This window comes from Alexandromys fortis, unplaced genomic scaffold, assembly GCF_014885135.2.
Source record: "Alexandromys fortis isolate MF-2015 unplaced genomic scaffold, M_Fortis_MF-2015_v1.1 scaffold_34, whole genome shotgun sequence".
Lineage (NCBI taxonomy): Eukaryota > Metazoa > Chordata > Mammalia > Rodentia > Cricetidae > Alexandromys > Alexandromys fortis.
Genome location: NW_026067933.1, coordinates 2,000,293 through 2,144,471, shown reverse-complemented (window position 1 = coordinate 2,144,471; position 144,179 = coordinate 2,000,293). Strand labels below are relative to the sequence as shown.

The window sequence follows — 144,179 nt, the reverse complement described above, 5'->3', positions numbered from 1 at the left end:
ATCTACCTGCCCTCTTGGACAAGAGTCACAGTGTGCAGAACCTGTGTTCCAAAGGATGGCTGTTAGGGTTTCTATTGCTGTGAAGAGACACCATGACCACAGCAACTCTTATAAAGGAAAACATTTCTTTGCAGCTGGCTTGCAGTTCTGATGTTTAGTCTGTTGTTGCCCTGGCAGGAAGTGCCTGCAGGCAGATATGGTACTGGAAGAATACCTGAACATTCTACATCTGGATTCACAGGCAGTAGAAAGAGCAAGTGAGATAAAGTAGGTCTAGCTTGAACATCTGAGACCTCAAAACCCACCCTCAAGTAACACATTTCCTTCAATAACCCCACTACTCCAACAAGGCCATACCTCCAAACAGTGCTACTTCCTCTGAGCCTGTGGGAACTATTTTCTTTCAAAGCACCACAATGTCTTGCAGCTAATCTTCTATTTTCATCCACTACTATTTCTAAGCCTTTAGATGAAAAAGATGTATATCTCTTATTTAAGACATTATATGTCGTTTTATTTAGGTTTTTGTTTAATTGTATCCGAATCTAACTATAACTGTTTTTCCAACTGTGTTTCAAGTAAAATCTGAATAATATAATATCATCATTCAATGACAAGTTGTTGAAAATTCCTTGGGTGCAGCCTACAGGCTGCTCCTAAGGGAGAGGGGTATGATGCCAAAGAACCTTAACTATATAAAGAAAGGGAGAAAAATAAGTTTTGGGTACATCACTTGGAGATAATCTTAACATTTTCCACACTTACTAAGCTATTTCTGTGCCGGTATGTGCTGAGATTAACTCTGTATTATTATCGTCACCCTACCTAGGGAACAACACACAGAGCAAAACAATTATTTTCCAGATTGTAGCCATTGTTCAGAATTTATTTGTTAAATACTGTTTTCCCAAAAGGTCAAATGAGCTTGTCCTGTGACTTTAAGTTTTAAGCTTAGTAGCAAAACGAAAAAGAAATTGGCTTCTAGCCTTGCTTTAGCACACATACCCTCCTTCCATGGAAATACAATTTTGCCTCCTTGGGCAATTAGAATTTATAATTTTGTCTTCACAAATAAACTGAAACAAAAATAAGCAAATCTTCCATTATCCAAGCTTATTATAGGTGCTGTGTGATCCATATGTTGATTCTAAAGATATTTCTCAAAAGCCATTCTGGTACATAAATTTACACTGCAGCATTTCTTTCTTCCTGCTGCAGAGTTTTAAAATTCAAATGCAAAGAGACCATCCTTAAATTATCTTGCCTTGTGAGTGGCATCCTCCATTAAGGCCTAAATTTACCTCCAGCCCACATAGATGCAGTGTCCACAGAGTCGCTGCTCTGAATTCTAATAGCTGGAATGAAGGATAGTGAAATGGAGGTTTGAGAAATTACTTGTGCTGGAAAGACTTTGCCTCATGTCACGTTAGATAGTCTTCCTGAACAATCAGCCTCAGAGAAGGAGATTTACCGAAATTTACCCACTCTGACTCGATACACCCAGAAGAACAGGAGGCAAAAGGCAGTAAATGTCTCAGCAGCCTGTTTTGCCTTTTGAGATGGGGCACAGCCTTGTGGTTTCTTTAAGGTGAAAAAGCTGAGTTGAGGGTTGGGGACAAGAATCCTGCGCTGTGTATACCCTACCCAATGTTAAGAAGGTTCAAAATGAATCATGATCTCACCTATGGAAATGAGGGAAGGCACCATATGAAAAGGATAACAGTGAATAATGAGGAGAGAGCTGTGCCATCAGGAGCAGTGGGCAGAAGAGAGAAAGACCCTGGGAAGGGCTCCTTGGATGGGCGGAGGGCAGGGATGGACCCAAGTACTCTGCTCCTCCTGGATCAAAGTTGGAAGACAGGAGAGGCAGAACATACTGGAATGTGTAGCTCTAGAAATGTTTAGGAGGGGACATGGCGTACCAGCGACACAATATACCTTCCAGTCTCTGCTCTTTCAACTTTGAGAGGAGTTTTGCCTTCTGACTGAGGTCCTAAACCTCTTTGCCAGCCTCCTTGCCCCACTTCCACCCCAGGACTTATTTGCTAGTCAGTTTGACCCTGAGCCCTCTGCCACCCCAGTTTAAGAGCCCCTTATTTCTTTTCTTTTTCTTTCTTTCTTTCTTTCTTTCTTTCTTTCTTTCTTTCTTTCTTTCTTTCTTTCTTTCTTTCTTTCTTTTCCTTCCTTCCTTCCTTCCTTCCTTCCTTNTCTTTCTTTCTTTCTTTCTTTCTTTCTTTCTTTCTTTCTTTCTTTCTTTCTTTTCCTTCCTTCCTTCCTTCCTTCCTTCCTTCCTTCCTTCCTTCCATCCTTCCTTTGAGTCCCTCATTTCTATCCTTCAAAACTCACAGATAGAAGGGAATTGGCAAGCTCATGGGTCTCCTCTTAGTTCTTTATTTATTCATTTGCCAATTCCTAGAAATTTCCAGATTCCTCCTTTCCCTGACAGTCTCCACACTGGATTTGCAGTTTTCTGGATGTCAAAGTTACTTATATGGGGGTTTTCATATACATCATAATGGGGGTTGTTTTTTTAAGCTCAAATGTTCCAGGATTCTACTCCTAATCACACAGGGAATGGGTAGGGTTAAAAACAAGGTCAGGCTCTATAGTTTTTAAAGTCCCGTTGATTACTCCAATGGACACCTTACTTGGGAACAGCTAGATCAATGGACATGCCAAAGAGAAAGTTATAATTCATCATAGTATTCGCATCGAAGTAAAAAGTTATCTCAACCAAGCATTTTAAAAACGGGCTCCATTTTCTTATTGCTGGCTTGTTGTCATCCTTTTTTTTCTTATGCGTGTCTATTTTGGGAATTGTTTTCTCTCTCAATAAGTAAACTGATATCTGTATCATTATCCTTTTGTTTTTTTCTGTCTGTTTTTCCCATGCCTACTCTGACTGCATTTTGGAATTACAGGTTTGAATTTCTTCTTTACTCAAGAGTAACAAAAGACCAGGAACAATATGGGAAAGGGCAATAAGAAATCTTCTGCTCTGAAATGCATGACCCAGAGATGAGGGGACGGGGCACACAGGGAGACTTTGAAGAAATGCAAGGATTCAGTGGTTTAAAACGAATCAACTTCCGACACTCCTGAAGTACTCCGGCATTGTTTTCCTAGCATAAAGTGAATCTATTTATTTCTCTTCTTGTAACATTTCTATAATACCCTTAGCCATTAGGAATCTTACTGTAGGACATTTCTTTAAGAGTAACAACTTCCACATTTAAAAAAAAAGATAATTAATGTTTTTTAAAACTGTCTAAAGGTAAATTAGAAACATTGTTAAAGAAGGCCCCTCTGAAGAGTAATAAAAACAGTTTCATGTCACTGTAAATAACACTGTTTTCCTTTATCTTACCTGAACATGCGCCAAGAATGTCAAAAGTGGATATTTCTGGAGCTTATTATGGTGATCTAACACTATGTATATTGTAGATTATTGCTTTTATCTTCATAGTTTAATCCCAGTACTCTTAGACTATTTATCAACAAATAATTATTCAGGGAAGTAGAAACAAAGCAAACAAATTTATATATATATATATATATATGTATATATATATACACACACACATACATATATATATGTATATACATGCTAAAATATAAACTTTGGGGCCTCATTACATTGATGTTTTGGGGAACATCATTACATTGACTTTTTCTTCTCCAGTCATGTCTGATTCCATCCTAGGTCTCTGGGACATCAGTTTCTGGGTACTGGCACCCCAGGCAACATCAAAGGTGGGAACCCCCTCATGGCACAGGTCTGAGGCTGGACCAATCATTGGTTGGCCACTCCCACAATCTCTTCACCACCTTTACCCTGCACATTCCACAGGCAGGACAGATTGCAGGTCAAAGGTTATGTGGCTGGGTTGGGGTCCCAATACCTCCACTGGAAGCTTTGCCTGGTCCCAGGAGATGGCCAGTTCAGGCTATGTATCCGCTATTATTAGGAATGTTAGCTGGGGTCATCCTGTAGATTTCTGGAAGTTTCCTTTGCACTGGGTTTCTATCTCACCCCAAAATGTCCCTCTTTCTACTCATCACTTTCAGTACTCTCCTCCGCCATCCCTTCCCTACCTGATCCCACTCCACCCGCAATATCTCTACTAGTTCCTTTTTCCAGGGTGATTCTTGCATTCCCTCTTGAGCTTTCCTTGTTACCTAGCCTCCCTGAGTCTGTGGATTACAACATGGCTATCTTTTACTTTGCAGCAAATATCCATCCACTTATAAGTGAATACACACCAAGTTTGTCTTTCCAGGTCTAGGTTAACTCACTCAGGATGATTTTCTATTTCCATTTGCCAGCAAATTTCAAGATACAACTGCTTTTAACAGCTGAATAATATCCATTTTTACGTTGAGGGACATCTGCTAATTGGACAAGTGCCTCACCTAGTTGTCATCAGAGAGGCTTTATCCAGCAAATGATGGAAATAGACGTAGCAACCCACAGCCAAACACTAGGAAGCGCTCAGGGAATCCTGCTGAAGAGCTAGAGAAAGGATTGTAGGAGTCAGAGGGTCAAGAAAATCATGAGAAAACCCTCAGAATCAACTAACTTGGGCTTATAGGAGCTCAAAGAGACTGGACCGATAACCAGTGAGCCTACTTGGGACTGAACTAGGCCCTCTGCCTGTATGTGACAGGTGTGTGGATTGGTCTTCTTGTGGCACGCCTAACAGTGAGATCAGAGGCTATCTTTGATTCTTTTACTGGTATATGGGACTCTACTCTTACTGGGTCACCTTGCCCAGTCTTCATACAAGGGAAGGTTGCTTAGTCTTACTGCAACTTGATATACTGTGCCGTGTGTTGATAATCTTTGTTGAGACCTGCACTTTTCTGAAGAGAAACAGAAGAAGAGTAGATGATGGAGGGAAGTAGATGGGAAGACCTGGGAGGAGAGGAAGAAGGAGAAACTATGGTCAGGAAGAAAAATAAATAAACTGATCAGTTAAAGTTAAACTTTTAAAAGTCATGTATTTCTCTTCTGTTTTTCTCAGTATTCATCTTCAGAAAGCAGGTTAGCCAGAATGGGGAGAACCTCTAAAGAGTGAAGAAGAGAAATGCAGGTCCATCATCATACTCACACCAATGGACTGAAGGCATAAATGTAATATGAAAACATAATGTGATAAAAATAAAAACACATTAATACAATCAACTTCTTATTAGAATAAACTCTATATCGGCTTTTGTAGCCAGCCAGCAGGAGAGTTTCCTGAAGGTAGGCTCCCTCAATACCTAACCCCACCCACTTGACCCTCCAAGCTACTAGGCCCACCCCACCCCCAAACTTGCAACCTCAGTGGAACTCTGAAACACAGCTTGATACAACAATACTGAGGGGATCAAGAGAGAGGACCAAGAGAGCAAGTTTAAAGAGACCTCCAAGGTTCCCAAGACACGGATATCGACAGTACAGAGAAGACCAAGAAAAATTCACAAACCTTCATACAGTGACTGCAAAGGTTAGACCAAGCCTCATTTGAAGGAAGAGATGGGTAGGCATCAATGCAAGAATTCCTCCAACTTAAAAGTAACGTGATAACACCAGAACCCAATGGTAATACAACAGGAAGACTTAATCATCCCAACCCAGAAGAAGCAGAGGAAAACTACTTTAGATGTAACTTTATGAAGATGATGGAGACCTTTAAAGAGGGAATGAAAAACTCCCTTAAAGAAATGGAGGGAGAGACAAACAAAAAATTGGAAGAAAATAATAAATCCCTCAAAGAAACCCAAGACAAAAACACTCAAACAGGTGAAGCAAACAGTTCAAGACTTACTGAAATAGAGGTAATAAAGTAAAGATAAACCCTGGAAATTCTGGATATAGAAAATCTGGGTAAATGAACACAACTACAGAGACAAGTATGACCAACAGAATATAAGAAATAGAAGAAAGAACCTCAGGTGTTAAACATACTGTAGAGGAAATAGATTCATTAGTCAAAGAAAAATTAGATTTAACAAATTCTTAACACAAAACATCCAGTAAATCTGGGACACCATGAAAAGACCAAATATAAGAATAATAGGGGTAAAAGAAAGAGAAGAATTCCAGCTCAAAGGCACAGAAAATATATTCAACAAAATCATAGAAAAAACTTTCCCAACCTAAAGAAGGATATCCCTATGAAGGTACAAGAAGCTTACAGAACACCAAATAGACTGGATCAAAAAAAAATCCCCTTGCCATATAATAATCAAAACACAAAACATATAGAATAAAGAAGGAATATGAAAAGCTGTAGAGGAAAAGGGCCATGTAACATATAAAGGTAAACCTATCAGGATTACACCTGACTTCTCTATGGAATTCATGAAAGCCAGAAAGTCCCAGCAGATGTGCTGCAGACACTAAGAGACCATGGATGCAAGGCCAGACTGCTATATACAGCAAAGGTTTCAATCACCATTGATGGGGAAAAAAAGATATTCTATGACAAAACCAGATTTAAACAATGCATATCCACAAACTCAGCCCTACAGAAAATACTAGAAGGAAAACCCCAAACTAAGGAAGATAACTGCACCCACAAAAACACAGGCAACAAATAAACCCCCCACCAGCAAAACTCAAAGAAGGGAAACACACAAACACTACTACCAAAAAATAACAGGAATTAACAACCACTGGCCATTAATATTTCTTAATATCAGTGGACTCAGTGCACCTATAAAAAGACACATGCTAAATGAATGGATAGAAAAATAGGATCCAACTTTATGTTATATACAGGAAACACATCTCAACCTCAAAGACAGACACTACCTCACAGTAAAGGCTTGGGAAAAGGTATTCCAATCAAATGGACCTAAGAAACAAGTGGGCATAGTTATCCTATATCTAACAAAATTGATTTAGAATTAAAATCAATCAGAAGAGATGGAGAAGGATACTTTACACTTATAGCAGGAACAATTCATCAAGATATAGTCCCAATCCTGAACAACTATGCCCCTAATACAAGAGCTCCCACATATGTAAAAGATATATTACTAAAACTTAAATCGCACATCAATCCCCCCCCCCACTAAAAGTAAGAGACTTCCACACTCCATTCTCACCAATGGACAGGTCAACCAGACAGAAACTTAACAGAGAAATAAGAGCACTAACAAATGTCATGATTCAAATGGACTTAACAGACATCTGTACACCATTCCACCCAAACACAAAAGAATATACCTTCTTCTCAGCACCTCATGTAACCTTCTCTAAAATTGATCACATACTCAGTAACAAAGCAAACCTCCACAGACACACACACACACACAAAAAAAAAAATAATGGAGTAATCCTATGTCTTATCGGATCACCATAGGTTAAAGTTAGAATTTAACAACAATACTACTCTCAGAAAGCCTACAAACGCATGGAAATTGAACAGTGAACTATTGAACCACCCCTGGGTCAAGGGAGAAATAAAGAAAGAAATTAAAGACTTCCTAGAATTCAGTGCCTTCATTTTGGCTATAGCAATAAGACAACAAAGAGAGACCAAGGGGATTCAAATTGGAAAGAAAGAAATCAAACTTTCATCATTTGCAGATGATATGATAGTGTACATAAGTGATGCCAAAAACCCTACCAGAGAACTCCTACAGCTGATAAATACCTTCAGTGATGTGGCAAGATCAACTCAAAAAAATCAGTAGCCCTCCTATATACAAATGATAAAGAATCTGAGAGGAAAATCAGAGAAACATCACCTTTCACAATAGCCAAAAATAACAAAATATCTTGGGGTAACACTAACCAAATAAGTGAAAGGCCTATTTGACAAGAACTTTAAGTCTTTAAAGAAAGAAATTGAAGAAGATACTAGAAAATGGAAAGATATCCCATGTTGTTGGATAGGAAGGATCAATATAGTAAAAATGCCAATCCTACCAAAAGCAATCTATAGATTCAATGCAATCCCCATCAAAATCAAAACACAATTCTTCACAGACCTTGAAAGAACAATAATTAACTTCATATGGAAAAACAAACAAAACAAAACAGGATAACCCAAAACAATTCTGTACAATAAAAGAAACTTCTGGAGGCATCACCATCCCTGACATCAAGCTCTGTTACAGAGCTACAGTAATGAAAACAACTTGGTACTGGCATAAAAACAGACAGATTGAACAATGGAATCAAATTGAAGACATGGATATTAATCCACACACTTATGAACACCTGATTTTGACAAAGAAGCTAAAATGATACAATGGAAAAAAGAAAGCATCTTCAACAAATGGTGCTGACATAACTGGGTGTCAACATGTAGAAGAATGAAAATAGATCCATATCTATCGCCATATACAAAACTCAAGTCCAAATGAATTAAATACCTCAATATAAATCCAATCACACTGCACATGATAGAAGATAAAGTGGGAAGTAGTCTTCAATGCATGGGCACAGGAGACTACTTCCTAAATATAACCCCAGTAGCACAGACACTAAAAGCAACAATAAATAAATGGAACCTCCTAAAACTGAGAAGCTTCTGTAAAGCCAAAGACACAGTCAATAAAACAAAAAGGCAGCCTACTGAATGAGAAAAAAAATCTTCACCTACCCCATAGCAGACAAAGGACTGATCTCCAAAATATGTAAAGAACTCAAGAAATTAGACAACAAAATTTTAAATAATCCAATTTAAAAATTGGATACAGAACTAAACAGAGAATTCTCAACAGAAGAATCTCAAGTGGCCAAAAGATACTTATGGAAATGTTCAACATCCTTAGCCATCTGGAAAAGGCAAGTTAAAACAACTCTGAGATACCATCTTACACCTGTCAGAATGACTAGGAGCAAAAATACCAATGATAGCTTATGCTGGAGAGGAAGTAAAGTAAGGAGAATACTCATCCATTGCTGGTGGGAATCCAAACTTGTGCAACCACTTTGAAAATCAGTATGGCAGTTTCTCAGGAAATTGGGAATCAACCTACCTCAGGATCCAGCAATACCACTCTTGGGAATATACCCAATAGATGCCAAATAACACTACAAAAGCATTTGTTCAACCATGTTCATAGCGGCATTATTTGTAATAGCCAGATCCTGGAAAGAACCTAGATGCTCCTCAACTGAGGAATGGATAAAGAAAATGTGCACAATCACACATTAGAGTACTACTCAGGAGTAAAAACAATGACATTTTGAATTTTGCATGCAAACGGATGAAATTAGAAAACACTATCCTGAGTGATGTAACCCAGACCCAAAAAGATGAATATGGTATGACTTACTCATAAGTGGATACTAGCTATAAACAAAAGATATTGGGCCTATAGTTCATGGTCCTAGAGAAGCTAAGTAATAAGATGAACCCTAAGAAAAACATATATAGATCCACCTGGAAAGTAAAAATAGACAAGATTTCCTGACAAAATTGGGAGCATTGGGATGGGAAGAGAAAGGAAGGAAGACGGAGAAGAGGAGGGGAGAAGGGGAGGGGTGAGGAGAACTTGAGGGAATGGGATAGTCGAGATGGAGGAAGGACGGAGATGAGAGCAAGGAAAGAGATATCTTGATTGAGGGAGCCATTATAGGGTTAGCAGAAACCTGGCTTTAGGGAAATTTCCAGGAATCCACAAGGATGACTCCAGCTAATACTCTAAGCAGTAGAGTAGAGGGGGCCTGATCTTGACTTGCTCTGTAGTCGGACTGATTTATATCTTAAATATCATCATAGAACCTTCATCCAGCAACTGATGGAATCAGAGGCAGAGACCCGCATCAGAGCACTGGACTAAGCTCCCAAAGTCCAGTTGAAGAGTGGGAGGAATGAGAATATGAGCAAAGAGGTCAAAACCATGAAAAGGACACCCACTGAAATAGTTTACCTGAGCTAATGGGAGCTCACCAACTCCAATCGGACTGAGAAGGAACAAGCATAGGACCAAACTAGTCCCTCTGAATGATGTTGACAGTTGCAAGACTGGGGTAGACTAAGAGGCTACTGGCAGGGGCACCAGAATTTATCCCTGCTGTATGTACTGGCTTTCTGGGAAGCCATGCTCTTTGGTTGGATACCTGGCTCAGCCTAGATATAGTAGGGAGGGCCTTGGGCCTTCCCCAAACAATGTGCCTTATCCTCTCTGAGGAGTGGATATGGGTGGGGTGGGAGGGTATGTGGAGGGAATGGGAGGAGAGGAGAGAATGGGAACTTGGATTGGTTTGTATAATGAAAAAAGATAGTTTGTTTTCTTTTAAAAAAGAAATAAATAAGATATATAGTTCTACACCTTATAAAAAATACAGAACCTGTGGACCTATATGCTCTGTGTTATCAAAAAAAAAAAATTCTATTTTAAACAACCCCTGACCTGGGAACAGTACTTTTCTTACAGCCCCTGTAAACAAAGGATGTTTGTTATAATATAAACATGTCAGTATCAGATATGCAAATGTATCCGGACTTCTTTTTGCTCTATATTACCATCTCATAATTTACATATCCATGTGTAAAATTAAACACAACAAAATATCAATTAAATCTTAAAAAAGAAAATAAAAACTCTTTAATAAAATCTATATCAGCATCACATATATACTATTTATGTATAAAACTCATTGTCCCAATTATAGTCCTTCTTATTTCATCTCATGAAGTAGTTATTCCTGACCATATGCTAGTAACAATACATAAAAATACTACTAGCTGCTGAATGAACATTTTAGAATGCATAGTTTTACACTTTTGAATATGCAGAGAAGTTAATTATAACATCTTTTGAAGTTAATGCAGTTCTTTCTGATTTTTCATACATAATTCTTTTTAATTATTCCCTAAAGCTGAACATCACCCTGGTATATGCAAATGCACTGGCTTAGTTGAGTTGAGAGAGCGAGGATGCCTTTTATCACGATCTTTGCACTGTAAATAAATGATTATTTTAATTACTTATACATTATTGAATACATTATTGAAAGTTAAATAATGAATAGTAACCTATATATTTATCAGTGTTCTTTTCATAATAACTCTCCTCAAAACATGAATTATGAAAGGTGACAGTAGTGTTAATTTCCATTAGTTCCTATATCATATAAATTGTATTTGCTGTTTTTATATTGTCTTAGAAAGAATAGCACATAGTTTATTTTAAATATTATTATTATTTTCTAAAAGTCATATTAATAATTTGATGTAAAAGGGTGAGCTACACTTTTCTGACAGAAATAAACTCCAATTTGGCTAAGTTGAATATGAGGACTGACTTCTAAAAGTCATATTATACAAACATGCATTTTAGCACAACTAATGAAAAAAAAAAAGAGGACATGGATTTGAAGGACATATAGGAGGGGCTATGTAGGAAGGTTTAGATGGAGGGAAGGGTAGGGGAAAATTGTATATTATAATCTCAAAAACTAAGAAATTAAAAATAAGCAAAGATAATACTACACAGTGAGAATATGCAAAAATTTGTGTTAGTGTTCCCCAAAGAATGTGTAACAAGACTAGACGTATAAGAGACTGAATTGGGGGAGAACCTCCTGTGCAGACTGATGAGGAAGGATCAGGTGGTATCAGCCAGATATCACACCAGGTATCACATCCGGTGTCATAGCAGGACACCACAACACGATTTTGACATGTGTGAAAGGACAGGAGAAAGAACCTGAATAAGCGGTCGCAAGTAGCGCTGAGCAGTGAGGACATTTTGGCTAGAGCACTTCATATATATTGTTTGGGGCCAGCATTACTACTAATCTCACCATTTGTTTGGAGCAACCCAAGGGTAGGGCAGCCCAAGTGTAAACCCTGTGTCAGGTGACGGGAATATTCCTTGAGGTATGCTCCGTAACAGTTGTAAACTAAGTTAAATCTATAATCTACAGTTTTAAATAGTGAAAATAATATTGTACAACACATTAATGTAACATTTTACTCATTACAACATGTAAATAAAACATCCATTGTTGGTGTCTTTGTTTGGATATTGTTTAGGAAGACACAGTTTTTGAGAACTTGTGGCCGTAACTTCCCAGGCAATTCTAGGGGGCACAGTCTCATAGTAGATTTCCTCTTCCTCTGGTTCTTAGAGTCTCTCCACATCCTCTTCTGAGATGTTCCTTGAGTCATCTCTGCATCAATTGTGCTGTGGCTCTATCTGTCAGGACTGAGTGCTGTACAATCACGTATTCTCTGTATTTTCATTGACTGTGGTTTTCTGTAATGGTCCCCATCTGTCGCAAAAACGTTTCCTTGATAAATCATGAGAGCTACATTTCCTGTTCCAAATGAGGTAAACAGGAGAGAAGTGATAAGTAGATCACAGGGATGTCCAAAACCCCAGGGTTACTAGGTTATTAGACAAGAAGAAAAAGAACGGGGCACTGACCACCAACCCCAATTAAGCTATCCTCTCCTTGACTTGTTCTGAGAGAGGTTGTTTTTCCCGTCTAAACAAAAAGGAAAGTTTTCATCTCCTTGGATCTTTGAAATCACTACCAGCCACAGAATCACTGAGTATGTGCAGTCCCTCGGATTCCCACCAGATGACAAATGTGTGGCTTCCCATGGGTGGCATTTGATCATCAAAGGCATCTCATTTCAAGAAAAAATTTATCTCACCGGACTTGACTTCAGATGTCAGTCACCAGTGCCCATGATTTTGGTTAATGGAATCTTGATACAATCTTAATACATAATTTATATCAAAGAAAGAGATAGTCAAATAACTCTACCAGGAGAACTCTACTACTCAATGGACCTTCCTAACTCATAAAATGTTCATCTCTTCTTTCCACAGTACTGACCCATCCTTCTGTCGTCCATCACTCCAGGTCACTGTCACTGCTCTCGAGTATGTATACATTTGCTTCCTCTTCTAAGTAAAACATTTGTTGTTCAGCTGGGCTAGTTCATAAATTCCATTATTGATGAGACTAAGAATCTGGACAGACTTGCTCAGGCAAACTTCCTGCGTTAGTCAGGGTTCTACAGAATAACAGAAGTGATAGAAGGAATCTAGTTCTCCCTCTCTCTTTCTCACGCCATATATATGTATATACATATACAGAATTTATTAGAATAACTTACAGACTGTGGTGTATCTAATCCAACAATGCCTGGCTATGGACAGTAAGTCCAAGAGTCCAGTAGTTACTCAGCTCACAAGGCTGAATTCTCAGCTGGCCTGCAGTATACACTTGCATCCCAAAGAAGTAGGCTAAATGCCAATGATGGATTGGATTTGCTAGCAAGGCAAAACTAGGCAGGCAAAGAACAAAAGCTTCATTCTTCCATGTCTGTATATAGGCTTCTAGTTAGAAGGTGTGTCCCAGATTAGAGGTGGGTTTTCCCAGGTCAAATGATCTGCATTAAAGCCATGTCTTCCTATCTCAAAGATTCAAATTAGAAGTGGATATTCCTACTTCAAAATAAGCAAAAATCCCTCACAGATGTGCCCTCCATTGGGAGTTTTAGTAAATTCCAGATGTTGTCAAGCTGACAACCAAGAACATCCATTACACTTCCCTACAACAAACCTACGATTGAACCCTGTTCAGTCTTCCAAGTAATGATGACACTGGTTCAACACTGATTTTCCTAACCCTCTGAGATAGTGGTCTGTGCTTAGTGTTTCTGTTCCTACTGATGGCCCCTTCATGCCCATATATCTTAAAACCCTCCAGCCTTTACACATCAGCCTGTTCCAAAGCCACTTCCACACCTTTATTTCTCACAATAGATTTCCCACTCTTGGTACCAAACTCTGTATTAATCAAGGTTTTTCCAGAGAAATAAAATCAAAACATATCTCCCCATATAATTATAACTGTCTGGTAGAGGGGAGAGAGAGAATGTCAAACAGAAGCCATAGTTAAAACAAGTATTTGCAAATAATAAATCTCCAAGAGTTCACACTGGCATGGGGAGATATGAAGATTAACACCAAACATGCTAACCAGTGCCCCATCTCTGGTTGACTGAGATGGGGCTGCCTTTACGTTCCCGAGGAATACTAGAAAATAAAAATCCAGACCTCTCACAATTTATAAATTTGTTTCTGGCTGGAATTGCCTTCTTGTGGAGATAACTGATCTTTCCAATAGATCTGAAATTTATTTTATTTATTTATTTATTTATGTATTTATTTATTTATTTATTTTATTGAGAATAGGAAAAAAAAAAAGTTTCCGACTCCTCCCAGCCTGGGGCACTGAACTGAACAGAGAATTCTCAAAAGAAGAAGTTCAAATGGCCAAAAGACACCTAAGGTCATGCTCAACCTCATTAGCAATCAGGGAAATGCAAATCAAAACAACTTTGAGATATCATCTTACACCTGTCAGAATGGCTAAAATCAAAAGCACCGATGATAGCCTTTGCTGGAGAGGCTGTGGAGGAAGGGGTACCCTCATCCATTGCTGGTGGGAATGCAATCTTGTGCAACCACTTTGGAAATCAGTGTTTCAGTTTCTCAGGAAATTCGGGATCAACCTACCCCTGGACCCAACAATACCACTCTTGGGAATATACCCAAGAGATGCCCTATCATATGACAAAAGCATTTGTTCAACTATGTTCATAGCAGTATTATTTGTAATAGCCAGAACCTGGAAACAACCTAGATGCCCTTCAATGGAAGAATGGATGAAGAAAGTGTGGAATATATACACATTAGAGTACTATGCTGCGGTAAAAAACAATGACTTCTCGAATTTTGCATGCAAATGGATGGAAATAGAAAACACTATCCTGAGCGAGGTAACCCAGACCCAAAAAGATGAACATGGGATGTACTCACTCATAATTGGTTTCTAGCTATAAATAAAGGTCACGGAGTGTAAACCTGGTGAACCTAAAGAAGCTAAATAAGAAGGTGAACCCAAGAAAAAACATATAGTTATCCTCTTGGCTAAGGGAAGTAGATAAAATTGCCGGGGAGAAAATTGGGATCTTGGGGGGGGGGGGGGGATAAGGGGGGACGGGGAGAAAAAAGTGAGAAGGGGAGGTTTGGGGGAACTTGGGGAAACAGGAAGATTGGGATAAAGGAAGGTTGGATAGGGGAGCAGGGAAGCACATATCTTAGATCTGAAATTTATTGAGGCATGTTTAGCCTCTCCCACAATTCAATACAAGAACAAGCAGAGAGCAAGAGAGAACAGGAAGTGAGAAGGGAAATGACAATGGTCTGGAACATACTGATATGATTTTGAAACATTCCTCAAATAGATTTATAGTTGATTAAACTTCTAAAATAAATCTACTTTGAGTTAACATTTTTATTTGAGTAGTTTTAAAATCTAATAAATTCAGTCAATGATACTCATAAATTATTTCAGAGGAAGTCATTTTATGCCCAAAATTAAATTATGCATTACACATATAATTGCATATGAATAAAAATCTGCCTCAAATTTTCCTTTCCAGAAATATGCCTTTAATTCATATTTGAATCTGAGGACCATAATGTGCACAGAGCAAATCTAAGGACTCAACTCAAACAATTAAATATGTGTAATTAATCATTTTTTTTTATTTTTGAGTTGCTGTGCCATTCACACTGGAAATTTCACATATTTATGCCATTACACTTTATTCTTTTTTCCTAGTTCACTCTGTCATCACCTCTTGCTAGCCTGCTTCCTCCTTCCTACCAGAATTGCCACACCTGCCCAGTCACATATAAGTCCCATACAGCATAACTTCTTTCTCTTTCCTTTAAGAACTCCTCCCTCTCACAGATTCATGCACCCACACACATACACACACACTAAAATATACACTCACATAGGCATAGACACAAATAAACACACTCATGACACACATTCACATACACACATGCACATACACATATATACATATATACTCACATAAAGACAGTCTCACACACATGTATTCACACACTAAAACATACTTGCATACACACAAATACACTCACTCATATTCAGATACACACACATACATATACATTCTCACACATACACACACAAATACACACATGAACACATACATAGAAATATACATACACATATATATTTACACACATACTCACACAAAGGCATATATATACATGCTTACACACATATATACACAGAAATACACACACATCTATACTCACATATACATCCACACACATGCTCACACAGAAAGACACACATCAAGTCTGCTTTATTTCAGTTAAGATAAAGCTCTCTGATCTGCATCCTTTTCCTTCAAGTTGACATAACTTCACATTTATTATTCATAGTTTATATACTATGTTAGTATTGTTTAAGGCGAGTGTGTTTATAATGTATCAGACACTTAAAGCTGCTTTCTCTTTCTCCATCCTCAGGTACCTGCTGAAGAAAGTCTGCCAGCCTGGCATTTTAGCTTACTTAATGAATATTTTTCCTAATAATCACTTAGGACTAAAATACGAAGGATGGTTAGGAAGGCGAATCAAAGAGATTCGGAAGGTGACTCAGAGGGTAAGAGTCTTGCTCTGCAATAACCAGTGCCTGCTTTTCAATCCTCGTCACCCACAGGAAAAAAAAAAGCAAAAAGAAACAAAATGAAAAATCCCATCAGAGCTGATGGTGTCTCTAAGGCAGCATTACAGGGTGGAGGCAGTCAGATCCCAAGAGCTTGTTGGACAGCTTCAGGTTCTCAAGGCAGCACTTAGAAAATGGGATCCTGCTCTAGCCTCCTCGTGCAAGCACATGGCATATGCAACCATGTGCTCATCTGCAGGGACCAGGTGAGCAGGTGCTTACACACGTGCACCCCTACAAAAGCAAATCTAGAGGAAATGGGCGAAATGATGTAGATGAAAAAGATAACAGACATTAGACTTATTGGAGAGATTGTTAGTATCTCTAGAATTCTCTCCATTAAAGATAACTGCAACACTGTATTGTTAATACAAAATGTATAAAATTTTCTTTAGCAAACAGGAATTCTATATTCTTTATTCAAGGCAAACTATAACAGGTGTTTCTCAACTTACAAATCCATTCCTCGGTATTTATTTGTGCATAATAGAAAGTAAACAGTTTTAGTCAGGTGGTGGTGCCTCAAGCCATTAATCCCAGCACTCAGGAGACAGAGGCAGGTGGATCTCTAAGTTCCAGGCCAGCCCAGTCTACAGAGTGAGTTCCAGGACAGCCAAGGCTACACAGAGAAACCCCATCTTGAAAACAAAACAAAGTAAAAAAAGAAAAGAAAAAAGATAAAAGTAAAGAGTTTCATACAATAATGAGACAGCTCTGACCTACGAATTCTGTTCATCTTAAAAACAGCCACATAAAAATGGAACTGTATATAATGTTTATTTTGATCACTGATATTTTTAGAACCTATACCTTGCTACAGAATATTTGTGAAATAGTAAAGACTAAGAAAGTTTAAGACTATAGCTCTTTGTTTTGAAAAGAAGTCAGTCCCCTGAAGTTTGAAAGAATCACTGGCTTCGCAAATGAGCTAAGAGTGATTAGTGAGTTGTCTCCTAAAATTACCCAGCTGCCTCTAATTAGGAAACAATAAATGCAGGTTAGGAAGACCCTTGAGGACCTCCGAACGGAAGCATTAGTGGGGAGTCGTGCTGAGGGGAAGGAGAGACCCAACAATCCATTTGGAGATAAAGTTCTGAAGAAGCTGAGGAAGTTTTGACTGGGGAAATGGCATAGAGAGTTCATTAAACAAAAAAAAAAAAAAAAAAAAAAAAAAAAAAAAAAAAAAAAAAAAAAAAAAAANAAAAAAAACAGGTCAGTGTGTGTAACTATCCTAGCTGCAGAAGATGGGCAGCTACTCATAGGTAGCTGTTCACCTGGAAACTTCACTTCTACAGAACATCATACCGTCTCTTTTCAGCAGTGCAAGGAAATAGTAAGAACAAGGGAAGACACTTGGGTGAAGTAGGACACAGGGGCTTTGGAGGAAAGTTCCACAATGCCATGGTGTTAGTCTGCAGCAGGCAACCACGCACACCACTAACTAGCTCACAAACCACTGGAAGAATAAATCAAACATTTCATTTGAGTCTGTAACCCACATGCTGTATATTAAACAATGAAAATGATGCCTGGTGATGCATATGCGTGCCTTTAATCCACTCAGGAGGCAGAGACAGTCAGATCTCTTGAGAGTTTGAGGCCAGCCTTGTGTACGGGGTGTGTTCCAGAGCAGTTGCACAAAGAAACACTGTCTCTAAACAAACAAAAACAAAAAACAAGGAAACAAAACAATGAGAATTCATATGACAAGCATATACTCATTCATTTAACATACATTGTTATGCATGGCCCGTGTCCCATGTGTGTGAGCATGTGCATGTGTGTCTGCTGTAGGAAGTCTTACAGCTTGTGGTTACCCGCCTACTGGGGCATGGCTTCTTATACTATATATGCTGATACAGAGCCTGTGTCCACCCTTTCTTCCCTGGCTGCTCTTTCAGATTGTTGGATTTGGTCTCTCTTCTCCATTCAAGCAGAGAATTCTGATTTGTCAGTTTACCCCTAAATTAATAGCCATCTATTTCTCAATTCTGAGCTAGTGTGGGATTTCTTTTAAGCTTCCTTTCCACATGTGTCTGTGTATGTATACACATGTATATGTGCATATATGTATTATGTGTGTGTGTTCTCTAACTTTTTTACAATTTCGTTGCTAAAGTATAACCAATCTCATATCACAGATAAGAAAGTATGGAAGGAATGCAATATTTTGTGTGTTACTGTCTATGTGGTTTTCTTTATCATATAAATGATAGATTACTCGACCTCACAGCCAAGGCATGATTACTATTCCATACCAGACACATATAATGTATGTGCACTGTAGTTGGTCTATCCTTGACAGACCTATAGGACTAGAATGAGCAGAAGCAAAAGAACACAAATCCAGAACGCTGAATTCATCTTGTTGCATCTTGTTATGCTGTGTTCAGTTGATAGTCCTGGGAGGTTTGCTCTTCTCTAAGGGGAAACAGAGAATGAGTGGATCTGGGGAAGAGGGGAAGTAGAGGAGTGGCAGGAGGGGAGGGAAAGAGAGAGGAGGCTGTGCTCAGGATGTAGTGTATTAGAAAAGAAAAGATTTTTAAAATATAAATAAATAATAAAACAACAACAAAAGGCAATCCCAGAATGCCTCTGATAGCAATGCTATTAGCAGCAGCCTCCAACACCAATCTCCTCTCATTAGGTGGGATTGTGTGGAAATCAATTCACAGTCAAACACTGACATGCAGTACCAAATTCCAGCAAACTGTTTCATGCAGAGCCTGGAAAATAGAAACTACTGAGTTGCATGAGACTTTCCAGCAGCAGTGCTTGTCTGGTGTTTCCACATCCCTCATACTCTGGTTCACACCAAGCCAGTCAAGCCACCAAACTAAACATTTCTGAATTCAGTTTTGATACACTGTTAATTGGTTTTGATACGGTATAGGCGTGTCCGCTCTCTAGAACAATCAACGTTACCATGTTCGTGCTGGGATTGTATCTTACTTCTGCTCTGTACAGGGGAGTGAGGAAACTCACATTCAACCTTTGTTTCATAAACATCCTAGAACAGTCATTCCCATGCCATGGAAGAGGCTGATCCTGTCACTGTAGTGAACTCTTCCTATCTGAAAGATTTGGCTCACAGTTGAATTTGTGTTTTCCTTTCCTGATTACAAAAATGCATAGTGCTTACAAAAATTTTCCTTGTAATTCATTAAGACTAAAACTTGAGTATCCACATAAAATGCTGTCATTAACTGATACTATTTTAGTGTCTTACTTATATGCACATAACATAGCAAATTACTTTTTGCATCTTCAGTGAATTATATTTAGTTGGTAAAAAAAAATATTGTCAAAAATTTCTCTAAGCCAAGATCATTCCATATACTATTTCCTTGGCTGAACTCTTTTTTTAACATCTCCTTCTGTAAAAGTAACATATTTGAATATATGTTACTGTTCTGCAAACTATAATATTTTGAAGTCTAAAATGATGGTTTAACATGCCTGTGATATACTGCTGCTTTATTTCCCCTGTATGCTGCTCTTGGAACCAGGGAAGCAACATACTCTGTTGCCCGTAGCACACCATGTGAGATACCATTTTGCTTTCCCATGAACTCTGGTTTATAAAATGATGAGAGTAAAATAAGCTGCAGCAAAAATAAATGAAAACATGTTATTTTTTTCAACCAGATATTAGAAAGTCTCAACCTGTGGAAAATGAAAATTATTGGGGTCTCAAATTCTAATTCAATGAGAATATTGTCGTGTGTGTTTTTTTAAAGGAAGTTCTGCCCTGAACATTAATACTTTCCAGAGTACCTAATCCCAAGGTTGATGGGCTGGGCAATGGTAATCCTTCACATGGGATATGTGACATAATAGAGAAAGAGGCCAATCTCAGCTTGAGTCTAACTCCAAGTCAGAATGGTTAATCTGTCAGGAGATGAGTTTCTGGGCTCGCCTGATAAGGGTTATTTTGATTGAGTTGAAATGGAAAGGCCTACATTTGGGGTGGCACCATTCCCTGGGCTTAGATACTCTGGACTGAGAGATAATGAGAGAGAGAGAGAGAGAGAGAGAGAGAGAGAGAGAGAGAGAGAGAGAGAGAGAGAGAGAGAGAGATTGAAAATGAGCTACAAGCATATATTTGCCTCTTGACAGAGGACACAAAGGGACCAATGACCTTAAGCTCTTACTGCTTTGATTCCCAACAGTCATGGGACAGAAGTTCCAACTGAGCTGAAACAAACCCATTTCCCTTATGTGGTGATTTGAAAGAAAATAGCAGCCCCCAAAGGTAGCAGCACTAATAGGAGATGTGGCCTTGTTGGGGTAGATGTGATGTTTTGGGAGGAGGTGTGACACTGTGCAGGTAGGCTTTGAGGTCTCATGTATGCTCAAGCCATGCCCAGTGAGTCAGAACTCTTCCTCTTGCCTGCAAGTCAAGATGTATTAACTCTCAGCTCCTCCTCCATCACCATGTCTGCCTGCACATTGCCATGTCCCACCATGATGATAATGAACTGGACCTCTGAACTGGAAGGGAGCCACCACAATCAATTGTTTTCCTTTATAAGAGCTGCTGCCATCATGGTGTCTCTTCATGACAATAGAAACCCTAACTAAGACCACCTTATCTTACTTTTGTCGGGTTTTTTTTTTTTATCGCAGCAATAGACAAAGTAAACAAGGCACAGGTCTGTGTATTCTGAAGATGGGCTAGAAAACATGAAGTGGAGAAGCTTCGCCCATTGTGCACCTATGTACTGACCCATGGTTGCAGCCATACACGGCCTCCAATGTAAGACAGAACTCCAATGTTGGCGTGTTGACAACTATGTAGTGTCATAATTGGGTTTTTATCAGACTAGTTTACTTCATTTGTCAAGACACTTACTTCTGAGAGTAAAATCAGTAATTCTGTGTAAGAAACCTAGTGTCTCACTTCCTTCTCTGTGTGAGGCCTTTGTTAAAGGCAATGCAACATGAGACACAATCATAGTGATCAAGGCTTTCAGAAGGTTATTGGGTGAACAGAGATACTTTAAGTCGATAAGATAAATCAGCACATGTTAAATGTTTCATGAGTGCAAATTTCTACTCAAGGTATAATGGAAAAGATTCAATAAAATCAGACACCAGATCATATGCTAGTTTTCCTGGGATCATGTGGGTTAGTACTGCCCTGCATTAGGGCAGATGGTCACCCAACCATGATTGGTGTAAAATCAATCTTTAGGAAGAAAACTCAAATTCTCTGTTAAGCCCATAAAAAAAGCTCCACTACGCCTACAGATCAAATTTGCAAATGGACCCAGAGAACAAACACCGGAAGGAATACTGAACAACAAACACTGCTTTATAATCTCAGCACAGCTTCCTTTGGAATAAATGGTCTCTGAAATATATTTACATAGGACAGGGCTATTCCCTGTTCCTGAACTCCTTACCCCCAATTTTCTGGTATTCTTTCTACAATTGTAGCCAGTTGGCTCACTGTCAGTAACTATCATAGATCCTTACAGATTTATAACAACAAACAATTTCCATCCCAGAAAAATATAGGAGCCAGAGTAGAGACTGGCATTCTATCTCATGAGAAAATTCTCCTTAAGTCTTTATCTCTGTCTTTTTGTGGTCACCATATGTGTGGAAAAAGATATTAGCTAGCAAGTGTGAAGACCCAACCCTAAAGCCGACCTTCTCTTAAAGTATACATACAGAGTATACAGATATTCTGTAAGAGCAGCTCATTTTCAAAATGTCACCAAAGGGCTATAGGAAGACATAACTATTAGTTGAGAAATAAATGAAAACTACAGAAAAAGTATAGTATGCCAAGAGATTCTGAACTACTTTCTTTACACAATTTACCTATCTTTCAGAACTAACAGGGCATCAGGAAATCTATATCTATTTTACACCATCTAATGCATCATCTATCTATCTACGATATACCTGCCAATAAACAATTTACAGATGATACAGAATGGTATACTAAGCATACTCAGCATGATGATTAGATAACCTGACAACAGTCTCTTATGTTCGTGATGAGTAGTGTAGTAGACCAGAGTAATGAGAATGTTTGTTGGCAGCAGAAAGCAAGGGGTGACTCCTATACTCTTGAATCCTCTAGTCCTGAATAGAATTTGTCAGAAGCTTCACATAGCCCCTTCCTCTTCTACAAACACAGCCAATACTATTTCATCTGTTCTGCCAGGTGTCCCAAGTAGTAAGAAAGATTGCATAGCTGCAATGCCTTTTCTTTGCTCAAGTGCTGGCCTTAGCTGAGTATGATAGAGCATGCCTAACTAATACCTATGATGTCTTCTTTCCTTAGATTGTTCCTTATTTTCTTTGCCCCCAGCCATCCACAACAGTCAGAATTCTTTACCTGATAGTAGAAATAAAAAGATCTTCATTTCTGAAGAATTGGGTTCCCAATGATCTTGCTTTATTTGGCAACTGCAATTTTCAACTTACTTTTGCCTTGGGACGAGAAATATTACTCTGCTCATCATACCTCACTCTGAAACAGATACGTAATTTCTACCTAGAAATTGATTTTAATCACTCCAGCCTGTGTGCTGAGCTACTGAACTCCCATGGTTATCTCCCACACTTCGGCATCCTACATTTTACTAAGACTTGAAGGTTCTTTGCTATTTCAGGATTACTAAAGCCAATATAGCAGGTAATGTAACGGATCAGCATGAAATTTGTGGGATATGAAGGCAATCAAAGTCTCTTTGGGTTAACAGAAGAAATGGTGGAGTTGAAAGAAACCAAAGGTAATGTAATAAAAACTGGCTATATCTCTGCCTCATTGAGGCTAAATGTTTATGATACATTTTTTTCCTATTGAAAATTGAAAACATTCACTGTTGGAAGGTATATGGCAAGTAGTGGAGATATTGTTGACTTGTAACTGCAGGTTTGTAGTTGGCACCATAACCTGATTGCCCCTATGATACGCTTGAGACCTGAGTAGCATTAACATCTATGTAAAGCCTAGGTTGTAATGAGACTTTCTCTGTCCTTCCAGCCAGCTATAAAATAATGACATGGAGACTTATTATTAATGTTAAAGCTTTGCCTTAGCTTAAGCTGTCCCACAATCTCCTATAAGTTAAATTAACCTATTTATTTTAATCTATATTCTGTCACATGGCTCATTGCCCTATCTCTCTGAATTACTCATTCTGCTTCTTCAGCATTTGGCTGGTAACTTTGTCTTCTCCTTCCCAGAATACTCTATATGCCTAGAAGTCCTGCCTATACCTGCTGCCTTGATGGAGGTGGGTCTTGTATCTTATCTGTTGATTTCATTGGTTAATAATAAAGAAACTGCCTCGGCCCTCATAGGACAGAAAATTAGGTAGGCGGAGTAGACAGAGGAGAATGCTGGGAAAAAGAAGCTTAGTGGAGGAGTCGCCATGATTCTCCCGCTCCAGACAAGATGCAGGTTAAGATCCTCCCTGGTAAGCCAGCTCATGGGCTACATAGAATATTAGAAATGGGTTAGAACAATATGTAAGAGCTAGCCAAGAAGAAGCTGGAACTAGCCGGGCCAGGCAGTGTTTGAAAGAATACAGTTTCTGTGTAATTATTTCAGGCATAAGCTAGCCATGCGGGCGGCCGGGTGCCGGGGACGCAGCCCTGCCGCTCCTATTTCAACAGATGGCGCCCAGACGTGATGGAATAAATCCACTTAAAAACCTGAGAAGGCTTAAAAATAAGGGAGAGAGAGTTTAACACAGATTTTTGCTGTTTTGTTGGTGGCGTGCTGTAGAGAGATTCCTGATTCAGCAACAGCAGCAGAGAAAAAAAGCTGCGTCATTTTAAAGCACGGCTTCCTGGTGCTATGCTGCCAGCGTGAACTCTGGCTTTAAAGCATTTCAAGGCTTTTATGGGACTGGATGTTTCTGTTCCCACTTGGGATCGGAGGAGATTGCTCTGAGACCTGCCGATGGCTCAGCGTTCCCTGCCTACACCTGGGCAGATGGCGGAATCAGGCTTAGGCAGGCGGAAGAGCATGGCGGATTCCTGCTGCCATACAGAGACGCGTTTTCAGACTGCGCAGTGCTCTGCGTGTCAGATTTGGCTGTAACTTGGATAAAAAGAGTTTCTGTGCTGCACACTCAGTCTCAAAATTAAATTGCTGATTGCGGCTCCAATGTAAACTGCTGTTTGCCTGTAACTGTGCTCAGCTCAAAAGCACCAAATGACTCTGAGGCAGGAGCGGCTGCTCCTTGCTGAACTGTGCTGATCTCAGGCAGGAACTACCGTAATTACCTTAAAACCGTGCAGTTAAGGTTTAGACTGGGCAGGACACAGGCAGTACCGTATTACCTATACATGGTGCAACTTAAGTTTTTAAGAAATGCTTAACATTTTAAGAAATGCTCCTGGATAATAAAAAAAAAAATACAGATTCACAGTAAAACAGATTCAGACACCGTTGGATGAATGTACGTAGGCTTGGGGAAAAAAAGAGAATATAAAGAATAAAGTTAATGTCTTAAAAAGAAAAAGGGTAAAGTCTTTAAAGAGACAGAGTACAGAAGTACAGATAGTTATAGATTAAGAGAAATAAAGAAAAATAAGCCACGTAAAAATGAAAAATTCACAGAGAGTCTGGATTATGTACATTGTGTTTTCTTTAAAATTTTTGACTGTGAAGGAGCTAAGTACAAAGAGACATTTTATTATATGGGCTGCTAAGCTGAACCTGCACATATGTTCTAAAGGTATCTTGACTTCAAAATTTGGATCTAAGGATATGATGCTTTGGAGAGGGTCTTCTTTTGTTTCCACAGAGGATGTGACCCTATGGATTGCATCTATCCCGGTATGGTATGATAGACCACGCCCTCCTGAAAGGTTGCTGTGAACACCCTCAAAAAATTACTTCACTCAACTGCCAACCGAGATGAACCTGACACACAGGTTACACCCTAAATGATCTGATTAACAGTGCCCCCATTCAGCAGGAAGCAGTTTGGAGAGAAAAAACTACGCCCATGTTCCCAAATATTGTTTATAAATGTTCTTTTACATTTAAAGGGGGATATGATATAGATATGAATAATTTGCATTGGTATGGATTTTAAGGTCAATTTTGTTATATGTATATGTATTTTTGAACTTGATTAAGGTATTGTGATTATGTAGTTCACTTAAAATGTAATGTATAATTAGGAAATATAGGTTGTTAATGGATAATCATTGCTAATAGTTAAGCTTGTAGTCATGTTAGTTAGATTTTCTAGATATATAGAGATATATTTCAATTAGATAGGCATTCTTCATATCTTTCAAAGACTGCAGAATATGGCATTTAAAATATTTTAATAACTTAGGACTTTTCATGACAAGGAGACACGTCTGCTCCTGGCAGCACCAGCTACTTCAAGAGGAAGATGGGCATCGAAGAGGATCCTTATGGAGTTGGATAGTCATTTGGGCAAGAAACTGCTCTTGCCTGGACTGTTGCATAAACTGGACACAGAGAACCCTCAGAGAGAGGACTGCTGAACTTGCCTAAAGGTGAGATGGTCTTTCGGGGTTCCTGATTCATGAAAGAGTCTACAAGACATTCTACAGAACACAGCAGAAAGTGACTGAACTGTCTTTAAAATTTCCTGCTTCATGGAAATGTATCTGGATACCATGGGCCTGTAGGCCGAAGATGGATGCCCCAACGGTACAGAGGAACTTTGGGTGACTGTCCAGGCAGCGAGATGTCTCTGTCATTTCTAGAGTTTTCTTATTTCTTGTTTACTTAGATAATATTATATCCTTCTGGAGTCTTTGATGGAGTTGAAGAATAAATAGTTATAGTTTTCCTTAGTTATGATAAGAGATAAAATAGATATAAATATTGTAACTGTAATTCTTACTTGATAACTGTTTTGTTATATGTAATTTTACTATGTTAAAGTTAAAGCCTTTCTTTTTTTGTTTAAACAGAAAAAGGGGAAATGATGGAGGTGGGTCTTGTATCTTATCTGTTGATTTCATTGGTTAATAATAAAGAAACTGCCTCGGCCCTCATAGGACAGAAAGTTAGGTAGGCGGAGTAGACAGAGGAGAATGCTGGGAAAAAGAAGCTTAGTGGAGGAGTCGCCATGATTCTCCCGCTCCAGACAAGACGCAGGTTAAGATCCTCCCTGGTAAGCCAGCTCATGGGCTACACAGAATATTAGAAATGGGTTAGAACAATATGTAAGAGCTAGCCAAGAAGAAGCTGGAACTAGCCGGGCCAGGCAGTGTTTGAAAGAATACAGTTTCTGTGTAATTATTTCGGGCATAAGCTAGCCATGCGGGCGGCCGGGTGCCGGGGACGCAGCCCTGCCGCTCCTATTTCAACACTGCCTAGCTATTGACTATTCAGCTTTTTATTACACCGGTCACAGCAATACATTTTTCACACAGTGTACAAATATTCCACAACATTTCCCTCTTCTTGTCTAAATAAAAAGAAAAGGCTTTATCTCTAACATAGTAAAACTGCATACAATAGGAACAATTATCAAGTAAGAATTCGTTCACAATGTTTAGTTCATATGTATTGGGCAACTTCAGAGAAAGGACTATATTAACTTTCCTATGTTAGTGAGTCCAAAGTTTTACTCCTAAATCATTTTTATCATAACATGTATTACCATCCTAAAAAAAGTATCTTTTTATACTAAAAAACATCTTCTTAGATAAATAATGTAAGTTTTTGTATTTCTGTATGTCTTATTATATTTTTTCTGAATTTGGTAACAAGGAAAATCATACTACCTAGTCTTCATTCCCCATCAAAGACCCAAGAAGAATATAATATTACCTGAGTAAACAGAAAGTGCAAAGCAAGGAACTCCCAAAACTGTAGAAATGACAGAAACATTTGACTGTCTGGACAGTCACCCAAGTGTCCTCTGTAATGTAGGAGTATCCATCTTCAGCCTACAGACCTAGATTTCCTGGGAGATTTTTCTGTAAAGCAGGAAATTTTGAAGTACTGTCCTACCTTGTCTTGGCAAAGTTCAGCAGTCACCTTTTCGTGTCCTACTTGTCCAGTTTGGGCAGCATACTGTCAACAGCTGAGGCAAGGACAACTTCTTGCCCAGTGGCTGGCTTTGCCACAATGAAAACAAACTCCATATGGAGGTTCTTTGATGGTTATCTCCATTTTTTGAAGCAAATTTGTGCTGCCAGGAGCAGAGATGTCTTACTGTCATGAAAAGCATTAGGTTCTTAAAAAATCTTAAATGACATACTCTGTAGGTTTCTAAAGTGTTTAAAGTGTCTGATTTCTAAAATATATCTGTTTGACCTTGAAAACATGCCTAACATTGCCACAATATTGTTAGATGACTACTAATCTGTATTTCTTAATTATTCTAAATAGTTTGTAATAATAACTTCCAAAGACTAGAAATTTACATTACCTTGTTAAATTAGTTGCATAGGTTAAACAAAGGTAGAAACATACACACATACATATGTGCATATATAGCAAAAATAATCCTAAATTTATATCAATATAAAATATCTTAAACAAGAATAGAAACATATGTAGAGTATTTACTAACAAAAAATAATTTTAAATTTTATTTTATCAATATGCAAAAATCCATACCACTGTAAATATTTGAGACTAGTGGCTGTTTTAAAGTAGACTCAACAATCCACCCTTTTATTCCATCATTTATGTCACCCCTTTGTTATCTTTTTTTCAAAAGGGATTCCTGAACACAACTTTTGCTTAGTTTTCTCCCTGACCATGACCAGTAATAATTTGCAACCAATCCCCCCAAACAATGATAATCTACCAAGTTATCAAAAGTCACCCACCCTACCTCTTCAGAATGCGGCATCATGTTCTCTAGACTGCTTCCTGTTGTCTGTGGGTGACAGCATCTGTAGAACCTGAGGAAACTGAGATAATGGTTAAGTCCTGGGGGATCTAGCTATATTATTTTTGTTTAATCTCTGAATGCTGAGAAAGTGTAGAGCTTATCTGAAACCTTGGTTGCAGTAGTTTGTGAGGCTGGATCATCTCAGCCAGTAGCTTTAAAGTTGTTCTAGATGTAGATTTTTGAGGAAACTGTAACAGAGACACCTGGGATTTTTTTGTTTGGTTGGTTTTTGTCTTCATTGGTGTCTGGTCCTTTTGTTCTGAAAACACACAAACTTATAAAGATAACATGTGTATCTTCATTGACACAAGTATAGATTGTGCAGTGTACAAAAGTTAGCTGAAGATTTTCTATTTTCTGTTTGAACAGATAAAATGCATCTGTCGACTTTATGAGTCCATTTGGACTGTATAACAAAACCTCTATCCATGGCATGTGAAAGGATGGCATGTAAGAATAAGTCATGAGGACTCTGTAGCCAACAAGATTTATCATGTCTCATCCAGTCTCAAGGCTGTTCCTATATGGAAGGAACAGTATACATGCCGCCTATCTTATAATCTTTCTTGGTTTCTTTTTTTTTTATGTCTGTAGCCAAGATTTTCATGATATCTACCCCAATCAAATGTGATTTTCATTAATTTTGAAGAGAACCATAACTTTTGAATCCTATGGAAACAAAGACATAACCTCTTTCCTACTGCAAAATATTATCTGACTTCCATTTCAAAATTAAGACTTTTTAAAAATATATAGGTTGATTTAATTTAGCAACTTCCGTAATCCAATGCCTCTGAACAGCTATTATTTTTTATACATTACCATTTAAAAAATTCAAAGTCAGCAAAGTACCATACAGGATCCAGGTGCCATGTGTATTTCTCATCCTTTATGAGGCTTTATTTTTTAAAATTACTTTATACTTTCTTTAAAGACTTCATTTTATCATTTTAAGTCATTTTTTCTATGACCATCTATATCCATTTTCTTTCCTTTCTTTGGTGTCTAAGCACATTTTTAAACATATTGTACCTATTTTGAGGGTTTTTTTTTGTGTGTGTGTGTCTGGGCCTGACTTTACTATTTACCTAAAGCATCCTCTGACCGCATGAGACAACTCTTAAACTGCCATATCTGCTGCTATGCTGCTCAGCTTGGCATATGGCACTGGCACATGGCACTGGTGGGTGGCTCCAGCCTGCAGGTAGTAACAGGGAGTCGTGTCTCTGTACACCACCAAGCACTACCCTGGCAGAGAGACTACAGGACTAGGAATCCACATCCTCTTGTCCAGAACTTTTCTTAACTTTCTTGAGCCCTATGTTTGGTATTCGAGCATCCACATTGAATGCCATATGTAATGAACTTTTATCCTACCAACCAGCTTCCAAATAATGACACAGAGAATTATTATTAATTAAGAGAACTTGGCCTTAGCTTAGGCTTGTCCCGCTAGCTCTTATAACTTATTAATCTACTTACTTTAATCTATGTTCTGTCATATGGCTTGTTACCTCATATTGCCATATTGCTTATGTTGCCTCCATCATGTCAGCTGGTGACTCTGTCTTCTTCTCCCCAGAGTTTTTTCTCTGCCCAGAAGTACTGCCTATAACCCCTGCCTAGCTATTGGTTGTTCCGGTTTTTATTACACCAATCACAGCAGTATATTTTCACTCAGTATACTAACATCCAACAACAATAGGTAGATGGAAATATGGTGAGAATCATCACCTACCCTGTCACTGATGGCATCAGTTATCCATGGATATGGTGCTGTTTGGGCTATTTCTATATAAAACAGATGTAGGGGTAGGGTAGGGGTAGGGTATCTAGGGATTTTACTGGCCTTCCCTAGTATAACAGTAGGAACATTCACTGCAGGAGAGAGAAAACATACGCAGGAATATTGCCAGTAACTAACAATATATATTTCTGCTTTGTATTCTAGGAATAGGAAAATGAAAACAGGATGAGTCTACCATGTCATTAATGAAGGAATTTGGCCAATCAATGTCTCAACTATGTATGTAAATACTCTGACCAATGGACCATAATACTTCAAATCTAGGGATCAGAGTCATTTGAAAGCCAGTTTCTAAGACTCCCCAGTGGTTCTGGGCCATTTACATTGTCCCAAAGACTCACTCCTGTTAAAGAGCACACTCCCTGTGAATGTAATTAGCCCCCATAGGCTCACAGGGAGTGGCATTATTAGGAGGTGTGGTTTTGTTGGAGTTGGTATGACCTTGGTAGAGGAAATGTATCAACGGTGGGGGTGGACGTTGAGGTCTCAGATATGCTCAAGCCACACCCTGTGTCTCAGTTTACTTTCTGTTGTTGTTGGGTCAAGATGTAGGACTCTCAGCTCCAGCACCATGTCTGCCTGCATGCCTCCACAGTCACAGCTGCTTTGCTTCCCACTGTGATGAGGATGGACTAATAAACCTCTAAAATTGTAAGTCACTCCAATGGAATGTTTTCCTTTATGACCTTCTGTGGTCGTGGTGTCTATTCACAGCAATAGGAACCCTAAGACACACATACAGATCCACTCCATTCCAACCATTATTGGTAGAGGCCATATTTAGTATAGGATTCAGTTAAGTACATCTGGTAATATTCATAGCATCGATACAACACATTAAATCCTGTATCCAAGGCAAGAACGTAAATTGAGCTTTATTTATCTTTCACTTCATAATTTACAGTTATATAATCCTTATAAAATGTACTTTTATGCATACTCTTCTCATACTGATAAAAAAAAAGACATGATCTGCAGCTCCTCCAGTGTACAGGCTGATTCACAACAGGTCACACCTTGATTTTCCTACAAGACCCTTGCCTTAGTATCAGTTCTAACATGTCTTCACACTTAATCATCATACTGCTATATAAACTATAGAGAAAGCAACAAGCTGATCTTGGGAAATGAATATCCAAAGCTTTAGTTACCAGGCTCTGGGCATTGACTTCCTTCTCTGTTTACCCCTTGCCTTCCATTCCTAAGAGCCAATGTTCTAGCCAATGGCTTCACCGGGGAGTCAAGAAAGCTCATAAAAATCCTTCACTTGGCCCTACCTGGCTATTTCACCCTCCCCACCTTCTCAGTTCTCCTCAGAGATGACAAATTCTCCTGAGCTATGTTGAAAAAAATCTGGTTATTCATATTTCTGTGTAAATCTGCCTGTGTCCGTGATTGTAGTTCCCATTATATCAATGATTAGCCTTGTTCTAGTCTAGTCTCAACTGGATTTTTTTGTTTAAAAAAATTCTCAGGTTGTCTGGACTATTAATCACAAAAAGAAACAGTAGTATAGAATCTTCTTCTAAGTGTCTGTTTCCTTAACAGCAATTGACAGGCGTCATGATTTTGCTATGTAAGAAAAGATTGTAGATATGATAGATATAAATTGCTAAAATAGCAAATGTTTATATGGAACAAATATTTATGATGAATTTGTTAATCTCACTACTTGAAAGGACAACATCATTTAGAAAAGATTAGAATGAAATACATATTTTTCTATAATTCTGTGATAGAAGAATTAAAAATATATTTATATCCCCATTTTCAGTTGTTTTCTTCCCCAATGTTTTCTATTTAGTCCCTCATATCTGTTTCACCATTATCTACCCTGTCCTTTGCTCTAAAGCCACGTGAACTTTGGTTCTTTGCTTCTTTCGAGATTTTTCCCATTGAAGAAGGCAACTGGAGCAAAGCAGAAGTGTGAAACTGAGGGTTGCTTTTCTGGCTCTTGACGTCATCTTGGAATGATTTCAGTCCTCTTGGTAATCTATTTATCTCCTTTCCACTCTGTCTAGGCTCCCGAGCTTCTCCCTCCCTGAGCACATGGAAGGCTGTGGGATGGATGCAGTGTGTGGCTCTAGCCCTGGACCTCTATGCTGTTCCTTCTGTTTCTCTGCATCATGCATGTCTTAGAACAGGTCCTTTTGAAAATAAACCCTTCTTGAATCATGCTATTTGGAGTGTGCTGTCTCTGGATGCATTGCTATTCATCGCATATTCCAGACAGATATGAGTCAAAGTGATTATTGAGTTTATTGAGAAGCGGGCTGACAGTTGATGGGATCAAGTCCATCAAGTTGATACTTCTTACAGAATCCCAACATTTACCACAAGAAATCTCCTCCATAACTAACATTTCCACTGTTTTCCTTGCTTCATGGCATGCAATGCAGATTTGGGTTTGTTTACAGTGTTTTCTTGAATTGTGCAATTAAAAGGCAAGAGTAGACAACAAAAGTAAAAATAATTCAAATACTTATAGCAAAATACATGTATGTACAGAGAATAATTACACTCATAAAGTATATGTTAAATAAATTATTTTCATTGAAAGTTAAGCCAAGGTTTTGTTTGGCTGTTGTATTTTGACTATAAAGCATTTAGGCTTTTTTTTTTTTAAATTTAACATGAAAATAGGTTAAAATATTTTCTTTAACTATTAATCTGAAACAAAATTACAGATTAATACTAACCATCCAACAAAGGTTCATATGCACAGAACAAAACAAATATTAATGGAATCAGAAAAGTGGTTTCCATATTACATGACCTCTGTATTACTCTCTTAAGAGAGAACAAAATGCTCATCACCATGGGTATTCCTGAAACCCCCTAAAGTACAGTCCCTCGGGCTTCTATAACTTTAGGTGGCTTATCTGTGCTGTATTTACTTCTGATATCTTCTACTTCACTATCTTCAACAATAAGTGAAGCCAGCACTGGAATCTGTGAGAAATAGTTTTTAGCCAGGATGTGTTTGTGCTTGATCTTGTGGATAAAAAGGCGTCCATATTCCTGCAAATAAAAGAAAATAGAATTCTATGGAAAGCCATACATATATATTTTGCCAGATGAATCATGGCCATGTCTTAGAATGGGTTTACTTACTTACTTACTTACTTACTTACTTACTTACTTACTTACTTACTTACTTACTATATTAGTACAGCTACATTTATCAGTTTATTCAACCTAAAATGCCTTTTCTTCTCACTATGTCTCTTTCAGAGATTTGTTGTGATGATTCAGTGTAAAGTCTACAAGGGAACTCTCCTCTCTCCTCTCTCTCTCTCTCTCTCTCTCTCTCTCTCTCTCTCTCTCTCTCTCTTTCTCTCCCCACTCTCCCCTCTTAGGCCCAATTAATACTGTTGTTATTAATTCTATACTCTTTCCCCCTTCCCCGCTTCCATCTGTATGTATAGTAGTTACCTGATGTAGGGTAGGATGTTTTCAGGTGTCTACGTTTTAGTCCAGTGGCATGTAACATGTGACAAATTTATATATGTTTACACATGCATACATTTGGACAAATCTGATTTTTTTTTTTAAAAAAAAAAGCATGTTAAGGTGATTTCTTAAAAGGACTCATATATCAAGCCACCCGATGGCCTTTGCCATGCCTGGGTAGGCAGCTATGGCACTGATGAAGCTACCATCGTTCACTGTGACCCCATATGCATGAGGGAGAAAGCCAGAGGGCAGAGGGCACGGAGGGAAAGGCTGGAGGCTGAGTTTCTGTAAACATTTTGGAGACGCCACCCTAGCTGAGAACTGCCACTCCTGGCCTTGTTATGTAAGACAAATTCTGATTTGATTATACCATGATATATTTTCTCACTGTCTTATTATAGTTGAACCTAAAAGCAACTGAAACAATGAAAACTTATGCTCATTCCATTTCTTTGTTTTTCTTTTTCTACTTAGTACTTTACACGATATTTGACACATGGTAGCATGAGTAATAAACTCAGAGAAAGATATTGGGGTTCAATCTGAAGAGCAGAAAAGCAAAGCAGTCAGCCACTGGCTCTTACCTTGACCTCAGTCTGAAAATGGTGATCCTGCCTCCAGGAAACCTCATAATGAGACTGAAACTGAGAGCTGTCTCCTCCCATTTTTAATCCTCTCTAGTTCTGGGATTAAGGACATGTACCACTACCTCCTGGTTTCTATGGCAAACTAATGTGGCTACTGGGATTAAAGGTGTGTGTCATTGCTGCCTGGTCTGTAAGGCTGGCCAGTGTGGCTTGTTTTACTTTTCTGATCTTCAGGCAAGATTTTTTTTACTAAAATACAAATGAAATGCCACCAAAGCAATCCAAAGTAAGTTCTGCCTAAATTAATAAGCATCAGCTATTCCTTTCAATGCTCTCAATCAGATGTCTGTTCACGCACACACAATGCTACCTGTGTCTCCTTTAATTTTTATTTTCTGAGAGTAAGGCATTCTGCACTGCAGAACCTTTATAAGGCCAACCAGGAAAGTCAAAGAAAGCTCTGAGAACAAGAAAGTGTGCAGTGGGAATTGCCTGGCTCACAGTACTTTCATAGACAGAGTTATTACCCAACATAGCCAATGCCAGACACTAAGTGGAGATCACTTAGTGGTCTATTTGTTTAAAAAAAAAAACTTCACTACGGTGAGACAGCATCATCTCCTTGCTATAGATAAGAAAATGAAAGCATTAAAGGATTAACAAATATGTCCAATCCTACTTCATGAGGTCAGTGTAACTTTTATTCTTTTTGCTAACTCCACATTTTTAAAATTTCACAATGCAGAGACAGTAAGTCTTCATGTGCATACCTTGACAGTGAAGTGACAAGGAGGAAAGAATCTGGGACGTGGGAGATGGCGTTTTAGGGAGTCACTGGCCCAACTTCATCCAGTTTGCCAGCTATGAGAGAGTTCCTCACTCAGAAGTCCTTCTTCTCTCTCACTGCAAGGAATGGCGATCACCTTATACTCGGGGGGTGGGGGGGGGTTGGGGAGCATTTCTTATGGTGGGGATTGCAGTTGCTGTTTTGTGGTTGCCTTTGTTTGTTTCTTTGCTCTGTTGTTGCTTTGGGGGTATGCATATCCTTTAAGAGGGTTCTGGAAATGCTTTGATTTGCTGCAAGAACATGAACTATTCAAAACAAAATAGACAGTACGGTGTGCAGGTGTGCAGGACAGCGCAGGCCGGAGGCTGCTGAGAGAGGCAAAGGCTTGACACGAGCGTGAGGGCCTCTGCTCCACTGGCAGAATTCAGGATGACTAGCATCCTGAGATTAGAAACACTCCTGAATGGAACATTTAATTTGAGACTTCGGTGATTTGATTAGGTACACAAAGGAGCTGTGTGGATTAATTGAAGAAGAACCGAAATATCAGCTTTGGGAATGAATTTCAGTTTCATCGCGGGGCCCTAGATGAAATGATATTGCTAGTGTTGGCTGTGCTTCTAGTGATTAAATATTTATGAAGCAGCTTAGTTTACTAAATATAACATTTAACACAGCTTCAATTTCTTTCTGCCCTTTCTTTCCATCCCTAGAGTGATTTTTTTTTTCACAGCCTGGCTTCTTAGAACCCGAAAATTATTGGAAAAGGCAAAAATTAAAAGGAATTTCCTCTCTTTATGGAATTTCCTCAACTTTTCTTTAAAAAACAAACAGACAAACAAACAGCAGTGAGAGTCTTGGGACAGCACTGTTCAGAATGGCTGCATTTGATATCATCGCTTTATTCTCCTTTAGCTGCATCTTGTATGTGGCGTTAAAGATACAACAATAAATCGAGAGAGAACTGGGCCAGCTCTTGGAATTGCACTTGCTGAGTGTCAGTGGAGCCCTCCAGGAATGCTTCAAGGGCCCCTAAAGTTTATTCATCAGAATGTGTTACAGATTTCATCTTGTAAGTTGCTGAAATTAAGTAGCAGTTAAGTTTTGCAGTGTGTTTTCCACTCCTAGTTCGATGGAAGCAAATGGAGGATGGAAACTCATCAGTATGGCTGCTATTTAGATCACAGTCTGAATAGAATTTATTTGACAACTGAATACTTTTGTAGACAGACTCCTACTGATAAATCAAAGAACAAACTCTAGGTTCCATAATATTTATATGTTGATAATAAACATTATTCATTATACAGATACTTACTTATTTGGGGGCTTATGTGTAGTATGATTGGTAAAAACTCAGATACTGGGATTCAACCTGAAGGTCAGAAAAATGAAACATCCAGCCACTGGCTCTTACCTCTAGCCCAGTCTGAATTGGTGATCCTGCCTCCAAGAATCTCAGAACGAGACTGTGTCTGAGAGGTGTCTCCTCCCATTTTATTATATCCCTCTCTAGGCTGGGATTAAAGGCGAGCACTGCCCATTTTCTATGGCAACTAGTCTGGCTACTGGGATTAAAGGTGTGTCAACACTGCCTGGTCAGTAAGACTGACCAGTGGAGCTGTTTCACTCTCTGGCAAGCTTTATTTATTAAAATACAAATGAAATATCAATACACTTATTTTTTTAATTAATGTACAAACCGATAAGTTTCATCCTGGCATCTTCAAACAAGAATGTCATATACTTGGCTACTGCTCATCCCACCTCTTTTCTTTTCTTCTCCAGGCACTGCTGGCTCCTCCTCTCCCCAAATAGTCCCTCTTCTACTTTTATGTGGTTTTTATTTTCAAATTTTAGCTTTCATATGTAGAAGAAAGCAGATGCTATTTGTCTTTTCACGTCTGACTTACTTTAACACTATGTTCTGAATAAAACTCTAATTCACAACACAAGCATATGTACGTATATCCATTCATCAGTTGGTTGGACCTAGGTTAATTCCATATCTTGTCTGTGGTCAACAGTGCCACAGAAAACTGTGCACAGGTCTCTCTGTGGTATTCAGTCTTGGATTCCACTAGGCATATACTCGGAAGTATCATAGCTGCATCGTATGGTAGTTCCATTACTAGGATGTAGAGGAATTCCATACCGATTTCCATAGTGGATGCACCAGATAACATTCCACCAGCTGTGCTACACAAACACACACACACACACACAATTAAATATTATTTGACAAATATTTATCAAACTTCTGGTCTTCTACAGTCATTAATATAGGTACTAAATGTATAGAAGCACATAAAAGAAACACAGTCCTTCACAGAACTTGCTGTGAAATGGATATGCTCGAACTTGTTAGGCGAAAGCAAGATGATGTTGGATACTTAGACGTTTAAAGCTCTCACCTGTACACACCATATACTTATCATCCTTCTAATTTTCACACCTGAGAAACAAACACACCATCCACATATTTTGCTATTGTCACCCCATATATGAGTCTCTTGATTCAACAGAAACTCTTTAGACTGTCATGGGTACATTAAAGGGCACTCAAAATGCCTGCTATCACCCTGTTGGCTGAGTTAAGCTTTCAGAGGGCAGCATCTTACCTGCTCAATATTCTCTAGCTTGAGATGAGCGGCCGCTTCGTTCTTGGTGAGAAGAATGCAATTCCAGGGAGACCACTCCACGTTCTTGTCCCACCTGACCATGACCAGGTCGTTGAGATCATCCCAGGCACTGAGGATGGACTGGGATGCCCAGATGTTCTCGGTCAAGTACTTAATATCTTGGAGCTACACGCCAAAATAAGTTTGAACAGTCATTTTATTTTCTTCTAAATAAATGGTTTCAAAATCATCATATGAATTGGAAAAAATAACTAAGTTTTGTTGAGTGAATTTTTAAAGGGGAATGGTACTTAAAAGACTTTCCTTTCTTGTACCACAGCCCAAAATTTGTCGTCTTTCAACATCACCCACATGAAACTGCAGTGGGACATCTCATTCTCTGACTGTGACTGCCAGTCTCCTCTCGCAAGCATACTCCATCGTCCTTGCTGTCACTCTTCTTAAGCATCTGCCTTCCTTTCTAAGATGTGACGTCTGATGTACCAGTGAATTTTCAGAGCATAGTATAGAACTTAAACACCAAGGGCACATCTCTGCGTGACACCCAGGACTGCAGTAGCTGTCTGCTTTGGGAAATCCTACGTGATGTTCCCCAGACAAATCTCTATTCAAATGGATCAAACTTCATGTCAGCACAGCAGCCCCTTAGATAACAGCCTCTCTGACCAGTGCGTGTCGTGACTGGCACCATTCATAGACCATACCTGCATGAGGAAAGCAATCTGAGCGTCATCCCCATAGTCAGCTTCTGAGAAGTAGAGCCGCTGAAGCAGACACTTGTACTTCAAAAACGATTCCCGCTTTTGAATCTCGTTCTCAAGGTTCACACAGTGACGGCAGCGGTACACACGATGTGAGGTGGGCGACACAGAAAATTCCACGGACGGCAAATACAGCTGGCAGCTGTGGCAAAAGTAAATCTTATCATAAAACTTCAGTGGGTCTTGAGGGACCTAAATAGAAGAAAAAAAAAAGGATGATGATGAAACTCCAAACCACACACTAAACAGAAATACTGAGGACTACTTAGAATTAACTCTAAAATCGGTGACTTTAAAAAGTCCCATTTTCCTTTTAACTGCCTGTTCTGTATAAGATTTAAATTTCGAGCAAGTTTCATCTTCCTGAACAAAGTATTAAAACTCCGTGTTACTCTGTAACCCCTGAAGAGATGATGCCAGAGTAATTAGAAAATCAAGTTATTGACTCTTATTACATTTTTTAAATATTTTTATTTTGTCTATTCCTGGGAACAAGGGATGGCTCTCTGCACTCAGTGAGCTCTATCAATATTATACTGAAAGTTGTTTCCTGAGTGGTGAGGAAGGAAACTAAATCGACTGACGTGGAAGAGGCCGAATGTAAGGTTTATCTCGCGGCTGTTGACCTGGGAGCGTGGCAAAGGCCGTCCGGCTGTCTTTCCGTCTGCCATCTTTCCAGTGGGGAATCTGTTGCCGTCCTTGTTTTTTGTCCTGCTGTGTAGGAGCTGCTCTTTCTCCCTGGCCATTGGTGTGGCTTGGTGTTGCTTCCTTTGCTCCTTGTACTTCATGCTTCCCTGGCTTGTCTACAGGCTTACGTTTCATTCCTATTCAGAATAACGCTGATCACGATTTTGACAAAGCGTTCCCTCTTTCCTTCACTCTCCTCTAGTTTGAGATTCCGGCACATACTAAGGTACCTGAGCTTTGCCCACAGTTCGGTGACGCTAATCCTGGTTTTCATTCTGTCTCCATATGTGCCATGGGTTTTATTGTCTTCTAGCTAAGTGATTTTTTTCTTTATCAATATCACCAATCTCTACTTGATTTAACATTGTATCATTTTTTTCAGCTTAGGTGTGGTAGGTGTCGTCTTCAGAAATTTTACACTGTATCTTCAGTATCTTCACTTAATATTTGAACATCTGAAAAATTCTTAACAACTGATCAAATGTCTTTTTCAGCTAATTCCAACACATGTCAGTATTAGGCCAGCTCTGAATAATGATTTAGATACTTTTTTATTTGTCACATTTTGTATGTATGTTTATAAGTTTTGGATGCTAGACATGAATTTTACTTTAATCGTGAATATTTCTTATTCTTATCAACAACCTTGTAATTTTTCTGAGGCACAGTTAACTTACTTATAACAGTTTGAGCCATTAGTGTCTCGGTTTTAAGTCTGTGGTTTTTTAAGAACGAATAAAGCAACTCTCCATTTGGGAGTAATCATTCCCCGCTACTGCACCAGTGCCCTTGGGGACGCCATCGCCGCTTCTCTTCCCTTGTGCTGTATCTCAGCCACTCTTTCGGGGCCAATGGTGTGGGTTAGGCTTCCTTTTGTTTTTCTTCTACCGGAAATCGCAGTCTTTCATCGCCTTATGTCCAGTGTCTTGAAAAGCACTGCTTACCTCTCTTCACTGCAAGCAGGGGAGCAACTCCGAGCTAGCCAGTGTTTGCCAGAAGCACACAATAGTGAAGTCATACGTGACATAGGCATCATGACAATTCAGTCAAGATTTGGCTTTTTTATTAAAAAAAAATATGAAAACAGTTGACAAAACTACACAAGAAAATGGCTGTGACTACCCTTTGTAGTGCAAGAGAAATAAGAAAATGTTTCAAAGTCCCAGTTATACAACTTAGAGTGGCAAAATTCTAGGGTAAAACAGAAGGCAGCTCTTGCTCCCTTACATTAGGCTGATTTGTTAAGTATCATATATATATATATATATATCCTTTTTTATTTTTTATTATTTTTTTACCAGTTTTCTTGTTTTAATGTTTCTTCAGAGATGGTGAAAATACTGAAGTAACTGAAGTACAGACAAGGAACAGTCATAGTGTTGTAGTCAGTATTATAAATATGGAATTACAAATTTAAATTTTTTTGCTTTAAAAAATAAATCTGGCCACCAGTGCAGCTCGGTGAGTCTCTATGATCCTGATGGTACTAGTCTTTATTCATTTTCTTAGGTCCTCCATGCTAGTCTCTTCTTCCTCCCACCTGCTCCATCAAAGGACCACCTCACCTTCCTCCACCAAAGTCACCTGGGCCCATGTCAAAGGCACTTCTGAAGCTACCTCTGTCTCCACCTCGGCCACCTTTGAACATTCCTTCAGGACAACCAAGATCCATAAGTCCACCTCTTCCTTCCTGCATGCCACAAGGGCCACCTGGACCTCAGTCACCACCGAGAGGTGGTGGGAGGAAGCCCTTGGACTTATGGGCCTTACACTGGCTGTATTGTCTTCTCCAGGTGAAGTTCTGGTTTCCACAGCACAGACTGGGATACTGCCAGTCTCCAGCTCGGTGCTGGACATTTCTTCTTCCAGAGAAGCCCAGGGTCCACTAGAGGGGAAGCCGCCTCTGTCTCCTCCATGGCCTCCCATGCAGCTCCAGGACCTCTTGAATCAGCAGGACCTCCACGAAGTGGTGTGGCACCCTCTGCCCTCACAAGGTGGCATCTCACCCTACATGTTCTTTACTGGAGACTTATTTTTAGCAAGACAATCTTTAAGTTTGCTAAAAAATTTTTAAAAAAATCTTTCCCAGGCTAGAGAGACAGCTCAGCGGTTAAGAGGTCCTGAGATAAATTCCTAGCAAACACATGGTGGCTTACAACCAACTCTAGGAGGATCTGATGCCTTCTTCCGGCATAAAGGCATACATGCAGATAAAGCACTGTGGCATCATGTTAGGCTTTCTCCTTATCCAGGTAGATGTGAGCGTGGGTTACCCAGTTCTCTTGTTCATCTTGACAACCCCACACTGCTCAAAGAAGTCTGCCAGGTGATCCAGAATTGCATTGTCCTTTTAACACTATTGTCAGAGTCTTCATCAGGGTCTATAGGAAGATCTGGCCCTTCATCTATGGATCTGCCAGGCGTATGGAAGCCACCTCACTCTCCAGCACTGCCAGTTCCATAGCCCACTCCATTCCTGCCCACCCACCTCTGCTCATACTTCCACCATCAAACCCCCCTTCCCCTGCCCCAGTGATCAGGGCACTCATGCTTCAGAGCTCTCCTGTGGCATTAACCCCCCAGACTCCTGTCCATAAGCACCCATGCTACTGAGATGGTCCTGTAGAAATGAACCCAGCTGCCTGTTGCTGCTGCTCTGTTGGTTGTATTGACTTGGAGCCTGGCTGTAGCATCCAGTCTGATGGGGGAGGGGTGTAAGTAGTGGGAAGCTGCTGCCCATTGCTGTCTTGTTGACCGTAGCTACTCTGCTGCCCATAGCTTCCAAGTTGCCCGTTAGCTTTCTGCTGAGAGTAACTGCTCTGATAGTAACTAGTCGGCAGTGAAGAGGAGTAGCTGGTAGAAGGATAGGATGATGGTGTGGTAACTGGCTGCGTGGGGTAGCTCCCAGGTACCTGGGAATAACTGTAGTTACTCTGTCCATATCCTAGGCGGGTCTGGTTATAACTCCGTGTGCTAGCTTGAAGTTGACTAGCCTCTGCCGGCTTGTTACCAGCCTGTGGTCTTGTAGGTGTGGTGGCTGCCGGCTACTGACCATAGTCTGGGTAGGCAGGCTGGAAGCCATATGCAGACTGAGCTGCATAAGAGGCCTGGGTTGTGGTGACTGTAGCAGTGGTTTGTGTCATGAACAACAGTGCCATATCTTTGGACAGGCTGGCTGTGTGCCTGGTGGGCAGTGGGAGAGGCAAAACGCAGGAGGCCGTCCATTAGGAAGTCACATATGCAGTCTGCCCATAGGTGGCAGTAGTATGAGCCTGGGTATAGCTGACATCAGTAGGCTGCCCATAGGTTCCATAGTTTTGTTGCCCATATGCCTGGGCTGTCTGTGTACATCCTTGAGTTGGCTGGGCGGTGTAAGCACTGTAGCCCTGCTGGGCTGCTGCTTGATTATAGGAACTGTAAGCTGTGGGTGTCATTTTCTCTCCTTCCTCCTCATGATCCATTTTTAAAAAGGTTAAATGAAGTTTCATCAAAATCAAAACTTTCATCATGTTAGACATAATTAAAATGAAAACAAGCCATAAAAGGAAATATTTTCAATGCACATTTCTGAAAACTTATGCAAAGAATATATTATAAATTCTCAAAATTTAACGCAGAAAATTTATAATCCATTCAAAACAAAGGGGTGGTAAAAGAGAGAAGCACAGGAGTTTCATCAAAAACATGTTCATGTCAAATGAGTATATGAAAGGAGTTGTAGGATTATTAGTTATTAGGAAAATATACACTAAACTATGAGATACCACTACACATTTGGTGAGAATTCTCTGAACGAAAAACTGCTAACACCAAGCATTGATGAGGCTACCAAACAGCTGTCAATCTCTGTTACAGGAAGTCTTCCTGGTGCTGGTCAGATAGGTAAACAGTTCAACAATCTCTGCGTGTCTTCATGCATCTAGTCACTGATGCTTATACTTTCACGCTAAGTGCTAAAGGAAGGCAGACAAGGCACGATGGGAGAATTGTAGAGGTGGAAAGGCCAGCTCTCTCTGCAGTCTCGTGTGTGTGTGTGTGAGAGAGAGAGAGAGAGAGAGAGAGACAGAGACAGAGACAGAGACAGAGAGACAGAGAGAGACAGAGACAGAGACAGAGACAGAGACAGAGACAGAGACAGTGAGACAGAGAGAAATTCAGTTTCTGAAAGCGAACAGGAGTTGGCTGGAGCAAACAGAGCACAGCAGGGCAGATGGGATCAAAAACTGGGCCGTGAGAGATCACAGCATCTTCAATCCTGTGCAGCAACTGGAAAATCAATTTGATTCTTAGAAAAGAATTCAGGGCTGAAAATTCCTGTGCAGAAGAGGTTAATGGGAAAGTTTAGTTTATCAGCATCACTAAACCCAAAGGTCTCGCCGAGTGGACGGTCTTAGTTAGATTTGTAATAAAGCATAGAAGTGAACTTTGAATGTCTTTCAAATAACAGTGCGACACCATGGGGTTTGAAAACGAGTGCAGGAAGAGGAGTACCTTCAGGTATCTTGCCACTTCAGGATTGAACAGGGGGGTTTTGATGTAGTGGAAAAAGAGTGTCGTAATTCTTTTTCTGAGTCCTTCAAGATTATGAGGCTTGACTCCTCTCATCATAAGGTCAACTTCTCTGTCAATCAGTTCTAGGATTTCTTGGGTCAGTTTACATTCGTGTTCCTATACAAAACACAGAAGTGCTCAGTATAATTATTTTAAATCACTATTTTTGAAATTACCACCCAAACAAACTGGAATCCACATTCCAAAACATTTTTAAAGGTGACGGGAGTAAAATTTGGTACAACCAACTGGGGACCGAATTAACATCCAATAGTTGGCTTGATAATGTGGAACTTATAACCCAGCGATTCTTTACGTAGGTGCTTTAGAGAAATGCATCTAAAAAGCTATTGTTCACGGTAGCCAAACGTTAGAAATACCTAAATATTCATAAGCAAGTTGAATATATAAATAAATCATAGTTTACCAATACAATGGGCTTTATGGAAATGAGTAAACTATACGATAGCTGTAAATTTTAATTCTTAAATTTTATGAAGTCAGCAAAGTGAACTGGATACAAACTGTTTCATTCGGTGTAATTTCACTAAAGGTAAAAAGTAAAAACACTGAACCAAATTATTTACAGGCTAGACAGAAAAAGCAAAATCATTAAGAAAAATCAAGGAAAAGGCACCCATGAAAGTGACTGTCCATTGATGATTACTTCAAGGACACAAAAGAAAGTCTAAGATGAGGAAAGAAAGGGGTGCAGAGGACACAGAGGGGTGCAAACGGACATGGAGGGGTGCAGACGGTCACAGAGGGGTGCGGATGGGCACAGAGAGGTGCAGACAGGCACAGAAGAGTGCAGACGGGCACGGAGGGGTGCAGACGGGCACGGAGGGGTGCAGACGGGCACGGAGGGGTGCAGACGGGAACAGAGGGGTGCAGACGGGCACGGGGGTGCAGACGGGCACGGAGGGGTGCAGACGGGCACAGAGAGAGGCGAAAGGGCAGAGAGGGGCACAAAATACACGGCTTAGCAATGTTGCAATGCTCTGTTCAACGTGGCTAAATGATTTATCTATTTTCCACACACTTATTTTATCATTCAACGTTTTTTAGTAAAGTACTGAAACTGAGTAGTTTGAACAGAAACTTCAGGTAAGAGTTAAGGGCTGGGGACTGTATTCATAAGCAGTGAAGCAGAGTTAAGTCCGGTCCACTATCTGGGGGAAAACAGATGGAACACTATCTGCGGGAGACAAAAGGTAAAGAGAGTGATTGTAGAACAATCTCTTTCATACTTATTCTAGATACTTGGCAATATTAATAGATTTAAAAGTCGAAAACAGTGGTGCCTCACTTCAAGAGCATTTTAGATGGGCCTTGGGGAAATCCGAATAGATTTTTGTTAATACTGCTTTCATGCCTTAGGATCTAATTCAGCGTCTCTGAAATGGTATCTAGACCTTATTTTTACATATAGTCACATGCTCACAATTAAGCTGTCTGTCTCTCTTTGTATCTGTCTGTCTCTCTGTCTCACTCGGCCCTCTGTGTTTATCTGTCTCTGTCTCCCTCTCCTCCCCTTCCCCTCTGTGTGTGTATGCCTGTCTGTTTCTCTCTCTCTCTCTCTCTCTCTCTCTCTCTCTCTCTCTCTCTCTCCCACTCCATCCCTCCCTGTCTCCCTCTATATGTGTGTGTGTATGTGTGTGTGTGTCTGTCTGTCTGTTTGTCTCTGAAACTCTAGGTGATTCTAAAGTATACTCAGGTCTAAAATTCTTTGTTCTTTATATAATATTTAGTGTATAGTTGAGTGGACAAATATAACTATACTTGTTTAAGTAGCTTATTTAAGGTTGTCTTATGTCAATAGAGTCAGAATTTAAGTTATGTTTACACCTTTATCTTTCTTCAAAATATAGTTAAATAAATTTCATCCAAATAGTTTGGGTTAAATGAATTCAGGCACATGTGTCACCTAGGGAATCCATCCCTGGTCTCTTTGGTTGACTAGGGACTGGTCCTAATTATTAGGTAGGAGGATTTCCTACATGTGCTCTCTTTTCCAACCTGGTCGTTACATGACCCTCTAGAAACATCCTTATTTCTCGCCTCTCACCTTTGCTTCTCCTTTGCTATCTAAGGAGGGTTCTGCCCAGGCTGTTTACAGCACCAACATCTTTGCAAAGGTAGCGCAGAGAAAACGCAGCCTCACCTCAGCTCTCCAGATAGGCAGAGAACACAAAACCTGTGAGCCAATTACCTAATTCTTAGTGTCTGAGTATCACTGTGTGTTGGGGCTCTGATTTTACTCAACAGAAGAGTTCTTTGTAGTTAAGGGGCAAAGAACCCAAATGGGGCATCTACAAGTTACGTTGTAAAATTCTCAAGCTTGTCATCAGCGGATTGGTTGGATTGGGTTAAATATAGCCAGTATTTTTTCAGTTGTTATGTTTATTGAAACACTGTTTTTTATTGAAGTGTCTATATGTACTTGCTTGAAACTATGGGTCACATTAACGACAAAACTGACTGATCATACAGTTAGTTATTCTATCATTAGTTATTCTATCGTTACTTGTGTCCAAACTTTAATGCATAAGGATGATCACTCATAAACAATTGATGTCACAATTAAGTCACAAAGGGGGAAGCTGCCAAGAACTTATCTTCAAGAACTCAAAACGCAACTTAGAAACCAGGTATTGTAGCTAATTCTCTCATTTAATTTCCCATCAACTCCAATGATACATACCCAAGATGACTTTCATTCTGAGCCGTCAAATGCAAGAATCCTATTGGTCCTAGGGATACTGGAATGCCCCCTTTTAGGAATATGGGGAGCATATACCTTGCAGAAAATGGAGTGTCTTCCCAGACCCTCGCGTGTCAGGACTGGAGCACTGCCAGCTGTGACATGCGGCAGATAACAATTCTTCACTAATGCGCTCCACCCCTCCCCGTCGGATTGGCCACTTCTGAAACCTGGCTATCTTGACTGAAGATAACTACTATATTAGCCCAAACACCAGCCGTGCCCAAAGCCATGGTGTCAGGTGTCATCTCAGGAATATTCTAAATGAAATAATTAATCAATTAGGGAGGGAAAAGCCTGAGGATTTCCATGTGAACCGGGAGTAAATGCAAATGAAAAGTAGATGGATTTCTGGCCGAGGTCGAGCTCAAGAAAGAGCTACAGCAGGTTCAGAGAAAGAGTCCGAGTTCGTTCATCTGTTCTGTGGTTATGTACTTGGGATGGAATCTGCTGCAGTTGGCACGGCCTCCTTTACACTTATTACCTTGAGCTGTGAGGTAGTGTAACCAGGAAGACCTCGTGGACGCCTCTGAAAGTATCCTGGGGGTGGGGGGCGAGGACAGTCTCGCTTACTTCTTGGCAATATTTTGCCTCCTGTGCCTTAAACTTTGGGCAATTCAAATTTAGAGGTCCTAATTCCTACATTTAAAAAAAAAAAAGCTTCCGGTGGAGGATACACTGCTCCTTTGAGCTCTAATTCTCCTCAGGTCGGGAGCTCTGAAGAGGACAGTGTCCACATTCTTATAAAGGGAACTGACTCCGATTTCCTAAAGACATTGGTGGTGTTACAACCCGCTGGGCACAAGGAATCATGTACTCGACGCTCAGGTCTGGGTATCTCCTGGTAAACACCTGCACGGTTTTGAGAGAAGAGCGTATCGATCGTCCTGTTGTCCAGAGTTCTTAAGCCCCACAGACTGCAAGGTTGTGAAACCATCAGTGTTAATCCAGGGCGAGGAAACATTTAAATGAATAGCAAAGGGACAACAGGGGAATCTGTTGTGGCCTTGATGCCTATAAGTACAACAGGGTACGTACTTTGCTCATTAAGCTCTCTACTATATTTTTATTTAGAAAAAAAACAAAAACAAAAACAAAAAACCTCTATCCAAATTGTAGGAACTGATCGCCAAGCAAGGAGATTCAAGCCGCAGCTGCCACTGTCCTGTACTGTCCTGTAGCCGGACTGGAAGCTCTCACTCGCCCCCTCCTGGTGAGTCGTGGGAAGACAACCTCGACTTAGTCATCTGTGAGTGCTGCTTCTAGAGACTTAGTTTGCCAGGGCAAACTCGCACCCTTAATTCAGTGAGATAAGTGAACAGTCCTGCCCCTTGCTCTGCCAGCGGGCAAATCCTCACAGCAGGCTCAGCTTCAAGGTGCTGGTGAGGCTGACGCGATTGCGGCGGCTCTTAGTGTCCCAATGATCGATCCAAGCTTTCCTCTTCTGAACACGAACATTATTCCTGTCTACTTTCTGTATGCCCGGGGAAATTCTGAATTCAAATCCTTCTCCGAGTCTATGTCTGAAGGAAACCTGACCCATGAGATCCACTATCTAATTTTTATTTAAAAGCAGAAAATTAATAATGGGGGGGGAGGCAAACATACTTACTTGGATACGGTTTGACGACCTCTAAAAACAGGGCATCCAGGTGGCTCAGTGAGTAAGGAATGCGAGCATGATGACCTCTCTTCCATCTACCCAACTCAGATGAAGGAAGGAGAAAACCAATCCTAAAAATTACCCTGTAACCTCTGTGTGCGCACTGTGACGCACATGCGCAAACACGTGCACACAATACAACAGATGAAATAAAATGTGTAGTGACTGGAGACAGCTCTTCATTGAAAACTGCCCAAAATGTAGACCATAATTGCTGCTTTTTCATTCCAGTTTTAAAATCACACCTTGCCTGGCTTCTATTATTTTTTAACCCATACACCCAAGAGGCTATATAAAGGTGAATGTGCATTTGAATATGCAATGCTTAGATTCTATTATTATGTCATCAAATACATATATCATTTCTGCAAAGCTGCAAATCGGACCCACAACTTTGTGCACAGATTTTGCAGTTTTGTTAAGGATTAATTCATAAGCCATATCCATCCCCAAATTTACCAAAAATAATTTAGCAGTTTATACAATTTCACGTATGCAAGCATTTGTTAATAACTTTACAATTTCATAAGGGAAAGAACTTGTTGATTCCAGTCTCCTGCTGACCTTTTTTATTGATGGTGACCTTGACTTGAAGCCCAAGAGGCAATGTATACCCCTTCACTTTCACCGTGTGACAGTGGACACAATTTCACAGTGTGACAGTGGACATACCTTCACAGTGTGCTTCAGTGTCAGGAGAATATCCAGTCTCTCATCCTGAGAAAGGTCTTTCAGTATGATACACTTGTAGATGCTTTGCAACTCTCTGGCTCTTATAGTGAACTGTGTGTCCATTTCAATGGTTTGGCCATCGGGTCTTCTCCAGGTCTTTGGAGCTGAACACTTGAAAAGAATATTATTGTTGCAATTACAGTTAATTGAAGACTGAAAATAGGAATTTTGTCCCATCCACTAGAAACCTGTCTTAAGTCATGACTAAAAGCACTACTAAAATCTAAGAAAGATGATTGAAGAATTTATAGACCACGGAAAAGTAAATTATTTATCTTTTATAAACTGTAGCTTGAACTTAGGGTTTCTTATATGCTAAGTAAGGGCTCTAGGACTAAGGCGTAAACTCCCAGAGCTCTGGATTAAAACATTTTACTGTGGGCTGGAGAGAGTGTGTGCTATCTTACAGAGGACCCATGCTCTATTCCCAGCACCTGCGCCAGGGGGAAGAAAAAAAAGACAGATCAAGACAGTGCTGGACACCAATGAGCATATCCTGTAAGCAAGTCTGAAAACTCCCTGGGGATAATGAATCTGAGTCTGGTGAATCCTGGAAAAATGGCCTCCTGGTTAGGCATGCTTAGGGCTATTACAGAGCTCCCAGGTTCAGGTAAGGGCCCAGCACCCTCTCTCAATCACCGGTAATTCCAATTCTAGAGGATTCAAATCTTCTGAACTGCACAGGCTCCTGCTCACACATGGTACACGTTAACACATTGAAAAATCAAATCTTTTAAAAACATTTAAAGTACCTCCTCAGCAAAGAGGCCACCTGTCAGTCTTAGAAAGACATTTGGGGAGGGTAGACATTTATTCAGTCGGCAGAAGGGAAAACACATCTCAAGATTGAGAGTTTGGAGCTGGTTTACATTACTTGGTATGATGAGTGGCTATGTCTATATTAGAAACTGTTCATTGACTCCACAGGGAGAACAGCATACAGTTAGCATGTGTAATTTTTATTATCTGTCTAGCTCTATGTTGACTATGTATTCATGTGTCCTGGTCAAGCGCCTTACCAATTGAAGACAAAGTTCACTGAGCAGATGTGGTGGTGATCCTCACTATTTGAAGATCTCCAGATGTCTCAGAAAGGGACTGTGTGAGTTATGTCTTAGTATCTCACATAGAATAAGTCTGTAACAAGTTTAAATTGCATAACAGAGCAGGATTCCACAGTGAAACAACTCTAAAGTGTATCTGTGTGTTCTACACCCTCAAATTCAACTAACCACAGATCAAGAAATACTTGAAAAGAATTGTACCCAGCTGAGCATGATGCCATCTGTCTACAAGTTCCAGCACTTGGGAGGTGGAGGCAGGAAGAACAAGAGTTCAAGACCAGCTTCTAAACAGGAAGTTGAAGACCTGCATAGGCTACATGAAAACTTACTAAAAACCTCAAAAAGTGATACGGACCTTTTTTGTTTCTTGTCATTGCTCCCTAAACAAGTCAGTACAACAAAACACTATTTACATAGTATTTACGTTATATTGGAAGCTGGAAATCATCTGGAACTGGGGGTGTAGCTCAGTGCTCAGCTGACAAGCACATAGCCCTAATTTCAGTCTCCAGTACTTAAAAAAATCTGGAGATGATTTAAACTACTCGGGGATGGACATATATTATAAGCAAATGCAGTGTCCTTTCATTCAAGACTGGAGCAACCGTGGATTTTGGTACCCACAGACTCTGCAAACCAAGCTTTTGCACACATGAGGGTCAACGGTCTTAGCAGTACTATAACCACTACTACCCAAGTGTTGCAAAAACTTCTCAGTTTCTATTGACAGATATGACATAGAGCAGCCCACCCTAGGGTGCGTCCTGAATTGAGGGATGGGAGATCAGGTTCCCTAACAGTCAACTAAGGATTCCAGGGCTACAAAATCAGAGACACAGCATGGGGTCGGAATCTGTCTCCTCCTACTAAGGGTTTAAAAGCAGTGGATTCAGCTAGATATCCCTTGGGAAGCACTCGCTATTCCCATAGGGCTGCTCTATTTCTTTGCCTGATTATAGTCCTTCAGAAGCAAGCCTGCACTGATCACAATTGCTGGCTTTTTGGATAGTGGATGTTTTTGTAAGCTGACTAGTCATTGCTTTGAGGACCTTGTATCCTGATGAATGACATAATTGTAACCATTTACATCTTAGTGTGGTTTAATTGTCAATTTAAGAAGAGTTCTCTAAGTGTTGGAGCAAATCAGTGAAAATTCATAGTGATACTAGGTTGCATTTAGAATTGCAGTTTACAATGAAGTTTTAATTCAATTTTAGTTCAATTAGTTCAACAGTATCAATTTACTTCCATTGTCTGCATGTTAGGTTGGGAAATACAAAGTTACCCCTTACAATTATATTTGATATGTCTTCAAAACAACAGTATCCTTATAGCTATAGGCAAAATAAAAGTTGCTCAGAGCTAGTAACCTCCAGTAGAAACTTCAGGTTCTCCCTTCAAGTTGTGATCTGGGGAATGGCAAGCTGTGGCACTATACCTGGTTTATAATGTCAGAAATGGAATACTAGGTAACGTTAGTTAGACATCTGATGGGCTCAAGATGAGATGGCTGAAGAGCTACAAAAGTAAAATGTGGAAAAGCAAGATACTTTAATTGATGTCTTGTAAAAACAACGCAATTTTACAACTGAGAGAGCCTTATGCTGAGTATTGTGCTCAATTATAATGCTTCTTCAAGCTCATTTTTAATGTTTTAAGGAATAATTACGCTAAATTTCATCTGTAATATCCTGAAGTCTAACTAATATCTTAATCTTCATATGCTAATTTCCTCAGCATGACTCTATAAAATATAATTTCTTTTCTACCATTAGGAAGGACAATATCTTTTACTTGGCAGGCTGGCAACTTATTTTGCTTGTAATAATCCTTCTAACAACATGTTTCTGAAGTGTCTACTTTATATAAGCTATTGTGTGTTGGCAGTTGCTACACCATTTTATTCTACTTGCAAATGAGTGTTGATCACAATTACTGGCTTTTTATGGCTCTAATGAATGCAAGATACTACAACAAGGTCTTGGGCTTTTGCAAATATAAATCCAAATCCTTATCTTTTAACTCTGAAGTCAAGCCTTACATTTCCCAAGAAATGTTCTCAAGTACTACAGCTGGAAGCCATAGCATCACTTACATTTGAAATCCTTTTACAGTTACACACACACACACACACACACACACACACACACAGAGGATCTCTATTTCAGTAACTCATGGCAAAAGGAAATTGGATCTCAATTGTTCAATAAATATTTTATGATTTTAAAATTTTCCGAAGAAGTTTTAAGAAGTAAATTTCTCAGGTAATTCTGCATATTTCACAGGGTCCATGGTGGTCGTTTATCCATTTAACAAATGCTTATTGTGTCTGCACTAGTTAGTGCACTGGGCACTGAGTAAATAAAATGTGTTCCTGATTCCAACAGCTCTCAAAATCTCATGGGATATAGAGGTAAGAAAATAACTAATTAGAGAAAGAACATGGTTGAGAGCTGCAGATAAACAGACAAGGATGGGCTGTCTGTAAAGCACTTAACTCCTAAGAAAACCATCCTACAAGGAAAGCAAAAGAATAAACGAGACTTTGCCAGATTAAAGAGAACCAAATGATATAATCAGATAATCCTATGTATGAAATTCCAGTTCCCAAGAGCTGGCACAAACAAGATAGATAGATAGATATAAATCTGTTCAGCAAAGCTGTTTTTATCTTTGGCTGTCCTTCTGCCAACACTGATAACTTCATCTTCAAGTACAGGCTTCTTTGATTTCAGGCCTTAAGATTATTTTTTTTTTTTTTTTACTCTGATGAGGGAAAATGTCAACTTCGCTTATTTCTCTTTCCTAGTTCCTTTTTTCTTTGAATGCTTTGGCTATAATAAGAGATGTACAACAATCATGTTCTTAAATTGCTTCAGAAATAGAAGCATAATAAATTCCACTTAGCTGCCAACAAACGCGACAGCAGAGGCTGGGGAACGGAGGAACAGAAGAACATCAGGATGGAAGGGGAGGTGGGAAGACCACAAAGGCCTCCAGAGCAGCAGGCCTTCCCGTGAGGAGAGGAAACGGCTGCACTGGGAGAATAGCCCTTTTCTTCCTCCAGAATTAATTCTCAGGTCCCCAAGGGTACAAATTAAGCATAAAGTTAAGCCCCCCAAAAGTCACGGGGTGGTGATCAACTTTTCTTTCATACAGCGAAGGGGTTCTATTCACCCACAGTGCCCCCCTGTTATATGCACAGCTCAAAGAGAGGTAGATGAATTTTTCTATCCTATTAGCCATTGGCCACCTGAGCATTTACATGGCACGGTTCACAAAAATTGCAGGTTTTTAGGTTTGTGACCGTAAGAAATGATGTATAAATCAAGGAAATAAAGGGCCTCGACTCTAGGGAGAATCTCTTACAGAAATGCAGATGATCTTTTCAGATAGTTTGGTAAAAACACACCCAAAACATTAAAGCTGGAAACCAACTGGTGCCCCTTCGTTTAGACGTCACAATGTGAATTCCCTGACTCAGCCAATCTGTCAGGTAAAAGTGTCGGACAATCTGCAGAAGTTAATGTTTGCTGTGGTAAATTACCCGTTAATTAATGCTTTTAAAATCTTCAGAGTGGGGGCTGGAGAGATGAGATGGCTCTAAGAGCACTGGCCGTTCTACCAGTTCCCAGCAACCATGTGGTGGATCACCACTGGAACTGCAAGGTCAGGAGTTCAGACACTGCCACACAGACACATGGGCAGTCAACCACCGATGTACATTAAATTAAATTAAATTTTTAAAATTCTTTCGAGTGAAATTTTTTATTAAGAATGAGAACTATAAGACCTTTAGTTCAATTTCTTGATTAGACCAATGAAATCATATCAGTCATTATTCAGAGAAATAGTATATTCAGAATAAGACAAATAATAAAATAGGATTTTAATAAATCCCACAGTCATTGGACTAAATGAATTTAAACTGAAATCAAACATAAGTGTTTATCCTCTAAAGTTATTTCTAAATCATAAGAAAGTAAAATTTAGCTTTAAATATCTATTTTACACTGCTTTTGATGATAACTATTGCATTGTAACTCTGTTTGCTTGTCATTTTTAATGTCTAAAATAACTGTGACCTTGACTGGCTTCTGGGGTAACTATAAACTGTTCTATCAGCAATCAAAGGAGTCCCGTAAGATATTAAGTTGCTTCAGCAATTATGAAATGAATTCTGACTCCTCCTCAGTGTTAGAGATAACAACAGGCATGAGGTTGTAGGGGATGGACAGACATGGAGAAGAATAACTATTTCCTACACGCACACACATGCTTTGATTTAATGTTTTATTTACTTAATAATACAGTCAAATAATCAATACCCTTTCTGCCTTCCAGCTGTCTCCTGAGTCTAATTTCCAGGGCAGCATTCACAGTCCAACTCCACCTCCTCGGCGTCCCCACCAAACCCCTGTCACAGGGCAGATCTTATTATGTTCAGAGTCCTTCAAGACTTCGGATTCCACCATTCACAAAATATTTAGAAATCAAAACCAGATCTGCTCCATAGAAATGTTTAGAACAATATTTCTCCATTTTACCTTTATTTAGATGAGATTCATATAAAAATCTTCTTAGGAGGCTGCATATAGTTCATGAGAAAGGATGACAATAAATAACTCTAGAATCAATTTCAGATTTGTGCTTTGACATATATATATATGTCATATATACATATATATATATATATATATTTGATCCACATATATAATTTCAAAACCTGCTTAGAGTCAGTCCTAGAAATGTGGCTCAAAGATATGGTAGCAAGGTGTTAAATACATAAACAAGAAGATGCATTATACAAGAGTTTGCGGCAGAATTTAGGAGAATTACCTTACAAGACATAGAAAGACATCAGAATAGCATAGAGGGAAAGCCCTGAAGAAGACAAGCTTCAAATAAGGATGCAGGAGTGCTACCTGCCTTTCTTGCCGTTGGTACCCAAAAGTCTCCATTTCTCGCAAACATTCAGGCTACACCAGGTCCTTGCCAACACCTCTAGTAAGATTAAAGGGCGTGTGAAACCACAGTTCCTAGTCAGAAAGCGGGTTCGAGAGAAAGCAACTTGTTCAACCAATGAATTTAGTTTGAAATATGGTTGTGAGAAATAATGTCCTGGTCATTGTTCTATTGCTGTGAAGAGACCCCACGACCAGGCAACTGTTACTAAAGCAAGCATTTATTTGTGGGCTTGCTTACAGTTTCAGCAGTTTAGTCTAGCATTATCATCGCAGGCAGCATAGCAGCAGGCATGGAAGGCAGGATGTTGGAAAAGTGGCTGAGCGCTCCCTTCTAAGCATCAGAAAGAGAAGCAGAGAGACTGGGCTGAGCATGAGCGTTTTGAAAGCTCAATCCCCACTCCCCTCCCTGTGACACAGGTTCTCCAACAAGGCCGCCCTTCATATTCCTTCTAATCTCAAAGAGTTCTAGTCCCTGGTGACTGACTAAGCATTCAAATGCATGAGTTTATATGGCCCATTCTTATCCAAACCACCACAAATATGGATATTACAGTTTTCCGCAACTGTCTTTCCTAGAATGAAGATATTTGAGAATTTTAATGGTGGTGCTGTCTATATGACTTGTTTCTTATTTGGAATATGAAATTCAGGCCATTATTTTCTGCTCATATTTTCCTGTCTTCCTCCATAAGCATGTACTCATAATCTATGTGAGGGATGTGTAAAGGTGTGAGGACATAGACCTGAAAGGTATCTCTTACCATAAGAACATCATAAGAAGCCAGTTGGGTGTGATAGCACACACATTTAATCCTAGCACTCCACAAGCAGAGGCACTTGGAGATCTGTAACTTCGAGGTCAGCCTGGTCTACCTAATGAGATGCAGGCCAACCAAGGTTATGTAGTAAGACCCTGTCTCAGAAGAAAACTCTTGAAAGTCTATCAAGGGTTAAAATATTAGATACAACAAAAGTAACTACTGTGTATAAAGTCAGAGATGAGAGAAAGTCTCATGAGAGCAATGAACGCAATCTAAAGGAAGAGGAGTATTAGCCTTTCTTTCTCTGAAGAAAGGAAGCATTCGGGCTTGTTTGAAAGGGAAAGCAACTGATAACGAAGAAAACTGGGAGAGAAAACCACACAGAGGCAAGTCAGATGCACAGCATCGAGAGCACACGGTCTTTCTGAAGGCATGCAAGCCGCGGAGCCTGGCTGGAGCCGTTTAGACGTAGTGCGCAAAAAAAGATGCTGGGAGGACAACAATGCGATCGGGATGTGCAGAGAGAGGGGATTAAATCATTGCTCCCACAAAGAAGGACAAAAGGACAGGATCTAGGTGTGCCCAGGGAGTTCTTACCAGTCATCAGCTGGATGGTGGAGCAGGGCACTGAGAATTTAGATGGGAGATGATGCTCCCATGTCCATCATCAAAATAGTCCAGATGAGAGGGAAATTCATATTCACTTAAATGAGTATCGATTTTAACACACAAGAGACAAAAAAGGCAGCCCATCTCATATTGATTTTCCTGGAAAGATATGGATAGAAGATAGGAGCTGCTATCACCTCCCAGCCTCCTTGTATCCGGTGGATTACAAAGCCTTCTGATCAGACTCTGACAACTCTCAGTCATGTTTTTACCTACATGGCAACATCGAGATGAGGAACAGAGCCATTTCCCTACACATAAATAATTAAGGGAAAATAAAGCAATGGCAAAAAGCAGGTTGGTAGGCAGGTAGAGAAGTCAATAAAAACATTCATGTTTCTTTCTAGAGCAGTGGTTCTCAACCTTCCTAATGTTGTAACCCTTTATACAGTTCCTCATGTTGTGGCGATCCCCAACCATAACATTATTTTCATTGCTCTTTTATAGCTATAATTTTGCTATGGTTATGAATAGTAATGTGTTTTAATTCTAAAATTTTTTTAATTTTTAATAGTAATCTGTATTTTCCAATGGTCTTAGGCAACCCCTGTGCAAGGGTTGTCCTGCTCCCAAAGGTGTCACGGGTTGAGAACTGCTGATCTAGAGCGAGTGAGTGGTTGAGGCACGTACAGAGATAGGTTAGAGGAACTCTACAGACAGGACTCAGATGGAGATGAAGGAGGCAAAAAACAGTGGGATGGTGAGACACAGGATTATCGTATCACCCTGAGTAATACTGTTGGGCTCTTCAAAGGCAGAAGACAGTGGGGATTGGACAATTGGACACATTGTTTAGAAGTTCCTAAGGGTCTGGTCTGGAACCAGAACTAAATTTAAAGCCAACGATAATCTGAAATCAAGGAGAAGGGTGCACTAATGAGCTGACAGGAGGGCATTTAAAGTAATAAAAAAAATTGGGATTTTTTTTAGGAAAAAAAAAGTTCTCAAATAACAAGAAGCACAGAAGTAGAATCACTACAAACAAGTAACTTAGAAAACTGTATCCCTTTCTTCTTCTGTATGGATGGATTGGCTTTTAATTGTCTGGAAAGATCAGGTTTATAAAACGAAATTTGTTACTATGGAAACGGGCTTTCAACATCAAACAGGCAGTTTGACCACAAAAAAGGTAATTACTTTAGTTTTCCCCTTAATTGCATGATTTCTTGCTTTTCAATAAGTGTGTATCCTGTTGATGAGAAATGTCCAGTCAATGAGGGCTGTGGTGAGCCAAGCATGAACACAGGTCTCCAAGTAACTTCCCAAGCTGGTGACCACTGGGTACCCAGATCCAGATGTTCTGGGACTTGATTACTAGGCATACTATCCGAGAATGAAACTCTCCCAATTCAAAGAACCACCCCCTTTTCTCCTATAAGCAGATCCCCTTAGTCAGGCACATAGGAATCTCATATTCTCCGTCAGTCTCTTTGAGGGTACAGTTCGAGTACCAACACTGTTAAAAGAGTAAATATATAGGATTTAAAGAAATATCAAAAGGTTAAAACTTTGTGGCAGTTCTGACAGTTTCCGTCTCTCCTTTAGATCACAATTCTGCCCTGGTCAACTTGGGACACCATCACGCTTAAATGACTCCACTTACCTTATCCAGAAAACTCTGTATGGCTGCCTCCTGGCTCTCCATGTGGGCGATACACCTGTGTCTCCCAATGGAAGCAATGATCTGTGTTTCCTTCTCCAGGAGTTCACACAGGGCAGCTTTCCTCTCCGCTTGGGTTAAATATTGGTCAATTTGCGCAGCTTCCTCTTGCCGCCAAACTAGAGGAATGGCAAGATGAAATAAGGAAAGGTTCCTGGGTGGTCAAAATCAACACAACTTTTTTAGAAATATATTTTTTATTTTTAATTATATTAATGTAACTAATTATATTTTTTAAAAATTTTTAATAATGGGTGTGGGGGGGGTGCTCATGAGTAGGATGATGTTGGAAGCCAGAGGTGTCGGACCGCTCTGGAGCTGGGGCTATAGGTGATTATGAGGCACTTGGTGTGATTGCTTGAAATCACACTCAGGGTCCAGCGCTCCAACACTGAAGATAAAATCATTTTGTAACACTCCTAACTCAGTGTTCTTAACAGTTCTCAACAACCAAGCCTCTTTCATTTACTTTTTCAGTTTCTACAGGTCTGGAGACTTTCTTTGATTTCCTCTGTCCTTCACCCTTTTCTCCTTTACTTCTTACTCCATCTTAGGGTCTGCTTCCCCAAGGACCAAAATATGGTTTGGACACAACAGTTTACATTACTTATCACATCTATTCTATCACTTACTGTTTCTGACAGAACCCTAAGCCACATCTAATTGTAGATTAACTGCATTATGTTATAATAATCCTTAAAGTGTTTTAAAACCCTGGTCAGTATAAATAAAGATGATACTGCATAAATATATTCCAAGACCATATAATAAAACTCCAAAGAGAAATAATTTAGTGAACCCATTCTATCAAAATATAGACCTACATCATCACATATGAATTTCTATATGATGTGTCAAACTTAAATCAAAGCTTCTAGACTCAGATATTGTTTTTAATAAAGATTCTATTCAAATTCTTATGCAAACCAAGTTTGGTGAAGAAAATTCTTTTTCACTTCACACTTCAAAACTGTCAAGCTTATCGTGACAGGAGCATCAGATAGGACATGGCCTTAGAAATTAAATTGCTTGATCCTACATTCGATCACACATCCTCCTCTCAGTGGCTTGGACAGGAATAATTTGACTGCCACAGAACCAATTTCTTGAGCTACATGCCATCCCTCTGGGCAGCTGAAGGTAGCACCTCGTGTCTCTCTTACATTTTCCCTTCTCAAGACATAAACACTTCCATTTTAAAATTGTACATTATGTGACATAATTTCCTCTCATATCCAGGTCGACCTTTGTCTGTCTCCTAACACACCGCTCAAAATATGCTGTCAAATTCTGTCAAAATAGAGGCTTAGGCACAACCTGCCACACGCTCTCCTGACCGAACTGACAAAAATATGAAGGACAGAGAAGGAGAACGATGGAAAGCAGCAACAGAAATAAGAGAAGCATGTGATGTGCCAATAGCATGCAGAATTCTCAGGAAGTGTAATGAAGGTTTGGGAAAATAAATTAAAAATGAATCCTCCCCAAAATTTGCGAACACTGTTTCTAAACTACTGCAGTATCATCTCAGAAAGTGGGTCTCATAGGCAAAGGTGGTAAATCTCAATTTGCCTGACTGGGAATTAGAGAAGGATGGACTTTGAAACCTGCTTTGACAGTCTCTGACATGTCTAAAGAGACTGTCTAACATTTTAAATCACAGCTGAAAACAGTGGTAACTATGTTGGTTTGTACAGGAAAGGAATTTTTGAAACAAAGTATAATAAAGGGGAATAAAGCAATGGGTAATAGGTTATGTTTAAAATATGAGATGATTATATTTACATATTAATGTGCAATTATATTATATATTGAAAATTTAAATACTAATCTGTTGCATTTTAAATAGAACAACTCTGAAGATTTCTTTTCTTTCTTTCTCTTTCCTTCCTTTCCTTCCTTCCTTTCTCTTTCTTTCTTTCTTTCTTTCTTTCTTTCTTTCTTTCTTTGAAACTGGGCTTCTCTGTGTAGCTCTGACTGTCCTGAAACTCACTCTGTAGACCAGGCTGGCTTCAAACTCACAGAGATCCACTTGCCTCTGCCTCCCTGAGTACTGGGAATAAAGGCATTTGCCACCACTGCTCAGCAACTTTGAAGATTTCTAATAGTTATCTTCATTTATGAGCGTGTTTGTGTGTGTGTGTGTGTGTTGTGTGTTTGCATGCATGTCCACAATAGACAGAAGAGGGCGACAGATCCCCTAGAGCTGGAGTTACAGAAGGGTCAACGGACAAAGATGAGAGCCAAATGCGAGTCCTCTGGGAAAGCAGCAAGCACCCTTCGTCACCGAGCCATCTTTCAAACACCCCAAAATAGAGGAATTTTGTATGATCCCAATGTCATGATATTCTCAAGAGGCATGTGAAACAAAGTGATACCAAAATGGACATGGAAAGTTGGCTGGGATAAGCAAAATGAAAGCAGAATCCATGTCATTCCTGTAAGAAACAGGATGGGAGAACTCAAACCCAGAACCTGACATGAGAGATCATTTCACGACTTGACTACTGTGAATGTTTACGCCAGAAATCATGTGGCCATGCCCCACCATCCACACACAAACACAGCTGTGGTGAGTTATGTTATGCTGCAGAAAGCAGGACAGAGTATAAATGGTTCATAAGCATTCCACACAAAGAAGCCTACTTGAACTGAATCAAGCCGATGCAACAAGTGATGTCATCTCTTGTCTTAGTGAAACGGGACCTGCCCAAGGACACACAGCTCGGGACTGGTAGTGTTATGACACAAGCTCAGGTAGTCCCGCTGTGTGGAATACACTCTTCCTTTAAAGCCAAAACCACAAAAGCGTTTCTTTTGAACACGAGAGTTACCAGTTGGCTCACTACCAAAGCTTCACTTAATCCAGTGGTCATCTAAGTCTTCCCTCTGCGTGGAAATAGCGTGTAAGTACAGTGTCGGTAGGATGTTTCTAAGGAAGCTCCCGGAACCTGTTCTGCTCACACAATCAAACCTATCTTTACTCGGGACTATAAGAAGCCCTTTCTCTTGAATGGCAGTTATACCTGCCAAGGTGTTACCACTTCTTCATTGATTCAGAACACTCACCAATGTATTGGTGGTTATGTAAAAAAAAAAAAAAAAAAAAAAAAAAATCTGTAAGATGCTAGCGCATATAACGTTAATGCCTTCTTCAAGGAATTAACACTTTTCCTAGCCTCTCTCCCATTAGATGGTGGTGAAAAACAGAGTTTCTGCTTCTCTTTCCATTTGTCAGCATGCCCTGCCCAGCATTTTCCACCACTGGGTTTTGAGACTTTGTTTGAATTGATGCATCCTGACATGCGAGTCCATGTCCTGTTCTACAGACATGATTCGAGCAGATGTACCCCCTCCCCTACTGTTGGTTACAGGCATGGTTACCTTCTTACAGGGCTGCAGGAATATTTCAAAATTTACTTCACGTATATGAACTTTCATAGTTAGAAAGTGTTTGCTTTCTATTAAAACTGCAGATTTACTTTAATCATCACTAGGAATTATAAACATCTAGACCCCAAGCGTGGGCCTTGACTTCTCTTTGTAGCCACTACCTTTTATAATACTGTGCTCTTCTATTTTATCAGGATATTTCTTTGTCCTCTCGTAGCTCCAGCTGAAACCACCCAGATCAGGTCCAGGATTGCCAGTTCAGTTCTTTGCTAGAACCTGCTCAGTCCTTTACAGACGTGCATTATTCAAATACCGCCCAGCTTGATCTATCCAGCAAGAGCATTTTGAAATGCAAAACCTAAATTATCTTCATCAAAGATTGTGAAATTTGAGAGCTAAATTATATTATGGAAATCCAGGAAATCTGTGATGGATGAGTTTGTTATTTAAAAGTAGCTTTACCAATCAGAATAAGAAATATGACAAACCCCAAATACCAAAAGGCAGATGATGAATAAAGGGGAATTGTTTGCTTCTAGAAATAATAACTGAGAACATTTATCTCACAGGATTACAAAGTTGCTCCCAAGAAGCAAATAAAAGCTGACTGACATTAGCGAGCCTATTTTATTTGTCATCTTTACCTCAAAAACACCCAGAGCCTAAAGTAAGTTTAGACTGTGAGGTTATTATCCAAACTGGTCTGGACACTTCAAGGAGGATGGATTATTCTCCTAGATCAATACTTAATACTTGCTGAAATCTAGAAACACGCATGTAGTTTCACATTTTTTAGCTTATTACTATGACATTTAAAGGATAATCTATAGGGCTAACTAAAAACAAAACCCAGTGAGTCTTAATTTTAATTAAAAAAAACTCTCCATTAGATAAAGATAAATAATGTCCCAGCCACCAAAGAGGAATAGAAGTCGCAGGGCAGAGACATCTGAACTACTCCCAGGAGGTACGGTGTGTGGAACCAGGAGGGAGACTTCCTCTTTTGGTGACATGTGTTCCCTGGGGACGATAGCGAGAACAATGAGGAGCACTGAGATGCAGTGTGGTTTCCTAGGGCTTCCGTCACAGAGGTCACGCAACGCTTGATACATTAAGGAACAAAATCTCATTTCCTGACCGTTCTGGAGGCCATAATCCAAGATTAAGACACTTTATGGGTCATTTGCTCCCAGGGCCTCTCTTCTGGGGCCATTTCCTCCTAGATCTCTGCCAATACTCCACCAACCAAATATTTCTAGAGGACACCAGTCCTTACTGTGTTAACACATGCTCATATACCTATTTATTTTTCTTTATTGCCTCTTTAAAAAACACACACATCACCAAATACAACCACACTTGAGGTACAAAGAATTCAGATGTCAATATAAGAATTTTGAGGGAACACAATTTCAACCAATAAAGAAGCCAGTAGCTACAAATAATTTTGAGGCAAAATATATCAAAGAAATTGGCTAATTGGAAATAGTAAAGTTAATCTAGCCCTTAAACTTATATTCTTAGACAAATTAAGGCGGCTATCTATATTCCATATTCACTCTGAAACATATTATTTGAACTTCTTATCTCTACGCAAAAAATCTCAGCAGTTACTGCAGTTTGTCTTCCATGGCCCACCACGGGCATCCATATTGTAAAATTCACATCATACACTGAAAGCCGAATGACCTGAAAAGAGTCAACATACACCTATCAAAACTGCCAAATGAGAAGCTAGAAGAAAAAAACGAATAAAAGCTGTAGTCAAAGGTAATCAAATTTAAACACATAAGAGTAAATAGTAGCAAAGATCTACAAAAAAAAAATCTTTAAAGAACGTACTTCTAAATAATCTGTCAGTCGGGAACAAATGGTAAAGGTGTGATGCTAAGTTGGAAGCGTCACCCCAGACCCTGGCATCCATCCCAGCCCCCTGGCCTGGGAGTTGCATTGGTCTGGATCCAAATCCCAGCATGCTAGGTCCAGACCCCACCCCTGGGGAGGGTCAGGACCACTCCCACAGGATATTTAAGTGGGCGCCCAGAGGAGGAACACGTGGTCCTGGGTTTTGCAAGTGCTCCTTGTTTTGTTTTGTTTTGTTTTTTTCTCCTGCCATGCTCTCGGCCACCCGAGAGTGCTGTATTTATTAAAACATGGGCATTTTAATTCAGTTTGATTTGGCTTGATTTGATTTCTGTGTGCCGGCGGAGAGAATGTTTCTTAAGAAAAGGTAAGTATTTCAAAAAGTATTTTGAAAAGAGAAAAACAAACTCAACACGTCATAAAGTTGGGAAGCAGCAAGGCAGCAGTAGTTGAATCCAGATCACAGAACAATGATCTTTGCTTTCACCATATGAAAATATATAATATAAGTAGATATATCTATCAAAGACATCACATTTAAAATCTCCAGCTTTCCTACAAAGAAAATTCAAGGCCTTGGTGACCTTATTGATAAATTAGAAACATTTTAAGAACAAAATTTTAATTCTATACAAAGTTGAAAAAAGGGAAGAAAAAAGAATACGTCATTATCCATACATCAAAATTAAACAATAACATAACAAGGAAAAAGAAATAGAATCTACAGACGAATGTTCCTTAGGAGCCTGTACAAAAGTCTTAACCAAATTTTGACAGTATATAAAAGGTAATACAGTGGTTCTTGACCTGTGGGTTGTGACCCCTGTAAGGGGTTGCATGATCCTTTCACAGGGCTCACATATCAGATACACTGCATATCATATATTTACATTACAATTCATAACAGTATCAAAATTACAACAGAAATACTGTTATGGTTTGGGGTCACCACAGCATGAGGAACTGTATTGAAGGGATATAGCATTAAGAAGGTTGAGAACCGCTGAGATAATATATCATAAATAAATGGGGTTTATCACAAGAATGCCAGGCAGGTTTAACAAAAGAAAAAAAATCAATTGATATAAATGAACTACAAAGAAGGCTGTAAAATTCTTTGAATATTGAAAAAGCAGGAGACAAAATGCAGCATTTATCCCTCACCCTTGACTCTGAGGAAAGGCTTTCTCAGATGTGTATGGAAAATGAGGAATTGTCTTCAGTCACACAAAGGACACCACTAAACACCTAAGCTATGGTAAAACAATGCCCCCTGTGAAAAGCTGGGTGTACTCTCCCTAACATCACATTGGCCCATTCGATGTGGAATAGATGAGGCCATCACTAAATTCAAACTCCTGGCAGACTCTTTTGTTAAAGTTTACAAATGTGTACTAAACATTACTTTAAAAATCAAATGATTTTGTTTGTTTGTTTGTTTTTTCAAGACAGGGTTCTCTGTGTAGCTAGGCCGTCCTGGAACTCACTCTGTAGACCAGGCTGGCCTTGAACTCGCAGAGCTGCCTCCTGAGTGAAACCAAGCCTACTTTGAAAAAAAAAAAACTGAGCCAAACAAAATACTCAGCCCATCTTTTCAAGAATCATGAAACTGCAGTACTAGAGACTGTGGGATATTGGTACAATGTCACAAATAAGTCAATAGAACAGGATTGAGATCTAGATATTTCTAGATCGACCCACAAATAGTTAAGTTGGAAAGTAATTCAATGGAGAAAAAAGTATTCAGTAAAAAATAAAACAAAATAGCTAAAAGCAAATTATGGGAAAACAAACTGATTTCCACACATATAACAGGTAAACCAATTTTATACAATTAAAAAGTAAAATGTCCATTTCTCATTCTTATTCCTACCAGAAGCCCTAACTAGTTCAGCCAGGAAAACTTTTAAAGTCATACTTCCTAGGGGAAAAAAAACTACCTTTATTTCACAGTTAGCACAATTCCTAATTGTCCATATAAAGAATTAGAAAGAATCAAAAATTAATTAATACATGAGCTTAGCAAAGTCTGAGGACATAAGATTAATGTATATAGGTCAATTGTGTTCCTATATACCAGAAACAAACACCTGGAATTTTATTTAAAAATTATTTTTCCAGTGCTGGGAATTTAACCCAGGAAAACACTCTACCACTAAACTGCATCCTTACTCCTGGAATTTGTTTAAATAATATCAAAATCATTAGGTACAGAGGAAAAAATAATAAAACATGAAGGATTTGTATGTTGAAAGACAAACACTGATAAATAAAGATTGGAACAAATGGAAAGATATGCAGTGTCCATAGACTCAATACTGTTAAGATGTCAGTTACCCCAGTTTATCTGGAGATCAAACACAGTTCCACTCAAACTCCCAACAAAGGTTTTTGCTGTTGCTGTTTTCAAGACAGGGTTTCACGGTGTTTCCCTTGCCTGTCCTTGAATACACTGGGCTGGCCTTGAACTCACAGAGATCCTCTTGCCTCTGCCTCCTGAGTGCTGGGATTAAAGGTGTGCTTTTGTATGTGTGTTTTGCCTGTTTGTCTGTCTGCAGCACTTGTGTGCCCGGGTACTTAGGCAGTTGTAAGCCTGTATACTGCCGTGTGAGTGCTGGGAATTAAACCCAGGTCTTCTGCAAGGACAGCTAATGCCCTTAACCTCTAAGCCATCTCTCCATTTTCAGTAAAGGTTTTTTGAATGGAATAACACTGATTGTAAAACCTGAGTGTAAAGACAGGAGACAGAATAGAGGAGCAATGGGAAGACTTGCATCCCTCAGTTTCAAGACCAACTATAAAGACCCAGAATCAACACATTGCAGTGCTAGTGGGAGAGAGGAGTAGTCAGTCAGGAAACTGATCTATGCAGGCACAGTCACGTGACTAATTATTGCTGTGGTCTGAAGGTGTGTGTGCCCCAATTTCACATGGGACGTTTTATTCTCAAGGCAACGATCTTAGAGAAATTGACCTATACTTGTACAGTCACGTGACTAATTATTGTTGTGGTCTGAATATGTGTGTGCTGCAAAGCTCACGTGTGACCTGTTATCCTCAAGACAATGGTCTTAGCTTGGACTTCCAGGAAATGACTGGGTCCTGGTAGTGAAACTCTCAGTAAGAAGATTAACCCCTTACGAAACAGGCCCAAGTGAGCATTGCCCCTTTGAATGGGCATCATGTATAAGCCACGCAACCTGCAGTACCTTGTTTGGGAGCCTTTAAAGAATAAGGAACTGATGAAGATGTGAGAACAATTGAGTGGAGATGAAGGTGGATCTTTAACAATGGAGACAGAATGCTTGAAACAAAAGCATTTAAAAATTAACTTCAACTTACATTTCATACCTCATAAAATTTCTTTCAAGTTGAATTGTATATCTAAATGCAAAATATAGAACTAGAAAATTTCAGAAGAAAATATAGGAGAAAATCTACATGAGCCTACGTTTGAAGAACTTTTAGATATAACAGTAAGTATTTAATCTGTATAAAAACAAATTGATACATTGAATTGTATCAAAGGTACAAGGTTGAATTGTATCAAAGACATTCACTCTAGCAAAGACACCAAGGGGGAGAAGGAATGCCCTTACTTGTCTCAGGAGAGTCCCTCTCCTTCCAGCCTGACAGGTGGCTCATGCCTCCTCTCCAGGGTACTTGAGCTGAACCTCCGGTCCTCCAACTCTGCTGGCCCTGACAGACGTCTAAACTGCGGGTGCAGCACACGCTTTTGCTGCTTCACAACTTTCCTTCTGCTTTATCTCGCTGATCTTACTGAGCGGCCCATGGGCCAATGCAAGTTCTCAATTTATTTCTTCTATAAAGCCCTCATGAAGGGGACAGAATGTCTTACACTGACTCTGATATCCTGATATCTAACCTCTTAGGCTCTCAGTAAAAAAAAAAAAAAAAAAAAAAAAAAAAAAAAAAAAAAAAAAAAACTAAGAGTGATAGTGCTGTCCATCCTCCTGTGAGAGCAAACTGACGACAGAAGTGCCTGAGAAGAGACAGGGTGGTGCAGTAATTAGCGTTTATACTTTCCGCAACGGGCACAGACTTGTTTTACCTCTGAACGGCTGCCCATCGGTGCACCAAAGATGAAAATGCATACCCTGTGAACTAGAACCTGCATTCCTAAGTCTGACACCCTAAAGAAACGTACACTTCTGTTCTTCAACAAAAGGAACTACTTAGATTTTGAAAAACAGAATCTAGGTACAAATTCACAATAAAGTGGATGAGATAATTGTGCTCCTTTTCTGCAATGGGATAGTCTACAGAAATGAGATTGAAAAGCTGAACTACATATGATAACAGGCAGAATTCACACTATAAAACTGAAGTTTAAAAGACAGACATAAGAAATCCATTATGAATAATTCTGCTTACATAAAAATTGAAAACAAGGAATACAAGCCCAATTACTCCTTGGAATACAGGTACTCAAACCAACATTCTTCAGCTAAGGGCATTCCTGGAAATTCTGGTAAGTGGAAGTCCTACCATTCTGCTCTGAAGAGAATGACACAGCATCACGTATACAACGGGAAACAATCCTGCCTGATGTACCTTAGACGGTGATGTTTATCTTCTTAAATAAGAATCACTCTGTCTTATTACTAAGGAAAGAATGCCTTTAAAAAAAAAAAAGCAGTTTTGGATTATGAATTGTAGTTCAAGCCATACAATTGTCACTCTGAGCCACAAGAGGGCAGCAATTACAAGGCACAGTTGGGAAGACAGAATGAAAAACTTGTATTAATTAAGTAGAGGAGTGGTAAAACACACTGATTTTATAAACAGAGCATCCCCTCCAAAAATAAAGAATTTTAAAATCATTCTAATTTTTAATTCATAATTTTAAATGTGAAAAGTGAAATAAATGTCCCATGTCAGAAACTTCTATTTTCCTTCCGCCGTAATAATTTACAAGTTGCCCAAAGCGTTACACAATCAGATGAGCTATCATTTAACTTACGTGACTGAAGCATCAGTGCCACAATACACTAAAACTCCATAGTCCTCATAGCCATATACCCTTTTGTTGTTATTTAAAACACTTGCAATTTTGTTTAACTATATCACATTTGCTGGGTATAGTTGAGCACATATTTAATCCCAGCAGGGAGACAGATGGATCTCAGAGGCCAGTCTACTCTACATAGTGAGTTGCAGGGCACCCAGGGATAAATGTATTTCCTATCCTAGATTCCAAAGACAACCCCCACAACAACAGTGTCTTTCTTGTGTCCTCACCAAGCCCATCCGTCCTGTAAAGCTCTTCCAGGACTTACGTTCTAGAGCATTGTAAAGCAGCTCAAAGTCTTCATTCGTCTTAGGGTTGTGCCTGCGGTAGTAGTCCATCCGCAGCCATTCTTCCTTCTCTCTGATCTTCTTGAGCTCTTGCTCTGCTTCCCATTCCAACCTCTTTTTCTTTTGTTGTCTTAAGCTTTCCACATAGCGCTTAGCATGCCATTGCCGGTAGCGTGTCTGTATCACTATCACCTGTGTTTAAATCAAAGGAAATAAAGTGTCACTGACTGGTTAACCAGACATAGAAAAAGGCAACAACCATTGTTTCCATTCAAATTCTATAACAAAACAATACTGGCAGTCTGGTTTTAATTCTCTCTGAGACATTATTAGGCAAAACAATGTAAAATCTATTAATAACGTGCCATTATTTAAATATGTACCACTTTGGGGTATGTGCCCAAAGGATACTCAATAGTGCCACAAGGACATGTGCTCAACTATGTCCATAACAGCACAATTTGTCATAGCCAGAACCTGAAAACAAGCTAAATGCTCCTCAACCAAACAATGGATAAAGAAAATGAAACATTTACACAATGGAGTACTACACAGCAGAAAAAAATGACATCTTGAAATTTGCAGGCAAATGGATGAATCTAGAAAACATAATATTGAGTGAGGTAAGCCAAACTGAGAAAGATAAATGTAATATGTAATCACTCATAAGTGGATTTTAGACATAAAGTAAAGAAAACCCAGCCTACAATTCACAATCCCAGAGAACAGTGAAAACAAAGAGGATCCTAAAAGAGACATACATGGATCTAATCTACATGGGGAATAGAAAAACACAAAATCTCCTGAGTAAATTTGGAGAGTGGAAATCCTGTGAGAAGTTAGAAGAAGAGAGTAGAGAAAGGGAGGAGAGTGGAGAAAAATATATAGCACAATAAAAACTATAAAAACAATAAAAACCCCTTGCCACATAATAGTCAAAACACTAAACATACAGAACAAAGAAAGAATATTAAAAGCTGCAAAGGAAAAAGACCAAGTAACATATAAAGGAAGATCTATCAGAATTGTACCTGTCTTCTCAATGGAGACTCTAAAGACCAGAAGAGACTGAACAGACCTTCTGCAAACTTTAAGATACCATGAATGCTAGCAAAAGTTTCAATCACCATAAAGGTAGGAAACAAGATATTTTATGCTACAGTCAAATTTAATTAATATCTAGCCATAAACTGAGATCTATAGAAGGTACCAGAAGGAAAACCCCAACTCAAAGAAGTTAACTGCATTCATAAAACACATGCAATAGATATTTCCACACAAGAATGAAACACACAGAGAGAGGCACAACAACAATAACAGGAATTAACAATTACCAGTTATCAAAATCTCTCAGTATCTGAGCATGAGTCTGGGACCTCTGAGGGAGTAAGCCTGATCCAGGTCCTCTGTGGTTCTGGGCACACCCGAGCCTGGGAACTCCAAGGCAGTAGGCAGGAGTCAGAGACCTTTGCAGGACCAACTCCAAGCCAGGGACTTCTGCAGGAGTGGAACCAGACCAGGATTTACAGAAACCGATCAAGGCGAGTAACCTAAACTAAAGTAGGTCCGAAGCAATGAATTCCACCTTGAGCTGGAGCAGGATTGAGGGAACAAATTCCACAGAAGTAGGACTAAACCAGCTACCTAGGCTGGAGTGGTCCTATGGGAGTGGAAGCTGGGAGCCAGTCTAGTCCTGGGACACTGGCAGACAAGGATTGAGCCAGAGACCTGGTCCAGAAATAGCAAACTCCACCAGAACAGGTACAGGGGAGTAACCACAGAGTGAGTGAGCCAGAGCCAGAGACTGCTGAGGGTCTGGACATGAATCTGGGACCTTCAAGGGAGTAGACCTAAGCAAGAACCCCTGTGCGTTTGAGCATGAGTCTAGGACCTCCCATGAACTAGGCCTGAGCCAGGATCTCTGTGGGTCCAGGCATTGGATTGGGACATCAAAGGGAATAGGCAGGAACCTGGAACTTCTGCAGGTCTGAGCATGAGTCTGGGACCTCTGAGGGAGTAAGCCTGAGCCAGGTCCTTTACAGTTTCTGGGAGCATCTGAGTCTGGGAACTCCAAGGCAGTAGACCAGAGCCAGAAACCTTTGCAGGACCAACTCCAAGCCAGGGACTTCTGCAGGGAGGAATCCAGACCACGATTTACATAAACAGGGCAAAGTTGGTAACCTAGGCCAAAGTAGGCCTGAGACAGCAAACTTGAAAGGATCAGGGCAAAGCCCAGGAGCACTGAGCTATCTCCAGGAACACCAAGTAACCAATGGGGTAACTAGAACAGTGACACTGACTGTACTACGAGGAACAACCATCTGAGATTTGGATTTACTGGCACCTAGAATATTAATCAGCAGAATCTCAAACAGCCCCAAGGGGAAAAAGATGAGTAAAAAAGGTAAGAATACACACAACACCACGGAGAGTAACACAACACCAGTAAAACCTAAAGACCCTACAACAGCAAAACTTGAACAACCAAATATAGATGAAGCAGAAGAAAATGATCTAAAAAATAACTTCAAGAGAAAGTTTGAAACTCTTAAACGTGAAATGATAAATTCCCTCAAAGAAATGGAGGAAAAAAAAAATAAAAAATTAGAAGACATCAGCAAATCCCTTAACAAAGACCAGGAAAAAGCAATCAAACATATGAAAGAAACTATTCAAGACTTGAAAACTGAACTAGAGACAATAAAGAAAACATAAGCAGAGGAAATTATAGAAAAAGAAATCATGAGAAAATGATCAGGAACCACAAACTCAAGCATGAACAGCAGAATACAAGAGATGGAAGAGAGACTCTCAAGTGCTAAAGATACAATAGAGGAAATAGACTCATCAGTTAAAGAAAACATTAAATCTAAGAAAAGCTTAACACAAAATATACAGGAAATATGGGACACCATGAAAAGGCCAAATCTTAGAATAATAGGTATAGAAGAAGGAGATGAAGTTCAACTCGAAAGCACAGAAAATATATTTAATAAAATCATAGAAGAAAACTTTCGTTACCTAAAGAAAGATATGCCTATGAAGATACAAGAAGCTTACAGAACACCAAATAGACTGGATCCAAAAAAAAGTCCTCTTGACACATAATAATCAAAACACTAAACATACAGAGTAAAGAAAGAATATTAAGAGCTGAAAAGGAAAAAGGCCAAGTAACATATTAAAGGTAGATCTATCAGAATTATACCTGACTTCTAATTGGAGACAATGAAAGCCAGAAGGCCATGGTCAAGCATTATGCACACATTAAGAGACCACGAATGCCAGCCCAGACTACTATACCCAGCAAAACTTTCAATCACCACAGAAGGACATAACAAGATATTCCATGACAAAACTAGATCTCACCAATACCTAGCCACAAACCCAGCCTTACACAAAATACTAGAAGGAGAACTCCAACCCAAGGAAGTTGGCTACATCAACAAAAACACAGACAATTGATAATCTCATAGCAGCAAATCCCAAAGAAGGGTAAAATGCACAAATTAACAACACCAACAATGAAAACTAAATTAACAAGAGATAGCAATTGCTGGTCATTAATATCCCTTAATGTACATGGACTCAACTCACCTATAAAAAGCCAAAAGCTAAAAGATTGGATATGAAAAAAAGAATCTATCCTCCTTCTACATACAAGAAACACATCTCAACCTCAAAGACAGACATCATTTCAGAGTAAAGGGTTGGGAAAAAATATTCCAATCAAAAGGACCTAAAAAAGAAGTGGGTGTAGCTATCCTAATATCTAACAAAAAAGACTTCAAGCTAAAATCAGTCAAAAGAGACAAAGAAGGTCATTTTATATTAGTCACAGGAAAAATCCATCAAAAGGGAATCTCAATACTGAACATCTATGCTCCAAATACAAGGGCACCCTCATCTGTAAAAGAAACAAAGTACCCAAATTTATGGGACACAATGAAAGCAGTGTTAAGAGGAAAGCTCATACCACTAAATGCCTACATAAAGAAGCTGGAAAAAATCCACACTAGTGAGTTAACAAAACATTTGAGAACTTTAGAACAAAAAAGAAAAAGAAAACTCGCATAAGAGAACTAGATGACAGGAAATATTCAAATTGAGAGCTGAAATTAACAAAATAGAAACAAAGAAAACAATACAAAGAATCAATGAGACAAAGAGTAGGTTCTTCGAGAAAATCAACAAAATAGACAAACCTTTATCCAAAAAAAAAAAAAAGACAAAGAGAGAATAACAAATTAACAAGAATCAGAAATGAAAAGGGGCACATTGGGGCTGGAGAGATGGCTCAGAGGTTAAGAGCATTGCCTGCTCTTCTAAAGGTCCTGAGTTCAATTCCCAGCAACCACATGGTGGCTCACAACCATCTGTAATGGGGTCTCGTGCCCTCTTCTGGCCTGAAGGCATACACACAGACGGAATATTGTATACATAATAAAGAAATAAATATTAAAAAAAGGGGGCACATAACAGCAGACATGGAGAAAATACACATGTACCCACTCATAGGTGGTTTTTAAACATAAAGTAAAGAAAACCAGCCTACAAACCACAATCCCAGAGAACTTAGACAATGATGAGGACCCTAAGAGAGACATACATAGATCTAATCTACATGGGAAGTAGAAAAAGACAAGATCTCCTGAGTAAATTGGGAGCATAGGGACCTTGGGTGAGGGCCAAAGGAGGAGGAGAGAGGCGGGGAGGGGGGCAGAAAGAAATGTAGAGGAAAAATGAAAATTTAAAAAAGAGGGCTGGAGAGATGGCTCAGAGGTTAAGAACACTGACTGCTCTTCCAAAGGTCCTGAGTTCAATTTCCGGCAACCACATGGTGGCTCACAACCATCTGTAATGGGGTCTGGTGCCCTCTTCTGGACTGCAGGCATACACACAGACAGAATGTTGTATTGTATAAATAAATATTTTAAAAAAAAAGAAAATTTAAAAAAAGAGGGAAAAAATTCTCAATATCAATGGACTTAATCTGCCAATAAAACGATACAGAGTAACAGAATGGACATGAAAACAGGATCCATCCTTCTGCTGTATACAAGAAACACACCTCAACATCAAAGACAGACATTACCTCAGAATAAAGGGTTTGAAAAAGATTTTCCAATCAAATAGACCTAAGAAGCAAGATGGTGTGGCCATCCTAATGTCTTACAAATAGACTTCAACACAAAATTAATCAAAAGAAATGGAAGATATTTCATATTTACCAAAGGAAAAATCCTCCAAGATGATATCTCAGTTCTGAACATCTAAACACCAAATACAAGGGCACCCACAAAACTAAAGCTAAAATCACTATCAAACCCCACACAGTAATTGTGGAAGACTTCAACACCCCACTCACACCAATGGACATGTCTGCTAGATAGAAATTTAAAGAGAAATAAAGGAAATAACAGTTATGACTCAAATGGACATAACAGTTATTTATAGGACATTTCACCCAAATACCAAACCATATACCTTATCAGAACCTCGTGGAACTTTCTCCAGAATTCACCACATATTCTGTCACAAAGCAAGTGTTAACAGGTAACAAAAAATGGAATTACCCCTATATCTTATCAGATCACCAGGATTAAAGTTGGAGTTCAACAATAACACAAGCTACAGAAAGCCTACGAACTCATGGAAACCGAACAACTCAACTGGATTACCAATGGGTCAAAGAAGAAATAATGAAATTAAAGACTTTCTAGAATTCAATGAAAATGAATAAACACATACCCAAACTAATTAGACACAATGAGAACAGTGCTAAAAGGAAAGTTCATACTACTAAGTGCCTTCATAAAGAATTCGGAAAAATTTCATACTAGCTAACAGAACACCTAAAAGCTCTAGGACGAAATGAAACAAACACAGCCAAGAGGAGTAGATGGCAGGAAATAATCAATCTGAGGGTTAAAAAAAATAAGTAAAATAAAAACAAAAAGAACAATACAAATAATCAAAGAATAGACAAACACTTATCCAAACTAGCTAAAAGACACGGAGAGAATATCCAAATTAACAAAATCAGAAATGAAAGGGGGAACATAATAGCAGACACTAAGGAAATTCAGATAATCATTAGATCATACTTCAAAAGCTTGTACTCCACAAAATTCGAAAATCTAAAAGAAATGGACAAATTTCTTGATAGATACCACAGAACAAAATTAAACCAAGATTAGATGAACAATTTAAACAGACCTCTAATCTCTAGGGAAACAGAAGCAGTCATTAAATATCTCCCAACCAAAATTAACCCAGGGCCAGATGATTTCAGATCAAAATTCTACCAGACTTTCAAAAAAGAGCTAATACCTCAAATTATTCCCAAATTACTCCACTTCTCAAATTATTACACAAAATAGAAACAGAAGGAACACTGACAAATTCATTCTATGAGGCCTGACACCCAAACCACACAAGGACTCAACAAAGATAGAGAATTACAGACCAATTTCCCTCATGAACTTTAATGCAAAAATACTCAATAAAACACTGGCAAACCAAATTCAAGAACACATCAAAAAGTCATCTACCATGATTAAGTGGGCTTCATTCCAGAGATGCAGGAATGGTTCAACATATGAAAATCTGTCGATGAAATCTACCATATTAACAAACCGAAAGAAAGAAAACACAAGATCATCCCCTTAGATGCTAAAAATTCCTTTGACAAAATCCAACATCTCTTCATGATAAAAGTCTTGGAGAGATCAGGAATACAAGGAACATATTTAAATACAATAAAAGCAATATACAGCAGGATTACAGCCAACATCAAATTAAATGGAGAGAAACTCAAAGCGATTCCACTAAAATCAGGAATAAGACAAAGCTGTCCACTCTCTTCATATCATAGTACTTGAGGTTCTAGCTAGAGCAATAAGATAACAAAAGAAGATCAAGGGGATACAAATAGAAAAGAAGTAATATTTCCACTATTTGCCTGTGATATGATAGTATGTATAAGTGACCCCAAAAATTTTACCAAGGAACTCCTATAGCTCCTAAACACCTTTAGTGGGGCTGAATATAAGATTAACTCAATACACAAATGATAAAAGGGCTGAGAAAAATAATCAGAGAAACAAAATCCTTCCCAATAGCACAGTCACTATAAAATATCTTCGGGGTAACTCTAACCGAGCAAGTAAAGGGCCTGTTAGACAAGAACTTCAAGTCTTCGAAAAAAGAAATTGGGTAAAATATCACAAGATGCGAAGATCCCCTGTGCACATGGAACACTAGAATTAACATAGTAAAAATGGCCATCTTACCAAAAGCAATCCCTATCTAAATTCCAACACAATTCTTTACAGAGCTTGAAAGAACAATACTCAACTTCATATGGAAAAACAAAAAATCCAGCCTCGCTAAAACTAATCTGTACAATAAAAGAAGTGCTGGAAGTATCCCCATCCCTGATCTCAAGTGCTACTACAGAGCTATAGTGATAAAAACACGGGGTAACAGCATAAAACAGACATGCTGGTAAGTGGAATCAAATCAAAGATTCAGGCATAAATCCACACTCCTATAGACACTTGATTTTTGACAGAAAACAAACCAGAATACTATCCAATGGAAAAAAAAAAGAGAGAGAGAGGATCTTCAACTAATGGTAGTGGTGTAACTGAATGTAGGCATGTAGAGGAATGCAAATTGATTCATATTTATCATTCTGCACAAAACTCAAGAGTCGAAATGGACCAAAGACCTCAACATAAATCCAGTTACACTGAACTTGATCAAAGAGAAAGCAGGTAATAACCTTGAACACATTGGGACAGGAGACAACTTCCACCAATAGCACAGATACTAAGATTGAGAATTAATAAATGGGACGTCATAAAACTGAAACACTTCTCTAAGGCAAAAGACACTGTCCATGGGACAAAATGGCAACCTACAGAATAGAAAAAGATCTTCACCAACCTCACATCCAATAGAGGACTGATCTCCAATATATGAAGAACTCAAGAAACTAGACATCAACAAACCAAATAAGCTAATTTTAAAAATGAGGTACTGACCTAAGCAGAGAATTCTCAACAGGAGAATCTCAAATAGCAGAGAAACACTTAAAGAAATTTTTATCATACTTAGCCATTAGGGAAATGCAAATCAAAATGACTTTGAGATTGAATCTTACTTGTCAGAATATCTATGATTTAAAAAAAAACGCAGGTGACAGTTCTTGCCAGTGAGAATGCGGAGCAAGAGAAATACACATCCATTGCTGGTGGAAGGGCAAACTTGGATAGCCACTTTGGAAAGCAATATGACAGTTTCTCAGAAAACTGGGAATTGAACTAGCTCAAGACCCAGATATACCACTCCTGGGCATATACCCAAAGAATGCCCAATTACACAAGGACACTTGCTCAACTATGTTCAGAGCAGCTTGGTTTTAATAGTCCGAACCTAGAAACAACCTAAATGTCCCTCAAATGAGGAATGGATAAAGGAAATGTGGTACATTTTGTACATTTGTACAATAGAGTATTACTTAGGTGTTAAACACAATAATATCCGGATATTTTAAATCAAATGGATGGAATTAGAAAAAAAAAAAACATCCTGAGTGAGGTAACCAATACTCAGAGAGACAAATATGGTATGTCCTCACTTACAAGTGGCCATTAGCTGTAAAATAAAAGATATTCATGCTACAATCCACAAACCCAGAGAGGCTAGTTAACAAGGAGGGCCCAAGTGGGAGATGCATGGATCTCCAAAGGAAAGTCAAATAGAGGAGATCTCCTAGCAGGATTGGGGGCAGGCAGGCATGGGATCTTGAGGGATCAGTTTGAGGATGGGTGAAAGGGGAGAGTGCTGAGAAAGATGACTGGAAAGGTGGGCTTTGTTTATGGCATTGGGTAGAAGTCTGATGTAAGGGAAACTCCACAAATCTACAAAGACTGTCTCAGCTAAGACTCCTGACAGCAGTGGATGCATAGCCTGAACTGGCCATCCCCTGGGATCAGATTGGTGACTGATGGAGGTCTTCATCCAGTGACTGATGGAGGCAGATTAAGAGGTCCATGGCCAAACATGGGGCTGAGCTCAGGGAGTCCTGCTGAGGAGAGTAAGAAGGGATTGTAGGAACCAGGGAATCAGGGACAGAAAAGGAAAACCCTTAGACATGGATAACATCACTTGTGGAAGCTCACAGTATCTGGATCAACAACAGGGAGCCTGCATGGGATGGTCTTGGCCCCCTTTATGTATGAGACAGTTGTGTAACTTGGTCTATTTGTGGAACTCCTAGCAAAAAGAGCAGAGCTGTCTTGATACTTTTTGGCTGGATCTTGGGAACCTGTTCCTCATGCTGGATTGCCTTGCTCAGTGTGAATACAAGGGGAGGTGCTCCATCTTGTAGCATCTTGATATGCCACACTTTGCTGATTCTCATGGGAGGCCTGCCTTTCCTGAGAGAATAAGAAGGGTTGTGGATTGGTGTGGGGGCAGACGGACAGTGGAGGAGGGAGAAGGAGGAGAGAGGAGGGAGGGAAGGCTGCAGTTGGGATGTAAAATAAATAATTTTCAAAAAGAGCACAGACTCTAGAAAGTTATTGTAAATCTTCCTTCTGCTATTTCCTTGCTGTCTGGCGTTAAGCAATTAACCATTTTTTATACAATAGCAGTAGGTATAGGAAGTGCTTAGCCAAAGACTATTTCAATAAACATTACAGCAGTTTAAAAAAAAACTAATTGTCCTTAGCTTAAAGAGTGGCTACCAGTTCATACATATATTTACAACAAAATTTTATTTTCTGAATATATAGCAAAGAAGTACATGTGTATATAATTAAAAACAGGTTAGAGCTAATGGTTCTCAACCTGTGGGTTGTAACCCCTTGGGTCACATATCAGACATTCACACTATTATTCAAAACAGTAGCAAAATTACAGTTATAAAGTAGCAATGAAATAATTTTATGGTGGGGGTAACCACAACATGAGGAGCTGTATTAAAAGGTCACGCCATTAGGAAGGTTGAAAAGCAACTGGGCAAGACCATTATTGTATCTGGAAGCACGGAGGAGAATTTTTCACTGTGTAGACCTTCATATAGACTTGCACTAGATAATGTCTACCCAGTGGAGTCTCCATGGACTTCCTGAACATGAGCACAGGTGATTCCCCACAGCTAGGGACACTGTGAAATTGTCTCCTGGAATAATTAACCTTGGAGAGCAAGGAGAAAAATATTCTTTTATTCTCTGCTTTAATCCATCTGGCCACATCCAAATTTCTTTTGAGTATATGCCAAAGAATAATTGTCCATTTTTAAAAAGCCCCCCCCCCAAAATAAAGCTAGAAGGCCTCTCATGGAACAACAAAAACAATGTACTTTTGTGTAGAGAATCACTTGTAAAAGCAGTTAACAGAGTAGTGCTCAGACTAACGGCATTTGTGGTATCTGGAAATTTCCACCAGCATGCATTCCTAGGTGCCACCCGTGAGCTGGTGAGGAACATAGGTCCAACACTGCAACATGCCCTTCACTGGATTCCAAAGCTAGAGTTTCTGAACCTTTTCACTAACATAAACACAATAACAATAAGATGATGCTAGACATAGTAGCTTCAGAGTAAAGGGAAAGATGCCAGTCTAAAAGAGTCAATATTAAAAGAAAGTACATTTTGAAATTAAAAATAAATAAGTAGGATATGTATTAGTAAGGGCTGCTTTTGAACTTGTTAAACTCATGAAGGCTCCAAAAGAAGCTTTTAAAATAATATAAAAACTTTCCCTTTCTTACATTAAAAAAAAAAACTGGCAACATCAGTAGGCTGCATGTTTTGGGAATCTCTTGGACAGCCTTGGCCAGCAACAACTTAACAGAGGGCTTTTCACGTCTCGTACTGAGTGGGGGTTGTTCAGTGGTCTTTGACACTTAGAGGGAGCACCATCAGTCCAGATGAGAAAAATTCATAAAAGCTATATACTTATATTTATACAGATAATGGCATCCATTAGAGTATTTTTAAAGGCAAATGGTTAATAAGACAATCCCTTGAGGCTTTTTCAGATGTTCATATTGTTATTTTAGCCATTCCCTCCTCCTGTGTTACCTCCCCACACCTAGAGAGCCTCCTCTTTCCCTTCTTCCCTTATCAGATCACTTGCATCTGTATATTCCTCTTTAGCCTCCTCCTACCTCCTTCAGTATTTACCTCTCATCCCCTCCACAGGACCCCCCCTTTCCCATTTCCCTGATCAGAAAAGCTGTACCCTGGTATGCCCCTCCCTATTGTTCTCCGTTCCCACTGCACTGCCAACTGTCCCCATTTACTCTCTGTAGTTACTGCAGGCAATGTACTCACACCTGAAGGCTAGGAGTTTCCAATGAAAGAGAACATACGTTTGTCTTTCTGGATGTGAATTACCTAACTCAATATCATCTTTTCAGGTTGCTATTGCCCTTGGTTGCCATCCAGAGGTGTACAGTACGCCCCTATTGCTGAAGACACTATACACTTCAGAAACGAGATCCAACGACCCCTGAGCTGGGACTGACCTGAATGCTCTCTCCCTGAAGCCTAGCTTTTATGGTACCAAAAGGCATCATACAAGCTTCCAAAGAAGAGAAACAATCCTACCCAGACATGCCTATGAATCACAACAATGAGAAACATGCTGTGACAACCCCAAGAGTGCAATAACAGCACACATAAATTGGTAGCGACCAAGAGCCTTCTAATTGGATTTAAGACTTGCCCAACAAGAGACAGACCATGTCTTGTGCTGGAAAGATAGATAGATAGATAGATAGATAGATAGATAGATAGATAGATAGATAGATGATAGATAGATAGATAGATAGATAGATAGATAGATAGATAGATAGATAGATATTTTGCTCATACCCAAATGATGATAGATAATAGATACTTTTCTAAGTTATCTATAAGAGATCAATTAGGCTGGAAGTTAAATGATAAAAAAAGATAAATCATCCAAACACTAAAATATTGGAGAGATTACATAAGTATCAGAGAAGTCAAACTGCCATGTCATGCATGACTTCAATTCCTCATAGAAACCCCCATTTGACTGTACTGGAATAAGGGGAACCAGTAAGGGACAAAGAAGAACAGGCTTATCCGTCTAATTTTCCGTGTTTGACCCCAGTGAACACTATATTACCGCATTCAGCTGGCGAGCGTGTAACTCTGCTGCTGTAAAATATCTTCCCGGCTTGAGAAGTTTATCAGTCATGTTTGATACATACACCCCAATTTTATTCATCTGAGTGGATGTTGTATTTGTAGTCTGCTGCATCTTTTTCCTCTGAAAAACTGTCTAAAATAAAAGCATTAAAAATAAGCACCTGCTACATAATTCAATTGTAAAGAAAATCTTACAAACATCTGTAAGTGAAAAGGCTGTTTCTATGTGTTTGCATTACTCTTTCTTTGTTACATTACTTGTCATACAAATGGTGATGCAGGCGTGGATGAAGTCCTGAGTGAGGATGTATTGTCCATGAGCATAGCATGCCAAGGACCCAAGGCCTCAGACCCAAGGAAATGACAAAACCTTCCCCAGGGCAGACTTGGTCAAAGTAATGATTTGCACAGCGTGTGCAGAAAACATCAACCACAGCTTCCTCTTCCCAGGTGACTTCAGCCTGACACTGCTCCCCAGGAGACCCCTACAGACTAGCTGACTCCTTCTTCAGACGTATATAATAAATAACATCCTCCTTCCACAGTAGATTCCATGTTCCATGGTATATAATAAATGACCAAGTTTCTGGGCAGCTGGTGAATCTCCATCAGAGCATATGATGCACCACCAGAACCCCACTTTCCTGTTTGTTCTTCATTGCCTGTCACCCCAGTAAGGTCAATCCCAAAGTTGTTCAGGTTGTGACACAATTAGAAAATTTGGAGGGAGTGAGTCATACAGCATAAAATTGTTGATTATATAATGTCACCCACACAAACAGGACAATAAAAACATTACCTGGGTGTCCCTACAAAAGAGAGAGGGTTTCTCAGGAATCTTTTTGGGTACAGTTTGTGTTCCGGCATTGTGGTATTCTACTCCTGTTATTTTATGTCTAAATCCACCAAGAAATGGTTTGTGGAAGTCAGATTTTACTATCTCAACAGCTACCTCCTCGTAGCGATCGGTGCCTGAGGAGATAAAAACCAAGACTGAAGGGAAAGTTCAACCTAAGGATGCTCTGAAATACTGTCTGCAGAGACACCAGAAAACTCACCAGTCTGGATGGTGACAGTGATGATCTTGGAGCCCTCACTCAAGCCTTCCACTCTTCTGATTGGATATTGATCAGGATGTGTGGAAAATATCTCCAACTGGACAATTTCGTGTGGTTTAATTCCATATTGTATTAGACTCTCATTATTCCCAACAACTATTCCTGAGAAAATGAAAGTGTTGAGATGTTTTATGGCAAAGAAATGGTTGTTTTTGTTCCTACTTACTTTAAATTGAGAAAATTGTGTATGTTTAAGTTGTACCACATGATGTTTCAATCAGCATGTGCCAAGGCTATGAAATGGTTAAATCTAGTGAATAAATCCAATACCTCGCACACATATTTTACTGTCTTAGTAATTTTCAAGTACATAATACCTGATGTTAACTATAGTCACCGTAATATACAGCAATCAGTCAGGCATTCCTACTTTAAGGAAGTGGAAAATATCAAAGACGATTGTAGGAAGAAATGTCAGTAAATTACTAGATGCAGTATTAGTGATTCCGACCTCATGCTATAATGTTAGTACAGAAAAGTCCACAAGACAGTGACTGTATTTCAAAACATGTTAATATTTTGTATAGGTAACTAGAAAAGAAATAAAGAGATGGAAATTTTGATTGTCTTGCTCTAATTGGTTCATATTTTACATCTTGTTGAAGCATCATGCCATACGACATAAACATGCATGTGATTATATATCAATGAGAAATGAATCCAGTCCTGGTGGCCCACGGTTGTAATCTTAGCAAGGGAGAGGCTGAGGCAGAGGAATCACCAACCTAAGAGTTCAAGTACAACCTAAGCTAAAGAGTGACTTCTAGGCTGGGTTACAGTGTGAGCCTCTGGCTAGGAGATGGAGATGCTAATTGCGCGATTAACTCTGCACAGAGTTGATGAACCAGATAATCATCCTGTGTCCCATAGGTAGGTATAAATAAAATGAAAAGAAGCAAAACTCCATTATAGGGACAGCTAGTGGATTTATTAAGAAGTAATGCAGTATTATAAATAGAGCTACTCGCCAATCCTTCAAAATACATAAACATAAAAATATAAATACTTAAATATATAATAACCATGAAACTCCATAAACACTTGAAAATAAAACTATCCTCTAGTATGAGCAGAATCACGTACCTTTTTCTGTTTACAGAAAAGACTACACAGGCCATGTCCAAATGGGCTCAGCATGGTCTGTCACTCCAGGAACTGGAATAGCAAGCAAGCAGATCCCCGCACTAGCCAATCCACCCTCCAGTGTAGAAAAGCATCAGCTCAGAATTCCAAGGAATCATTCACTTCCTTCCTCTTCTAACAGAGTCATAACGCAATGAATGTCAGATGGAGTCAAGCTTCACCAGACATCACTCCTGTTAACATTGCTTCAACTCGTCCTCATTCCTCCCTGCTCGGCACTAACACCGGTGTACTCAGGTAAGCAGCTAATAATTTCCTGGTTTATGGGATATAAAAATACAACAAAGGACTAAGAAGGTCCAGTTGGTAATGTGCTTACTGCACAGCCTAAAGATTTGGCTTCACATCCTCAAAATGCACTCACATCTGTAAGCTGACATTGGCGAGGAGGATTCTGGGTCTTGCTCCCTGGTTGGTCTAGTCAAATCAGCGGACTCCTGGTTGAGTGAATCTACTTGTGACAGGTTGAACAGTGGCATCAAGAGGAGCCCACATCCTCATTCTTAGGACCTAATCTTACAGAGCCACAATGACTGCAGACTTGAGCAAGGACTTGAAACGGAGAGCTAATGCTCACTGTGTAGCTGTGCCCTGCAGCACATATGCCCTTGTTAGACAATGGGAAAGAAAGACTTGACTCAGGGGAAAGGCGATATGATGGGAGCTAAGTGAGATCTGTCTAAATGTGTGTGCCTTTGGGGATGAATGAATGTCTAAGGAGACACTGAATGCCAGGCCTGCAACTCTAGAAGCAGGATCATCAGGCAAGTAGATTTCCCTCCAGATACCCCAGCTAGAGAGCACCCCACAGACGCCGTGACTCGGTCCCACTGAAAATGACATAGGACCTCTATCCTCCAGAATTGCAAAGGAAGTTTACTTTGTAACTCTAAATTATATTAATCATTACAGCAGCCATGGAAAACTAGCACAGGTTCCCTGAGCAATCTTTGTTCCTATGTTCTTTTCTAGAGTGGGCGCAGACCATTCAGGCTTGAGCTACAGTTCTTGTGCTGAAAGAAAGCACCCATTTTGCATTTGAGTTAATATCCTGCAGTTTAAACTTCCCTCTTTGGTATCGTACATTTCAAACTCAGCCACTTATTAACACCCCGACTTTATAGGAGTTCACTGAGTTTACTTTCCAAATAGTTAGTAGTAATATATAGCTCTCTCAAAGAGTTGCTGTGTAATTTAAATGACGAAATAAGCAGAATACTTTATAGAAGTACTAACACATGCTAAGGACTCAGCCATTGTGATCATCATCATCGTTTTTGTTGGTAATCACTATAGGCTTTTAAATTTTAATTTAGAACTAAATTTATTCTCTGGGAACTTGTTGTAACATCTTTATAAGTCAATACAAAAAACATTTTAGTGAAAACAGGATTTGTTTATATGTGTCCAATATAAACATATCAGCTATGCTAACCTGGTAGACCATCCAGTCACAAAGAATTTATCTAATTACCACGTGAGGCTGAATAACTTAAGTAGAGAGTCTCGACAACATCCACAAAATGTATGTAAATTTTAAATTGTGAAAATTGCCTTAATGTACAGAAAACTCAGAAACTATATTTGTGCTGTCTTCTTCACCGCCCATTTTCATCCAGTCTCATTTCTCCTCCACTCACTCACCAGGTTCCCCATCCATTTGGAACTCATTGTTCAATTGACTGAAACATCTTATAGCCACCCAGGTTCCTTCTTCTGTAGTATTCAAGTCTGAGTGAGTAAGGCCCTGAGGACATCTCTGTGGCACGCGGTAGCCACCCCTGTGCAGCCCTTCCCTGCTGGTCTGTAAATGACTTGAGAGCACAAACCGTGCTTCGTGATTCTGAGGATGTACAGTTTTATCCAAAGGATGCACGCTAAAACATTTACAGAAATGTGTTGAATGACCTAACGTATAACCACATTGTAATACTGAAACAGTAAATACTTAGGATAGTTTTTTTGTTATTTTGTTTTGTTTTGTTTTTATTGAGCTCTACATTTTTCTCTGCTCCCCTCCCTGCCTTTCTCCTCCCCTTCAACCCTCTCCCAAGGTTCCCATGCTCCCAATTTACTCAGGAGATCTTGTCTTTTTCTACTTCTCATGTAGATTAGATCAATGTAAGCCTCTCTTAGGGTCCTCGTGGTTGTCTAGGTTCTCTGGGATTGTGATTTGTGGGCTAGTTTTCTTTGCTTTATGTTTAAAAACCACTTATGAGTGAGTACATGTGATAATTGTCTTTCTGGGTCTGGGTTTCCTTACTCAAAATGATGTTTTCTAGCTCCATCCATTTTCCTGCAAAATTCAAACTGTCGTTATTTTTTTCTGCTGTGTAGTATTCCATTGTGTAAGTATTTAAGATAGTTTTAAAATCAAAGGTCTTCGGTAATTTCCGTGTTAAAACCAGCAGCGTCTTGATAAATGTATTAGCCTTCACACTTACCTGCATGAGTTATTTGCAGTACATAATGTGGGATACGTAATAGGCGTGCAAAGTGCTCCTTGAGGAATCTAAGTGGAACATCAACTCTAAAAGGCATTATGATCTCCTGGGCTGCAGAAACAAGTACGATTTTTACTGTAAGCAAAAAGAGAAAAAGAATGACCATCGTCAAACAGCAGGGATCAGCGACCTGTCTCTAGAGACAGGGAAAGCAGGACACGGTTTGGTTTGGCTTTAATTGCTATGCATGTGGTAGAAGTTACAACATCAGGAATTACATGATACTGAAATATCGAAAATGGCACCAAAAAATTCACATGGAGTAACTAATTTGAGAGCTACTGGGTTCTGTCTGGTGAGACTGGCTCGCTTTGTGGTCTCAGCCGGCTCCTTGCTGTTTTGACCATGCAGGCACAGCTTGCAGCCACATCTGAGCTGCCTCTTCTGAGCCCTAGAACTGCATTTAACCCAAGTCAGCTGCTGCTCTTCAGGTAGGCAGGGGAAGTGCAGGGGCATGAGAGGGAAAAGGAGCCCCTTGCCTCTCAGCCGTCTGCCTCTTGCTGGGTGAGAAGCAAGGATTCCAGTACAATTGAAACTGCTTTCAGCCTTTCTGCCCACCCGCCCAGCTCCAGGCCTAGGAATCTCGCGAGAAAACCCATATGTAGAGAAAGGTCACACACTGAATGAACCCCTTTACACAATCCTACTGGCTCGTGGTTCTTTTTTATCAGACTATAATTCCATCTAATATATCTCTGAAGCCATCCCATAATCTCAATTAAAAAGAGAGAGAAAAGGAAATACGTGTTCCTTGGCAGCCTTTTGAAGTGCAACTTGAAAGCCACAAAAATGGTATATGTGGCAGACAGTAAGACAGTGAGGATTCTGCTCCCGAGTCTGTGCCCACGCGGTCAGGCGTAGCTTTTTTTACGCCCCCCCCCCCCCGAACGCCTCTCTTTCCCCTGGCCTTCATGCTTAACGCCGGGAGCGAAATATCTTTAATAAATTCCCCAACTCTGAACCATCTTGGCTTGTTCTGAAATTCCTTCCGTGTTGAAGTTATGGATTCTGGTTTGCCTTAAGTTGATTGAGGTCCTTAAAAGATTGCCGGAGCTCTTTGGACACTGAGGAAGACGGGAGGAGCTGTCTCTGCCCCTCATTGCTGTTACTGCTGTTAAATCAGATCCCATGTTCTTTTCGCTATGGGAGGAAATTCTCAAAATGCACTGGTAAAGAGGAAGCAGAGCAGTGAGCAGTGACTTAATCGTTGTGTCGCTGCCCCCAACTCTGTTACCAAGTACTGACGACACCTGCATGACGTCCACGTTGTTCTGCGTATGCCATTAAAGCTGACCTACAGAAAAAAGCCGAAATGTCTTTTCCTGGGCTGTATATACGATTTGTACCAGCCAAAAAAACAAACAAACATGTCAAAGCAGCGTGGGATGTAAGGGAATACCCCATGCAAATGAGGATCTGAATTCCACGTTCATACTATCCCTTGCTAGCTATGAACAACAATTAACTCCAAATCTTCAAGCCAAACAAAAATACAATAAATTTACTCAGAACCTGTTCCCATTTTTCAAGGTTGCTAAATATATTTAATACTTATTCTATTTGAAATACACACACACACACACACACACACACACACACACACACACATGAATTTTAAACTGAACATTTAAACCTTTCAATTGAAGCTAAACAAAAAATTACCCTTTGAAATCAAGTAATAAAATGTCTGGTCTCCTACAGCTACTACCTGTTGCTAAAGATTCTCTTATTGTTGCCTGCAGAGTCTCCTTGATAGATTTTATTTCATTCAGAAACAGCAGGGGTTCCTCTTCTGGACTCTGACTCTCTGGACTTTTCCGTTCTTCCCAAGGTTGCGGTACGTTTTCAGCGGACACGACCTCTTCCCTGGGTTTGGCCTCAGACGATTTTGCAGTCCAGGTGCTGCGCTCACTCGGCGCCTCTGTGTTTTCCTCGCTCTCAGTGGTTAAGGCCTCGGTTTCAGACTCTTGCTCCACAGAAATATCTGACTCTTCGGCTTCTTCTGAAGGCCGAGGGATGCTGATGACATCGGCAGTTGGTTCACTGTCTGCCGTGGAGGCTGTGGAGGCTGCCACCTTCTGAGGCTCGACGTGCTCCTCGGGGTCAGACATTTTCCTGAATTAAGACAAATAGTTAAAGTTACTACACATAGAAAAGTTTCTCGCGGCACCTGGACAGATGGCTCTGTGGTTAAAGGCACTTGCTGATCGTGCAGAGGACCTGGGTTTGGCTCCCCAGCACCACAAGGTGGTTCTCAGGGGTCTGAAACTTCAGCTGCGGGGGATCTGATGCCTTCTTCGGGCATCCACGAATACCAGACACACATGCGGTGCACAGACCTAGAGGCAGACAAAGCTCTCAGACGCCTGAAATGCTGATCCTTATATTTTAAGGTTTATTTTCTTACTAGTGAGAGGGATCAGCTTAAAGCACATATGGGCTTTTAATTTTAAAATTACTGAAATTTAAAAAGAACAGAGAACCTTAAAATAGAATTTGGAATATAATATTCTCATAACATGTGGGGGAAAATCTTATTTCTTTCTTATCAATGAAGCATACCTCTTTAAGAAAGGACCTGGTTGGTTTTGGTTTGGGGCTTTTTTTTTTTTCTTTTTCATATAAAACTAGTGTGGTATTAGTGCTTCTAGCAATTGAGAGGATTAAAATTTTCAAACAAAGAGCCAGATAATGTACCCTGGATTAACAAAACACACTGCATTAGCTCCACTCTCACAAATAGAAGCAGAGGCCTCAATGACCTCTGACCCCAAAAAAGATACCGAATGTAGGACGTGCTGCAAGGCAATTGGAGTCAAAGTTGCGGTGACCAAGAGCTTAAACTTGAAACTCCAGGGGTGCGTGGGTTGCAAGTTTGTTTAAATGACGGAACCTAGTCTCCAGGACACCGGGGTCTCCGTTCAGAAGGTGTTGAGGTAGTTATGCTAGAATCCTGAGATTAATGTTTTCAGAGTGAAACGTGGTTTGTTTCCCTCACAGTCCTGAAGAGTGAAAGTCTAAGCAAGATTGTGCCAATCTGGCAAGGGAACCTCTCGGTCTGTACCACCTCCCGTCAGATGGCACCATGGAAAGGTCGCGGGACTGCCAGTGCCATTCATGTGAACCAGCTCAGATTTGGGGAAAGATCTGGCCCACTGTGTGCTGCTCGTCAGCCCTAGAAGATAAACAGTAATTTCACAGAGACTGTCCTGTATTTGCAAGTCAAAACGTGGCAACGATTTCGACTGGGGTAGAGAGTACACATTCAGCAGGGTATCTATCGTCTTCGCTCAGCTAGGATAAGCTGCTAATTAATATCCACTCCTAACACTCCCCATACGCCTGTCAACGCGCTCCGCTTGCATACATAAACATGTTTAAACACTCACTGCAGCACATATAACGTATCAAGGACCAAGCATGCACGTCACGGAATGAGCTGGGAAGGTCTCTGAAGCTCCAGCCGGAGGAGGTACCTATGCATCCCAGCTTCAATTTGGAAAGATTTTTTAAAATAATTTTCAAACTTTCTAAGTTTTGTTATAATTTCATAACACAAGTTATGAAAGAGAATATAAAGATAACTCCCTCCTAATTCTAATTTTTGTCACAGACTATTTTGGGTTTGGTGGTAAACAAGTCCATAAAATGTATTTGATATTTAAAGTATAAAATTGAATGTAAATTCCACATCTTTCATCTCATTGCCTATTCTAGCTATATAAAAGTTCATTGACTTGTATAAACTTTGGGTCTGGTTAATTTGGATCTATGGTGTTTTTAATTACACGTTTTTAAATTAATGTTGCAAAATTATTATCAAGTTAATTTAATTTTAAAATCATAATATTCTTAAATAAGAAAATAAAGCTACTAGAACAGAAAGGGATAAAATAAACAGTAAAAGAAACCTTTTATTGTTAATACTATAGTTTTATTTCTCACTGTCAAGCAACATAGTTTCACAAATTGTTCATAGGTGAATTTATAATTAGAAGCATATATCTTTAAATATATAAACTTTTTGCATATTTTAAACATTGATACAGTTTTATTTGTTTTTCACTCTATATATCTTTAACAGATATTTATTTATGTGTTTGCTTGTTTGTTTATTTATTTGTTTGTTTGGTTTTAGTTTTTTTGAAACAGAATTTCTCTGTATAACAACCCTGGCAGTCCTGGCCAGGCTGGCCTTGAACTCACAGAGATCCATGTGCTCCATGTGCTGGAGCTCCTGATTGCTGAGTGCTGGGGTTAAAGGTGTGCAATCTAGCCTATACTTAACTTTTTTTTTCTTTTTTTTGGTTTTTCGAGACAGAGTTTCTCTGTGGTTTTGGAGCCTGTCCTGGAACTAGCTCTTGTAGACCAGGCTGGTCTCGAACTCACAGAGATCTGCCTGCCTCTGCCTCCCCAGTGCTGAGATTAAAGGTGTGCGCCACCACCGCCCGGCTTATACTTAACATTTTTGAACGTTAATTTCTACCTCATTTTTCTCAACAATTGTGTAGTAACTTCACTGCAGAGCTAAGAAAAACACATTATATTCCATTTCTTGCTCTACTGAAGAACATTTCAACTGTCTCCAGTTTCATACAAGTAAAAAGTAGGGATGTAACAAAGGTACATCATCTTCATTTACAAGTTAAACACTCTATAAAAGAAGTTCCCATAATTAGGGGAAAATGTCAAAATTCATACGGATCTCCATTAAGTTCCATCAAATAATTTTCTTAAAATTAAGTATCATATTGCTGCCCCACTGATATTTCTTTTCATCTTTGTATTTAAATATCCCTTTGTTGTATGTTATAATTGTATTACCAGTTGTGAACTTGATGATATACCATCTTTTTTCTTTCCATACAGGGTTTCTCTGTAACTCATAAAGATCCTCCTGCCTCTGCCTCCCAAGGGCTGGGATTAAAGGCATGCGCCACCACTGCCCCTGCTGTTATACTTTCTTTTACTAGACTTAAGTTTTGGATTCTTTGGTAGTGAAATTTGTGAATCTTTTTGTTTATGAGTTACCAAGTTTCATGATGCGCTTAGAAACCCTACCTCGCACGAAGCATCACACCTATATGCATCCACACAAATGTATGAAACATATTTCAGAGTGGGAAATACCTATGGGAAGCTATCCTGAGATATGCTGTATTTACACAGACCAGTGTGCACTCGTGTGCCTACAGAAAGCTGTTCTGAGATCTACTGTGTTTACACAGACCAGTGTGCACTCATGCGCCTATGGGAAGCTGTTCTGAGATCTGCTGTGTTTGCACAGACCAGTGTGCACTCATGTACCTATGAGAAGCTGTTCTGAGATCTGCTGTGTGTGCACAGACCAGTGTGCTCTCATGTCAGCTTCACCTACATAGCACATATACCTTGAACACATCTGGAATATGTATGGGCGGAGAGGAAAAAAAACAGGGAGGTGAAAGATGCTAGTGATCCAATTTTTCATTGTTAGATCATGTGGTGACTTGAATAAGAATGGCCCCTATAGACTCACATACTCGAAAACTTAGACATCAGGGAGTGAAACTCTGATAGAATTAAAAGGATTGCAAGGTGTGGCCTTGTTCGAGGAAGTGTGTCACGGGAGGTGGGCTTTGAGGTGTCAAAAGTTCATGCCAGGTTCTCTCTCTCTCTCTCTCTCTCTCTCTCTCTCTCTCTCTCTCTCTCTCGATCAGGATGCAGATCTCAGCTACTGCTTCAGCACCTGCCTGCATGCCACCATGCTCCCTGCCATGGTGATAATGGACTAACCTCTGAAACTGTAAGCAAGGCTCCAACTAACTGCTTTCTTTTTATACGAGTTGTCACGGTCATGGTCTCTCTTCCCAATAGTAGAACAGTGAATAACACAGGCTGTCACACTCTTTGGTGGGGGTGCAGACCTCTTGACACAGCATAGCATTATGTAATGAAGGCTGGCCTTAAACTTGCCATCCCTTGCCTCATCTCTCCAGTGCTAAGAGGCATGCACCCTCCAGAATGAAGAAGTCTCCTGATTTTTATATATTATCTACTCAAAAAGGTTTTAGCCTGATGTTAAAAATAAAACACAGAGCCGGATGGCGGTGACGTACGCCTTTAATTCCAGCACTAGGGAGGCAGAGGCAGGCGGATCTCTGTGAGTTTGAGGCCAGCCTGGTCTACAAGAGCTAGTTCCAGGACAGGTTCCAAAGCTACAGAGAATCCCTGTCTTGAAAAACCAAAAATAAATAAATAAATACACATAAATGAATTAATAAATTAATAAATACACAATAGTTATTAAGATTGCATATTAAAAAAAAAACTCTGCCTCTTTCACCTCTAGTGATTTCAGTTCTTGCCATTTAAACCTGCTGCATCTGGACTGCTAGTAAGGCCGAGGTCCTGTCTCGCCTTCTATGAAATAGGCCTACTGAACTTCCACTGGGAGGTGAGACGACGAGGGGAGAGGAGTGAGGAAAGCAGTGTGCCTGGTGAGGGAAGTCTAAAGGCCCTGAATGCCTTGCAAACCGGAAACGGCCTCCGTAGAAGGCCACCGAGGCACCTTCTTCTTCTCTAGCATTACATGATCACCATGATCAGAACCAGGAGGAAGCATGATGTTCGCCTCCCATCTTGTCCCTGTTGACTGAGGATAGCAAATCGGGGACAGGGGAGAGAGGAAGCAGCTAGAGAAGGGGCAAAAAGAAGTGTGATGCTTTGTAAGGTTTTTGTTCTTCAGTTGAGAAATGTTGTCTCCTGACCAGACAGTCCTGGTGCCCAAGTGAGATTGGCACCCCCGTAAGGTCCACATGCCAGAGTCACCCCCACTTAGAACCAGCAGTCATCTAGAAGAGGGATGACAAATGTATCCCCTTACCTGCTCAAGAAACACAGCTATTACAGACCAAGAGGTGTCTCCTGTCCTCAGAAGCAGCATTTCCTGCTTAGGTGTTCTGTTGCTGGCCGGCGTATCCTAGCAACGGGCAGCTTCCTCCGCCAGGGCACGGCTCCCCCCCCCCCGCCACGCCCACCCCTCTCCCACCCCTGCGCAGTAGCAAAGCCAGCAAGAGCAAAAGGGGAGAAGACGAAAGTAAATACTGTTAGCTATCAGAAACCTAGACCTTAAGATGATCCGAAGTTAACCTTTCTCCTCCGGGAGCGCTTACAGTTTGAAAAGGCAGTCTGTAGCCATCTAAACCCACAGGTGATTTTCTTTTAAAATGAAATATATGAACACTGAAAGACAGGGATGATGAGAGAACCCAGATTCACAATGGTGAGTGCCTACTTTCTTTTGTCCAGTTTCGACCCTTGCTATAGCTTCCTGGAGCCAGAGAGAACAGGAAAAGAAGGACTATTAAATACTCTTTATGAGTCAGGAGAAGCTGAGCTTTTGTTTTTCTATCTTCAAATTCTTTAAAGTTTTAAAAGCACCGTTTTGGAGAAAAGATCAAATATGTTCCCCACAGAAGCTTCCTGTGGTTATCTCCTAACAGCAGCCAATGTTTAGCAAGTGTTATCATTAAGCACCGTGTCTGTATGCCCAGGAGTCAAGGCAAGGATTCTATTGAGGCACTATGAGCACTATTGTGTTATTGAGAAAAATAAAATACACAAAGATTTAATGAGAGGCAGGATTAAACACAGTCCAGACTTTAAGTCCCTATTATGTGCTACTGTGTTTAACATCCTTTGATATCTAAAGAGATTAATAAAACTAAAAACTTTGTATACAGTCCTTTCCCTCAATCACATTGGCCATTGTCTTCACGTCTTTATACCTTGTTGCTACAACCCCACTTTTTTGTTTTGGTTTGTTGTTGTTTTAATTTATTAGATTTAAAAAGAAAATACCAGTCCAAGTTCCCACTCCCTCCCCTCCTCCCCTTCCCTCCACACACCCTTCCACCCAACCCTGTAGTGTCCTCCTGTTAGGGGCAGTAATGAAAACAATATCGTTAGGAACAGAGGTCGGAAATGGGGCAAAAAGCAGGCAGCAGAAAGATTCATGTTCTTTCCACTGTTAAGTGTAGCCTGATATTCACTACCCGTTCTAATAACGTATTGATAACGCATTATGACCTTAACTTTATGTGCTCAATTTTACAATAGCTTTTCTTAGAGTGTACTTTTCTTAGGTGGTCTATGTAGCTTGAATCGCAGACATACATCAGGAACACACACTCAGTCTCTCACAAATACACAAAGGTGTTTGGCTAAGGGTCAATAGCCCCTAACTGAAAATAGTGATAGGAAAATACTATTGATTACAAAATGAAAATAGTGCCGTACAAAAGCTTTTTACTTTTCATCCTAAATCTGTGCACTTGCTCAGGTTTTGCTGTCCAAAATGACTCATCTCCCTCCAGTCATCTCTTTCTCTCAATGTGCTCCCACTTTTACAAAGGTGCCACCTGGTGGCCTTATGAAATCAAGCATTTTGAAGTAACCTCATAAGCAAATGTGTCTTGATAAAAATGGCTAAGTATGAAAAATACTAGAATAATTATTTACAAAACTAAGGACCTGAACATTGTTTGGGGAATTATCTCTGGATTAAATTTGCGTCCTTTGTGAACGTGCGAAGGGCCATCACCACTTTCCTGAAACTTTTGAAGTACATATGTCAGATATTCAAGATTTCACTGAATTACAGAAGGTAATATGGGTGCATAGTGTGTATTGAGCAATACATCTTCAGTCCCAAATCAAATACATTGATACATTTATTTACTATGTATCTGTGACAACAAATGTTTATTCATATTAAAATGGAATATAGACCAGAAATAATCTTGTATCGAGTTAGGTTTTTTTTTTATAAATGAGCTATGGGAAAACTTTGTGGGCCTGTTTTACCCTAAAGAAAAGGAATCCATACTCAGTAAAATGTGACACTCTGTAACAAGGTAGCAAAATTTACCTCTAAGAAAGGTACAGGAGCCACAGGGGGGGGGGGGGGCATGACATCATGAAATCCAGTAATGTATCTTATAATTTAGTCATAAATAGAAATAAATATATAGCAATTACAAAATTACATATCTAAAAGATATGCCACCAAAAAACTGTGTGCTACTGTGAAGCGACAAAGACTTCCTTAAAAATTAACTAGCGGTGTGGCAAACACAATCTGTGAGTTCCCCGGCACTTCCAGCACGTACTCTTTGTCTTTATTCATGTGCTGTTCCAGTTCCTTACAGCCATGTTCATGGATGGACGTTCTGTTGGCATCCGCTTAGTCTGTGCCCCTCCCTGGTGGCACTCTTAGGAGCAGCCTTTGTCAAGTCTCCTTGCACGTGTACTAGGAATAAACCAGGACTTCACACTAGGCACCTGGGAGAGAAGCAGTCTGTAGAATGCTTGATTTGTTAGAACTTAAGTTTTACTTCCCAAACCCATGTTTACAAAACAAAGGAAGCCAGGATGGATGACACATGCTTGTAATCCCAATGCCGGGAGCCTTTCCAGGTCAATGAGATATTCTGTCCAAAAAGAACAGTAAAATGAAAAAAAAATTTTAAAGAGGTGAATGGTACCAGGGAACCACACCACAGCTTGTCATGTAGCTCCCAAGCACAAAAAACGCATGCATGCGCACACACATGGTTCCCAAGCACACACAAATGCATGCATGCGCATACATGGTTCCCAAGCACACACAAACGCATGCATGCACACACACACACACGGTTCCCAAGCACACACAAACGCATGCATGCGCACACACACACGGTTCCCAAGCACACACAAACGCATGCATGCGCACACACGTTTCCCAAGCACACACAAACACATGTATTCACACACATACACACACACACACACACACACACACACGGTTCCCAAGCACACACACAGATAGCCTGTACTAAATCAGTTCTTTACACTACTTTTTTCACTAACTAGTCTTAGCTGACTACCTTCAAAGATACTTCCAAATATATTTCTGTAGCTCCCGTCACTTAACTCGAACCTGAATGTACAATTTAGGATCTCACTGTACAAGTTTTTATGGGAAATTGAACTTATTGAACAAACAAAAACGTGTGATTTTTAGCAATTTGGCATTTATCACTATGGCCCAGCACATGCCTATATAGCAACATAACTTGTGTAACCACGGAGTCCCAAGAATAAGGTGAGACCAGCTGTTATGAATTGCCACAGATTTTGACTTTCATCATTTTGAAGAGACACTCAAATGCACTCCACTGACTGTCCCTTAAGAAAGGGAGAAAGCAAAAGACAAATTTGTTCTTCTATCCTGCAGATCTGAGTGAAAGGAGAGGGGAGGAGACTAAGACTAAAGGGCATAATGAAAACTGCCTCTTGGCAGCAGCACACTCTACAGAGCGAGGCCTCCTGTAAGTGACAGTTCCCAGAGCCTTCATCTAGTAGATGCCGTATGCTGTTTGTCCAAATAGTACCAGTATATTCCTGCCATCCTTATGAAGTTATTATACATCCACTCACAATCATTCCAAGATGAATACATCTTTGGTTATGCTAGGTAAATGCCATTTTCATTCCAAAACAGACTGTCCACTAACTGAAATATTCAGCATTAAGTCCAGATAGGCAAAGCAAGGGCAGGGGACACAAAACTTAAAGATTACTTTCTTGTCTGCACAGTCAAACATGATAGGCTTCTCTTTGGAAGTACCTGTGATATGGTAAGAATTTGAATATGAGTTATCAGAAGGCTACTGATAAAAAACTACTCAACTTAGTCTAGAAGACAGTCAGCAACATTAAAAATCTCGGACAAACAGAATCCTCTGTGAAATCAGGACATTTAACCTGGATGTTTATAAATCAAATGGGAAAGAATTGAAGGACTGAAAACAAGCGTAAGGTTGTGAGGGCCACAGAACGGTAATGTGCAAATGGGTAGATTAAGACACGGTAGCTTGCAGACAGCCATTCTTATTATCATTGTCTATGACCAATACAAAGATCTGGGCACACGATTTCCAGTGACGTCAGCTTGGGTACACTGACAGACGAGGAAGGAGGATCTCAGTATGTTGGAACCTATATTGTACAGGCTGGTGTGACTATGGAATCCAAGTGTATTAGACGGCGCCTATTCTAGAGGTGCACTGCTTGTGTTACCCGAAGTGTTACCATGATGGCGGTAGTTCCTCCAACACACCATGCTTTGCAGGGTCACACCACACTGCTGGTTTTCTTACCAGCAGCAGAGATAAACTACAGCACGCTATTCTGATGTCACATGATTTAGTTAAGTACTGAGAAGAGTGGGTGCCATTCCCATCAAGAACATTACTATGTGAAGATTACTATCACATTTACATAGCAATTACCAGAAACTCCTAAGCAAACACCAATAAAGTCTGCTCCACTAAACAAAGCTATAGTAGCATGTTGGTGAAATATCCAAGACGCTCAAATATAACAGGAGTCAATGAAAGATGACACAGGCACAGCAAACCCATTGTGTGACCTCAGAAATGGAAACCGGAAAGTCAGTGTGAAAGGATTCATAGGACCCCGTTACCATAACCAATGTTGTCTCCTAAATATGTCTTGGAAAGAAGGTACACACTATACTCTTCTTAACTCTAAGATGTCGATGACAAGGACACATCTTAGCATAACAGAACATTTAATTGCACATTTAATTGGCATCAACCATCATACACTGTAATCATATTGGCCACTTCCATTGGTTGGCAGGAGGCTCTTCCACCAGTGGCTCCCATGGCTTCCACTGCAGCATCTTCCTTGCCAGACTTAGTTCATGTTCAGCCTATTAATAAAAGAAAATTTGGAAATAAGATTATTTGATGAGTTATTCAAGATGTATTTTCAGAGGAATACCTGAACGCTAACTACTAGAGCATACACTTCTACAACCAGTATTCTAAAGTCCTAATGTAGTCTACCATCAAATATTGAGTATTACAAAAGCAAAGTTTCAGGGCCACACGGTCACCACTAAGAAAACTCTGACTTCGGAGAATGAAATCTGTAGGAATTAGTGTTGACAATCTCAGGGAGACGTAAAACCCGTCCCTCATCTACAACAGTGGCTTTCAAATTTCACCCAAGTTCTCACTTAGCCGTCAGGTGCAAGCCAAGACCAGCACGAGATGCCACAACACTAAATGTTCAGTGTTTCCTTACCTGAAGAATCACCTCTTCTACTTCACCACCCTGAAGCAAATTTTCTAATTTTTTAACATCTGGTTCCTACAATTTTAAGGAGAAAGAAAAAAGAGAATTATACACAGAAGCATAATCTCTGAGAATTTCAATATCCTACATGTTAAAAAGCCATATATAAAAGCCCTTCCAACAAGCAGTTTTTCTCTCACCTTGCTCTTATTCTTTTTAACCAAAAATTTGATGGAAATCCATTTTTTTCTCTACTACTCAATTACTTCTGCCTTAATATTAACAACTGTTAAATACTGACATACTTAGCAAAGGTAAGACATATAATATATAATTTAGTCTTGCTAAATTAAATTTTCAAATATCTTACTTTTGTAAATATTTTCTATACCACCTATAAATGAATAAACAATAAATGCTATCATATGACCAAAAAACTCCTCTTCTGGGAATATACCAAACAATGCATAATAAATAAATTATATGTTCGAAAATGTCACAGAAGCCACAAATAACAGTCCCAAACTAGAAATAACCTAAATAACCAGCACCAATAGAAGTGATCTGTCAATTATGGTCCTGAGATACAGTAGGATACTATATGGCAATGGTGAGGGACAAATTATAACTATATGATACCCTCAAATATACTATTAAGTAGGAAAAACGAGTATCAATGGGTATATGAAAATTATTCCATTCCTACAGAGTTGAGAAATAGGCAAAATGAATCTATTATGTTTAAAAAAAAGGGGGGGGGTAGTAACTAGGAGTAAATGACTTGGTGACATGGAACATCACTTTTTTTGTCTGGTATTAATTAGAATGTGTTAATTCTTAAAATTCCATCAAGCCCTACACTTATGATTTCTATATATTTTTGATGTACATTATTCTTTACTTTAAGAAAATTGCTAATATGGTGCCTTGACTACCTAAGGAAACTCTTTTCTAATAGACCGAGCTTTTTCGTCATTATCCAGGTAGATTTTATCCCATAAATGAAATAAAAAGAGTGTTAATGATAATGATAGCAACCGTGTACTCTGGATGGTGTGGGAAAGCAGAAGCCGTCCCTCCCACATGTGAGGCAATGTTCCACTGCTGAGCTACAAGCCCAGCAACACCTGCATCTTGGAGCAGACATATTTAAACCAGACAAAATAAGGGGAATTCAAAAGATAAAATAAAGTGACCACATAAGTAAAACTGCATAGAATCCACAGAAGTACCAGCAGGTGAGCGCTGCAGAAGTGTAAAAGAAATGACATGGTGGACTAAGAAGACAAAAGCTAGACTTCAGCAGACCTTACAGATCATGCCAGAATTAACCTGCAACCATGACTCTAGCTCCAAATCCATCAGTGAAAGCTGAGTTTCATATGCCCAGGTCAGGAAGAAGCTTAAAACTCAGCCTTTCAGACACACGACACAAAAAACCACAGGACAATTTTTCAACAGAAAAAAGATGTAAGATTTAGATACTGAGAATGTATTCTATTGTTTGCAGAACTAGACACAAAGTAAGTAAGATAGGACTACAAATTAATAATTGGTTTGAAGGCAGCTGAGGCAGCAGAGCAAAGGTTTTGGGTTCCTAAGTGAAGAGGTGATGGCAGTGAACTCTGACAATGACTGTGACATCAACAGTAAGTGAAAAAAATACTGAAATACATTTTTTCTTGAAATACATATAGGACCCAACTAAATATCTCAGACTAATGCAAACAGTGACAAAATGGAAGAGGGGAAAACCAGAGACCAGACAGGATAAACAAAGGTCACTGAGAGTGAAGTTGAGGAAGAATCAAAGGCACAGTGGGACAGGTTCACCTATGAAAAGCAGAGACATTCTTAGTCTGTGAGAAGAAAAAAGACATCAGTTCATCTGCCTCAAACAAATCAAGCTACCATCAGCCTCCTTCAAAGACTATCTGTAGGTTACTTCCAGACTCCAAGCTAAGGATCAAATCTTTGGTAACCTAATAATACATATACTGTTATCACTTGTGCCCGGATGAACAGTTATTGAGTTCTACAAAGTCAGCTCTTTCACGTCTCCCTGCCAGCACTGGGACTGAAAGCTGTAGGCTCCATTTGGTTGGCCCTATAACAAAATACATAGATTGGCTGGATTAAACACTAGAAATTTCAGCTGAGCCTCCTGACACAGATGTGTAACTTCACCTATTCTAGGTACTGAGGCAGGAGGATTGCAAATTCTAGGCATGCCTGAACCATATACAGAATTAAGTTCAAGTTCATCTTGAGCAGTTTAATGAAACCTTGTGTCAAAACAGAAAGTTAAGGAAGACGTTGGGATACAAACGGTATGCTTGCCTCACTTGTGTGAGGTCCCAGGTTCAATCCCTAGCACCATGAAGGACACAGACACACACACACACACAAAACAGACTTTTCTTATAGTTGTAGAGAGCAGACGTCCAAAGTCAAGGTGACAACATAGTTGGGTCTAATGAGGGTTTGTTTCCCCCCGCCCCCCGAAGTCACACAATGGCACCTTGCTATGTGCTCACACATCCTTCACGCGCTGACACTCATGGGCAAGGAGCAAGACTGTCTAGTGTCTATTTATACACTATCCTTAGAGGGTCAGGGTCCCACCCCTGTGAGTTTATGTGACTTCAATTTTTTCCAGGGACAATTTATTTCTAAATAAAGCAATACCATGTATTACAGCTGTGACACAGATTTCTGGGAACAAAGTATTCAGTTTCAGTGTTCAGTGTAGCTTGAAGAAAACCAAGCAGCCCTCTTCCTGTACAACAAAGTGCTGTGTGTTTATGGGATTAGCCCTTGAACCTAGGGCTCATACATGCTAAAAGTTCTACCACCAAGTCACACCTTTTTATTTTGAAATGAAGTCTAATAAAGTTACCAGTCAGGCCAGCTCTGAGCTTCCTCTGTAGCCCAAGGTGACAAGAATTTGTGATCTCCCTGCCTCAGTTTCCCTAGAAGCTGGGGATTACAGGCCTGCATGACCAAGCCCTGGACAACATACTCTCTAAAGTAATCATTTTGACAGCTTTCTGTACATCACCACAACACAATTCTCCTGGCTTTTGTTCTTCTCTGCTGTGGTTAGAAATCAAGAGGAATGTCTCTACAGTCAGAGGTGAAAGATCACCCACAACTAGGCTGGAAGATGGCACAAAGGAACCTGCAATGTCACCTCGGGGCACGGATCCTGTCTTATTCTTGTCCTCCAACAGTGCTTTACACATGGAAATCAGTCAGTCAGAGCACAGGTGTTTGCTGAATGCAGAAGGAAAAAGATGGATGAATAGCACTGAAAGAAAGTACAAACCAAGAGCTAAAATGAGCACCTGAAATATTCCTTAAATGTCTTACTTACCGCCTTGACCATATCCAGCTTCTCATTGGTGATCTGTTCTGTGTATTTTCTATAGGCTGCATGTTGAGGGAACTGCTTCATAATATCAAGAATCTTTGTATACAATATTGTTAGCCTCTGGAAAGACAAACCACACACACGTCAGTAAGTCAAAATGCCACCACAGACAGAATGCATTTAAGTACTCACAGGAATAACTAAGAGAATTCACAATTTTAAACTGTGCTTTACTAAAATTCATGTCTATGTTCAATCTCTTTACAACCTAAGAAAAAATGGAATACAAGCATGGAAATTCTTCCTACTGTGGTATATACAAAAGTTGAGTGTACATATATAAGAAGTATAATAATAAGCTAAATTAAAACCAACTCGTAGCTAGCTAATGGCCTTCTCTGGAATCAAATCATTTATTAAAGCTGAATTCCTCATCTTGAGGTAATGGGTATTACAAATTGCACATCGAGATGTCAAGACTCTGATGTTCTAACTGTGCTTTGTTCTTCCCTCTTGGAATAAGGTATGTAACTCGGTTTTGATTTATAAGAACCTATAATTAGGAGACTGTGTATTGGATAATAATGTGTATGCAGTATACATGCATATGTATTATTTTGGAATCATTTTAATCCTTGTCCTCTCAAATTTATTAATATAATGCATATATTCATTTTAATACAGTATTTTAATAAGTTTCAATCTGATTCAAATTTTGAGGTTTTTAAAAAGATTGAGGGGCGGTAACTAGAGAGACGGCTCAGTGGCTAAGAGCACTGGCTGCTCTTCTAGAAGACCTGGGTTCTATTCCCAGCATCCACATAGCAGTTTACAAGGATCTGCAACCCCAGTCCTAGGGGATGTGATACCCTCTTCACTGGTACCAGGAACAGAATGGTACACAGACACACATGCAGGCATACACATAAGTATCAAATAAATTGAAAACTATTTTTTCATCTTTTAGGGTAAAATAGAATGCATCTAGTCTCACAAAAAATTCAGATGAGAATCAGAATGATCAGCGTAGGACAATGCAAAGGAAAGTGTCTGTGTAATGTAGTATCAAACTGGGACGCTTCTCACAGTGAAAGCAGACTGTACTCATCACTGTGCCAAAACACAGATGCAAACCTGAGCAGCCTCCCAACAAGGGACACGAGCCTGAAACCTGAGCATGTCAGTAATACAAGCAATCAACACTTCTAAAGAACACTCTTCTTTTTTCAGTAAGAATGTACCATGTGCTGTTTGGATATAGACAGACTGGACGTGGGTCAAACTCGTTCTACAGAGAAGAGTGGTGGAAAATATGATAAGCACGATAAAACACAGAATCCATCATGGCGGACCGGGAGAAGATACAGAGCGGGAGGCAGTAAAAACAACACCAAGAACTGATGGTCTGCACGCACACAGCGCCACTGCCTAGCTGCCTGGACAAGCTGTTTTGATCTAGATGCCCTCATTCCTCATCCATAAAACGTAGAGAGCATATAGGATGTTGGGTCAGTACCAGTCACCTATTGTCTCAGTCTCAGCATCCTATGAAGGAAGAATCACTTCAGCAAAACGCAGAGGAGCTCAAAAAGAAGAAAATGCATCTGAGACACCTTTGAGGGATGGAGTTGAAAACCTGAAGGTGTTGGAAGAAGCAATTTACGTACAAATTAATACAGTACCAGACTGGCAAAAGACACCAAAGCCATAAAGGAAGTAGATACACCTCTGCAGCTGTGCTGTGCAGTAAGCAGCTGCTCATCAAATACAGCTGTGGAGTACTTAAAATATAGCTAACCCAGAGGGAGATATAGTGTAGGAGAATATACTGTAAAAAAGGGGCTGCAGACTAGCATTAAATTTCATACTGAATATACACTAAAATGATAAAATGTCAGATGTTAGGTTAAATCATAAAAGTAATTTATTAACAAACAAACAAACAAATCTTTCTGCTCCCTTTGAAGCAGGGTCCTACTCTATAGCTCGTGCTATCCTCAAACTTAGATCCCCACATCTTGGCCTCCCAAGTGCTAGGAAGACAGTCATGCACTACTTTTAGTTTTCTATACTAAAAAAAAAAAAAAAAAAAAAAAAAATTCTAGACAACTTCATATTGCATTAGGACAGCTTACAAGTTTGTGCTCGTGTTTATTTAGGAAGCACTTGACTAGAAGTAAGTACATAACAGAAACACTCAGGAGACACGGAGGAGAAAAGTTAGACTGCATGTAGTTTTACATACCACGTTACAGCTCTTGGGCCTTTTGGGGAGACTAAAAGACTTAAGATAAGGGTGCAGTTGAGCCTATGTTTTAGGAAAATTAAGCTGCCGGTCATGAGCTAAAGGAAGGAAAGAAAGAAAGAGTCACGAAGGCCAGTAATAAAGCTGTTGAAAGCACTTCCACAAGAGCAAGGGCTTAAGCTGCACTGAAGACTAGAGGAAGATCAAAGAGGTCGAACCAGACTGGTAGATGTAGGTGAACTGTTCTTCCCCACCTGCCAGATCCCATATAACTGACACGGAGACTCAGTATTAATTATAAATGTTCATCCAATAGTTCACACTTGTTACTACTAATTCGTACATTTTAAATTAACCTATAATTCTTATCTACCCTCTGCCACCTGGCAGCGCCTTCCTTCAACACAGAATGCTCATCTTACTTCTTTCTGAGTCTCTCTGGACCCTTCTTCTTCCTGGTGTCCTTAGTTTGGTTCTCCCACCTAAGTTTATTCTGTCCAGCTATTGGTCAGTCAACATCTTTATTAAACCAATCACAGCAACAAATCTTCAGTGTACAAAGGGATTATGCCACAGCAGTTAGAGAAAAAAAATTAAGCACAATCCATTACTGGAATAAATATGAAAGTAAAAGATTTTAGTAACAATGACAACGTTCAAGTTCTGAGTTGGGGCAGAAAGAGTCATAGACCTGATAAAGACAAGCCATAGAGGAAGAATATCAGAAACAGAGAACTGTGACTTCTGTTCTCCACATTAACTCTGAAATACAAATTCATAAAGAATCCAAGAGTCATTCACTAAGCACTGACTGTACTATGAGCTCCTCAGAGTTCTAGCAGTGAACACACAATAGTCTTATCTTTGTAAAAAGTCTGAGTCCGACAATACCTGAGCAAAATGTGGTCTGTTAAAGAGTGATCTGGAGAATCCCTAAAAGGGCCCAAAAACTGAGAAAGCCTCTGGAAGGTTTTAAAGAAAGAAATGGCATAACCAGATACATTTTTGCACAAACCAGCTAAGAAAAAGGCGGGGAAAAGCAGCTCCCAAAGTGATGTAATTATCACAGAAGTGAGGACAGTGACAGAAACGTGGGGCTAGCAAAGGCGGTGGTGAGGTGTACCTGGATAACTCTGAGGGTCGGACGCAGAGGATTTACTGACATAGCAAGTGACATGTGAGCGGGTGAACGCAGTGCAGCGTGATTTCAGATGGGGACTCTGAGTCGGAGAAGCTCGGGTGACCCGTCTGACACACAACTGAAGATGCTCACTAAGAGCATATGCGTGTATACACACATACACACACGGCTTCATAAGAGGGGAGGCCAGTGCTTGATATGGAAATAGAAGAATTAAACTGTTTATAGGTAGCATTTAAAACCATTAGATTATCTCCACTCAAGGAGAGCAAAACAAACCTAAATTTAAAAACTGTCTAAGAACTGGGTCATGAATACGACAAAAAAGTATAAGAGTAGAGAAATGAGGAACTGGAAAAGGCAAAGGATTAGGAAAAACAATAAACAACAACCGCTCAAAAGACTAAACACAGGATAGTGAGAAGCCTGGACACCCAGGAAACAAGGTAGTTCGTGTAGATCATCAAAAGTGTCAAAACTGCAGCTCTGGGGTCAGGAGATGGCACAGTGGGTAACCACGCTTGCCACCAGCCTTTTGATCTGAGTGATGTCCCCGGGACCTATATGGTGAAAGGAGAGAACCAACTCCACGGAATTGTTTTCTGACCTACACACACACTGGCACACACACAAATAGATAAATGTAATCAAAGTATTTTCACTGGTACTCCTGGGACAATTAAGAGAAACGTGAACCGACGAGATTTAGCATCACTGCTATCACGGGAAACACTGAAAAGGGCAGTTCTGGCCAGGTCTGGCTGAAGTATATTGAAGAGGTGATGAGAAGCTGGAGGCAGTAAATACTGATGACTCGAGTTATGTACGTATATAGGGAAGGAGAGAAGCAGTGTAACTGCTGAAAAGAGGAGAAATTACAAGATTTTTGTTTAGGTTTGTTTGTATGTTTTCCAATAGATACCGAAGGAGGCAACTGTTAGGGTGGTGGGATAAGCCAATGTGTGAAATCCAAAGCAGAAATGTATGAAAATGCGACGTGCAGGGCGCCGAGGATAGTCCATACAACTGAAGGTGCGAAAATGCCAAGAAAGGGTCAAGAAGAAAAGTGTCTTAACGAAGAGGACACAGAAAAGGCAACATCAAAAAGGGGGACGTGGGATCAGAGAAGCCTAGGGTGTCATTGTGTCAAGAGCTCTCGGGGACGCGGAGGGGTGGGAGGAGAGGCGTGGGTGGGGTGGGGTGGGTTCCTGTCCCGTTGACACTGCAAGATCAAGGTTGCACACACACACACACACACACACACACACACCCGTATTTATCTCGTGTGTCCCGTTAACCTTGTTAGACCAAGGTCATACGCACGCGCGCGAGCACACACGCACACACACGAACTTACCTCGTGTGGCGTCGGGCACACAGCCAATCCCACCAGGCCGGTGGTCTGTTCGGAAACAAAACACAGCCGCGCTGTTTACCGTAATCCCACGAGCCACCGCGCACAGAAAGCCAACCCGTCCCTCCCGGGACTTCCCTGCCCGGCCCGCGTCCCCAAGCCGCCCGCAGAGCAGCCGACCGTCCGGTAATCCCCTCCCAGGGCATCGGACCCTCCCCAACCCCGTCGGCTTAGCGTCTCCACCCACGGGTGAGGGAGACGCGGCCGCCACACCACCGTGGTGACCTCCATCCGCTCACCTTCTTCAACGCACCCGCCATGACAGCACCCGAGGTCAGGAGCGCGCAGCCCTCTGGGAGCCTCCCCCAGGCCTGCTCAATCGAGCGTCGACGCTGCTGCTCAGTCACCTAGGAAACCATCGGGCTCCGGCGCTCGAGCAGGAGAGTGTGGGTGGGTGTTACTCCCGCCCACCTGGAAGGGATTTGCGCATGTGCGACTCATGCGCAAAGCTCTGCAGGATTTGGGCATAACAGAGACTGACTCCGTGGTTAGGGTTAAACATTAAGGGAAACTCTACGAAAAACCTCAAATGTAGTCACTACAGGAGCTATAATTTTGCTTAGCCTTTGATTGACGTCTTTTAAACGGCAAGTCCTCAGTTTTTGGCAATGAGGGTGAGAACCGGCCTGAGCATCATGAAAAATGCTCTCCTGCGCATGTATGAATACATTCGCATAAATGGAAGCTGTAAAGTGGAATTAACCGTGTGATGCATCCGTTTGCGCTTGAGGAAACTGATGAATGGAAGGTTATGAGGTCATAGTCTTTGTTTCAGTGGAAGTTTATGAGGTCATAGTCTCTGCTCCCTCTGCCTCCAGATCCTAAGAATGTCTGGAGTTGTTGGGTGTGTTCTAGAATGTGGAATCATAGCTTTATAAAAAGATGCATGTGTAACTTTGGATTCAGGCATCTCTGTGCGGTATTTGCTGAGGACACCGAGGGGAGACAGACCTGACTGATCCTGGCTAAGGTACTACAAAACTAATGGCTTCCGTGTAATACAAAAATAAGCAGGTTTCAGAACCAACCCTTTGTGGAGGGGCACACTGCGAAGGAAGGCTTGCTAGTGGTATTCTAAGCTAGAGACAGTAGAATTCGTTATAAAGGGACACATCCCATGGTATCTGTGATATCAGAGGGAATCTAGGTATGTCTTAACAAACATTGGAAGAGGATAGAATGTTCTGGGTTCTCGGGTGCTAGAGGTGCACTGTATGACCCAGTGGAGTAAATATTCCAACCCTTGGAAAGATGGACGTTAGGAAATTCTGTAAATGCTTGAGAAAAATTAGAGTCGGGAGGGTTAAGCCAAACTTTGACCCTGCATCTTACAGAATTTACACTTCGGCCCCTCTAGCCTGTCCAAAGAGAGTCGGAGCCTCCAGTTCTGCTTCTCAGTGATAGAAGTGGCGGTGGGGGTGGGGTCGGTCTAATCAAAATTAGGTGATCAAACTGTTTTCTTGAAACCCAGGCCTCTGGCTCGACTGAGGGAAATATTAGGAAAACAACTGGAAGAGAGAGTCCTGGTTCTGAGGAACGGTGGGTCCCCTCCTGAAGCTGCCCAAGGGGACAGCTCCTTCCTTTGACATCTGTCTCTTATCATTTATAAGCAGGTAGAAAAGGTGAAAATAATGCCAAACCAGAAACCAGAAAACTTGCATCCCCCTCCAAAAGCTAGAGGGGGAAAAAAAAACAGAGAAAGACCCATGTAAGTGAATCATTAAAGTAGGAAAACAACCAAACCAGACATTTGGAGATTTATCTTTATGCCATTTGTCCAAAAACAGGGTTGTTTCCAATTATTTACACTTTTCCCAGAGTTTTCAATCTTAGTATGAATATCCCTAGAAACTGTGAAGATGGTGATATCTAATACTCCAGTCTGGATTGAAATTAAATTAAATATTGAGATTAAATATCTTTTCTGTTGAAAATATAGAGAGAAAAGCCAATGGGGCTCCAAGTAATAAAGATTTGTGTCTACCTCCCCCTGTTCTGGAAGTTGTGTCTCTCCACTTCTGCACACTTTTTTCTTTCTTTAAAAATCAAGAAATAAAACTATAAAAGGAAAGGGAATTTTTACTGAAGATTTAAAAAAAATTCTATGGGTATCAAGATATATGAGCATAGTCAATGTAAATGATAAGAATATATTAATAGATAAAAATCCATGTTTTTAAAAAATATTTTAACACTTATAAATAAAACGATATAATTAGCCATGAGAAAAAATGTTAAATATGGCAAAAAATAAAAATATTTCCTACGTGTTAATACTTTGCTTTGTTAATCTCATTCAACATAAAATGGCAAATTAAGTGAATTAAGACTAGCTGGATACAGGATGACTAATATACAGAAGGGACTTCACAAATGAGCCGAAATGTAATGATGTAGAACAAGGCTTAAATAATCATCCTCTAAGCTGTTGTACTGATGGTTTATTCTGTGACAGCCAGAGGTGTGGGGACAGTAGTGCTCTGGTGGGAAGGAGAGAGTTGGGTCTCAGTCCCCAACAAACTTTGTCGTGGCTAGACAAAAAAAAAAAAAAAAGTTAATAAGTAAAGTCATATACCGTGACCGTCTCCAACGAGAACGATCAGTGTGCAGCATGTACTCAGCAGGGCACGGAAGCATCTCTGACAGGGGTTGTTTATGTGCAGACATGAAGGTAAAGAACTCTTGTCACATAGAACTAGCTTAAGGATGCTGCAGCCAGAGGGAACAGTCAGAACAGAAGTACTGATGATGGAAAGTCCTGTTGCCCTGGGCAACTTCAAGACCAGCATCATTTAACCACGGTGCCTTCTGATGAATGCGAAACCCTCAGCTGTCAGATTGCTCTAACGGAACTCTCGAACCTTTCACCTTAGCCAAGTCTACTTCTTCGGAAAATTTCCACTAGAAAGAAGCAAGCAATAACAAAATGTCATGTTTCCCGATAGGACCGGTCAAAGCATGTAGAGAGCAGTACAATGGGGTAAAAACGGGACGAATTTAAAGTCTGATGCCGGCTTTAGGAACGGACAGGGAAGTAGATATCATCAACATTGACAACTGGGGAAAAGAAAACTTTGACAACTTCCCAAATTCTGAATAAAATTATGAAAGCTTTTGCAAAGGCACAGGGTGGGATTTTCATATTAATTTGCATGTTTTGAAAGTCTTGGTAAATATTTTAATCGTACCCCTCCTTTCCCCCCCCCCCCCCCGCGCCGCCTTAAAATATCACTGTCAGTGTGGCTTTGGGGCCTAAGAGTGTCCTTGTTTGTAATATAAGATATTACATAATACAGAATGTGTAACTCATAATGCAGTAAGAAATAGTCTTAAGAGTCTTTATATCTAAGCATTTGCCCTCTCTGTGCTTCCGGGGAATCCCATAAGACAGAAATAATTGAACCGTCCCAAACGCCTCCATGGGACATACAGCTTTTGGCCAGCAGGTGGTGGTAAAAGTTAATAACAAGCTTACATCTTGGATGATTTTTGATTTTTGCTTCTTGTTTTTTTATGTTTGTTTAGTGTGTGTGTGTGTGTTCTTTTACATATTCTGGAAGATTCATTTGAGATGAAATATAATCAGTAAAGCATAAAAGAATCTGGCTCAAGTAGCTCAGCATCATGTGGATAGTGGGGAAAAGAATCCCAAAGTAGCAGGAACTCAAACAGCAATACCCGCCATTCAAAACAGTCATAGATAATAACAGTAAATAACTTAGAGAAGCCCAAGCCATGTGACCTTATGTGATATTTAAGTGTGTTGCATCACCTGCATTTTTAATAGAGGCTTTCATGAGACTGACTTAGGGGGCTGGAGAAACAAGGGAGTAAAGCAGTCAGTATGTTCTCAGTGCCTAGGAAGAGACTTGGCTGATCAAAGGGGTATATACGGTTACAGTGAAGTCCCGCTGAGCAAGAGGAAGGACAGGAATGTTCACAGAAGCTGGACACCAGAGAATGAGATGGAAGAAGAAAATTAAGTGGAATTTACCTCCTATCTTAAGAGCACAGCTGTGGTTGCAGTTGGGGAGCTGGGGAAGAGACTCTTAGGAGTCTCCGGGAAGAAAGCAGACCAAACAAAACCTGTTGCCTGGGAAGTTACAAGAAAAAGGATGCGGAGGGGAAGCAGAGCCTGTTGAAAAAGGCTTCAGTGAGTGATTTAGACTCTAAGAAATGTGGAGCAAATAACAATTGCTCTGGCTGTTTCTGTTCAAGGGCATTGTGTCATGATGGAGTATGGTTAAATCCTTGCCAGTCATACTTACGGCTTACTCACACTTGCCAGCTCTTAGGTATAAAAGGCGGTTCCCCTTTCAGACCATGTTAGCCCTTCTGGTGGGTCTCATTCTGTCCTTTCACAGAAGATTGCTAGAGCTACTCTTATTACTGTATGATATGAGCTCTCCTGGACTTGCCTCTCTTCGGTCATCTTGTCCTCTCTTATGGGCTGTTTAAGATATACCCAGGTAAAACTGAATATACTCGGAGACTGCCTTCAAGTCTCCCTATTTCCTCTAGCAGGTGTACTTGCTTACCTTTCCCTCTCCCTCTCTCCTTAAGTTTGAAATTATTTTTTAGCATGGTTATGTCTTACTAATTTAACAAAGCAAAGAAAACTGTTGTTATTTTTTTTTTTGAGGATGGGAAAAAGGGAAGAGGATTGCTAACTTAATGGTATTATTTTGATTTAATTTCATTTGATAATCACTTTTATCTACCTTTGATGATGACAGATGAAACTGTTATTTTGAAATTCCATGAAAAATGAAACACATCTATTTCCAGCGATGTTCAGTTCGGCATTCACTCTTTTCCTTTGCTCATATTCTTTTCCCAAAATGTCCCTTATGGTCCCTTCTTTTGTATCATTTATGTAAAATTGGCTACCAGATCCCATTTTTTTTTTTGTGATTTTCTGTCTGAGTACTTCTACCTATACTGTTCTAGCTTCTCAATGCTTTAATACTGCTTCACAAACCCACAAAACTTCCAAAACATTGCTTCTTTAGCCTTGGAGGGCACCAGCATCATCTGAAGGTTTATTAAAACAGAGACTATTGGATGTCAACCAACACCTGCTCCAAACTGCTCCCAAATCCTAGTTCTGAAGCTTAGCAAAGTCTTGAAGTCTAGGGTCAGAACTAAATCTGAATTTCTAACAAATTCCCAGCTGATATTTGGTGGTGTGGAAGTGTGGACCACACTCCAGAAACACTGCTTCGCCTTGTTGCTGGCACTGTCCTGCTCAGTGGACTCAGCTGTAGCTCCCCATTGCCAGGACCATCATCCCTGCCTGCCCACGTTTAAGGACGTCCCACGTGGTGTCTCATCCTACCTACCGATTTCATCGCTCCTGTCTCTCCCACAATCTTAACAGTTCTACAGCTCTCCTCCCAATACTCTGTGCTTTGTACAAAAGATTTTGTATCATGTAGCATATTTTTGAGAAATAAATTCACTCCTGACCCAGCAGCCAACAGTTCACAAAATGTGGATGTGGTTCTTGTCTCATTTTCCTTGATGCATTCTTATTTCTTATTTTACTTTCCTCTTCCAGCCTTTAATTCTTTATTGGATTTATATTAATCTTGTTAATTCCCAGACCCTTTAGAGTCTAAGACACAGAAGAGAGAAAATGTGGAGAAAGGTAAAAATCCAATGTGTATATGTTACTCTTTTTCTCAGTTAATCAGATTTATTTACATTTTAGTCTGATAAATAAAACTGCACTCTGGTTATTTTAAAAATGTTTTCCTATATATCCGATTTTTTAGTTCATTATTTGTAGTTCATTAAATATTTAGGAAGACTGGTGCTTTTAATTTAGTGGGTGACTGTAATATATGATGCCCTTGATGTTCCGTTTTGTTCTATAGCACCTATTAGTGGAAAAAATATATATCATATCCTTTCTTCTGTCTCCTCTCCTCTGCTATTGGTTTTAAAAAAAGCTTGTGTTTCTTAGCATTTGTTTTCACGTAAATACATTTGAGCTTCCAGTCTTTGCTTCATCATTCAGGATATCTCCTTTCACCTTCGCTACTCCTGCTGAGACACCCGATACTGAGACACCCGATAGCACTTGACTTCTCCCCTGCCTCCCAAGTGCATTAATAGACTCACTTCTAATTTCAGGGCCTAGGACATCAGCATTCTACATGGTAATCCCAGGCCTTGCGTTTATTTAATCATTAATCCTATAATGGTACATTTCCACGGTCTTCACTAATCCATTTCTCATACTTATTTGTCTTTATTATTTGATTGAAGTCAGTCTCTAGTAATTTTCTAAGAAGGTCTTGTGGGACTCTTCCTCTTACTGGGTGAAAAACAGCCCCAAGTGTTACAAGTCTGAGAATTTGGAAGCTATAACTTTAGAGGCATGTTGCATGGAGCGAGCTGTGTTTCCTCTTATAAGTAATTTAAAAAAAAACAAAACCCTGAACTCATATTTTCTTCAAAATCCACTGGCGTTACTAGTTCACGTCTCTGTGCTGATGACAGCTTCTGTGGCTTTTTCTTGGCATTTGTAGTTTGTCTTTTGTTTCCATTAAAACCTTTATACTCCAGAAATATTTCCTTAATGTATGTCTCAATTCTTGATTGCTATTTCCAATCTTTCATCTTTATGGTCTCCAGCTATGAAGGCCTTTCTTCAGCTGTTTGAGATGTATATGATATAACCATATAGATATATGTGTGTGTTAGACACTGTGCTAACTTTTAAAATATTTTCTTGGCTTGCATCGTGTTTCCCTTAACTCTTTCAAAGTTTATCTGGGAGTACCTTAGGTAAATATTTCCTTTACCTAAGACTGTTATTTTTTAATTAATTAATTTATTAATTAATTAAAGATTTCTGTCTCTTCCCCACCGCCGCCTCCCCTTTCCCTCCCCCTCCCCCAATCAAGTCCCCCTCCCTCGTCAGCCCAAAGAGCAATCAGGGTTCCCTGCCCTGTGGGAAGTCCAAGGACCACCCACCTCCATCCAGGTCTAGTAAGGTAAGCATCCAAACTGCCTAGGCTCCCAGGGCACCTAAGACTGTTATTAAAGTAGCACTCACTGTGTTGCTGTATATGAACTCATATTGGTCACAAGTTTTTTTTCCAAATTCTTGGTCATTACCCATTTGTTCTTAGGCATACTCTCAGAAATACCGGAGTGGGTTTTCTACATTTCCCCTTGACTTAATCTCTGCCTGACTCATGTTTGATGACTTAGAAGATAACTGTACTCAGAATGAAAGTTAAAAATTACCTGAGATCGAATTTGCAATCTAACTGGTACTAAGAGATTTACAATCTATGTAAAGTCCTTTAGCTTCTGGGAACTAAGTTAATTATTGAAAAATCACACAAATCAATTATTCACTAGGTTCTTATTTAAAAACAAGTTGACTTTGCTGTGGAATGCATTATGAATTTAGCTTAAAACACCAATTTATGTTTTCCTATATTATAAAAATCCTATTTAGATATTGGTTGAAGTTGGAGGGTCCCCCTGCCATTGCCCATGGCCTTCAGTTAATTCACTTTGTCAATTGTCCACACTGTGAAAAGCACTGTGTCATTCTGCTGGACCTCAAGTATTTACATTAAAACCTGGTATATATGGTTATAAATAATTACTCTTGAAGACAAGTTAAACATGGTATAAAAATAAAGGAAGTAGGAGATGGGTTGTGGAAAGATTAGAAGTTCATGGGAAAAGTGAAAGAAGGCTTAATTAATCTGAATCTTTGTGGTGTTTTGTGTGAGAATGACCCCATTGGTTCATATATTTGAATGCTTAGTCATGAGAGGGCATGATTTGAGAAGGATTAGGAAGTGTGGCTTTGTGGAGGTAGGTGTGGCCTTGGAGGAAGTGCATCTCTGGGGATTGCAAACACCCATACCAGGGCAGTGTGCTTGCTCTGCCTCCCTGCCTGTGGATCAGGATGTAGCTCTCAGCTACTGCTCTAGCGCCATGCGTGCCACCCTGCGTCCCCCATGATGATAATGGATTAAGCTTCTGAAACTGTAAGCAAGCCCCCAGTTAAATGCTTTCTCTTACACTCGTAGCCTTGGTCATGGTTTCTCTTCACAGCAATAGAACAGTGACTAAGACCACCTTAAAGGGACAGAAAGATGTGTAGGAATAGTGGAGTGACAAGAAGTGTCTGTGACCCAAGAAACAGATGAGCCGAAAGAAGTTCAAGCTGAGGAAGTGAGCTGAGCATGAGGACTCTTGTGGGTCTCAGTGAGATCAGTATCTTAACCTACTCTGAAGAAAACAATTTCAGGGTGTCTTAGCTACTTTTTTATTACTGTGTAGAGACACCATGACCACAGCAATTTATAGAAGAAAGAACTTATTTGAGGCTTATGGTTTCAGAGGTGGTCTATGACCACCGTGGCAGGGAGCATGGCAGCAGGGAGCAGGCATGGGGCTGGAGCAGTAGCTGACATTTCCCCCACAAACATGAGACAGACAGAAAGGGAGCCCAAATAACATGGGTGTTTGAAACCTCAAAGCCCTCCCCGAGAGACACACCTCTTCCAACAAGATCACACTTCCTAGTCCTTCCCAAACTGTCTCATCACCTGGGGACCAAATATTCAAATGCATGAACCTATGAGGGCCATTCTCATTTAAAATGGCCACACAGGGTGAGTCAGTGTGATACAAAGTTTGTTTGTTAAAGAAAGTGATAACACATACTTTCGATGTAAGTACTGGCCACCATTAAGCTAGAGGTAGACCTGTCTTAACATCTATAACCAAGAGCCAGGTGTGGTGGTGCACGCCTTTGATCCCAGCACTCGGGAGGTAGAGGCAGGTGGATCTCTGTGAGTTTGAGGCCAGCCTGGTGTGCAAAGTGAGTTATGGGGCAGCCAGGATTGTTACACAGAGAAACCCTATCTCAAAACAAACAAACAAACAAAAAACTATAGTCAAGACTAAATAAGGTTTTAAAATTAGGTAAATCTTAAAATTAGGTTAAGAATATGAACTGGCTTGTTGGTTTCTCTTAAGGAATTTCCCCTTGCAAATGAAACTGCATGGCAGCTTGTGAGGCGCAGCGTTCAGGCACAGGAATTAGAGAGGATGCTATCATATAAACTCAAAGAGAGCAGGCTTTGGCTTTAGGCCCGATCATTTACCATTTTAACAGTTTTGTTCATGATGTTTCTCCGAAAAGAGATTGCTGTTATTATATAGTCTTTCTTGACAGCAGTTTTGAGTTCATGGGCCGTGTAGAAAATTGTTGACTTTCACCCAACAAGAAATGAAAAAAACAGATCCTTGGGGGTGAGGAGTCATGCCAATGGGCTCCTGAAATTTACCCATCTTTCCTTCCTGCCCAGGACTTTTGTACACCTGCCCATTCAGAGACAGAAATGTTTACCTAAGGCCACAGATGGCTTCCTAAGGTGTGTTACATATATGTCCAGGTTCTCTACCGCAGGACCTGATACAGTCTCAGTTCAGCTCCTTGAGTGGCTGGGGTCACTGAGAGAAAAAAAACCATGACAGTCAAACTCGCTAGGCATGGCACAGCTCTGAGTGTGCCCCTGCCTCCTTTCATCTGAGCAACCACTCATCCATCTGGGTGGGAAGACACACACAGTGTCTCTGGCTCTGCCAGGAGCAGAAGGGCTGTGGTTATGCCAAGGAAGTGTCTGTTCCTAAACACATTCGCACTTCTGAGAACATCTAGCACAATGCTTATCTCTGCCTGGGTTAAAATCCTAGCTGGTCCTCTCGTTAGCTAAATGACTCTGCAGAAGTTTCATTAACCCTTTAATTTTTTCCTTCCTCCCTGGAAAATGGTCACAGTGTTGGGCCATGTCACCAACCTTTTAGGAAGGCTGTGGTGATTAAATGGGATTGTTATAGAGGACAAGAACTGCTTTGTGCAGGTTGGAAATTCTGAAAGCGCTGTCTTGGTGGAGGCAATGCTTCACTAAAGCAGTTGAAAACAAATTATCATCAATAATTCATTTATGACATAACACTTTCATTTTGCTCTTGTGCTTATTGGTAATTGAGTTGAGGAGAGGTGGGATATAACCATTTAGTTATGCAATTATTTTTAAAAAGATGAGCTTTTAGATACCTAGATTCAGGCTACAGAAGAGAATCCTGCTCAGCAAAAAAAAAAAAAAAAAAAAAAAAAAAAAAAAAAAAAGGTATCTTCATCTAACTCTTGATTTTTGGCTTCTAAAAATGTTTATGAGAATCACTATGTAATAGACAAGTTCCTAAATGTCCTTTTAGAAAGGACATTTGTTGGGAGAGAGTGGCAAGAGCTCAACATTTGGTGCCTTCTTCTATAGATGTCTACCTTATACTTTTTTAAGACAGCATCTCTCACTGATCCTGAAGTTCATTTACTGGCCAGCAAGATCCAAGAATATGGCTCTCTCTACACCCTGCCTCCTGCCTCCTGACACTAGGATTGCAGATATGCATCACCTTGCTAGCTTTTGTATAGGTGCTGAAGCTCAGAGCTCAGGTCTCCATGCTTCATGGCAGGCACTGGACCGACTAAGCCATCTCTCCAGCCCTCAGTGTTCATTGATTGGAGAACTTGTCTTTGTGTCTGACACATGGTAATCAGTAAATGCACGCTTAGGAGATAACTGGACACCTTTTAAACAGGCAGGGGATCCATCTTACTTAGGTGTCCAGAGGTGATGAGAAGGCTGGAAGGACGAAAGAAATCACAGTAAATCTTGCTTAAGAAGTTCAAAATATAAGTCATATAAAAGGGGCAGACAGGGTAAAGACCACAGGAATATTTTAGCAAAATCCCAAGCTGTAAAATAGGGAGTTTTTAGCAGGTAGAACTTCAAACCACAACATTCTAGATCCTGAAGTTAAAAAGAAATCAAAGCTCATCAAACTCCAAGCCCAAGAAAAGGCCAAACGTTTCACATGAAAGAAAGACTTTGGCCAAGGAAGACAGGGCCTGGGCGTTCTGTTTTGATGATCCGGGAGCTGATGTTAGGAGGTGGGGGACCTTCTTTCTTAGCTCAGCCATCAGGTTCTGTTCTGCAGCGCCTCCTATGCTTATGCTCACTTTATGAGCTTTTCAGCAGGCATCCAGGGGTTACATACTAAATTCTTGCTCAAAAGTTTTAGTAAAATCTATCCTCTCCCTTACCCCAACACATATATCCAACATTTCAGCATCCGTAATGCTGAGACTACACACACAGGGAAGCTAAAAAAAAAAATCACTCTGGAATCATGAAACCAGATAAGAGCTCCGAAGAGCAACTGAGACAAAATTAACACACCAAGGTTAGTTTCCACCACGTCAAAGCCAGGATTTCAAGTAGATTAGAGACAGACAATTCTACTCACAAGGCAATAAAAATTATAAGATACTAATGACTAAGTATGTAAGGACTGCTCACTATCTCATTAAGAATCTTTGAAACTTTACCAAAGTAAAAAATTTAAATAAGTTAGGGAGAAGAGTCAGTATTTTGCACAGATCGATTTTCCCCAGATCAATCTATTCTCGGGGTACTTTCAGTTACAATTTCATTTTTCTTACCAGAAACGATTCTGAAAACCATGTGTAAGAAGCAATGTGTGACATAAAGAATTTTGAAATAAAGAATAAAAGCCTGCTTTCCCAAATGTCACATCATTCTGTGCTGCTGCAATAATTAAACTACCGTGGGACAATCACAGGGAATAGACAGGCAAATGAATGTGTTAGATTCCCTTAATAGTTCTTCAGTGGGATGGAAGTAACTGAACAAAGAAATCCAATAACCTTGCATTGAGTTGTATACATTCCTCCTCTTACAGAGACTCTGTTGTAGACTAACAGTTCTGAAAAATAAGCTGTTTATTCTTGTTAGATGTTGATGCAACAAGCTTATTCACACAAGAGAGAATATTCCTTCCCCCTTTGCCCTCAAGAACACTTTATAAATCACTAGTATAGACCTGTTACAGGTAAAAATTGATGTATAATACAGCTAGACTAACATTTGTACTGTCTGACCTGGGTTTCAATCTTATCACTGATTTTACTTTTAAAAGATTTCCAACTTAATAACTCCACTGCGCTTCAGTTGATAGCAGTGCAACCCAGTGGTCACACTGCTGTCCATGGTTAAACTAAATATGTCCCAAAATTAAATCAAAAGTCATAAAACTAGAAAAGGCATGTGGAGTGGTGTCAGGGGCTTCGGGGGCCCATAGGGGAGAGATAAAAGTGGGAAGAGTGTTCAGAAAGCCTGTATTCATGTATGAAATTGTCAAATAACAGCACCGAGCATGGGAAATGGGCACAAAGTCTCACCCTGACCAAGAAGCTCTTCGCAATTGATACCTAAAGGCATTTTCTTCAATGGGTCTTCAACTGCACTTTAGGGTCGACATCATGCTTAGGAGTAGTTGACCAATACAGGATGGACTCCATGGTATTATGTAGTTGTGATGGTGGTGGTGGTTGTGTGTGTGTGTGTGTGCATGTGTGTGTGTGTGTATGTGTGTGTGTGTGCATGTGTGCGTGTGTGTGTGTGTGCATGTGTGTGTGTGTGTATGTGTGCATGTGTGTGTGTGTGTGTGTGTGTGTATTTATTTGCTTTGTTTTGATTTTTAAGAGAGGGAAAGCATACGTAGTTGTCTGGGTAGGGAAGTGAGGAGGGTCTGGGAGCATTTGGAGGAGGAAAAAGACCATTGTCAAAATATTTATTGTATGAATATTTTTAAATTAATTTTTAAAAAGAAAAAAAACTTTAGTTTTATTAAGGTCCCATGAACAAATAAAATTTGTGTAAACTTAAAGTACATAATGTGGTGGTTTGATAAGTGTAGATAAATAACAACCAAACTAATTAGTATAGCTCTCACTGGGATAATAAGCACTGTATCTGATGAGGACATTGAAGATCTGCTATTTTAACATGTTTAAAATGTATGTGCTATGAGCATATAACATATTATCATGTTATACATTAGAACTCTCAAACTTATTCATTTGTAACTAAAATTTTGTACTTTTTTGTCCTAACCCTAGAAAACACTATTGTACTGTGTTTCTATGAATTCTGTTTTTTTGTTTATCACAAATAAGTGATATCATACAATTTCTGTCGTCTTAGGCTCATCCATCTTACTGCAAATGGCAGGATTCTTTCTTTTGTAAGGGTGGATAACCTTCCATTATGATATTTACTGGCCATCTACTGCTGGATATTTGACATGGTTGCATATTTTGGCCTCTCTGAATCGTGCTACAGTGAACACGGGTGGGCACATATCTCTTAGAGATGTTGGTTTTTATTTCCAGTGGCCGTGTGCTCAGAAATAAAATGATGGATGTTGACTTTTCAACTGACCTGTGCAGATCTTGTCTGCTGTACCTGGAATCTGAGAACCGGAAAGAATGGAGCAGACCAGTCTAATGCTGTAGACAGCCTGACTTCAGTTCTAGTGTGCTTTATACACAGATGTAACAAAGAAAACAGTGATCCAAGGAAGGTTGTTTGAGTTCAAAAAAAAAACATGTAAATAAAGGTCAGTAAGCACACACTAAATATCAACAGAATTTTCTCATGACAGACCAATTTAAACACAAAGCCTGACAGATACTATAGATTATACCAAGGGAAACAAGAAAGCAAGGCAGAAGGACGTATCGAGATTCAGGGTACACTGACCAGATCGAGTTCTCTAGATGTATTGCAACATCCAACAAAAACAAATATGTCCTATAAATTAAACGTAAATGTCGTAGTAGCCATGAAATGGTATCCAGGAACAAGCCAGGAAACAAAATACGCCTGGAGTAAAGGTCCTTATTGCTAGCTGCTCCCACAGTTCCCCAAGGCGTTGTTCACCACGGGTTGTCCTATTGACAGGGTTCTGACACTGGATCATATTAATTTAAAAAAAATGTTCTGAGAAATTTCCTTAAAACTACTCTCCTGCATTTGAGTGTGTGACTGCCTGCCGGTGCCTAGAATGAGGGCAGCCGTGGGGATTCTCGTGCAGGTGTGTGTGACGTTAGCACTCCTGGCGGAGTTTGTGCTAAAGCGTTTGACTCGGTGTCAGTTCCTTGGTTTTCCGCCTGAAAAAACAAGGCCATGATCCAAGCACTCGACAGCGAGTTGGACGAGCTGGAAACTGATGACTTCCTTTTCTTGCGTGTCTACTTTGTTCTGAATGGGATACATGCAGGTATTGCTTACTGTCGACGCAATGCTAGGATAACATAGAGTGCCCCCCCCCCCCCGGCCAGGTTTTTTTTTTTTTTTCCCCAAAAGAGAGACCTTAGTGTGCGCTTCCTATAGAACTCTATAAAAATGAACTGGTCTAGTGGGAGCTTGATAAATGGCTCCGAGAGACAGTGCGTGGATTATGTGTAATGATAGCAAGAGATGTATTTCATTTCATGATGACAAGCCTGCAGCCCTGACACCTGTTTTCGGGGACACAGAGTACCTGCGGTAAAACGGGGCTGTCAGGGCCAGCAGGTGCCTGAAACACAGACACAGAGATGCTCCTGTGTTCCTTCGGAGTTCTCATCCAGTACCACCCAAACCCCCTTATTCCCTAAATAGAACCGGGCAAGTCCAAGGGCAGCCTCGAACAGTACATCGCAGCCATTCTAACCTCAGATTCTCCGTGTCCTTTGCTATAAATATCATCTTGAACCAGGACATGCATGTGTTCCTAAATATAGCAGAAGGGGGTGTCTCTGGGTGTCAGTCTCATTGCGTGCACCCTCATGGGAACGGTACTATTAAATAAGCCCTCGCTTCGGTCATGCCTCTCCTGAATCTCAGCCTCCGCTAGCAACGCGAAGGCATGTTTCTAAAAAACACTCTTATTATTCTGCAATTTCACCGGTGCATTGTTTGAAATCTGCTCGGAAAAAAAAAAAAGACACGTTAAAACAAGACAAACGTGAAGGTGATTATAATACCCTAGAAGATCGCTCTTTACTCAAGGGTTTTATGACGTATGTGTATGGATGGTTGACTTGAGGGATAGGCCTTATAAATTCAGTGGGTGACTTGGTCACTTTAGTGTTGCTGTTTCCGTAATGGGGAGGAATACATTGAGTTTCAATATTTCTTGATCTTTGAGAAAGGGTCTTAGTCTATAGCCCAAGACGGCCTTGAGCAAATGGTCCCTTGCCTTTGCCTCCCCAGGCATCTGCCACTATGCATGACTCAGAACTTTAAAGCAAATCCCAGCTGTCAGAGGCCATGAGGGAAAGCAATATTTATTTGTAAGTCTGTTACTCAGTAGCTTGTGCCATTCACTTAACCGCAAAGTCTCTCATTTTTGTCCTTCTCCTGAACCACTTTGAACACTGTATTGAACGTGATTTGGAAGCAGTCTACAGTAACTATTCCACACTTGTGACAACACAAAGTGATTTAAGAGCAAGCACCTCCCTGCAACGCACCAAACCACATTTGAAAACGTTGAGTTCACATTTTCCCATAAATTCCATTAAACCCCGAAGATTTGTTTGAATTTTTAACATGAGCGTTAAAGCAGTGTTGTATGAAAATTGAAGTATTGAGCCTTTTATAATAATTTTATAATAATTTTTACGGAAAAGTTCCATCAGGTTAATAATAAATCAGGTTAATAACTTAGAAAATGCCCATGACTTTTTCATCCCCCACCGTTACTCTTTCGGCATTCACTTAACAGTTATATAAATGTGAACTGATTTTCAAAGTTTTGCCCCAAGGATGAGAGAAGCACGCCTTGTTTATTACAGCTAAAGAAGGTGCAGGTGTTTTTCTGGAGTTTAAGAACAATGGCAGATTGGTTATAGTATTCATATTTACCTACTGACCCCAAAGACAAAGGTGAAAAGAAAAAGAAAATCAAGTCTAGCTTGCTTCTGCACTCAGAATCCTGCAGGAGAAAATGCAGAAAGATCAAAGCCACTGAATCCGACTTGGAACTCTGAGATAGAATGAGGAGTGTCACTCAGCCCCAGAAGCCAGGAGACCAATCCTGGGGCAGGGTTGTGTCAGTGGGGGAGGGGAGAGGGAGAGACAGAAGCCAGATGGCTTTGTGAATGTTGACAGTGGCCTGGGTAACTCAAAGATAGCCCTGTCAAAAAACAAACAAAAAACCACAAGGCAGGTTTTTTCCACATCAGGAAATGGTAAGAGGGCAGATTTTATTGGTTGCAGTATTTCCTTCTTTCTGATTTTGTAGTCCTTTAAGAAAAGGGCCCTCAAACTAAAACCTCTTTTTTTGTTGTTGTTGCTTGCTTTACATCTACAGTGATTAATTTATCATTTGCTTGTTTGTTTTACTATTCCATATACTCGTTTGTCGGCCTGTGCATTTTGGGTCAGCATGGATACACTGGGGGCTCTATCCGTATCTTGAGTCACAGTGACAGTTTCCAAGAGCAAATCACAGTGAGGACAGCAAATTGGTAATAAGATGATCTTGTCCAATGTTGTTAGATTTGGATCTAAAACTTGAAGCATGGAAATAATAGTGAGCATTAAAACCTGCCCAGAGCAGGGGATCTGCTAACACACAATCTACCTTCTGAATTCCTACAACAGTGTGCTTTGGCTTGTGTGGGTGGGAGGCTTTTTCCTTCAGCAAGAAGCCTCCCTACAGCTGAACTGGCAGCTCGTCTTTTCTATAAACTCCTTGAACCAACCAGAACACAGCAAATCTTATTCTTCTTCTACGAGCTTGCATTTCTTTTGATGAGAGTCAGCAGCCGTCGCGGGCAATTCTTTCCTGTGTGCCAGGGAACACTTGTGCTTCTGCTGCCCAAGGTCAGATCTTAATTTAAACACCGACTGGATACTTAATTTTAGATACACTGAGGAACACATTAGCTCCAAGGCACTTCCTCTGGTTTAGGAAGGCAAGGCCCTGGATAAGAATAACGAGACGAACATTCCGAAAGGTGAGACTATGAAATATTTGATCTGTACCTTGCCAGCGCACTTATGGAATATCAGCATTGGAAATATTCGGAGCAGATGGACACACAGGGTGCGGCGAAAGCTTGTCCTTTGAAATCTGACTGATCACCTATGGGCTCACCTATCTAATTATAGCATAAAAACAGGGACAGATTCATTGATTCATAGAGCAGCAACTCAGCAATTATTATGCATTACAGACCATATCATAAGAAAAATAAAGTAGGAATATACTATCAAGGGACACCCATGTGAATAGCATAGAATCCCAAAGGGCCTTATCTGTTCTCACGGTTTGCGATGGGGTGGAAGTGACTTTTGTGAGAACTTAATATAAATTTCTATGGAGGCGTATTTTTATCATTAACTGAAAAAACAATAGATGTTTGTGCTCAGATTTAAAAAAAATCCTTTAAGATGTAAAGGGAACAAAAAGCAGAACTCAGCAGTTGTGGAAATTTACTTCTGCAGATGAGACCAGAGAACAGCAAGGCTGCCGGACCTTCAAAGGCAGGCGCTGCCAAGGCTCGTTGGTTCTTAACTGAAGAATTTCTGGGGAATTGTCTATGTAGAAAATGGTTTTACAGCCACAAAATACCTGTCGCAGCTTCATAGTGGAAGAATTATAAACATAGTTTTATACTTGTTCTTATGAGAATATCTAATAATTTAACGTGAATTTGTGCCTAATTTATTTTTAACCTGGAGCTGATTAGTTTGTGAATTGTGAAATTGCGGATTGTGAAAAAAAAAATTCCTTTACCAAACTCTTTCTGAAGCCTGTGAGTTTACAGGTTATAAAACGAGACCTGTGCTTCATGAATCCTTCCGCTGTAGTGAGCCAGCTAAACCTGTGTGTCTGCTAGAGAGGACCAGACCTGCACCCCCATCTCTGCCCTCCCTCTGGTGCGTGAGCTTGAGCAGGCTGCCCGACCAACTCTGCAACAAACTGCAGAAGTGTGCTGTGAACATGGAATACTCAACCCATTCTGTGTGCACAGTATAGGAAGCCTCAGTAGACAAGTACTATGGCGATTATTAAACTCATTAAATGTATGCTTCTTGAGAAGCTACCGTGTGTTTGCCTCAGGCCTAACACTGAACGAGAGAAGGAAGAATGGGGACGGTGTCCACCAAGCATTGCTTTCTAAAGGTTTGATTTATTTATTTAAATAACTTTCCTTCGCATTTATTTATATGTGTGTGTGTATACACATCGTGACACACTTGTGCAGTTCAGAAGGAACTTTCAGGAGTGGGTTCTCTCCTTCCATCACATGGAAACCAAACACTGAGCTCAGATCAGATTTGACAGCAAGCAACATTACCAGCTAGCCTGTTTTGATAGTCCAAGTTAATTATTTTTATTTGCCCATGCACATGTGTGTTTGTGTATAGATCCATGTCCATCTGGAGGCCCGAGGTCAGCACTGGGTATCTCCGACTGGCACTCTCCACCTTGTCTTTTGAGACAGGATCTTTAGCTGAACCTGGAGAATGAGCTGCAGGAGCCCACTTGTCTCTGCTTCCCTAGTGGTAGGGTTACAGACACAGGTGACCCTGTGGGGAGATTTGTTTGTTTGTGTTTGGTTGTTTTCATGTGGGATCTGGGATCTGGGGATCCTAACTCTGGTCTTCATACTTGTATGCGGTGGGTGCTCTGCTGGTTAGGCAATCCCCCAGCACCTAGAGCACAATCTCTAAAAGTAAGAAACTCTGACGATGTTGATGTTGTATGAGTGGGTGGGGCCTGGGGGGCCTTGAACCTCAAACACAGTCGACATTGGATGTGTATTTTTGAATGATAGGTAGAATAGCCTGACTCCCCTTTGGGAAGATAACAGCTGAGAACCCATAGGCCTTGGTGTCTTTGTCCATCAGTGGCAGAATGTTGTCCGTATTCTGCATCTGTCTTTCAACAAGGTATTGGACGTGAGAATCCTAAAAAGGAGACGTGAGCACTGGAAGGAGTGTCTTTAACAGGATTTGTGCGTGGATAAACAGCTTTTCTCAAGGGTGCTAAGTAACAGACCCGGGCCAGCCTGGAGGCCTCTGTCCTATGCTAACTTCTGTCTCCTTCTCAACAGAGCACAAGACCATCAAGAACTTATTAAGTAGGGAGGGTAGAGATGTGGTCAGTCTCAGCAGATGGGAATAAAGGTCAACCTTTAACAAGGTGAGAGACAGCAGGGATAAACACAGAGTGACAAGGAGCATGGCTCAGCAAGTGTTTGAAAAATATAGCCTGTAGAACTGGGGGCAGGAGAGGTTCAAATCTGTTGTGTGGCAAGATAGCCTCCATGCTTATCTGGCCTGGCCTAAGTTAGTAGATGTGCAATGTGTAAGGAGAGAGAGGTGAGCATGCCTACTTGGTGGTAGGCTGTTTTTTCTTTAAAAAAAAAAAAAGATTTATTTATTCTGTGTACAGCATTCTGCCTGCAGGCCAGAAGAGGGTAGCAGATCTCATTACAGATGGTTGTGAGCCATCGTGCGGTTGCCAGGAATTGAACTCAGGACTTTAAAAAGAGCAAGCAGTACTCTTCACCACTGAGCCATCTCTCCAGCCCTAGATGCTGGGCTGTTCTGCCTGCACCTGTTGGGCTGCACTCGCCTGCGGTTCAGAAGCTCTTAGAAAACAATGGGTGTGTGAGTGTGTTCACAGGAAAGCTTTCGGGAAGACAAGGGAAGTTCAGTCATGTCACAGTGAAAGAAACTGTGCAACCTTGGAAAGAGAAGGCTTGGTGGAGTCCTGACAGCCTGTAAGGAGGTATTTGCAGGGCTCCGGAGAGTCACAGTCTCTCAGCACAGTTCTGAAGAACAGACAACTGAGCCTATTGAATTTCGGTTTCAAGGTAGACATAGGGGTTTGATGCTCCTTCCCACCCATAAACATAGAGAAGGCATCAAGGACCCATTTGGAGATAAGGAAGCTCCCTGCTGCTGTACCGAAGCTGGAGTTAGCTAGACACACGTTGGGCATGCTGGAAATGGGACGTTGGTGGGCTCCCTGATGAGTTACAACTCTGCAGGTGGCTTGTCCCATGGGAAAGCAAGGAGAATAAAATATCAGGGATACAAGAGAGGACCTGCCCATGGCTGAATCATAATTGCTCAAACATGATAGGCTCCTACTTCCTCATTCCAGAGAAGTTAAGCCAGCCAATAATGACAGTGTCTACTGACTGCCAGACAGATGATGTGGGCAGGCCAGGACTGGAGCAGAGGTTCAGCCTCCAGCGGGAGGAAATTAATGACTTGTGCATAGTCTTAGCATATGATATTAAGTTATGCAACAGCTTGGTATTGCTTGAATGAGTCTGGAATAGACGTGAGTACTACACTGGAATTTTTGTGTCCAGCAAAATGAGCCATGCCTAGGGAAAAAAATATTTTAAGAAGATGTGTATATATCCATATATGTATGTGTGTATGTGTATATGAATAAGAATAATAGGAGGTTAGGAAATGGCCCAATGTATCCAGTCCTTGTCACACAGACATGAAGACTAGAGTTCAGATTCCCAGGCCTCTAGAGGATGAACAGGGATCTCCCAGAATAAGCTAATAGCTAAGCTAGCTAAGTCATCCAACTCCAGGTTCAGAAAGATACTCTGCCTCAGCAAATAAAGTAGAAGACTATCAAGGAAAACACTCCAGCCTCCACGCAATACATACCCCTACACACACACACTCACACACACGCACGCGCGCACGCACGCACGCATGCACATCTCTTTAAGAAGTGTTTCTGTGATTGTAACTCATTTATGCACACACCTTTCCCAACTGTGTAAGCCAAAGATGCTTTTTACGATATTTAAAATTGTATCATCTCCCTTGGGAGTTACCTCTTGTTATCAAAATATAGAAATTTCTCCTTATGTGAACGGATATAATGCTTTAGGTAATGACATCTATGCTTGAGCAAGGCACATAAGTGGATGAATCTGTCAGATGCCTGTTGCTTACCAAGCCAAGAAACGGCCCCACTGGGTTTCACCCGCTTTCCTGAAATGCAGGTGATCGTGCCTCTCGGGTTCAGCTGCTGCCCCAGAGGCATGTGCAGGGAGCTTCCAAGAGGGCTTGAAATCTTTGACTCCAAAAAGTTCATCTTAGTTCCTCTTACTATTGATTTAAAAAACACCTCTGCTCTGCCCTCACACATTTCAAGTGTAGGATTTTGTGTTGTTAGCTGTAGACTCATCGCCGTGTGTTAGATGCTCGAATTTCCTCATTTTGCATAACTGAAACTTTATGCCCTTTGAAAGACATCTCTCTAAATGCCCACCTCAAAGCCCCTGGCTACTATCATCCAGTTCTGTTTCTGTGAGTCCAACATTTTTGGGTTCCATGTTTTGAGATCTTGCAATGTCTTTTCTCTGGTGTGTTATTCACGTTATATAATATAATGCTCAACAATTTTATCCTACTTGTCACAAATGACATCATTCCACTCTTTTCAGGACAGTATAACATCCCACGGAAGATAGACAGTGTGTTTTCTTTATCCATTCCCCTAGATATTTAGCCCAATTCCACCTTTGGTTGTTGTGAATAATGGAATAATACCACAGTGGGCACGGGAGTGCAGACCTTGGTTCCTGTAGAAATTTCTAGAAATGGACTAGATCATTTCTCTCTATGTTTTAAGTTTCTGAGGAACCCCATACTGTTTTTTTTTCAATGATTGTTCCAAAAATAAGAGTAGCTATGTAAGATGGCATTTTCAATTTAGCTATATTGTGGTGACTATTTCGCAATACATATGCATATTGAATTTTCATGTTCTGTAACTATGGTGATTTGATGAAATGCTCCCCATATCCACAGGCATTTGAATACTTGGTTCAGACTGTGGCACTCTCTGGGTAGGAGTAGGAATTGTAGCCTTACTAGAGGAGGTGTGTCACTGGGGCCTGGGCTTTGAAAATTTAAAAGCCTAGTGCCATTTCATGCTACCTACTGTTTGTGGTTTGCAATAGGAATTCTCAGATGTTCCTGCTGCCATGTCTAACGCCTGCTGCTACACTTCTGTGCTGTGATGGTAATGGATTCTTGTGCCTCTGGAACAAGAAGCCCCAAATCAACCCCTCTCTTTTCAGGAGTTACTTTGTCATAGTGTTTTATCCAACAGTAGAAAAGAAGTACAGCGCCCTAAGGTGACTGCATTTCTACAGCCAAGGCTTGTTGTCCTTGTCTTGGTAAAACAGAGGAACTAAGAGTCTCTGATTATATCTGGTTAAATGATTATCACCATTGAGTATGACACCAAGCATTCTTCTCATATACTAGTTTTGATAACTGTATTGTATTCCATTGATTGTGTACCAATGTCCCATACTCATCATTGATCATTGGAGTTTTTTCAAAGATTTTCGCTGTTTAAAATCAGATAAACATTCTCATATATAAATCTTTGCCTACATCCCGACCATTTTTATAAGATAGATGTCTAAATGGAGAGTTATACAGAAGAAAAGTTTTTTTTTTTTTAACTGTGATACTTTCACTTGTAACAGGAACTCATGGACTGACTTGTATCAGTCGTCCTTAGCGCAGGGTTCTTCTCTCTCCCGTGTCCTTGTTTTCCGCCGGAAGTCCCCGTGTGTAGGAATGTAGACCTCCTTCCTACACTCTGAGTCATTTCCAAAGCCAGCATGCTTCCTCCTACCTTTCTTTCGTAAATGAATTGACTTAGAAATTAATAGTAGAGAGAGAAATGTCAACATTTGCAATATGAAGCTGAAGATAGACGCAGCTGGTGTAACAGGTCCTATTGATAGAGAATTTACACAAAAATAAATATTAATCGGTGCAGGCCCAAAATTGGAAGTGAATTTGACAAAAAAAAGTATGTATAATGTAAAGAAAAATAAGATATATCTACTTCCAAGCTCATCTTAAGAGCAGTGTATATCAGCTTAATATCCATTCATCCAGCCCATTCTTACTAAATTCTCACCACGTATCAGCTGTCACCCTAAGATTCATTGCCACATTTGCCTTTTTATCTCTCTTTTCCGAAATATCAAGTTATGTATCTTTGAGGCAACATTAAAATGATATTTGTTTTCTGGACTAAGGTCTGTGCTTGTGTGTGCTTCTATCTGCCTGCCTATCTATCTATCTATCTATCTATCTATCTATCTATCTATCTATCTATCTATGTGTGTGTATCAAATGCACCAGAAAGTACCTTGTGTCGTTAAGAAAGACACTGTTTGAATGCATCTAATTCATCCCATCATTTTTAGTCTTTCTTTCATTGGAAAAGCAAATGTCATAAGAAAGAATTATTGGACTGTTAGTTATAATCAAGAGTCACGTGACTGTGTGGTAGAGCCCAGTTCTGACAGGTATATGTCTCCTGGAAACTCTTCTGGGCTAGTGAACTCTGTTGCTCAAATCTGCAATTAAAACCATGTATCTGATTTGCTATTTAGTACTAAAGCACACTGAGTGAAGGGCAGTCTGAAAGCTTGGCAAACAAGTCCCTCCCAGGCCTTCCCTTCTCCCCAGTTCCCTCTGCCTGGCTAAAAACCCATTAGATTATATTCCTGAAGCTAGTCACCAAGGTCGAGTCCCCCTATTTGGTCACTTCCTCCTCCTGAAGCTGACTATCGAGATCCAGCTATCAAAGTATTGAATTCCAACATAATTAACTTGCTTAATAAAAACTAAACACCTCAGTCAAACACAGGTTTTCCCTTTGTCATGATAGACTGCCGTTTGCCTATGGGCCACATCTGTTCCTGCTGTAACCAGAGGCAGTCCTTTGCTCCTCTGGAACAAATATCTCTTCCCTTTCTCTTTGTTTCCTTCCCCTTCTCCTCAACTATCTTCTGTCTTTGTGCCTTATCCCAACCCTCTGTCCCTCTGGGGAAAATAAATCTCCTTTGTGCTGAGAACTTGGTCTTGGGGATCCTGAGCCAAGACTGATCCTTTTACTGAGAAAATAAGTGTGTATGACCAGCAATAAGCATCAAAGTCATAAGTATTTAATTTACAAAACTGGCTATGTTTTAAAAAATATAATTACAAATAGCATAATGCAGATAAATAAAAACAAACATCACTTAATATAACTGTTTTCTTACCAAATCCAAAAAACTGGAAATATTCCTACTAAACTCTTGCCTTTCCTCTGGTAACATAAATGCACAAATTCCTCTTGGGGATGCCAGGAGACCAGCTCACCGATCAGGAATCACAACAGTTCCAAGGTAGAGAGAAATCCTTCTGTGATCTAGGCTCAGCCTTGCACACAGCAGACACATACACTTCTTTTGGAAACTCAGAGTCTAAGTATGGGATACACTTGCATAAAGAAGGAAGAAACCCTAGTTTTTCAGGGTTGTCCTTGTATGAGTCCATTTTCACTTCCCCCTGTACTTCAGCCGGGGACCCTCTGCCATCTTGCCACCCATTTGCCATTTCTAAAACTCTTTCTAGAAATCCTGGCTCTATAGTGCGGACCAGCCTGGTGCCACAAGCATTTTGCTCTTTGCTTTGTTTGTGTTTGTTTTGAAATGATTTCTGCTGTGTAGTGAGTTCAGGCTGACCTCAGGCTCTCCTGCCTCTCGGTCACTCATAAGCTACCTAGGATTAGAGGACTGTGCCACAATGCTCAACTGCTACTGGCATTTTCAGAAAGGATACAGGAAGAGGGGACAGTGTGCCCTAGAGGACAAAATCTCTCAGTAACGTGGCGGAATGATATTGACAGTCGCCGAGGGCAGTGTATTTATGGACACAGAGTCCTTGCACCATGGAAGCAACTGTCCACTCACCTGATTCCCACATCACCCTTGTTAGTGACTGACAGAGAAGGTTTTTGTTTTGTTGTACAAGAGACAGAGTCATGACAGGTGGCGCAACAGACTCGGATGTAATCAGGAGTGAGCCTACAAAATAATTCATGAAAAAATGGGATTGTTTTGATCTTTTTTATAGGAAAAGGGAGAGCAATGATCTCGTGACACAAGACCTAGTAGAATCCGAGGAATGCTCGGAGGGGTGTCGCAACCACCTCGTCAGTAAGACGTCGGTGTAGAAGATGCAGGATGGGAGGCTCCATACCCTGGTGCCCTCTACTGCATTGTGCCTTGCGACGCCATTCCAATCTCCTCACCACTTCAGTCAGGCACCAGCTGGCAGGCTGATCCTTTTATTTATTTATTTTTTTCAGACAGTGATGTTTAGACTCCAAAACAATAAGTACGGAATGAAGACAAGCGTAGGAAACCTCAGACCACCCTGTGCAACACAAAACCTCCCTACCCAGAGCCAAGGCACAAAGATTTATGTGCTTTTGAGAGCTGGTATTTATTTTTGGAAGTTATTGTCACCAAACACCGACTGTCAAGAACAGGATCAAAGTGTTTTCTGACAAAGACAGCAGACTGTGGCTTCTGAAGGCCTTGAAGAGTATGTTCTCTTTGCGCTGCTCAGGCCCCGTTACCAGCTGTGTGAGTTTAAATGATTAAGGCTCAACTTCCACTTCTCTGCGATGATCCATACTGGCTTACAACATATTTTATGTGTATTGATGTTTGCCCACATGTATGACACCCATCTGTGTGAGGGTGTCGGACTCCCTGGAACTAGAGTTAGAGACAGTTGTGAGCTGCCCATGTGAGTGCTGGGAATTGAACACTGGTCTTCTGGAAATGTAGCCAGTGCTCTTAACCACAAGGCCCATACTCGGTTCTTGAGACAAAGCCAGACCCCAGTGGCTTATGGCCTACGGTACTCTCACCACCCCTATCCTTTCCAAACATATGCTACAATTCTCACAGTCGCCAAACTTTCCTTTCTTTTCCTCCACATCCCAGCGGGATTTAATGCAGTGCATCTGTAAAACAAATGAAGAACCACTTAAATCTTGACTAAACATCTGGGACTCATCACTTAGAACCCTGGAATTTAGCTGTTTGTTTTTTTTTAACTATCTAAAACATAAAAGAGCTTCAGAGTGTTTGTGGGTTAACCTCTTCAAAGTTGGTATGTCCCTTCAGAGAGAGAATCCGTAATTAGCTTCTAAATGCATTTCTACCCTTAGTAAAGTTAACCAGTGCTGTAAATGAAATCAATTGACACAAAATTTCCTTAATATTGGGGCTGGGAAATTGATTAGTAGGCTAAGTGCCTGCTGAGCAAATGTAAGCTACAATTCACAATCCCAGAGAACCTAAACAACAAAGAGGACCCTAAGAGAGACATACATGGATCTAATCTACATGTGAAGTAGAAAAAGACAAGATCTCCTGAGTAAATTGGGAGCATGGGAGAGGGTAGAAGGGTGTGGGGAGGAAGGGAGGAGAAGAGAGAAAAATATATAGCTCAAGAAAAACAATTTTAAAAAAAGAAAACAGAAAATGTGAGCTCCAGGTTCAGTGAGAGGATCTCTCACAAAAATAATGTGAGAGCCATAGAGGAGGATACAAAACTTTGATTGCTAGTCTACACACACACACACACACACACACACACTCATACACACTCACATACATACACTTACACACACACCACACATACACACTCACACACATACATACATACACACACACACACACACCACACATTCACGCACCACATACACAAACACACATCCACACAAGAGGGAGGATTCCTTCCATCATTTTCTAAGCCAGTTACTAGTGAAAAGCAGATGTTCTCACTACTGGTTCATCCAGTTCTGAAGAGAGGACCAAGTAGTTTCTCTGCAACGGAGAAGTGAGAGGCTTGATGACAAAATGCTGTCTGTCCGGCCTTTCTTCAAATGCTCGAGCAGCACTTTCTTTAGTAATTTCCAATTGATCTGCCATCCTCGTCATTTTAAATTTTCAATACAGTTCAATCACTCTCGACCTGATTTTCTCACTGTGTCTTAATACCTCCAGGCTATCCCAATAACACCCTTTATGGCCATTCTGACACCTGACTGCACCTATACAGAACTAACCCTCATCTAAACTGCCGGTTCTGTGGGAGACAGCCTGTAGGTTGGAGCTGTTCTATTGTGGTTTCTTTGTAATTTTACCAGGTTTCTACAATAGCTATAAAAGAGCTAAAAGCACTGATAACATTCCCCACCAGCCTTTTTGTTTGTTTGTTTTGTTTTGTTTTTTCAAGATAAGGTTTCTCTGTGTAGCCCTGGCTAGCCTAAAACTGACTCTGAAGACCAGGCTGGCTTCCAAATCACAGAGATCCTCCTGCCTCTGCCTCCAGAGTTCTGGGCCTGGCTGATAACATTCTTCATGATGATAGAGTTAAAAAGACGACTGGAAAATGTTGGGAAGCCATCTCAAAGATTTAACTTCAGCCTCTAAGGAGCATGCAGTGTTTCATGTACTGGTTTTCCACATTTCCAGCAGGGGTTAGCCTGAAACGGGGTATGTGAAGAGGTGAGAGGCTCTCCATCCCGTCTTACTCCCGTAACCGTGCAAGCCCCATCTCTGAGCAGTTACATCAGCAAGAAAGGCAGCAGTGCTGAAGGCTTAACTGCATCATCTACTTGTCTTATCTGAAGAACTCAGCGCATACTCGATGGAAATGAGTCAGGAACCTTCCCTGTCCCCTCTGAGAAGTCATTTGCCGCTTAGGAGAGCAGATAAATTAGGGGTGGGAAAATCCGAAGAACACTCTATAAAAGAGAGAGCATGGCCCAAGGGTGTAGCTCAGTGCTGGGACCACCCTGGGTCCCCAGCACCGCAAGAAAGAAATGACTTTGTCCCCTCTCCCCAGAAAGCAATAGTCCGGTGAGAACAAAAACACAGATATGTGAAGAATTTGCAGAGCAGAAATGGAAGGCATGCAAATCCAAATGGCAGGGAAACGTTACGTAAGAAGACGCATTCACAGAAAGAGGGCGAGGGGAAGTAGAGAATCCCAGCAAGGGCTGCTGGAGGAGGAAACCTCCTGTGCCAGGCTGGAGGCAGTGGGGACCAGGACGAACAGCAGCTGGGACAGCGTTGGGAAGAAAGAAACAGATGGAGACACACAAACTAGAGGGAAGTGAAGCCAGCTACGGAGTCAGCAGTCAGTCTGTTCAGCTGGAAGGAAAACTGCATTCCTGAGAGAAACGGTCCGTTGTCAGAACACGAAAGAACTTGGTGACTCGGCGTTCATGTAATGCGCTCCGTCATTTAGTCCTTCAAGGCACGTGTCAAGACCCCGGACCATGCAGAGGTGCTCTCTAGACGCTGAGGTTGCACCCTAGTTCTCTGATCTCATGTAGTTACAGTCTGCGGAAAAGAGACAATGGACCAATTTATAATAAATAAATAAATAAATAAATAAATAAATAAATAAATAAATAAATAAATACCTTCTGAATCTCTCTGGCCAGAAGATCTCAGATAGGCACATTGACGGAAGAAGAGACAGTGACGGCCGAGTTAGGGAGCATGCTCAGTGGAAACACATTCAGTCTCACGCAATCACTGTTTACCTCTCTGTTGTAAAACAGCTGCAAGGCTACCTGCTACTTACACAGAACAATGTGTTGTTGTTGTTGTTTTATTTGACCTTTTGAGACAAGATCTCATTAGTGCAGCTTAGAATGGACAGAAACTTGTGATTCTTCTGTCTCTGCCTCCTGAGTGCTAAGACTGCAGAGGATGAACCACCAGACCAGGCTCTGTCCAGAAAAATGAAGCACGAAATCCTCACGAAGTTAGAGTTTCTGTGCAGCCTGTCCAGAGGCTGGGGACCTTGATTATCAGCACAGCTAAAGCTGTCTTTCAAGATTATCTGACCTTGAAAACGGAGAAGACACACGGCGGCGTCTGTCAACTGCGTCTGGAAATTGCTGGCAGACTTTGTTTCTGTTTCTCCCCTTCAAAAGGCACAGTACCGTGTCAACAGTCAGAAGGAATGCATTGGGCTTGGGAATTCTGCTAATGAGTGATAATTTCATATTGCTTACTCACACCACTCGGGGGCTATTTTCGGCTTCTATATTTACTAAACTTTCTGCCTATAACCAAAAAAGCTGACTTAACATTAAAAATAGATATTTACTCTTCTAATGTAAGAATAAACCAGTGAGCCTTCTCAGTTTTTTTTTCTTCATTTTTACCTGTTATCCTCAGGAGAGACAGACTGGTCAAAAGCTCTGGCTTGTGATAAATGAACAGAAATGATCAGAGGACTAAATGGGGCGTCTTCAGAAGCACTAGGCCCTGGGTCAATAGCTGATGTTAAGATGATCCTCAGCTCAAATGTGCAAATGATCCGAGAGCAGCAGACCCGATATCTGAGGGCTCTAGAGAATATGAAAGGACCACTGTGGACTGACCGCTTCTCTTCCAGTTCAGTTCTGAGTTTCTAATGTGCTGTATAAAATGATGGGCCCGAGTTAGTATCCATTAGAAGTTTGATTAAAGACAACAAGCCTGTCTGTAGACGGCGCTGGAAAGTCAAAGTTCAAAGCCACAGATATTCAAAGGGCAGGTGATTAAAAGTTTCAGCAGAACATCTGAAGTTAATAAAACGAAGTTTACATGTACGTGGATTAAGTTCTTAGCTATGTGTATATATTTACCAAGGAGAGGCAAATGTATCCTGTTTTTCATTTTGCATTTGTTATGTTAATTACACCAATTGTTCTGAATCCCTTGTTGAGTATAAGAAATTACCTCTTTCAAAATTATTTGCAGATATGGATATTAATGATGATCCTAATGAAGACCATCTTGCAAGTTATGATGTTCAACTCTGCATTCAGGAGTCCATTGAAGCAAGCCAGGCTGTATTCCATCCTGAAAGGTAGCATTCCAACCAACTGCCCTCAACAGATTTCTTCATGGCAGTCATTTTGCTGTGAGACACACTCCTCCTCTATAAAAAGCTTGCTTCCCCCCCATGGCACACATACTTTTTTTCTGGTATGAAGTATAACATCTTTAAAATATCAACTTTGCACATGTTTTAATAATCTGATCTACAAATATGCATCTCATGTAGAAAGTGGAAATTTTTTTCAAGTGGGAAATTCCTAGCTGGATTTATTTAGAGATTGCCTATATTCTAAATTATTGTGACGCTAAAAAGGATAATGCATAGAGTCTGAACAAATTTATATGTAAACAGGTTTGTACACAACACATTCTGCCATCTTGCCAGCCAACCTTTGTGAGTAAGCACATTAAAATAGACATGGAATTGATGTTACAAACATAGTAACACCAGAATCTTAAGCCGCTAAAATGAATTCCTGTCATACATGATACATAATGAAAAAAGTAGACCTTAGTTACCTTTATGTTCTGTTTTCTTTTTTTTTTTTTAAGGTAAACAGACCTTTTTTTAATATTTATTTATTTATTATGTATACAATATTCTATTTGTGTGTATGACTACAGGCCAGAGGAGGGCACCAGATCCCATTTCAGATGGTTGCGAGCCACCATGTGGTTGCTGGGAATTGAACTCAGGACCTTTGGAAGAGCAGGCAATGCTCTTAACCTCTGAGCCATCTCTCCAGCCCTAAACTTCTTTATTTATTATGTATACAATATTCTGTCTGTGTATATGTCTGCAAGCCAGAAGAGGGCACCAGACCTCATTTACAGATGGTTGTGAGCCACCATGTGGTTGCTGGGAATTGAACTCAGGACCTTTGGAAGAGCAGGCAATGCTCTTAACCACTGAGCCATCTCTCCAGCCCCCTTATGTTCTGTTTTCATACTTAGGATGTTATAGTCTGGAACTTAGCAGTGTTTGTGGGTGTGTTCATTGCTATGAAATTACTGCCTTTGAGCTGTGTGTGCAGTATACCCATGTGTGTGCATGCATACGTGTACACGTGTGTTCATTCATGGTCTCACATGAGCACAGTGCACACCCCTCTGGGGAGGCCAGAGGTCGATATTGAGTGGCTTCTTGCCTTTCTGTTTAAAAGAGGATCTCTCACTGAACATGAGTTCAGCTAGATTGCCTAGCTGGACAAGCCCCAGGCATCCTCCTGTCTCCGTCCCCAGTGCTGGGATTACAGACATTTGCTGGTGATCTGAACTCAGGTCCTTATGCCTATATAGGAAGCACTTGGCCAGCTAACACTCATCCTGCAATCTTCTGATCTTGAACTTTTGAAAGTGAACATGTAATAACACTCTGGTTTCTCTTCAGATTGTATAAATCTTTTAACTTTGAAAAGTGTGCATGTTACAGAACATTTCCAGTCTTTGACTTTTTCATAGTCCTGAAACCTCCAACAGAATTTAAAACCCCAGAGCTCACCACAAGGCATTCAGAACCCTACAATGTTAGCAGATGCTTCTGTTTAATAAAGCTAACACCTTTGTTACGAGGCTCCTGTTTCCATTTAAAAAGTACATGTGTCAGCTAATTGCCTTGTGGGCCTAACTCATGACTCGCTGGGCCACTGACTGGACGTACATTCAGTAAATGTTCTACCTACTAATCAGTTGATTAAATAACATGTGTGTGTATCATTAACTCCCAAGTGTCTCTCAGCAATTACTAAGAGCCAAGTAACTTTTATCGAGCACATAGTGTTGGAAGTTTGAGAAGTCTTAGCGATCTTCCTATTTAACCCAGTCCAGATGAAGAAACCAACACCCAGAAGGGCTGATGGACTTGCCCAGAGCCACAAAATCGGGCCCGCACCAGAGCCCTTGCCTCTGGCTCCAGCCACTCCTTCCATTTCTATTATCTAGGGAGACCTCCCAACCCCTCTTATTCTGGTGTTTTGCTCTCTTCACTATTACCCTCTCTGCCTGACTCCTGGGAAATTTAAAGTGGAATAAATCAGCTATACAATTTTCTTGCAAATTTTGATGATCGCAGATATTTACAAAACTGCATTTTTATTGTTAAGATCCTTAAAATACATCACTAGTACGAATATGGCTTGTTTTTTTTTTCTTTTTTCTCTGCTAGATTTGTACCACTCAGTGACCAAAACAGAAAGCTTGTAGAGGCCATAAGGCGAGGTGAGTGGGCATGCGGTCTACAGTGAGGCCGAACCGGAAGTTCACCTTGTCAGGGCCAGTGTGTAACGGGTCCACACGTTTCCTGTAGGTCACATTTTTGAGCTCCAGGAGTATGTGCAATGTAAATACGCCCTGGATGAAGCTGACGAAAAAGGATGGTTCCCATTGCATGAAGCCGTAGTTCAACCCATTCAGCAGATACTTGAGACTGTTCTGGATGGTAAGAATACAGGACAACTTTTGTTCAAAGCTAGAGAAGAAATGTGTACATCGTGGGAGTTCCAAAGGAACCTAACAAGCAAAGATAAAATAGCAGAACAAAAGACTAGTACAATTTGTGGCATCCGCAACTCAGTCTTTGTATCCATTCACCTAAGAATGTGGTATAGGACGGTGGAAAGGTAGCGCTGCCACTCGTGATTGATCAAAGTGTTTCACAGGTTACAAATTAGTTGATTAACATAGGAAGTTACTTTTCTTTTAAAGTACATTTGAGGGACTAAAGAGATGGTTCAGCACTTAAGAGCACCTGCTACTCTTTCAGATGACCTGAGTTTGTTTCCCAGTGTTCCCATCCGGCAGCTCACAACCACCTGGAACTCCAGCTCTAGGGGATCTGCCGCCCCCTTCTGGCCTGAGCAGGCACATGCACACATAGACACACACACACATACACCTGAATAGAGAAATAAAAAAATAAACCATTTCTAAGAGTTAATTTAAAAATTTTCATCTTCAACTATTCTTGATCTAGTTTCCACAAAAGGATATGTTTACATATTATAACAAATAATACAATTGTCCTTGCATTTCATTAATCTTTTTGTAATGTAAACATTACTGTGATACGAGGCAACAGGAATCTTTTAGATGTCATTTTTCACACTTTGAACAGAGTCTCACTGTAGACTAGTCTGACTTTGATTCTGCAGTGAAACTCCTGCTCGCCTCTCACGACTGTTATCAGGATTGCAGGCATGAGCCACCACATCTGACTTCTATGGTAATCTTACGGGACTATCATTAAATACGCAGTCTGTCGTCACCCAAAACATCACAATGTGATCAAGACTATATTTAACAAAACAGTTGAAGATTCTAAATCACTTTCTCTCATTCGAAACTTGGTTGATACCTTTGGGGCTATGGAAGAATATTTTCGTCTACACACAGCTCAGACGCAATAAATGTTCACTGGAAATGGGCTAAGGTTAAAAAAAATCACTGTGATAAATTAACACATTGTAGTTTAAGTGTTTTTACACACATCAGCATTTTATAGAACATATAAAATGTCTCATTATTTAATCTTCAGTGTTGCTTCAGAGTTGCTTTTAGGAATGAGAAGTATTTGATAATTAGTTAGCCAATTAGAGAATTAGATGACCAAACTGATAAATATAGATGGTATTTATGATATTTCTTCTGTAACACAGTGAGACGTTCATTCAAATATATTTCCCATTTACATTCTCCATTTGAAAAACCAATTTCATTTCCATTTACATATTTAACAGGATTGGAGAACTGATTTACAGTGTATTCAGAAATGAGAATTAGTAATCTATTTTAAGGAAAAACTTGTTGAAGCATAGGTATTAGTTTCCTAGTTGTCAACTGGATTAGCAAATCTATGTGTGTTTGCTAATCCTCTCTGGCCTTTGATAATCTTTTTATTGTGTACTCTCTTATCCTTCAATTTTCCAATTACTTTGCTCAATATTAAGTGTATAATATTAGGTGATTCTGATTTACATAAAATCACATAGGCAGATATGTTTCTTAACTTCTCAACAAAATGCTTTTACAACTCAGCATCCTATAAGACAGTTTGGGAATTCAAGACTTGCGATGGAGAAACACCCTTGACTCTGGCAGTCAAAGCTGGCCTGGTGGAAAATGTCAAGACATTGCTAGAAAAAGGGATCTGGCCCAACACCAAAAATGACAAAGGAGAGACTCCTCTTCTGATCGGTAAATTGTTTTTTTCTAGAATTTTTATAATTTGAAACAAACGTAAATACTTAACAAGTGTTCCTTAGAAGTCATGGTACACTGGCTATAATCTGTTGCCTGAATACCTTCCCTGGTGCAACGCCTCCATGCTCCCAGCCCTGTTTCGCCTGCCCATGAATGTCATTATCCTGTCCCACAAAGAGTATCATGAAAGATGGCACAGAGTTTAACTCTGAAATATAGAGCACAGATAGCCAGAAGAAGCTAAATTGGTTCAGTGGCAAGGTATCATCAAGTCTAAAGGAATACCTTCCAGGTCAGTCAGAATTGAAAGGGAGGGTTGTGTGTGCAATATGCTCTCAGAAGAAGGGTGTATGGCAAGCAGTGAACACCCATTCCACATCAGAACAGTCAAACTGGACTGAAGGAAAGAGGAGATTCTGAGCGAGGCACTGAGCCTGCCCCGAAGGATTTGCAGCGGTGACACTGGGCAGGAAGGATGGCAATCAAACCTTGCCATGCCTCAGCTTCTCTGGCTAATGTCCTCTGCTAATCGCTGAACGAGAATCCACTGACTGAAGAAGAAAGAGGTTAGACTGACTGTGTATATGTGACCCAGAATAACATTGCCGTTTCTTGGAGGCAGGAGAATGGAATAGGAATTTGGGCTTTGGCACTTGAGATCTGTGGATTTATATCTGCTGGGAGACTATAATAATGGGCATCACACATGCTCACATATGATGGTTGCACAGGGAAAGAGATGTCATGCTAAAGCCAGATGCTCTGCTAGACATCCTGGATAGAAAGATATTGATTAAACTTTTGCTTAAAATGTAAGAGGAAAAGTTAATGTAAATACTACAATGAAGGTGCACACTTAGAGTAAATTAAGAGTAAAACATCATCGCATCTGCAGAAACTCTACAGGGACTTATTTCCCTGAACTGTCTTTAGTAATATGGAGATGTCATCAACAGGACTTTTAAAGTTTTACAAGAAACAGATCATCCACGTCAGTGTAGCGGTTTTGCTTTGGGGCTACTTTGAAATTTGTTTCTCATGGCTTATTAACTTGCAAAGGAGAGATAAGAGGGCCAGTGTTCCTTGTTCCATGTAATTCCATTTTTAAAATTCTTCTTGACTTAATTCTTCGCCTTTGTATCTATTCACCAAGTCTGCTCAGATGGCAAAAATAAAATAGCTTAGCTCTGCTGAGGGCTGCTCCTCACACCCAGCCCTCTGGCGCTGACCTGCAATTCTTTCTTTATACATCACCGTCGTGTTACTTGTTGAGTGGTAGGTATCAGATTTGTGGTGATCTTATTAGGGTTTTTCTGCTCTTGGATGGACTCTCTGCTCATCCGAGGGATATGGTATCACCTTTCTTCTGCTTAGTAGTCTTGCTTACCCAGACCTGGGAGGGGAAGAAGCTCTGGGAACTGTTTCCACGGGTTCTCGGATCTACTGACCTCCACCCTCCACGACTTTCCACATCCACACAGCACTTCATGTCACTTCTTTCTCAAGGTGTGAGTTCCTTTCTCTCAAATCGAAGCATACCCTCCTCGGCTGTTTCCTCTTTTACTTTCCCAGTCCGTACCCAGATGTCTCGGAACTCCTTTCTCTGTGCGCTTTATGAGTCAGAAAAACCACTCAGAGCTACTCTGAAAATCATTTATGTATGCAGAAAATGACAAATTAGAACTAAAAATGGAAAGCCAGAAAACCACATGTTTCCAAGAAAATCTTAAGTAATACTAAGCAATTCTAAATTGGTGGTTTTCAAATTCTATAGAACATATATGTAAAGTATACATAAAAGACTAAGCATGAAACTGTATATATAAGTTTGTCCTTTATTATCAACTCTATTAAACTAATAATGTGCCTTATGGATTTAAATACTTCAATTGGTTATTAGTTTAGACCAGTGGTTCTCAAACTTCCTGATGCTGTGACTCTTTAATATAACTCCTCATGTTGTGTTGACCCCCAAGTATAAAATTACTTCATTGATACTTCATAACTATAATTTTACTACTGTTATGAATTGTAATGTAAGTATCTGTCCTGCAGGATGTTTGATATGTGACCCCTAAAGGGGTCGTGACCCACAGGTTGAGAACCATGATTTAGATTATCTTTATGGATTGCCTGTGAAGGATGACTCTCCACCATTAGCATTATTGTTTCTGTGAAATAATACATTCTTCCAAAGTATTAAGAAGTGAAAATATGAATTTTTAAAAATTACTTTAAGTTGAAGGTTCCCTGCATATACTGTTGTTTTCATGAAGAAGTAAAAATTTCACTCCGTGTGTTTCACACATGAGGCAGAAAGAAGGGCAGCTTCCCAAAGGGAAGAGCCTCATTCTGTGAGGTTTTCTTCCTTCAGAAAAACCCTGAAACAGTGGCACTAAGATAGAATCGGGCTCAGTCCTCTCTGCGGTGATAGCAGCTAGGATGAGGTAACACACCACAATTAGAGCCACAGAGGCGAATGGACAGTTATCAACACACGGTGCAGTGGGAGGAGGAGATGAATGTCACCTCCCTCACAGGAGCACGGTCCAGTTCTTCACGTGCTGACTGAAGGACACTCTGTTGACAAATGCTATCTTTGGTGGGGAAGAGAATACGTGTTTCTATGGGGGGAAAACCTACTAAATATTGATATATGGAGCACCAGAGTCCAAAATGATACTGACACTAAGAATAATTTGTCATGTTCATATACTGGGTACTATACTAAATGGTTAATATGCATTATTTAACCTGTACAACCCTTTAGTTTGTTGTTCCCATTTTTTGGAGAAGAGGTTAAGATTTGGAATGAATTCACAAAACTTTCTATCTTGATGATGAACATTTTTCATGAAGATCTTACCCCACTCTGAGTCTTGAAGACTTAAACTTCACAAGGAGAAATTAGGGCCTGAGAAAGAGAAATCATATACCCTTTTACAGAAGAAATGGATTAACTTCTACCTATTTTGATATTAGTTTAATTCCACATTAAGTGCTCATGTTGATACAGCAACTTCATGGTAATATTCCTGTTCTTTTGTGAAATTATTTCAAGCTATAAAAAAGGGCTCCTATGACATGGTATCGGTGCTGATTAAATCCAACACCAGCCTTGACCAACCCTGTGTCAAGCGATGGTCAGCAATGCATGAAGCAGCTAAGCAAGGCCGGAAAGACATCATAGCCCTACTGCTGAGCCACGGAGGCAATGTGCACCTGAGAGATGGGTTTGGAGTCACGCCTTTAGGGGTTGCTGCTGAGTATGGTCACTATGATGTGTTAGAGCATCTGATCCACAAAGGTATGTGGAATGAGTTATCCTGTCCTGATCTCAGACTCTCCTTTTCGCTCCCCATGCGCTCTTTCTCTCCTGAGTTTAAATGGGTGAGGCTTTAAGTCCTAGCCCCTCATCAACCCCCAAGCCCTGTTGAAGCCCTTTTGATTATGACCTGCAGAGATCTGCGTGACCAGCCCTAATTGCTTTTTCCAGACAGTCTAGTTTCCATATAGATTTGGTGGGAAGGGCTTTTCTATTGTCTTTGCTGAATTCTCCTTCATTTTCTGCTTGTTGATGTCATGGTGTCATAATCTCTTTTAACTGGGACTGAGAGGTTGGCTCTACCTCTAAATCTATTACCTTCTTTCCCAAACCCGATTGGTTGCAAAGTACCAAGGTCTATCTTGTTTTCGTGTTGCTATCTGTCATCTTGGTCAGGTCCTTCCCATCTTCCCCAGACCATGTGCATTTTTGCTATTCTCCAGGTTTCCATTCTGCCTGCCAGAGAATCCATACTATGCACTACAACTTCGTCCCCCTCCCTCAGCTACAGCCTCAGTGATGTATTCTACCCAAACACCACTTCCATTGCATTATTTAGAATTGCTTTTCAGGCTTACACTTCACTATTCCAATCCTGTGTGCCCCGCTTTAGGAAACTAGAATATGAGTGTTCTCTCTGCCTCAATTTAGGTGAGATCCTTGCTCTCATTTGGAATAATATTGAGCAAAATTCAGCCAATCTCTTGAGACATTCTCATAAATCCTTTCCTAAGTCTCTTCAACAGATGGTGTTATTCCCCACCCCCAAGACTTAATGATGCTTCAACTGTACAACCAGGAACGAAGAAGCTCAATGCCTAGCTCCTAGCTCTGCCTACGCTTTATGAGACCCTTGTCTACTTAAGTGCCCAGACCCCAGATTCCTCATCTATAAGTGTACTGCACGATCCCCAAAGGATCTTGCATGGGTGAAAACTGGCATTTTTGTGCTTCCCAAAATCACCTAATTATGACATAACTTCTAGAAATATGCTCCACTAGTTTACAGACAATGAAACAGAGACACATTAAAAACCCATCCCAATTCGTGACGATAATAAGGATTATCAGATCCATAATCAAAGATGACTCTCTCCCTTATTAAGCTGATCCTACTAAAGCTGTCACCCCAATGTCATATACTGTATGTCCTCTAGTTACATATTCATTTTC

General features: G+C 40.2%; 3 protein-coding genes and 1 pseudogene across 4 annotated transcripts in view; 1 reads left to right on the top strand and 3 right to left on the bottom strand.

Moving 5' to 3' along the window:
* Positions 1–32,483: 32,483 nt before the first annotated feature.
* Positions 32,484–92,443, bottom strand: Iqub (IQ motif and ubiquitin domain containing). Its single transcript, XM_050145896.1, has 13 exons — positions 92,362–92,443; positions 87,205–87,611; positions 85,437–85,571; positions 81,790–81,951; positions 81,531–81,703; positions 80,709–80,864; positions 68,516–68,726; positions 57,903–58,078; positions 48,779–48,949; positions 43,620–43,796; positions 38,385–38,633; positions 37,660–37,845; positions 32,484–33,229 (listed from the first exon to the last, which is right to left on the bottom strand). Exons 2-13 carry the CDS (start codon positions 87,605–87,607, stop codon positions 33,047–33,049), a joined length of 2,382 nt encoding a protein of 793 aa, XP_050001853.1. The 5' UTR covers positions 87,608–87,611; positions 92,362–92,443; the 3' UTR covers positions 32,484–33,046.
* LOC126503913 (RNA-binding protein EWS-like) lies at positions 40,615–42,562 on the bottom strand (annotated as a pseudogene).
* A 4,656-nt stretch (positions 92,444–97,099) lies between the features above and the next one.
* On the bottom strand, positions 97,100–106,163 carry Ndufa5 (NADH:ubiquinone oxidoreductase subunit A5). The gene is made up of 5 exons (XM_050145910.1): positions 106,041–106,163; positions 105,745–105,789; positions 101,005–101,121; positions 97,638–97,703; positions 97,100–97,260 (listed from the first exon to the last, which is right to left on the bottom strand). The coding sequence occupies exons 1-5, from the start codon at positions 106,059–106,061 to the stop codon at positions 97,159–97,161; spliced, it is 351 nt and encodes a 116-aa protein (XP_050001867.1). The 5' UTR covers positions 106,062–106,163; the 3' UTR covers positions 97,100–97,158.
* Positions 106,164–121,935: 15,772 nt separating this feature from the next.
* Asb15 (ankyrin repeat and SOCS box containing 15) overlaps positions 121,936–144,179 on the top strand; it is a 29,743-nt gene continuing 7,499 nt past the window's right edge. The window contains exons 1-6 of one of the 2 annotated variants that reach the window (XM_050145902.1): positions 121,937–121,951; positions 135,404–135,512; positions 137,649–137,701; positions 137,790–137,921; positions 139,517–139,675; positions 142,743–142,988. In XM_050145902.1, coding sequence (XP_050001859.1) covers positions 135,406–135,512; positions 137,649–137,701; positions 137,790–137,921; positions 139,517–139,675; positions 142,743–142,988 — 697 coding nt within the window. In that variant the 5' untranslated portion in view covers positions 121,937–121,951; positions 135,404–135,405. Of the gene's footprint in view, positions 121,952–135,403; positions 135,513–137,648; positions 137,702–137,789; positions 137,922–139,516; positions 139,676–142,742; positions 142,989–144,179 lie in introns of both variants that reach the window. The other variant, XM_050145903.1, reaches the window with a different exon arrangement.

Excerpts from the sequence above, each read along its gene's own strand:
- Iqub (XM_050145896.1), bottom strand. The coding sequence starts at position 87,607 with ATGTCTGACCCCGAGGAGCACGTCGAGCCTCAGAAGGTGGCAGCCTCC. Across the intron at positions 81,704-81,789 it reads CACTGTCACCATCCAGACTG|GCACCGATCGCTACGAGGAG; the intron begins GTGAGTTTTCTG and ends TTATCTCCTCAG. Across the intron at positions 58,079-68,515 it reads GCTTTACAATGCTCTAGAAC|TTTGGCGGCAAGAGGAAGCT; the intron begins GTAAGTCCTGGA and ends CCATTCCTCTAG.
- Ndufa5 (XM_050145910.1), bottom strand. The coding sequence starts at position 106,061 with ATGGCGGGTGCGTTGAAGAAG. Across the intron at positions 97,704-101,004 it reads AGCTGGATATGGTCAAGGCG|GAACCAGATGTTAAAAAATT; the intron begins GTAAGTAAGACA and ends TTAAAATTGTAG. Across the intron at positions 97,261-97,637 it reads TAGAAGAGGTGATTCTTCAG|GCTGAACATGAACTAAGTCT; the intron begins GTAAGGAAACAC and ends TTTTATTAATAG.